The sequence below is a fragment of the Macrosteles quadrilineatus genome, unplaced genomic scaffold (genome assembly GCF_028750875.1).
Source record: "Macrosteles quadrilineatus isolate MER2022 unplaced genomic scaffold, UCM_ALF_1.0 Scaffold_2__2_contigs__length_208266976, whole genome shotgun sequence".
Lineage (NCBI taxonomy): Eukaryota > Metazoa > Arthropoda > Insecta > Hemiptera > Cicadellidae > Macrosteles > Macrosteles quadrilineatus.
The window spans coordinates 203,720,753-203,864,931 of NW_026542595.1; the positions used below are offsets into that span (position 1 = coordinate 203,720,753).

At 35.3% G+C, this 144,179-nt stretch overlaps 5 protein-coding genes across 5 annotated transcripts; 1 reads left to right on the forward strand and 4 right to left on the reverse strand.

The window, feature by feature from the left end:
- Window positions 1-5,307: 5,307 nt before the first annotated feature.
- Window positions 5,308-11,074, reverse strand: LOC128987498 (carbonyl reductase [NADPH] 3-like). Its single transcript, XM_054408376.1, has 6 exons — window positions 10,997-11,074; window positions 9,109-9,237; window positions 7,702-7,833; window positions 7,020-7,258; window positions 6,243-6,448; window positions 5,308-5,775 (listed from the first exon to the last, which is right to left on the reverse strand). The coding sequence occupies exons 1-6, from the start codon at window positions 11,018-11,020 to the stop codon at window positions 5,654-5,656; spliced, it is 852 nt and encodes a 283-aa protein (XP_054264351.1). The 5' UTR covers window positions 11,021-11,074; the 3' UTR covers window positions 5,308-5,653.
- A 10,192-nt stretch (window positions 11,075-21,266) lies between these two features.
- Window positions 21,267-32,669, forward strand: LOC128985298 (uncharacterized). The gene is made up of 3 exons (XM_054404689.1): window positions 21,267-21,919; window positions 23,118-23,334; window positions 32,562-32,669. Exons 1-3 carry the CDS (start codon window positions 21,267-21,269, stop codon window positions 32,667-32,669), a joined length of 978 nt encoding a protein of 325 aa, XP_054260664.1.
- An 8,345-nt stretch (window positions 32,670-41,014) lies between these two features.
- Window positions 41,015-57,996, reverse strand: LOC128986982 (vacuolar protein sorting-associated protein 37A-like). The gene is made up of 8 exons (XM_054407621.1): window positions 57,682-57,996; window positions 55,598-55,787; window positions 48,960-49,071; window positions 45,710-45,825; window positions 45,029-45,188; window positions 43,990-44,141; window positions 43,552-43,671; window positions 41,015-41,230 (listed from the first exon to the last, which is right to left on the reverse strand). The coding sequence occupies exons 1-8, from the start codon at window positions 57,756-57,758 to the stop codon at window positions 41,156-41,158; spliced, it is 1,002 nt and encodes a 333-aa protein (XP_054263596.1). The 5' UTR covers window positions 57,759-57,996; the 3' UTR covers window positions 41,015-41,155.
- A 10,010-nt stretch (window positions 57,997-68,006) lies between these two features.
- Window positions 68,007-104,820, reverse strand: LOC128986384 (lysosomal aspartic protease-like). The gene is made up of 9 exons (XM_054406736.1): window positions 104,734-104,820; window positions 104,579-104,630; window positions 102,748-102,865; window positions 80,044-80,189; window positions 78,795-79,003; window positions 78,015-78,218; window positions 70,778-70,946; window positions 70,006-70,119; window positions 68,007-68,337 (listed from the first exon to the last, which is right to left on the reverse strand). The coding sequence occupies exons 1-9, from the start codon at window positions 104,790-104,792 to the stop codon at window positions 68,077-68,079; spliced, it is 1,332 nt and encodes a 443-aa protein (XP_054262711.1). The 5' UTR covers window positions 104,793-104,820; the 3' UTR covers window positions 68,007-68,076.
- Window positions 104,821-109,993: 5,173 nt separating this feature from the next.
- Window positions 109,994-143,664, reverse strand: LOC128985300 (uncharacterized). Its single transcript, XM_054404690.1, has 9 exons — window positions 143,640-143,664; window positions 140,667-140,855; window positions 137,425-137,672; window positions 127,005-127,270; window positions 125,763-126,836; window positions 119,226-119,311; window positions 112,946-113,455; window positions 111,490-111,579; window positions 109,994-110,363 (listed from the first exon to the last, which is right to left on the reverse strand). Exons 1-9 carry the CDS (start codon window positions 143,646-143,648, stop codon window positions 110,019-110,021), a joined length of 2,817 nt encoding a protein of 938 aa, XP_054260665.1. The 5' UTR covers window positions 143,649-143,664; the 3' UTR covers window positions 109,994-110,018.
- Window positions 143,665-144,179: the final 515 nt, after the last annotated feature.

The window sequence follows — 144,179 nt, forward strand, 5'->3', positions numbered from 1 at the left end:
GTTTCAGGTGATATTCCATCTTCTGTTTGAGTAGACATGTCGTTGTGTGTTGTAACCTCTTTACTCAGCTCCTCTCTCTTTATTTCTATTTTTGGAGGAACGAAGGATTTCAAACTTTCAACTACTGCTTTTTGAAATGGTTCAACGAATGGTTTGGATCCGATCTCTAATGAATTCCTCTTCTCATCTTCGTTGCGGCGTCCTGGAGTGAACGGGGAAGCAGAGAGATGGTTACTCGTTGTGTCATGATTGCGACTTGCATTTTAGGCAGGCAGACGGAATATAAATACGTTTACCATTTCCTGCTTCAAGGTTACCTGCAATGTTCCGTACACGCCCTGTCCACCATGTATGCACATTGATGCAGTTATTCAAATGGTTACAACAAGATGTACAGTAAGATTAATATTTAATATGTTCAGCTCAGAACAATGACTTCTGAATTAGTTTAACACAAGTTTATCCTATTACAGATATAGAAATATCAAAGCTCCATTCTGCAGCATTGAACTTCCCCTCTAACAATTTTTTTTTTTACATTTATGATTAAGCTGGATTTTCTCTTTTACAGAATGGCCAACTTCCAAGCAAAACTGCAACAACTTAAGGCAGTCGAGGGGCTAGAGAGGGTTGGTGCTCTCGACTTGTCAAACCCGGCAGGATACCCGATCGTCGGGATGAAAACACACAATCATCCAACCTACGGCAAATCCATTATTGCGGAGCTGGATATGGGAGAGAAGAGAGTAATTACTTTCCTACCAAAGCGCTTTGCAATGAACTTGACCCCTGAAGAGATAGGGGAAATAGCTGGAGGAGGCTATAAAATAAAATGTACGGAGATCACGAATAGATCCCCGATTATTGAGATTTTTAAATAATTTTTTTAATAAATCATATGACAAAGAACTCTTGTCTCATTCACACAAACCCTGACCATCCTTAACATCAGTACTATAAGGAAGCACAAGCTCCCAATAAGGAAAAACTGCAGTGTGAGCGCCAGAGGCCTCGACCGCCAAAAACAGGTTGACGCTCCAACACTGACCTTACCCACGGCACACCTCAGAACCTGACCTTACTCAACTCCAAACCTCCTAACACACTGATAGAGTTTCAATACTCACGCCATGATCTCCACGGTAAATAGCGCATACACTCAAACACAAGTTGCAAGTACACATGTCTCAAACACAAGCTATACACTGCACCCTAACACCAAGTGCACACCGCGCTCACAAGTATTGATTCTCCTACGATGTACCTAGACGAAAACTCACAAAGTCGAGCTGTGGCCACGTTCTCAGTCGAATCTCCATACTTTTCAACGAAGCTGTGGTCAGTGTGACCATTAGACAAAAACTCAAACTCGAGCTGTGGCCACGTTCTCAGTCGAACCTGCGGCCATACTTTTCGACGAACCTGTACCTAGACGAAAACTCAAAGTCAAAGTCGACCTGTGGCCATACTTTTCAACGAACCTGTGGCTAGACTTGTCTACTGCACCAAACAATAAAAAAGGGAAATTCTCATTTTTCACAGCTTTTTGTTGCTAGTTGGTTCAAATTAGATGTTGTCATAAATGCAAAAAAAACTAATTGTGCTGCACCCTTGTTGGTTAACCTTATAACCTTTTAATGCTTTTTAATATCATATCATACAACCAACTTGAGTCACTCATAAGCTTAATATGGGGAACTCTAGAGCCACTGGGGCGGATCCATACATCCAAACTTTCTCACTTTATTAGTAGGATTAATACATAGAAATCTAAATGTGTTGTTTGTTATAGTTGGGAAAAAATTAACTTACATCTATATTTTTGAACCACAGGTGGTTAATAATTTATTTTTTGGACATAAAAGCTAGTAACATAATTGAACATAAATAACATAAACAGAAATTGAACATAATTGAACGACCGCAACTTTAATTTTGATTTTGAAAGGTTCTGAAACATTTGAAACAGATGCTGGAACAATAATCTTCCCTGCGGCTGGCGCGGTTCATTGAATTCATATTACACTGTTGTTCATTGTGTGGAAAACGTAATAACCTGTATTCAACCTATTGTTTAGTTTTGCATTGTCTACATGTTATTTTTTGTCAATATAAAATACAAATAATAAATTTACTTTAGCTAGTCTGTTATGTTTTATTTTTTAAGAGTTGTTAATTTATAGCTTCGAAAAATATCTCTTTGCTAAAAATAAAATAAATACATTTAATCACATCCATACAGCCTCGAATATTAAATTAGTAAAACGAAATAAGATTGTAATATTTTGAAATTATTTAAATTATCTTAGAGTGCCTCGAATTATTTATCTAATATTTAGTTTTAGTGCACAGAAATGAGTCCCACAAAACACGATCTACAATGATCGACAAAGTGTATATTACTGTCTGGCAGCAAGTTTGGAGGGGGGACATCACGTGACCGGAAATACAACTACTCTCGTTGGCGGGAAACGTCTTCGGCGTCTCATACTTGCTTATTGTATGAAAAATATTATTAATTTACTAATGCACACATAAACAAAATATTATCCAGCCATTCCATTGAAACGAGTTTGGCCAATCTTAAGATTTTGAAAAACCAAAATCAATCGCTTACTTTAAACATGTATTTCTTTATTAGTAGGGAGTAAAAGTGACGTTCAGATAAATTTAAGCTTTCACAGGACAGGTTAGTAAAACCATCGTACTTAAATGTAATGATAATGTGCTATTAAAGTAAGTACAATAGGGGGTTATTCAGTTTGAAAGCATTAAGGATAAAGTAATATATCTTTGAATACCTTAAATAGTATAATTGTGGTTTGAACGTAATTTTAAGTATTTGTAGGGGATCTTTAAAGGAAAGTTAATCTTAACAGACTTGTTAAAATGAAATCGTCATATTTATGTATTTGATTTTTAGACTTTGAGTTGAAAAAACATTCAAACACAGCAATAAAAGTATCGCTTTTTCATCGAATTCCTCACAACAAAACAATACTCTAACGTGTCTTCAAAATGGTGTAAGGAAAACTTCATAATGTAACCAATATATTCAAAGTAAGAATAAGTTTCCAACTCGACTGCTTGGGGAAGTCTACGTGACAGTTATAACAATGGAAACATGAGACAGTCGATACGTTTGGAGCTCTCCTAGTTTGTCAGTCAGAAATACTTTTAAAAATAATATTTAAGGTCAAATTAGGCTTAACTATGTACTTAAGCCTAAAAGATTTACATTTTTTTCAAGGATCAAAGATGTATAGTGCCCCCCCCCCCCGTGATAACGTTGAAAAGAATTAATTTCAAGATAAGACTGTAGTTATTTTTTTAGGATTGTTAAGTGTAAAACCAACAAACAGTAACAAATAGAAGCTTTTTTTAATTCTTAATGAGGGAAGTGCTATTAAAATGTGTTATTTTAATTACAGCCCTGTAGAACCCTGAGGTTACATTCAGGTATATGTTTTGGTGGATTGTAAACAAACACAATGAGTTTTTTTAGCTTTGCCAGTTTTATTCATTACAGTCTAACATAATTACCTGGTATTAACCTTATTATATATATTTAATATAGTATCTTTTGAATTCAATAAATATACATTAAATTATAATTTATTTGAATATAAAATTTAAATATTGATTGCACGGTGTTTTTTGTAAAAACTCTAAGGTACTTAATTTATGTCACCTAACATTTATCCATCTTCGATTATCCAATTAAATAAACATGTATGGGATTCGAAAAGTGTATACTTTTATTGGTTTAATTGGTTTGATATATTTCATATATTATAACATTTAAATAAAAATTAGCACAAACCTTCACAATAAAATATTTTTAAACATCCTTTTAACGATAAATACAAGCTCTAATACAGGGACTTAGAGAGTGGGTATATAATGATTAACAGGAGGTAAATTATTAAAGCATTATTTTACACAGCATAACAAATATTAATTAGTATAAAACATATATCCTGGCAATCCTTTTAGGATTAGAATATTTAGAATGTTTGAAGTAAAATCCAAACAAGTCTTCCTACAAATTCAATTCAACTTGAAATGAGTCCAGAGCAATCCCACACGCGATGCATACTTTTAAAAGTATTCTGTGTTCACAAGCGTTGGTTTTTTTTTTTACTATTCATCTAAAACACAATTTTTATATTTTAATTATTTCCTCATTCAAAACTAGGTAGGATAAAATAAAATTATTTTAATGTCCGAATTTTAGTTAACTTACTATACTAATACAGTAGGTTAAAACTTTAAAATCTGAGCGAAATTAATCTTATTTAGGGTTATTTCCGTTTTTTTTTTTGTTTCAGAAAATGAGAAAAGTATTGTGCTGTAATCATTATACCGACTTATTTGCTGTCGGCTTAAACACATGTTACAAAGACTTTTTTGCTGGTTGTAGTACAAAATGTAAATCGCTGCATGTATGTTTGACAGTATCCTTGTGATTTAAATTCTTGGGACGTTTTAAGCTCGTTTGACTTTAACAAAAACAATATGCAAAGTTAGCAGAAAGTTTGTATACACCCTGTGTACAGTAATTAGGTAAAGGAATAAATAAAATGATAACAGATAATCTCGATTATTTCATACGATTCTAATTTTTATAGAATTCTATATGGACACAACAAACACGTACTCAATTGATATTTTACCGTCATGCTTACAATAATTAAGACACTTTTACAGGATAAAAATAAAACCATTAATTCAATTGTTTTTTTACATTACCAAACTTTGGCATTATGCTAGTTGTCTAGCTTGCAGTGCATTCTATTGATGACAGAGGGAACTACGATCTACGTTACCGACAGATAATTTTCAAATTACGCTGTCAGTAGTCCAACAGACGTATCCTCAGCAAAACATTCTTTTCGCAGAACGTTGTCTTCCGTAAATCGAAAAACACTAACTGATTTATCTTTTTCGTATTTATTTTATTATCAACGAACTCCACGTCAAAATTAATACATTGACTTTGAATAGTATTAAAATATTTTTTTTCATAACATTAATGATTATGATCAGTATTTAGGACATATTTAGGAGATTATGATTATTAGTAGGCCTAATAGGTTAGGACCACAAAGAAGAGGTCTTATTGAATATGTAGGCCTATGTTTATATTATCTTATTGTAAAAAAAACCGTTACTCTGAATATGTTAAACTTAAATAAATATGAGTGTCTTCTGGACAAGGTTGGATCAAGAGAGTAAATTTGTGTAATGGTGGGGGAGGGGTTACCAGGAGTCTGAAAAATGTTTTGAATCTGTGTAATGTGTAATTATTGGTTTTTGGATGGGATATAGGGTTTGCATACTTATTTTTAGGGTTTTAGGAGCGATAGAAGATGGGAAATCTTTCCTTATCCACTAGCACCTCCCTGGGTCCTCCACTGATTTAAAAGCACTCTGTTAGTGTATTAGTTACAGTTAATTTCATAAATTTCAATAAATTATTGTTTAGGGGACCGCGACGTTTCGTTAAAAGTGGTACTTTTGTTTATCAACAATACAAAATAAACAGTTTTATAAGAAAAGAAAATAATTTATTAAAACAATAATTTTCTTATTATCTTAGTTTACAAATTATAATTCATTTTAGTTTATCAATATTAACCTCGAGAGCCCTTTAAAACCTCTCTTTAAGTGGTTCCACCCAACTGACAACAGTTTTGTCTTTCCACACGAACTGGCCTCTGGGTTCTTTAACATCAGGAGGCAGTAGAGCCAAGTAAGTAGGGGCCTCAGCACCTGAAAAATAAACGCAGCCAATAGTGTAAAACTGAATGAAACTCAACAGATAGCAAGATAGTCTATTAGTGACAGAAAACGAAAACTATGGATAAACTGTCTTTGGAAATCAATGAACCGAGACAATACTTAGGCTTTTATTATGGTCTCATGTTTAACAAATCATGATTGAAATATTGAATTTCATCATACTAATAAGTTTGAGTTAGATTTGAAAAATATAAATATCCTATGGCAACACAAACATTTTTGCAAAATTATTTGCTTCAGGGCTAGTTGTAGGGATAAAAACTAACAGGCATCCATTAAAGATATTTATCTATTCTAGTTCAACATTCTCAGATCTCACAAGGGACTAATGATTATGGTGAGGTACATTTTTATTAGCATACGTATACGTGTGGTGTTTTCAATCAATAAACTAAACACTAAATAGGCCTATATGTTAATCAAAAGTCATGACCTACCTTGCTCTGGGGTGAGAACGCCTCGGAACTGAGTGATGTTTGTAGAACAGAAACCCGGGTGGACAGAATTAACCACAATGTCAGGCCGATGGTCTCTATCGAACTCCCTCTGTTGGACGAATGTCAAAGCATTGACAGCATTCTTTGACACCCTGTAGGAGCTGCGACCCCACCCTGTCTCATGGTATGTCCCTGCCTTGGCTGATCTGAAAGTGGCAGTCGTGCGATGAAAGACTTTCACTACATGTTATAAAGTCTTGCTACTGGAAGAACTGCAACAACACAGTTCTTCAACTCATTCAGCCAACTCATTTAGCCAACTCATCAGCCAACTCATCAGCCAACTCATTCAGCCAACTCATCAGCCAACTCATCAGCCAACTCATCAGCCAACTCATTCAGCCAACTCATCAGCTAACTCATCAGCCAACTCATTTATCCAACTCACCAGCCAACTCATTTAACCAACTCATCTGTAACAGTTCCTCATCCAGAAAGCGATCATTATGACCCACCTAAGATTAGGCCTACGGGTTTTAGTTGTGTCTATGTTTATGGACTACATATTGTCCGAGTAGTAGTAAAAGTGCTTTTGGTCAAATCTGAAGGTCGCAGGTTTAAACACAGGTTGCTGGTGATTCTGAGCTTAGGTGCCTTTCTGTTTGTGTATTGTTAAATAATATTAAAATACGTGGACGTTACATAAGCAAGACCAGAGGTTTTAGCCTTTCCCAACATACAAACTGCGAGCTTACTTGATATGAAAGTATTTCTTACTCGATGAACTCCCTTACTAGGGCAGTCAGCCTGTCGACAGTTAGTGTAGGATCGGTCAGCTTGTCGCGGATGTTCTGTCCTGGTATCTTGGAGAGGTGTCCTTCACAGCTGGACATGTTGACCACCCTAGCATGCGGACGAAGCAGAGGAAATATCGCATCACACACACGCAGCAGGCCGAAGTAGTTGGTAGCCAGACATGTCTCGGCCTGCTCACCAAACGGCTCTGGAGAATCAACCTACGAAATAAATGTATGACTATGATTAAAAACAATTAGATGGCATATTTCACTATGGAGGTAAGTAGAAATACCATTGTGAGATGGTATGTTTAATCAATGCATTTTTTTTATTGGTCTCAGTAGTCTAAATATTTTTAAAATCTTATTGTGCACAATTTTATGGTTTAGAAAATCCTAGTCTAATAATAACATAGTTAATACTGAATTAATTTCTCAAAGCCTTTGAACATAATGTAAAATCATAAATTGCATTCACAGATTGGTAGATCCAGATTTGAAACAGTAAACCTGTATTAAGAAAGCTTTATAAATGACAGATTTAAACCGTAAGTAATGAATGATTGTTTTAGTACATTTCATACTCATTTTCTGCCCACATGTACTGTACATCCGTTGGTTATCTGTTTTATAGCTTTACTTGTTACAAAATCAAATATTACCTGATATGCCATGGCGGCATTATTAACCAAAATATCAATCCCTCCATGTTTTTCTTTGAGGTATTTTGCAAACCTTAAAACACTTTCTTCGTCCAAAACATCTAACTGGTGGTATTCTGGACTCAGTGACAACTGTAATAAATTATATTTTTTAATTGTGAGACAAATTACAGATGCATTTTACTGCGGTTAAAATATCTTTGACACTGCATTATTTGGTGACAGAAATGAAACCAAGTGTTACTCTAGTCCACAAACATATCTTAGTGTCACCTTTATCTGATTCATAAGTATAATAAATCCATAAAGGGGTATACTTGATCTAGGGTACCGGGTACTACAAAGGTGCTGTGTTACAAGTTTATTATGTACTTTGTAGTGAAACCAGGACTACAACCTGTTTCTCCTTAATTACAAACGACATAAAATAAGGATTCTTCTTTACTTCTTGTATGCAGCTGAAACTAATTGATTTGGCTAGACCTGTTTGCTTTTTTATAAAAAAAAATAAGTGTGTGGATCTCAAAATGTGTCAACGAAACAACTACTGTAGTCTAAAAAAGACACATTATAATCATACTTATCGTCACTAAACAATAAAATCGCGTAGACAACATCGAAGGTGGACCACGTTTCTTTCCTGTCCATACAATTTATTAAAGCATAGATAATTAATTAAATATTTCATGCTGAATAACGACATAGTGTGAGCTCACGAAGATTGGTGAATAAAATTAAAGTAGATTTAGAATACGGTACCGTATTGTATTAAAACAAACTTGTGCAAAGAGTATGACTAACACACCACTTGTATCTAGAGCGTTTTTGAAGTTTAATTGTAAAAAAGTGATTTAATAATAGTCCCTCTATTATCCGACCCTGGGCGGTTATAAGTTTTGGTTTCTGGCAAGACTTTCTTTAACATCCTTTCAATAATAAAATATAATCGTGTCCGTACATGTCTAGTCAAATATATAAACACCCTAGTGTTTAGTCAGTAAACTTTAATGTGAAATTGTTAGTAATTAAATTAATTTTAGGTAATTATATTGCAAAATATGTGTGTGTATTTATAAATGCGGTAATAGCAATTGCCATGGTTGAAAATAACCTTTTTATGGGTTTTCAAAGAACAACGTTTTTCTTTCTACGGTACAATAATTCGGTATATTTATGTCACCAAGACGAACAGGTTGGATGTTTTCATTGCGGCTTGAGTGCAGTATAGTTTAGAAGATTTTTATGCATCGTTTTATTCTTACGATATACAAATAAATATTTTATTCTTACAGTGCTAACATGTTTACATAGAAGCCCGTTCATACCGACATATTTATTCGATCTATGCAGGTCTTGCAGTGCCAGTTAAGATAGGGTGTATAGTTTAACTTTAAATAACTCAAATACCTTTCTAAGATTTTCCACAGCAGCTCTCCCTTTCTTCTCATCTCTTGAGGTCAGATACACAACTCCTGGGAATTGGTTGCACAGGTTCTGTACAATGCTGTAACCAATACCTTGGTTGCTTCCTGTAACCTGACGTTGTTACTGTTGTTTCTGTTACAAAGTTCTAAAATTACATTCAATGAATTGTGTGATATTCTACACCAAAATTAAAATGAACCATAAGTTCCTTCAAAAAGGAGAAAATTACTAGAATAGAAGAAAAGTAGAGCAAATAACCAAAATAAAAGAAAATAATCTGCAGTCTCGGGGAACTGTGTATCTAATTTGCTGACCAGACATATATGTTGCATGAAGAAACGAGAGAAAATGGTTATGATGGTAGATTGTTAATAATTAGTGGTATGAGTGCAATGTTATGATGTTGAAGATCAGGTTTTGGGGGGGGTGCAATTATTGCACTTGCCCTTGAGATGGTGCAAGGTGCAAATAATTGGGGAATCAGCCGAAGGTCATACTGGCCAAACTGTTTTGTTCTAAACTAACTGTTGCAGTGAGACACTTCAAGGCCGGGAGTATGTTCAGTTCTTTTAGATAATTTTTCCTACTAGCCTTCAAATTGAATTGGTTTTGTAAACCATATCTACAAGAAGAACAGAAAGGAATATTTATTTTTACAATATTAAAAAATTTCAGATTTACAATGATCAGCTGTTGATTTTAATATTAAATGTGAAGGCTAGTAGGAAAAATTATCTAAATGAACTGAACACAAAAGATAACAGCTATAAACATAAATAAGCTTCAAAATGTAAAATATATATCAAATCGAAAGTTCATAAGTTTTTGGAGTCATTTAAACGCGCATTCAATTTAATTTTCAACGTACATAATCTTTAAAAAAAATATATAGATGGACCAGGAAGGTAAGAGTCTTCGATCTCTCTTATTAATAAAATGTGTAAACAATTGAACAGTACTGCCATCGAGTGTATTGCCACCATTACCATCGAGTACTGTAATTAATAGGTAGTAGGCAAATTATAATGTCAAATATAAAAGGTTTCCTACTGCTCAGGTGTCGATACTGTTCCTACATCCAACATAAGTTTGTTTATGTTTTGGGATCAATATTTTTATCTACTTCATAGGCTGGTTGTTACTACCGGTACTTCATAGGGGCGACTAGCCATCCTTTCGTATTTTAAATAGATTTTTCGTATATAAACTAAATGTAAAATATATTCTACCTGCTGCTAGGCCAAACCTTTGTTTAACCATTGTTAAACATTTATTTAGGCCATAAACCTACGTTTTACATTTATTTACTAATGTAAATATGATTAGATAAGCAATTTTGTCTGTACTTTTTTGAACAAAAGTATATTTTGATTTGATTTTTATTTTAATTCACATTTTAACACATTACACATTTATCACTGCACTGGGCATCTATATATTAATAGGTAAGCATGATTCTTTAAAACCTTTTTTCGTGTGCATCGTAGGGAAAATCTACGCATACGGTTAGAAAGATATTTTCCTGTAAGTGTGCAGAATCCCTTTATAATTTATAATAGGCCCAAAAATAAGCACAAGAAATGAATTTAATTTTTTTTTTATTAATATGGGCCTTATGGTTTGCCTTGCTGGTGACGAAGTAACAACGAAATATAAACAGAAAATCAAAACAAGTGGAAGAAATTACAATCACATGTTTTGTTTACAGCTTGGGGTGAAAATAGAGAAGTCTATACATTAGATATTTTGGTAGAGTTTTCGACCACTGGAAGACCTCTAGTTAGTATAATTATTCAAACTCAAAACTTACTATCTATAAAATAACCTATAAAAATGTACATATTTGTAAATAATTTCAAAATGTACTTACCACTGCAACTTTAGTACTTGGCATTGCATAACAACTGTAAAACAAATCACAGAAACAAATCCAAGTCACATTGAGGTTTAAAAGAGTCAACAACCGCAGCTTTGAAACAGCTGATAAGAGAACAGTGTTGGCAGACGTGGTCGTCTCAGCTGATAAGAGGTACTAAGCAATGTTGGCACCAATTGTTTATTGTAAATTAACTTCTCTATGATTACAATGTAGTAAATTTGTATTCAAATCATTTTAAACTAGGCTAAATAATGACTATTAAAATACATATGATACATGTGTGGCCGTGTGGGTGATGTATTACTGTAGTTGTAAAAGTGACACTATAGGCTCAAGAAATATGTAAAAAAGATAATAAGCTAGTAGAATTGTAATTAGTTAAATCTTGAAGTACGTGTGCCGACGATGCCAAAAACAATTTTATAAATTGTGTTTTAACTTTAGTAATTTAAAAAGCTACACAGGCCTGTCTCACTCCATCCTACATCAATCTTCCTCTAATGTTTGGGTCAATCTTCGTCCATATTCATATTAATTTTTTGTCCAGTTGCGTCGACATCATAGTTGGCAAAATTCAAAATTTGGTGATTGGAAAACATAAAATAAGTATCAAACACTTTATCTAGAGATCAACACATGATATCGTTAAATTCTTCACTCCTGTTACAACTTTTTGCTGGGAGCCATTGCATTAATTCATGCTTTAACGAACCTGCTTTGGCCAGTTTCCTAGTTTTATAGCTAGATTTATGAAATGATATTATTAAACCTTGAACATAACGTTGACTTTTTTATATTTTCATGTGTAACAATCATAAGTATGTTTCCTGAATAAATCGGTTGGGTTTTTCGTCTACGTTTGGCTAAAGATTCCGTGATATAAGACATTTCATTCCCATCATGAAGATGTAGCCTAAAACTAATATAAATCAATTAAGCCACGATTTTTGGTCTAATAGACCAGTTGCAAGGCTAGTACCGGTAGTTAAGATTTTGAATTCCGAATCATCTTTAAAATATTTACCGTAATTGTTAAACACGTTGAGTTTATCATTGAGGCTTTTAAATAACCAACAACCCTAATGTGGTCTTAAATAAAATCGTTGAAACTTAATTGTTAAGAACAGTGATTAAATGTATAGGATTTGTCACTACTGCATAATATTGACGCAAAATAATATTGTAGAATGTCGATTAACCACAATACTATACAAAAGATGGACACATCGCAATACTACATAGGCCTAAAGTTACAACATTGTTTATTGTGAACTTCAATGCAATTTGTAGTCTGAGAACTGTATGAATAATGACCGAAAATTGACTATCATTGCTGGACACAAAGTATGTAATTACAACTTTGTAGTCACCACGTGGAGGAAAATGTTCCAACATAGATGCGTCACAAGTTTATGACCTAGACCGGAATCAAGTTGGGAAGAACCGAGAATATGCATTAAAAATGGCGCGACTTCCATCATAAACCGGACGTAAAGGCATTCACTAGGTAAAACTTTCCCCACACAGTTTAAAAATCATCCAAATTTTTGTACACTTTGTTCTTCAAAAATATTGTAGGAATTTATCAAAATGTCTGGTTGAATATTTTGAAGCGATTTAAAATATTCTATTAGTTAAAACATTACCGTACTATTAAACTAACTAGGTGTGCAATACACAGTTGTCTGCTTCCAATATTGAGCGGAACAAGCGTATACTGTAAATTCATTAATTTTGAGAAAACGACGAATTGATTGTTCCCAGTGGGCTCGGGTTCACAAAAGAGGCAAGTCTATATGGAGTATCCAAAGTCAATGCCAAATCTGGTTTAAGTAAATGTGAACTCTACTTCCAATATCTAATATCAATGGTACATCTGGTTCAGGTCAATGGGATGTCTACCTCTCACTCTTTCTGTATCCAAAGTCTTGATTGCATCTGGTGGGCTACACGTGTGATGTGCTGCCTCAACTTTCCAAACTAAACAAAAAAAATATCGTGATATTTCAATCCAGGAATTCGAAATCCTACCGGACTGGGGATGTTATAGTGTAAAATAAATTTTACTGTATGATTATAGGGTTAGGTCCTATTGTTTTGAAATACTTCATTATTAGCGAATTTCCCTATAGGGAAGTAGCTATTACCGTAGGTGGCACGGTAAAACCTAGGCCCGGAGCCGATTTACTTTTTCATTTTTATGTCCCCAGAGGTCAAAAACACCATTCGTTCAAATTTTGATATATATATATATAGATTTATATATATATATGTCCGTGAAGGCGATAACTTTGGTAATTTTTGTCCGATTTTGATGAAATTTGGTTTAAAGGTGTAAGGCGAGATAAACTCGAATGAGTTCGCGAACCAGCATGATCGGACCATGGGAACGGGGTTTCCCGGTGGGTTTTATGGGGTAAAAATTGGTTTTTCTAATTTTTGACCCCCAAAATACAAAATTTCCCAATTTATCTCTAGACCATGTTAAAGAGCTTAAAAAACAAACAATTTAGTATATCAAAGTGTTTTTGTACGGTTATTAGTAACGGAGAAAATTCAAAAAATTGTAAATTAAAAATCCCCATGTTATTCTTATGGAGAATATTGAAAATGTTGTAGTTTGTTTGTTTATGGATATATTTTGATCAAACTAGGCAAATTTATTCATTTTATACTAAGCTATTAATATTTTACTAAAACACACTTTATTAGTTTCAGTTTCCTTGTGGCAGCAAACCTAGGTACTCGTTAAACCTAAATAGATTCAATTGAAAATCATTCAGAGAAATGGAAATTCGCTTAGTCTGCAGGTTTGCTGCGGCGGGGGTATTAACATTATCATAGAATAGTAGACCACTAGAGGGGTGGGGTTATTAGGACTATTAACCTACCTAACCCCCCCCCCCCCTCTCCAGGATGAGTCTAATTAATCCGTCTTGGTCTAAAACGAAACCACAGAAACTTTGCAAAAGTATCGTGATAACATCAGTCACCACGTGGTACGAACATGGCAACATCCGTGATCATCGCCCGTTATTCGATTTTAGGACGCGAAGAAAACTTACGGAACGCCTGCAACTAGTTTCCGCCCTGCCAATTGCAGGTGATAATTTAAAATTAAAACATTCCACTCACTAAAACCTAATGGACAATTACCGGTTACCCAGTCTGATAAACATCCTGGATACTTTTATTTTCTTTACAATTGCATGATAAAAATAATACCTGCACCCATAGTTGCAAACTTATACACTTAAACTTTTGAAAGTGTATGATCCTAATTCTTGGATTGCAATTGCAAATACTGTACACCAATAAGTCAACAATTATGTTTGTTGTATGAAATAAAATTATTATCACACCTTTAAATTCTATATGAAATTTTTTAACGTATTAAACTTGTTTTCAAAGAATTTTTACTATGTATTTAGACATAAATGGTACAAATACCAAGGACCGGTGATCAATTTGGGTCAGAACCAGAAACTGGTATCGAAAATTAGCTGGTACTATGAAAAGGTTGTACTGAGACATATCCGGATTAAATAAATAATTTATTCTAAGATGTTGTTAGAGCGCCGTGACAAAATATGCACTATAAAGATGTTGCGCCGTAAATATTTTGAGTCTTAATAGTAAGGAACCAAAAATTAAAATATATGTATATATATTGTTACTACCACTGCATGGAAATTATCACATTGCCACATCTATAGCCCGCTCAAGAGTGGGAATGGATCATTCCCGCTCGCTAATCAGAGTTGTTGTTTCTTCACCAACCACAGCCGCGGATCCAATACCTGAGTTAACAACTGGCAAATAGCATGACTTTAATGTGAGCAAACATAACCTAAAATTTGCATTTTTACACATCCAAAAAGGTAATCTGTGTGTTATTATAAGTTAATAATGGTGGTAGGAAAAATCGTGTGTGTATTACGAGCACAAACAGTCATAGCACTCTTACACAAATAGCTATTTACCAAATATGTGGTCTATTTGAAACCGATAAAGTACCGTTTCAAATTAATACAAAGCGCAATATTACCTAGGTTTCTTTCAGAACAGCATTCATTTAGTATCATAATTTAAATTATCTTATTTTTAAATCCTAACTAACGAGGGCGTTTCGAGTGAGAGACAGAGCGTAAATAACAACCCAATTAAGGACCGCAAAACACAATGATTGAACGCGTTAGTTACGTTACATGTGAGAACCTAACCACAGACAATATAATTACCATTGTCTGTGACCTAACCTTAACAACTGTCAATGTCCGATGCGTCGTCTGTAGCCAAGGTCGATAAGAAAGGCGGCAATGAGGAAGAGTATCAACATCACTTTCACTTTCTTTTGGCGGGAAAGTGAAAGTGAGCTCGCTGTCAACATTACTGCCTGTTTGTGAAGCCGAGGACAATGACATTGGTAGCCGACTTTTGTTTATAGAGTTGAATCATTTTGACGAATTTTGGTAAGGGTTTAGCTTGTCTAATATTAGTAATAATATTAGGCTTTCGTGGTATGTCCTAGGTACGAGTCCTACTTCCTGGTTGTAGCGTCCTCATAAACATGGTTTGTGAGTTTGTTTATACCCGTGTCTTGCAACGGGGTCAGTGTGCAAAAGAGACAATGTTGGTACTTTGAAAATATCTTAAAATGGTTTCCCTCCTACCATTTAATTTAGAAACGAAATTGAACTGTATGACTTAACTTGATAATAGTAATAGTACGTTTACGTTAACACAGATTGTGATTTTCCATATACCTGATTATAATTTCACTAAAATATGTTAGAAAACTACACTGTTGACGGGTTTGGAACTATTTTGATAGCTTTTTGTTTACAGTAGGCCTACAGACCATTTAACATGTTAATTTTGTTATACCTTAAAATCTATCATTGGATTTGTATCCTAGTTAGCCTAAATAGGTTCACGATTTCGGCTTCATGTGTGTTATTTGAGCCCAGTCGGTTCAGTTGTTCAGTAGTTTTTGAGTTTATCTAATAGAAACACACAGACACACAGACAGACACCACCTCTTATTTATAATAGTATGAGTTTGTTTATACAAAATTATTGTTTATATACTCAACATTAATTGTTACTTCATAATAAGAAACTGTATTGATTTTGAAATCTTCGATCCTAAGCACTAAACATATGTATTCAGACATAGAAACAATAAAGAGAAAGACATAATCACAAGTTTTGTAAATAGTTAACCATGTGTGTATTGTGGGTATGTTTTCTATAGCATGAAAAAAATTACAAATTGTAAAACAAGTCAAAATCAGCGTAATTTGCTAGCAATTAAACTGTAAGCGTATTCCTAATTTTCTAATTCAAAGAAGTACGTTTAAATATTCAAACTTTATTCGGAAAAATACCACGCTCGCATCTCCACGTGTCCACAATTTCCGTTCCAAATTAGGAAGATTTTCTTATGAACTATCATTCCTGTAGTTGTTTACGGAAAGGCTGCAACATATTTACTCGGATGGAAAGGAACAGCAACGTGGAGATATAAAGGGTATGTTTTAACATAGACTAACCAACACAATACAAGTAGGCATTTATAATCCTACTAGCTGTACCCGCGGGCTTTGCCCCGTTTAACTTCACAAGTGAACTCGTTCGCATGGCTCAATCACGTCCTGGTTGAAGTTAGTTCGCTACGCTCACTCACCTTTAGGTTAGAGCTCGTTCGCTCTGCTCACTTGCCTTCAGGTTAGCTCGTTCACTACGCTAACTCGCTTCCAGGTTGAAGTTCGTTCGCTGGCTGACAACGAACTGCACTCACGGTCAAAGGAATTTACAAGGGTTGGAAGGGTAGCCCGCCTATAGGCCGGGGCCACACTTGTAATTTTTAATCAGCGAGACTGCATTTTCCGTTTTCACGTGTGACGCACGTGAAACAGTAAGACCGTGGCCACACTCGTCTTTACGAGATAGGTTTTTTGGGCAAACCAGTGAGACTGATAGAGCATGCCACACTGGCAATAAAAATCGTCCGTGTCCGTGATCCGGCTCCCCCCCCCCCTCCACGCTCACTGCACAGTAACAAACAGGTTAAAACTAGAAACGTCCGTGGAAAAAATTCAGCGAGATAAGATGAGTGTGTTCACTCCCATAAGCCGCAATGCCCCGCGACTAGTTTTACGTGCAACGCCCGTGGTTAGTAGAGAATACACGTGCAATTCCGTTTGTCAGTCTCGCTGGTTTTACCAGCGAGACTGACAAACGCGTTCACGGACGTTTTTACTCTAGTGTGGCCTGCCCCATATACCGTAATGTATCTCTCAAACCCACGGGTAACGCCCGTGGAAAAAATTCAGCGAGATAAGATGAGTGTGGCCCCGGCCTAAGATGAGTGTGTTCACTCCCATAAGCCGCAATGCCCCGCGACTAGTTTTACGTGCAACGCCCGTGGGATGTTAGTAGAGAATACACGTGCAATTCCGTTTGTCAGTCTCGCTGGTAAAACCAGTGAGACTGACAAACGCGTTCACGGACATTTTTACTCTAGTGTGGCCTGCCCCATATACCGTAATGTATCTCTCAAACCCGCGGGTAACGCCCGTGGAAAAAATTCAGCGAGATAAGATGAGTGTGGCCCCGGCCTAAGCCATATAGAACTGCACTCGGCGGCACACGTATTCGGCTCCAAATTTGACCACCGCTGTAAGGTTAATCAGGTGTTACTAATCTCACAACCCAACCTGGCTCCGAGGCAGTTTTGAGGTAGGCGAGCTGGGTTCCCCCTCCACAACACCAAACATACACCCCTCATTCTCTTCTTACCCTACCTCGAACCCTAGACATACCCCTCCACAACGCTCTTTTTCTCTTGCTCCCTGCAACCCTAGGCAAGGCATATCTTCGCCATGACTCTTTTGGTTAGGCTTTGGAATAATAATGAGCGGCGGATCCAGTGTTATCTTCCCGATGTCACCATATTTCCCGATGTTACAATTGTTTAATGGAAAGAAATTGTTGAAATGTACTTCCTATCTAGATAATAATAGTTATTTTAAGAATCGAGAATATGTGAACATAGGCTAATCTATAACACATTTTTGACAAAGTCTCAAATTTAAATGTAGTTTACTCCTAGGCCGCGTTTAAGAGGAATTTCACATTGAAACATGTTGTAATAATATTATTTTTGATATTTTTTATGAATTTTACATGCTGTAAAACCTATTCTGATCATGACTCCTCCTTAATGATTTGTTATTACTTCAATTTAGGTAATAACTGTTAAAATTAATAGAATGTTTTAATTCAACAACGTACTCCTGTACTGAATGTTTTTTAAATTAGTAAAACGAAGTACAGTAATAAGTGATTATCTAAGAAATTAGAACATTTCGCAATACAATATTTTAACATTGCATTACAATTTTAAATGCTTATAGAAGTGAGTACTGTGACTGTGTATTATGAAGTCTATCTACAGTATATACTGTACTGTCTGTCTTTCTGTGATTTCAAAACGACTCCTGTGATGTTCTTTAAATTGTAAGGAATATCTTATTTTTCGGGCCAAAAACAATATGATAATGTTTGTCAAGTGGGTGATGCATAACATCATTATTGACATGCAGATTGTTGGTTAATTTACATTGATTTGACAGTTATTAATGTAATAATTGTGTAAATATAAAGATTTATATGGTAGCTTCCTATTTACAAACAAAAGTTAAGCGGTCTCGGGTAACCAAGAACACTTAGGGCATTTAATTTTACAACAAATTTTAGCTCGTATTTTTTTACATTTCACCCTAATCGTAGTATTTGACGATTATAATCTGTCTGTTAATATTTTGAGGACCCAACTTATTATAAAATAGGAACGGTATCGATCATAAAGAAACAAATGACCCGAAAAGAAATATGTTTGTAATATTATTATTTCAATGCAACTTTCAAAAAACCTCGAAAACACATGTTTAAATTTGGTATTAGATTTCATCCAGTGACGTAATTCTTTTTTAGTTTTTGACCCATGTACCGTGTCTGTTCTACTATCCGTGGACGACCCCATCGTTGCGACGTTCAGCGATCCAATGACCACATTTCGCTACAAGAACAAGAGAGCGCATGATATTCGCAACAATGCTGGTTAACAGCTGAGAAGTTAAATATTGTCACGAGTTTGTTATTGAACTTTATTGTAGATATTTTCAATAATGACTAGAGGACCCATGCTGCTCCGCAGCGTTAAAATAATTATAACATCCGAGAAATAATCAAATTAAAAATTTCTGATTGACGATCAATAGCTCAAATTAAAGCCTATAATTTAGTGATTATTTTGAGTATAAAACATATGGAAAAACATGAGAAATACTGGAGCTAATGATAATTTAATGTTGAATAATTTTTATGTTGGTTGTTCACCTTGCGTTTGCTTGAAACTCGTTCGATTTGATTAACTAATACCTTAAATGAATGCCAGTATTTAACTGAAGGTTCTTGAACTAAAATATATAGGATTATAAAATTATAACTGGTAAAGGTACATCTTAAATAGAAATAAGAATTAGATAATAAATGAAACTATGTGTTTTGATCAAGTAATATTGTAGGTAAATATTTGTCAATGCTTTATGTGAAAACTTGGCGTGCATGCTTTCAATTTTGAGACCTCAATCATGAAAATCGGTCGGGTAGAAGAGCCAAACGTAGTCGGAAAAGAAAAACTAAGTTTTTTTTAATATATAAGATTGTTCGTCTGTATGGAAATGATTATTAGTTAAATTAAGCATGAAGGGGGACCAACGAAGAGAAATTGCCTTTACAACTTAATTAAACGCGGCAAAATTTGAAATGGAGTGATTTTCACGTCGAAATTAATTGTTTGTTGTTATTTATAAATTAATGATTGTTATTTAGATACATTTTAAATGTTATTCAGTATGAAAACCAACCTCTTTAAACTCGTATAAAAAAATATGCTCTACGCTCAAGAGCATACAGCAAAGGCTATCACATTTTTTCTCGTAAACCCTTGAACTCAGCCTTTGAAAATACATTATACAGCAGTAAACCACATCTTAGAGTTTTTGAAGTGTTTATTTGCAGTTTTTACTATATTTTTTGTTGTTTTTATGTATACACTTTAACTTATTTCTAAGGGTAAATTCATCAGTGGTATTCATTATTTATGAATAAAAATTACATTTTCTTAGGCCTAGAGCACAAAGCTGTACGATGAATGGCAATTAATTAAAGTAAATTAGTTCGTAGAAGAAACCGGATGTCACTCATAGGCCAATAAACTATAAAGTATGAGATTATTTATTATAACATCTTGTCTTATACAATGGCTCAGTTTTGAAAACTGTAAGGAAATTATTTATAAATGCCAAATTTTCCATTTGGTATTTTTTACTGTGTCAGTAATGCAGGTCAATGAATATAAATGCGAGGTTATTTAGGTTTTCAATGACTTGAGACGACAGCGCGGTACCCAAATGTTGTGCAAATAGCACAAATACGTGAGCATTATAAAATATTATTACAGTATATAATTTGCCTTATTACTTAACATATGTGGGCGTACGTTTATTTTTTAACGTCTCCTACAAATTAAACACCACGAGAAATGATCGTTCCGTGGTACTTGTAATAATGCATACATAACGATTTATTAATGACATTATGTACACATATTTACTATGTACATTTATTCTGGCCGTTCTTTTTGACAAAGCTTTAAAACAAGTCTAATCATTTTCAGTATATAACAGTCCACTTTAAAAATAATACTTTATAGTATTTTACTCCTAGATTTCAGTGCCAAATATGCAGGGTTGTTTATTCCCCTCTACCATAGGCTGGAAATTCCCAAGCGCCAATTCGCAAAATGCCATTACCAACCCTAAACACAAGAATGTGGTCAAAGATCAGTTGTTGACTGACCCAACACACGACGACACCTTTAGTTTGTCCTAAGTGCGGATTGAGTTGACACGTTGGCTGCTAAGCTTATGTTTGGTGTTTAGTTAGTTCTGTTAGACTATCATTGTTTATTTAGTGAAATTGTTTTATTCGGATGGAAAAGGTGTACAGTGAGAGAGGGAAACCTCTTATTATCCATGAAAATAATACTTATCGTTTTTATAAAGACATAAAATCAACAACGGAACAGTGTTGGCGGTGCTCGCGTGGTAAAAACTGTAACGCAAAACTGTATACGCTTGAAGATGGTAGTGTATTTTCTCGCGTCGTGTCTAACCACAATCACGATCCTATGGAGGAGAAAGTGCTTAATCGGAAAATAGTAAATAACACAGTAAAGAGGAAGATTGAAGACATCGAAGGGGATAAACCTGCGCAGAAGATCCGAAAAGTGGCGGAAGAACTAAAGAAACCATTGTCAACGCTCACACGTCAGGATGTTACATTTATAAGGAACAATTTGTATCGTGCGAAATCCAAGACAATGCCTAAGCTTCCCAAAACGACAGAAGAACTTCAAACTGCTCTCGAAAACATCACTACCACCACTAGCAAAGGTGAGGAGTTCCTACTTGTCAACGATCGTGAAAATAAAATTGTGATTTTTTCTTGTGATGAAAACCTCAAGTTTCTCTCCAAAAGTGAAACAATATTCATGGACGGAACTTTTGAGTATGCGCCTAAATACTTTTTACAAATGTTCACAATTCACGGGTTTTCAAATGGTGTCTACGTGCCTCTTGTATTTTGTCTTCTTAAAGACAAGAAGAAGCAAACGTACATAGATGCAATGAAGAATGTCCAAGAAGAATGCCTGAAAAGAAGACTACAACTTCAACCCCAATGGATAGTCGTGGATTTTGAACAGTCGATCCATGAATGCATCAAAATCATCCTCCCGGAGGCAAAGATCGTTGGTTGTAGGTTTCATCTAGGACAATCGTGGTAAGTAATCTATTGAAATAAAATTACATTTTTGTTTGATCATTTGCGTAGAATCATGTTTTGGGTTATTTTTACGTGTTATAGGTCTACTCAGAATGTGGGCAGATTCTGCCTACAATCTAACTTATAATACAGATTAGTGAAGATACCGTACTCAAGTTTGGAGCTTTACAGAAAGTTACTAAACTAATTAGAAAATCACGAAGTACATTTAAATGTTTTTCGTTTTATTCTTTGTATTAATCTAAAAATGATTTTTTAAAGCTCTTTTATACAAATTAATGCGACAGTTAGAATATAAAGGAGCGTTGTAAGAGTATCAAAAACCAACTTGTGACTTGGAAAATTAGTACAATGTACACCAAACATCAGAATTTTATAAAACTTCAATAGAATGTAGACATATATTATAAATTAATTTGTTTTCAGCATTCAGAATTTTAGATTTTAGTTTCAGAATATTAGTATTTTGGTTATCGGAATTTTAGTTACGATCAAAAAAGTTTTTGTTGTTAATTATGAGAAGTAGCTTTTTCTAAGAAACGTTAAACAATAGAAACAAAATTAAAAGCTAGTTTTGAAGGTAATTGTCCTAGCAATGGAAATATTTATAATGCAAAGGCATATTGTCACGGATATTATTGATATCAACTAGCATTTAATTAGTTGCGCTCGCTACTTGGGCTCATCACAGCCGGCAGCTGCCCTCTTATCGTAGAGTAGAAAAAAAGGCCACCGCATGCCTATCTAGTTAGTTTAAAGTTGTATCAAATAGAAGTTTATACAAAAATAATGTTGTTTAAAACACTTTTCTAAGCAGTTAAAATTTAATTTTAATCCGTGTTTTACATAGCCTTATATGATTAAGAAAAAATCATTATTTTATTTGTTCAGTAAAAATTATCCGAACATTTGCTACAAATGTTTAAAGCAGAATTTAGGAACATTGTCTAGACTCAGCTTCCACAGTGACTTAGTAGGCCTTCCTACCGCTCACACGAGTTAACAGTAAACAACGGCTGATAAGTTGTGAGTGCTCGTTGTCCGTCTCTGCGTGTTTCGTAAATAAATATATTGTGTGAGCTTTTGATTTTGACGACCCTCTTGAGAGGGTATTATGTTCTTGATGACCTCGTAGAAGTTCGAAACTAGTTTTTTTTAGTTATTCTTTGCAATCTAGATCGCTTAATGTTTTCAGGTGGAGAAAAATCCAAAACTTAGGATTATCATCTGTCTACAAAGACAAAGACTCAGAGGAAGGGAGATGGCTTCGCCATTTCTTTGGTTTATCCTATCTCAAGCCAGAAGATGTTGAAGAGGCCTTCTGCCAGCTTGTCGGCACCCAGCCAGTCAAAATTAAATTGACATCATTTGCGGACTATTTGTGCGACACGTACATCGATTGCGAGAACCAGGCAACGTTTCCGCCGCATATGTGGGCAAATGAATCGGCAGACCTCTGGAGAACAACCAATGCCTGCGAGAGTTTTCACTCTAGGTTTAATTCAATGTTTTCATCGGCACATCCAAATATTTTCGTCTTTTTAAAAAACTTGTTATCGTGTCAAACGGACACCTACATATTGTTGAACACTGTGGATGTATCCTATTGTAGAGTATCAAAAACCACGAAAAACAGGCAAGAATTTGTACAAAATAAGTTGCGGCAGTTGCAACGAAAGGAAATAGATGTGCTTACATTTGTCAAAGCAGTTTCTCACATTGCTGCCGTGTAAATTATTGTAGTGATGCAGTCGGGTACTAGTTGACTAGATTGATTAGCCTTCTCTCATTTGCCATGACTATCCTAATATTTTAAATGCATTTCTCTATTTTTATAACCTTGCTTTATTTTTAATATTCTTGCTTTACTTTTTATCCATTGTAAAATTGTCATTGTATTTTTTTATTGTGATTTAGATGTTTTAAATGCATTACTTAACTGTTGCATGCAAACTTTTGGATTTTAGGACCACTTGGAATTAGTTTAATGGTAAAAGCTGTAGATATTTTCTGTATTTTTATAAATTATTTATGGATTCTTACTGCCAAAAAACAAGTATTAATCAATATCTTAAAATACATAGGCAATTTATTTATTCACTATTGAATTAACGAGTATTTTATTTTACTTCAAAAGGCAATATATTCATTGTACATTTCACTGTTATTACTTTTTACTGTGATTACACTGTATTAATGCATTTCTTTATTTTTTTAATCCATTAAACAGATGTCATTGTATTTTTTTAAATAGTGATTTTGATTTTTTATAGTCTTTTTCAAGTTGTTATTGTATTTCTTTATTTTTAATTCTAATTTTGATAAAGCCTAACTGCATTGTTTTATTTTTTCAAACTGATTGTTAAGTTGTGTATGTGTTTTAACCATTTTAAAATGTATTGTACAGTTTGACAAATAAAAATTATAAAAGCCACAAGGCCGCTGTTTATATTGCCAGACTTGATTTGTGAAATTAGACCAAGTCATTCTAGCAATATACTAGTGACCTGTACTATTCAACGGAGGAGCTGCAAAACTGATAAAAAATCGCAATCTTGTGAACGAGTTGTAATAATAGTTATAGTTAGTATTGTCTATCCCTTCGTGTTGCAGCTCGCGTTGCCTTCATTCACATTTGGTTAGTAAAGCTCGGTGCCCAATTATTTTAAGGGAGGTATCGTGAGGACATGGAAAGTGTGAGCCTGGAGGGGTAAGGAGAGAGTAGTGGAGGTGGAATGGGTAAGAGGGGTGGCTGGAGCCAAGTTGAATACTGTCATGGCGGCGGGTGAAAGGTTCAGAGCTGAAAACGTGTGTTTTTTTATAACATATTAAAGTTGGAGCCAAATTGAAGAACTCCCCTGCACTCACGGTCAAAAATCGGTCTTTCACGGCTGAACGCTTCGCTAGCCCCTTAGTCATCTGTTTATTCCGTCCTCTGTCTTACTTTATCCAATACTTTATTTAATACACGTTTTAGTGTCTGTCCCAATAAATACAACAATAAATACAACAATAACTAACCTAACCTAACCTAACCTAACCTAACCTAACCTTTACAAAAGAAGCTTCGTTATAATAAGAATATAGCCTATCATGTTATCGTAAATACTATGCTAGAAATGTGTATTTTTTACAATGTCAGTAGTAAGTTTATTTTTTGACGTTTAGATTAATTTAATCAAAACTTTTCAATATATTTCAACTAATTTAAGTTTTAATCAATTCAATCATGGTGTTGCACAATGTGATATAGGCTAATTAAAAACTGACCGTGAGTGCAGTTCCGGTACCCCCAGAAAGGCTCAAAGTGACCGTGAGTGCAGTTCCGTAGTTGGATTAGGATAGGACCAGGGACTGACCTTGAGTGCAGTTCACGCTCACTCACCTTTTGGTTGCAAATTAGCTGTAGTCATAAATTAAAAATAATAATAGTGCTGCACCCTGTTGGTAGTCCTTGTAACTTTAATGCTATTGAACATCATAGAACAGAACCAACTTGTTTAATTGAAACAGCTGTTAAGCAATTCATTTTAAATATGAAAAATCATAATGTTAACATGGGAAACTCCAGAGCCAATGGGGCGGAGCCCGAAAGCCTGATCAGAATAAAAACTAGTTTTCCTGTTAATGCCCAAAGAATCGGTGTACCGAATTTCAGCCTCCTAGGTAAATGGGAAGTGGGAGAATTAGTGATGGGTGAGTGAGTGAGTGAGTGAGTGAGTGAGTGAGTCAGTCAGTGAGGGCTTTGCCTTTTATATAGATTCTAAATGTAGGAGCTCGTTTGTCATGTATTGTTCATGTCTGGTGACAATGATCGCTAGTGTCGACGAAACTTTGTTCTATTATTTTAGGGTTAATTTCACGATTTGTGCTTTGATGTTTTGTTATTTAACTAGGGCACGAGTATGTATTTATGATAAAATCGTTTTGGCTAAACGAGGTTTTGAATGACTGAATTCAATAGCTGTTTACTACCATACAGTGTTTTTTTATAATTTGACAAATGACACTATATCAATTTTATTTATGAAAATAAGTAGTTTTTCAGGAGAAGTCAAGATAAACAATTTAGCGCCTGGTTTACCAGTTGACCTACAATATTATTTTTACCTTTACTATTGTAGAAATCGGCCTTGACTCCAAACGTGCTCTCTTTTGTTTTATTCAAGGCTCCGAGACAATGAAGCGTTAATCAAATTAACCCCTCACATGTTGGTCATGATCGAGCACAATAAGTACTGGTTTGGGTATAAAGTGTATAATTATATAAATATAGTTGTATAGTTATATAAATAGATGATATAAATATAGATGCATATATTTATATCATTCAATCTATATATTCTTCAATCTATATACTTTGAGTAGATATTTCATTTGATTAGTCATCAATAGCGGTAAGTTTGATGTAATAAAGTTTATAAAGCGTTAAAACCCCGATATTCATTTTAAAACACCCAGTATATGACAAATACAGGGTGAGGCTATAAGAGCACCCAAACTTAAAGCCTAGTTTAAATGTAATATGTTCTCGTCTATACATAAATACGGGATGTTTTAAAAATAATCATCCGATTTCGATTGGTTTATAATTTGAAAACTAATTATACAGACATGAGGTAAATTTTATATTAAAGAGTAACTAATAACGTTTTTTTTTACATACCATTTACAAGTGCTCAATATGACCCTCTTTAGATGCACAGCATGTGCAACTTGCAATAAAAATTTACTTAGAAAGGCTTACAAAAAGATGGTGTGAAAAATATTGAAAAATGGAAAATAAATGTAATTTTTTGAAAGAAGAGCGTTTATTGGGATCGAAGGACTCCATTTCCATTCCATTTCCATTTCCATTTCGTTTTGTCATGAGAGCCGAAGCCCCCTGACTGCATACCCGGTACCTATCCTTTAGGACATACCCGGGCCCCATGATGTAGGCCGAAGCTTACGCATCAACCTTTAGCACATCATGGGCGGATGACTTAAGGTCATCAGGCTCGCCGGCTGCCGAAGCAGACCCTTCGGAAGGAGGGTTGCCCCTCAATCCTAACCAGGGATTCCGGCTGCTTGTTTAAGCGTCACTCCACCTGGGTTCCACTAGGTCGAGACCTAGAGGTCCATGGTAGAGCGCCCCGACGCATTTAGTGCAAGCAACACTCGGGACCTATCTAATCCCTGACAGGCAGAACCCGCCATCGATAGCCAGGAGGAAGGGGACCGTCAGCACGCTGACGGGGGGAACCCCAACCTCCCATTAACACCGCTGCCCGATCGAGGCCTTACCCATTGCTGGGAAACCAGAGATAACCAGAGCGATAGATCCCCAGATACCCCTGGCGGGCTCGGACCCAGCACCCGATCTACTTCGTTTGCCCGTCAGACCCAACATCACTGCCAGGCCATCAGGGTTTCCCAAAAGGAGGCAGGTATAGAAGTGGGACCCACCCGGATGAACCTATCCACCAGAGGTGGCGACACCCTTGACTCAATTGAGGTTCCGGGAAGAACCCCCCACACTCAAGATAACCATACCGTCCGTGCTCAGAGACAGGGATTGGTTTGCATAAGTACCTACAAACCGTTGCCCTCACACTGCGGAAAGTTACGTTGCCCTTGAGTGTCCCCGTGAGCTGCGGGTACTTGCCCGTTTTCACCTCCAGGAAAGGTTACTTCCAAAGTCGAGGATTTGCCCACTGAATGCTGGTCGCACACAACAAGCAGGCCGAAGCCCAAAGAACCACAGACACAGGTAGGTTAGAGATTATGATGTACTTCCATCTCTCCTAGAGCTAAACACCCTTCCATCCTGGATAAAGGAATGTCACTGGGACCCAATGCCCAGTCGTCCATGTCTGTGGCCTACTTGAAAATGCCGATACCAACACGGAGCATTTACCTCCCCTCTGGGGGCTAGGTATTTCACCTCCCAGGACGAGGCTACTTCCAAAGTCGAGGATATGCCTCACAAAATGTCAGTAGGTAGGACTCAGTCACAACCACAAGCTACAGGCAGGTGAAACTTAATCAACACTAGCAGAGCTGAACACCCCACCACCCTGAATGGAGGGAATGTCACTGGGTACTCTCACTTTGGGTAAAACCCAAAGAGGCTGGCTTGTCCAGTCGTCCATAGCTTGTGGTCTACCTGAAGTGCCGGTTCCAACACCGGGCAATTACCTCCCCTCTGGGAGAGCTAGGGTCCGCGTGGTCGCCCAGGCCACGAACCCACGCAAGCGTGGGCCCCCTGCGGTAGGGATCGAAGGACTGCGGTTTTCGGAAAACTTCTAAGAGTGTCTAGTAGAAAATGTAATTCCTGACCATGAAAATTCTTTCAAATCTTTGCTAGTTATAGCCGTTTAAAAAAAAAACGTGTTTTTTTCGTTTTCAGATGTCCACCATTTTGTATTTTTGGGGGGTTATGGTTTGAAAATAGGACTTTTGGATATTTTCTGGATAATTTAAGGTTTCGATCCACACCCTTTCAAATTCCAAGTCTCTAGCACGTGTCTAAACGGTTCAGATGAGCGTACCAAAGTCGGTCACATTCAATGCTATTCTCCATAAGAATATTAGGGGGGGGGGGGGAGAATTCGAAATTTTGGGGCGTTTATTGCATACGTAGTTTCGGCAACTATTATAATGAGCTGATCATTGATAGAAGCGGGCTACTGCAACCTGGCAGAAACCCTGTGAAACACGAGAACTTCCTCTTTCTAACAGTATATTGTTCGATCAAATCGGATTCATATGGTAGCTATGATTTTTCAAAATCGGATGATTCTTTTTTAAACACCCTGCATGAATATCACATCAAAGAAGCTTATCTCGTGCCATTTCATCTTAATTGACTCTTTTTATTTTCTGGAAGCAACTTACGTCCTTACCCTTCTTGACATTCCTTTTGCTTGAAAATTCCATCTTACTAATATTATAAATCTTAGTTTGTGAGTTTGTGTGTGTGTTTGTTGCTCAATCACGCATATACTACTGGACGGATTGGGCTGAAATTTGGCATGATGATAGCTCACATTCCCGATTAACATTAAAGCATATTCTTATTTCAAAAACCCTTTCGGGCTCCGCCCCAGTGGCTCTGTAGTTCCCCATGTTAATCTTATGATTTTTCATATTTAAAAAGAATTAATGAATCTTAACAGCTGTTTCAATTAAACAAGTTGGTTCTGTTCTATGATGTTCAATAGTATAAAAGTTACAAGGATTACCAACAGGGTGCAGTACTATTATTTTTTTTTTAATTTATGACAACAGCTAATTTCCAACCAAAAGGTAAGTGAGCGTAGCGAACGAACTTCAACCTGGAGGCGAGTTAGCGTAGTGAACGAGCTAACCTGAAGGCAAGTGAGCGCAGCGAACGAGCTCCAACCTAAAGGTGAGTGAGCGCAGCGAACGAGCTCCAACCTAAAGGTGAGTGAGCGTAGCGAACGAACTTCAACCAGGACGTGAATGAGCCATGCGAATACTTATGAAGTTAAACGGGGCAAAGCCCGCGGGTACAACTAGTAGAATATATTTTCAGGATTTCTTCAGGAATCGTTTTAATTTTGCGGTGAGTTCTTATCATCAGTTCAAGCAAATACTTTGAAACCCCTTGAGCTTTAATGAGTTTATAGTGAAAACCGCTAAGAAAGAAATGAGGCAAAGTAAATCTTTAAGGAACGAAGGCTTCCTAGCAGACCACTTTCGAGTTACTGCGAATCGCACCGTTACCACATTTTGCTGGTGTGGTATAATGTTTTTCAGCTACCACAGACTTTTTCGGGGTTGAAAACATCCATTAATAAACTTATTAACTTATATGTTTGTAAACATATAATTGCCAGGTTTTGTAACAACGCAATACTGTAAATAAAAATACACAATCCAGTAACATTTACAGCGTCCAGAAAAAAATATTAACTTTCACTTTTTAAAGTTGGGAATTTATAACGGATCCACCTAACGGTTCGAAGACACGCGAAGCGCATTCCCACCTTACGGATTGAGTGTGTTTTTTTTTTGTTTTTTTTTTTGGGGGGGGGGGAATGATTGCTCAAGGTCTGTCCAAAAAGAAGGAGCTACGCGAATTTCACCAAGCGGACCAGGTGAAAAGTTGAGTCAAGACAAACGTCCAGCTGGTTTACATATCCGGTTTGATGTCGGCCATCCGGTTTAAGGTCATAGTCACCCGGTTTATAGTATAAATCATCCAAATGTTCACCGGAGACAGTGATCTTTTCTCGCCGTGGCGATTTTAAACTCGGACAAGCTGGTTACAGCATTTTGTAGCTTTAGGCAAGATTCTTCCTTTACATAACTTATACATTTTGTGCGATTGCTTATAGATATAACTTCTAGTTTTATTTTCCAATACGTACAACTTATAACTACGAACATCTTAGTGTCAGCAAATTTGCTTTTGTGCATTACCGGTAATTTTAATTCACGGGAGCACAAAACAATGGGTATTGGTCACTTTTAGCGAATTTCCCTATAGGGAAGTAGCTATTACCGTAGGTCTCATGGTAAGACCTAAGCCCGGGACCGATTTACTTTTTCATTTTGATGTCCCCAGAGGCCAAAAACACCATTCGTTCAAATTTTTATATATCTATATATATGTGTGTCCATCCGCACGATAACTTGAGTAATTTTTGTCCGATTTTGATAAAATTTGGTTTGAAGGTGTAAGGTGGGATAAACTTGAATGAGTTCGCGAACCAGCATGATCGGATTATGGGAACGGGGGTTTATGGGGGGTTTTATGGGGTAAAAATAGGTTTTTCCCATTTTTGACCCTAAAAACACAAAAGTTTACAATTTCTTTTCAAACCATTTTGTAGAGCTTAAAAAAACAAATAATTTAGTATATTGAAGCGTTATTATGCGCCTAAGTGTTACGGAGAAAATTAAAAAAAATTGTAATTTAAAATTCCCATGTTATTCTTACGGAGAATAAGTCAACTGTTTTAGTTTGCTTGTTTATGAACATATTTTGATCAAATTTGGAAAATAGGTACATTAATTTCTTACTAAATTAATTTATTTACCACAGCACCTTTTAACATTTTATATAAAAAAAATTTTACCCCCCTGTTGCAGCAAACCTAAGTACTCATTAAACTAATTCTGTTTAGATAGGGAATAAATGTGATATTTTTAAGGAGACATTTTAGTTTAAATCCAATCAGGCAAATGGAAATTCGCTAGGTCTGCAGGTTTGCTGCGGCGGGGGTATTATTTTACAGGGTTGAATAATTACTGCTAACGTTTACAACTCAAAATTGTACATTGGTAAACATTTCCTTGACATTATCCATTCATTCATTCAAACTGCCACTAGAAACAAACTCGTTTTTACATCTTTATCGTCAAATATAAATACACAACGTATGATAAATTTGATGAACCGTTGGCGTTTTAGTTGAGAATGGGATTCGTTAACGTTCGATATTACGTTAAGTTTTAAGTAAAATTACAACAAATACATTGAAAAACTGCACATGTTGCATTATTTGTATTCAACCAACATAAAATATGTACACAAGTTGTGGCATGTTGTCTCAAAGTGAAGATGGGAATGATGGTGCTCTACGTTGTGGTTATATAGTCAATGGCTCTACTCTGTGGCTAGTCATGCTGATAAGTTTAGTGATGTAGTTTTATTGTTATAACCAGTGAGTGTTGAATTCAAGAGGTTCATGCAGAAATATTATTTTTGTGTGGTGAAGGGTCCTTCAACAACTCCCAAGTAATTGAACATATTTTTGATTACTTGAACCATTTCAGTATAAATTATTGAAAGAAAGTAAAGTTTGGAGTAGTCTGAGGCCAAATATAAACTAGGTCTTCAAAAACTATAAACAGTTTGCGCTGATTCCTCTATGAATTGTTTACTATCTGGAGTTGAGTCCAGTAATTGATCCAGTCAAACGTAGCCCTATTACAAATAATTACGAGTATTTTGTGTACTCGTTTTGTAAACAAGAAGTAATGGCAATAATTTAGTCATGTTTGCTTGTAGTCATTGAGGGGTATTTTCAAATTTATTTTGGGTTACTGGTACCTATTCATTTTTATGGACATACCTTGTTTTTTATACAAGACAGACAGTTTTTTCTGTTTTTTGTTTGTTTTTTTTTTGACAGACTAGCCTTTTATGCATGGTTATAGCAGGTTAAGAGGATCTGGTAGTTTTAGATATAATTCTAGTATTTTGTTGTAACTCACTACTAATTAATCTTAAACTATAGATGATTCAGATATATTCATAAGCAAACACAAGTCATCATCTAATTGTTTCCTTATGTGGTGAACATCCTCAACATTTCCACTTCGACACCTCGATAAAAATACATTAAATCTATATCTTTTGAACACATCACTAGGACGTATTAATAACACCCCTACTAATCTATACATAATTCTCTTTTCATAGTCAGATTTTCTGATTAAGGACAGAAAACAAGCAATTGCGCAATAACGAATTCCCGTGAGATTTTTCCTGCGACGGATACAAACTAATTTTCTACGATTACAACCAAGTTTGAAATCGAAATCGTTTACGTCAAATCGGGGTGATTGTGCCCAAGTCGATCCTAATGACTCGGAGTCAACAACGGTGTGCATTCTTCCACAGCTAATCTTTCTCTCGGCCCCTCCCCCTCTCGATTCTCTCTTTCTCTCACTCGGTTCTGCACCTCTCTTCTCTCTCCCCAACTCAGATACTCAGATCAGTGAGCTCTGACCCAGCGTTATGGAACTGTGTTCGTCAGTAGTGTGCGGTCTAGTGTTGGTCTCAGCGTTTCAAATATTTCTCGTGTCGGTTTCTCATATGTTAATCGATTTCGAGCAAATATTCCACTGAATAGTGACATATTTTCAGTGCAAAAAACTGTACGGTAGTTGATTTTTATCTAGTGATACACATATTTTCAGAGTTTAAAACCACTGTTTCGTAAATTTACAAGCAAGAATTGGTTAATCGTTTCAAACATTTTTTCTGGGAATATGTGAGAGGCCTATCGACAGACTGGATCACCAATAGTTTGACCTAAAGAAACTATTAGGACGGTCTAAAGATTTTAGTTAATTTGAAGAAACAATTTAAACACAATCGTGAGGACTTTAATAATTTAAACATAAACTTCGTGTGGTTACTTCTTCACCGTGTGACTTGCTCTCTACTGCATCATCAAGTGATAAGACAAGTGACAGAAGTGATAAGATGGAGGTGGGAAGTCTTGTCATCTCTCTTATCACAGGGTTGGCGGCCTTATCAACTCTTCAGATCTTCCTTGTGGTCGTTGCTCCCTTCGTCCTGGACATTGATATAAGGGCGGTCTACTGTGATTACTACACTTTTGACGACCAGTGGAGGTACAATTATGCAAACTACTAGAGGTTAAGAGAAAATATGTTATTTCGTGTCACCAACTTTATTTCTCTTATTTAAGTATTTCAGCGGTTGTTTTTCTTTTCGAACAAACCAATTTATTGAGCTTTATGGTATGTTTTAGTCTTAAATTATTTTAATTCTGTTTTGTTACAGCAGTACAGTAATTGACGAGTCATAAAAGATGTAGTTTGTAATTTATTTTTGGCTTAGTTAAACAGATGGAATGTTGGACATAAGAAGGTAAATCTGTAATTTATACACCAGCGCACTTTCATTTTATTGTGGATCAGTTTTAACTTGTTCATTTTTATTACTAGTATAAAACTGGCAACAACAAACATGGGAAAATGATGACTAGTTCTATCCATGGCATCACTTATATTTTAGGAAGATTTTTGGTGATAACTAATCTAATTTACATAGAAAGAAAATCATTTGAATGCGTGTCAATTTAAATAATTTGGGGTGAATCGAAATAGACTTTTAGTTACAAAATTTTAAATACAATTTAGCCTAATACTTTTTTTTATTAATTGACAATATTTTCATCATACTGTTTTTAATCTATTAATTTTTCCACAAATACTACATACAAGCTACAAATAATGTTTATGTATGATTTTATGTATTAAAGGTTTGAATACAAACTAACGTTTCAAACATTGTCATCTTTAAATATAAGGATTTTAACAAACTTTCTTTTTAAAAACTTTTACTTCATTCATAGCATCGAAACAGTAGTTTACAAAACGCGTGAAGACTTTTTACTTGAGTTGGGTAACTACTTTCTTTACCTGCTACCGTCTTTTTTTATTACTAAGAATCACTACTAGTAACTTCTAAGAGAGGTCATGTTTTCGTTTATAACAATTTCATTTCCACTTAACAGCTGATGAGTTGACGTTACAAGCATTACAATTTTTTTCTCGTATCTACGCCATTGGCATTTTTGTATTGAGGTCAAACACTTTTAAGGGAAAGCGGTCCAAACCTATAATTTGACTTCTTGTCTCTCAATCCTTGAACCTCAATGGTCCGTTGCAGTGCTAAAAAGTAAAATCAAAACAATGTCGTAAAGTAAGTAAACAATGCGGTAAAGTGAATCCCTTCATTTTCTAAGAACTGAATTGTAATAGTAGGTAGTTTACGCAACGATTGCGTTTAGTTAATCTTTACGACACGAGTAGAAAATTTAAGGCACGAGCCTTGGCGAGTGCCTTAAAAACTTCTACGATTGTCGTAAAGACTATTAACGCGAGTTGCGTACACTACTTTACCTACGACCGTTTTTTAATTACTAAAAATCTGTTTTTTTATTACTAACAATCACTACTCATAACTTCCTAGAGAGGTTATGTTTTCGTTTATTGTCATTGTCACTGAAAGTGATGCAACGACTTATTGTATAATCAGCTGATTTCATGTAATTACGTGTTTGTAAAACTTTGTTAAATAATACGTTACTTTTTCAGACAATAGGTTCTGCTAGCAGCATTCTTACCATAAATACTGTATCAGGTACAATTAGGGAAATATTGCATATATTTTTGGACAACTGAATAATATAGTGAAACAGTTAATTTACAGTTAGATCTCAGCATCGAAAATGTGGTCCACAACGAGTTGGGTGAAAAAGTGGTTAAGAGGTTTTCAAAATAAACCAGAAGAACATTTTCATTTATCAATTTAACCTTATTTTGTTTCGTCCATTTAATGAATTGCTGGTATGTAATTGCATATGGTACCTTTGTTTTGATTTTGGTGGTAAAAGATTAGCACAAACAGTTTGTGCTCTCAGATCAGCTGATCAGCTGATTAGTTGACGTTCGAAGCATTACAATTGTACTTCTTTTCTCTCAATCCTTGAACCTCATTGGTCCGTTACCCGTGTTGATATGAGAAAAACTATGCTGATATGAAATGAAACTATGCTGATATGAAAGTAAACAGCTGTTAAGTGAAACTTTACAATTCTAAGAACTGAACTGAAATGGCTACTTTAAAAAAAAACGGTCGTAGGTATAAAGGCTATTTAAAAAATATGTCATTAGTACATAGTACAATGTATGTAAAGTAATTGTATAGCTTGTAAAAAGGTGAATATGTATATTATAATACCTAACTTAACTTATTTAGACATACTGTCACGAAATTGGTAGGAAATTTCAATGCATGAAAATAAGTGTGTATGATAATTTTAACATTGAGAAAGGGAAGATAAAAAAATGCACGCTAATCGTTAATTTGAGTTAATTTTATCTGGACCCAGTTCTGGACTCGGTACTAAAATTTCACTTGCGTCAAATTATCCAATAATAACAGTGTCGTACGATTGACTATACACCGTATAATAAAAGGTCCTTCAATGAAGGATACAGAATCAATTATTTTTAACAGTTTGTAATACTGTACTTACAGCAGGTAATTAAATATTTTGTCTGAGTAATTTGGATTGAAAGTTCGAGTATATGGGTTGTAACAGATAAATGTAGACTACTAGATCTGTAAAAAAATTAGTTGTTGTATAGCCATTGAATATTTTCAGGAAGTAATATCATTAAAGTTTGGTTAAGTTTGATTAAACTGCTATACTTAAGGTTTTTTTGTACTTATGTTCATGTTTAATCTTGTCTACCTATTAATTTTGCTAAATACTAGGCCTATAGCTAATTGTGATACTAGTTCTAGCTGTGTAAATATGTAAACAACCTATTACAACTATGTAACAGTTCAACTTGGTTTTATTTTCCTTAATGGCCATTAAATGTAAGTGAAAGGCTGCAATACTTGTCAACAAAAACAGTTATCACCTAGGGTAGTAATTATAAGCGCTAAAATTGAAACTGAGACTTAAAACAACATGAAACAAACACAACAATTATTCCAGTTGAAAATTAATAATGGAAATTTCCTGAGCCATAAGCAAGCAAGAGCAGAGTTTTGTTTTTAAATCACAAGGAACTGGTGCCCAAAAAACTACTTTAGTTTAAATGTAGGTTTACATTTATTTTCCAGGAGCCAATAGGGACGGTAGGGGGCAAAAGCCCCTCGCCCCCTTGGAACCACCACTGCATAGATGTAAGTTTCAATTGTATTTTAAATGTAAAAAAATTCTTTAGGCTATATGGCTCTTAACACAATTGACAACTTTTTATATGATTTGTGAGGAACTTTCAAATTCTCATCTTTGTTACTTATGTAGGCTATTACTTTCTTATGGTCGAACTGCAATCTGTTGGCAGTAGGTATAATGGGCATACATATGAACAATTGGTTTGTCACATTTTTGACCCTCAAAAAAATTTTCCCAATTCCTCTCTAAATCATTATGAAGAAATTTAAAAAACCAATAATTTAGTATATTGAAGTTTTTTTGAACAATTTGTTGATTACGGATAAAATTCAAAAAATTACAAATTTAAAGTTGTAATATTACTCTTATGGTGAATGAATGAACTGCTGTAGTTTGCTTATTTATGGATACTAGAGGTCGTCCAGTGGTCGAAAACTCTACCAAAAAATGTAATGTAGGCCTTACAGACTTCTCATCTATTTTCACCCCACGCTGTAAATAGAACATGTGATTGGCATTTCTTTAATTTGTTTTGATTTTCTGTTTATATTTCGTCACAAGCATGATATGTTATATTATGACAACCCATAAGGCCCATGTAAATTTTGTATTATTTTAAATTCATTTTTTGTGCTTATTTTAGAGCATATTTTTATTTATAAAGGGATTCTGCACATCTACAGGCAAATATCTTTCTAGCAGCATGTGTAGATTTTCCTTGCGATTCACACCAGCTGAGAAAATTTTTTTTAAAGAAACATGCTTGCCTATTAATATATAGATATTTTTATCAAACTTGAAAAATTTATTAATTTTATTTTAAGCTAATGATATGTTGCTAAAAACACACTTTATTGCCCTCCCCGTAGCAGCAAACCTAGGTACTCTTAAAACTAATTTAATTGAAAATCAAATCAGGCAAATACAAATGCAGGTTTGCTGCACGTATTGATAGCCCAATGATTAAGCTGGTTCATAGTTAGTTTAAAAGGAATAAAGGATAACCCTTCTTATCCCAAGGTAAGTAAAATAACAATTGTAGTTTGCTGTTATTTCAATATAGTTGACGATTACATTGTTAATTACAAGTTTCATGTTCAATTTTATGACTTACTTGTTTTATGATTTAATAACTTTAATATTTTGTTATTCAAATTGATGAAATGTTTGATAAATAATTTTATTACTTGATTTCATTTATTACTAAACCTATCCTAGACCAAAACATAAGATTGTAATTTTGTTTCAGGAAAAGAGTTTTTAAGTTAAAACTATTTTTATATGAAATTAAGGTACTTAATGATTAATTTGGCAACAGGGCAAAGTCAAATTTGATTTTTTAAATACAGCTTCAACAATCCAAACAAAGTTGTGTTCTTAAAAAAAATCCTGAAATTTAAATAATATGAATTTCAACTATTATAATTCACCTACTCAAGTCCAAAAAAAAGTTATCACTAACAATAACAACTAAAATCGACCTAAGTAAAATTTGTTTATATTACTACTCGTTTATTATGTGTCCAAACTCAGCCAAGAAGCTAAGTAAAGCTTGGTTATGTACTTTAATACAATTGAAATGGCGAACATACAAAGGTAGATTTTTAAGCCAATGATTAGAGATTTGTGTAGGATGAGTAGTGTGATCTTGTAGTCTTGTAACTGACATGTTCTGTAGTCTATTGAATGATAAAATATTTGAAAACAAAGAAAAGCCATTAACAACTAATTATAATGACGCAAGTCTAAGGTATTATGGTAGAAAACTTAGGATATAGCAATGATATAAGCCGCTAATGAGAACAGATAGGTGAGATTTACTTTTGTTTTTCACCCTTTCCACAGGTTATCAACGCTCTAAAGACTTCTTATCAGAAGCATAACAGCATTAATGTATAGTATTAGCTGTGTTATGTGACGTTAACTATGGATTTTATTGTTGTAAATTACAATTTTTTCTATTAGACCCCTAAAGTAAAGACTTTTAGGGCAAAAACCAAAATAGGGCAAAATTTTACCTTACTTGATCCTGATTGAATCAGCATTTTAACACATAACTCTAATAATATACTCCATTCCCAAAACTTAGGCGCTTTTAGGGGGAAAAATCTATCCCTTCTAATTGAACCTACCTTTAAAAATAATAGCTAAAGTAATAAGCAGGGGTTTGCCAAAATTTAAATTAGCTGCGCCATATAAACCAAGTAAAAAAGTAGTGGGGGAACTTCCCCTAAAACTGCCTCAATTTTGGGAACAGAGTATAAACACACATATGTAAATTTGAACCAATCTTTGTCATCACAGCTGCTAATTTTTGAGCTTCTGATAGTCGAACAATTCAGTATTCACTAGTTTTTCTATATGTTTACTACGTCAGAAGTCTGGAAGTATCCTAGAAGTGAAATTCCTAGGTGCAAATACTAGTAGTTAGCAAACTGCTGTTTTTATTTTTTCTGTCAACAAGATGCTTCAGATAAAAGTATTCCTAGCTTAATTTAATCATGTGAAAAGCCAATAGTTTTTTTTTTATTGTTCTAGCCTGTGTCAAATCATTAGACTCTTAAGCTGGGTTTTCCTAGGCGCGGAATTGGAGCGCGGAGAGAGGAATGTGGAGAGCGGACTCCTCTTGTCTTAGTTAATTTAATGTTACTGTTTTCCTAGAAGCGGAGCGGAACGCCATGTTAATCGCTTTTCCGCACTCCGCGTCTATGAAAACACGGCTTTATACTCAGATCACAAAATTTAGGCCGTTTAAGAGAAGAAAACCCATCCCCTACATTTAAACCTAACATTAAAACAATAGCTCAAAATATAAACAAGCATTTATTAAGCATGTAAATCAGCAGCAAAATACATTAAACAAAATTGGGGGGAGAACTTTGCCTCAAATCGCCTAAATCTTGTAAACAAACTATAATAGATTGTCTTAAATAAATAAACAGCGGGACGTGATAAACCCTCTAATGCACCACAGTTGACTCCATTCTCCGGACACCTTTTAACCAGACATCAGTTTAACCACACTACACCCGGGAGAAGTGCCATCTCTTTAACCGGACAATTTTTATCAGGATATTGGTTTAAAAGTAGACTGGAAGTGGGCGGTGCTGTAAGACTGTTCTCGTGAGAAAGATTTAATACCAGTGATCACGTGCCTAGTTTACTATTTTCACATAATAATCAAAAAATGGCTGATATAGTGTGCACTAGACGTTCCTAATTTAACAAGTTTTAGGGAACGTCGGTTAAAAAGCAAAAACCATTATTCAGACTGGTTGGTCTTGGTCCCGAGGAGTCCGGATAAGGGGAAGTCTACTGTTCCCCATCTCACACTACAGGTATTTTGTTTCATTTGTCTCGTTCTCTCTTTTATGATATTGTAATGACATTTCATAAAAACTTTACCCGCTTCCCCATCTAAATAGGTAGTAGTAATCCCTGTACAGTAGTACCGTGGGCCATCTGAAAATAGTCTAATATAAATTTTATCAGTCAATAGAGGTTGTTACTAAAATTGAATTTAATAAGAATTTAGCAAAATTGCATAAATTTTGACTTTATTCATCAGATTATTTGTGTACAGTCTACCTAGTATCTAAGCCTCCATGTACCTACTCGGAAATGTATGCTACAACTGGAGAATATGTTTTTAATTTTGATTTTAATTTTGACTAAAATAATGAGCAGTTATGCATTGTTAAAATTTGTGGTTACAAATTGTTAACGGAAAACCAGATTGTATGTATATTTTTTGTCCACCTGTAAAAAAATAGCTATTTATTATATCAGCAGATATCAAAAAGACTGTCATTTTCACCCAAGCTTTAGTTCAGAGCAAAGAAAAACCGATCAGCTGATTTTACTTGCTCTAAATTTACTTTCCCTGCTCTCAATTAGTTCCATATTTGTCCACTAACCATGCTACTTTTTATTAAAATTTATTGCTATAATTTAAATCAATTGTTTTTACTGTTCAAGAATAAAAATGTAAACAGAAATAGACATAATATAGTTTTGCTATGTTTTTAGTTTGTAGTGTGCGTATATTGTACCTTTATAAAGAGCTTAAAAAACAAATAATTTAGTATATCAAAGTGTTTTTGTACGTTAATTGGTTACGGAGAAAATTTCAAAATTGTTTATTTAAAATTCCCATGTTATTCTTATAGAGAATATTGTCAATTGTTGTAGTTGGCTTGTTTATGGATATATTTAGATTTTGATCAAACATGGCAGACTTATTTATTTTATACTAAACTTAAACTATTGATATTTTAATAAAAACACACATTATTAGTTTCCCTGTAGCAGCAAACCTAGGTACTTGTTAAAGCTTAAATGTTAATGTAATAGATTAATGGAAAATCTATTCAGGCAAATGGAAATTCGCTTAGTCGGCAGATTTGCTGTGGCGGGGGTATTTATATTAAAATGACTGAGGCCTAAAATTTTAAGTCAACGTTTTTGCATTTTGATAAAAAGAATCTTTCATAACTTGTACCAAAAGTAATTTTCTGGTATTAAGTAATGAAGTATATTACTACACCATTTTCTCTCAAACTACTCCCTCTAATCAGAGTCAAGTTCAAATCTACCGAAGGTAATGAAAAAAACACATAAATGAAACTCATATAAATATATGTATAAAATAAACATTGAACATACAACTATATTTTATAATAAAAAAGAGAATTGGAATGAATATATACAAATATATATATATATAAGGAACATTGTGATGTGTATATAAAAGCGCAGAATATCAAAAGCCGGCTCTCTCCAGTTTTTGCAATTGATGACTAAGCTTTTCTTCTTTGGTTTTGCGGCAATAGCTTAGCTGAAACAATAAGAGTAAATCAGGATTATCAATATAAAAACCAAATTATTCATACTTATGGACTATTTATTTTTACATATAAAATCTAATAAATATCCTTTAGGCACTACAAAACCATAAATTCTATTGTTGAAAAACTTAAACTATTTTAAATATGCCTCAAAAGTGTTTATCTTATTCCAGATCTTAAAATTCCTTAGCTTCCTCCCATACTTTCAACAGTTACGTTCAAAATATCAATTTTGGTTTTAATGTTAACATTGACAAAATTACAATGTTTAGACATTTTGTTTTGACAATCCATTTGTCATCCATTTGAAAGACATACATTTTGACTTTGGCCAGCCTTTTCTAATATGCAAAAAAAATAACAATAATAATAATAATAAAAAGGGCGTAATGGCCAAGATGAGACAAAAGTCACAACACTGCGGTCCTGGCCTACAGAAACAGCTGTAGCAATAACTCATATGGAGTGGCTACCCCATGTTTATGTTTTTTTACACATCGTTTTGTTATTGTACTGATATTACCATTGCAATAAGCCAGCAGCGAATGATGTTGCCAGTGGCCACATAGTTCGCCCCACCATGTTTTAGAGGAGGCCTATCAGGTAAGTCAGCACCCGCTCAACAAATACAGGTAAGTTAATTGGTCCGTTAAAGCGTGTGTTAAGCGTTAGGTCACCTAACCATCTTAATCTTATATTTTTTTATTTTGTAACTTTAATTTTATAAATCCATAATTTAGTCATACTATGACAACACTCCTGTCTTTGTACTTGGTACTATTTAAGATGATATGAGTGATTAAATAATTTGCCTACCAATAAATAGACAGTAATAATATTGGCTAACAGATGATCTAGAAAAAGTTTATTCTCAGAATCAGTCATAAGTTAGCTATTGGCCCTAAAAGAGCGGCATCATTGGCTATTGGATACTGAAGTAAACATCTCATCAAAATTAGACCGGCTGTAGCAAATATGTTTTCAAAATACAACATAGTTGAATGACTAAACTGAAACTCCCAGCGTGAGCTACAATCATAATTATGTATATAAACATATTAATTCCTCGCCAATCAATTTTCAACCCAAACGATTTGGACAAGTCAGACAGGCAATCTTCCTCTTAATAGGAGTTGTTGTTAACCCTTCATGGAGGTATTTGATTCTAAAACAAGATCAGTGACACAAGGAGTTTTTTTTTCCTTTTATTGAAACATTAGACAAACAATGTGATTTTATAGATGTATACATTTTATATACATTTTGGATACAAGAAAGTATCCAAAATGTATATTCAATCAAATTGTACATGAAATCAATAAAACCTAACTCTAGGCTACATATTTATAAAAACTAGTGGTCGTCCAGTGGCCGAAAACTCAACCAAAAATATGTACCCTAATGTTACAGGCTTCTCTATTTTCACCCCACGCACGCAGTAAAAAAAAACATTGATTGTTATTTCTCCCATTTGTTTTGATTTTCTGTTTAAATTTTGTTGTTATTTCGTCAACAGAATGGTAACCCATAAGGCCCATGTTAATTTTTAAATTTCTAATTCATATTTTGTGCTTATTTTAATTTATAAAGGGATTCTGCCCATCTACAGTAAATATATTTATAACAGTATGCGCAGATTTTTCCTGCGATGCACTTTAGCTGAGAAAAAAGGTTTTAAAGAAACATGTTTGCCTATTAATATATGGATATATAGCAAACAAAAACAACACCTTAGGTGACACACAAAACTACACTCTGGGAACCCAACATGCGAGCGGTGAAACACGGAGCCGGGCTCCTAGCGACATAATTCTTTGGGCTTTAACTGATTAAATAGGGGTTGTGTGAGAGCAAAGTAATGTTCAATGAGTTCATAGAAAGAGACGCGTTAGGTACTGTTACTCTATAATACAAATGTGCCAGGAGGAAAACTTCGTGGTGTCACCTATGAAGGGTTAACATTGTTACCAGATTTTCACTCAAGTGGGAAGAAGCAACTCACAGGAATTAAAAAGTGAACAGGTCCCAGATCAGTCATGTGACTCTCTGGGGTTTGAATCAATCTCTTGCAATAAGGTTTTAAAGAATCAATGCCTATTAATATATAAAAGATAGTATATAGAAGACCTAGGCTACTCGTGCAATATGCCAAATATGTCAAATTTCAAGTCATCCGGATGGTGGAGGATATAGAGGAGTGGAGGAAGCAAATCTACGAGGAAAAAAATCGACTGATATTGGTGACGCCCCATCAGTAACGGTAAGTAAAGTCATAGAAACCACCTTTACACCAAAAACGTATTCAACTCACCATTCTTTTTTCAATGTAAGCAGGTAGAAAGCTGTCCAGGTCAACATCCCCGTTGAGAAACTTCTCTGCGATCAGTTCGCTCTCTTCATCACTTCTTACAGCAGCTCGCTTGACTTCTTGCTGAAAATGCAAATACTATAACATTTTGGTGTAAGAGTCATAGGAATAAATAAACATAAACAGCTGACCTTGTCAGTTACTAAACTATTATGTCATCCGTTCAACGCACAAATTCAGTCATCTTTTGAAATATACAACTTGGTGGGTTGCAGGGTCGCCACCTTTAATTGGGACAGCCTACCCTCCCCCCAAAATTAATACCGGCATAAACACAGACTAAAGGGACCGAAGTAGGCACTGTCCTGAACAATCAGGATTGGTAATAACCCTGGAGGTTGTATAATTTGAATCTTATCTATTATACGACGTACCACTCACCCTAATGCTCTGAGGACTGTACTTGTCAGCCAGTCGCTGGTACTCCTGGTTCAGTGCTTCATGTCGTCCCTTCAACTGAGAGGCAGAATCCCACAGTTCGCTGACCCCCGACCTTAACTGCTGCAGTCGCCCTTCCTTGGACAATGTCTCCGCTACAAACACAGATACAGCTTCAGTAGAGGTCTCAATATCGTATCCCAACCACACAAAAAATTACGTGTAAAAAATCAATACATTAATGAGATTTCCCGTTATCAAACCTATTCAAGCCTTTAATTTTGTTTCTATTAAAATCACTATGATCGCTCTTCTCTGTTTTTACCAAAACTATTAAGTATAAATTAAGTCGATATTCGTCCATTCGGCCCCAGTTTTCTGTTGGCACTCTGCAGACAAGAGGCAGATAGGTAGTGGTGGTCTTCAAATGTCTAGAGTGGGAAGACTTACCAAGGTTGCAGAGAGATACGGGTCACTTACCAATGTATAGGTTGTTTGGATAAAGTAGAGTGGGAACTGGGAACACAGTTACCACCCCCTACACTACAGCAGATAAAAGTTGAATCGAAACTATGTGATGTGCAGTGCCCAGAAAGTACAGTCAAGTTATGGTGTAAGAGCTTGTGATAGGCTTGAATTTTATGAAGTAGCATCTTCAAAACCAAACCCTCATTGGGGATAGTTTAATAACTAATACTTGTTGTCAAGGTTGACTTCTTATACAAGGTTTGAATTAACATTTGATTAGGGGGTGGAATAAATTCATGGGTATTTGAAAATGACACTTTTGTTATCAGGGGTGGCTTTATCGAGGGGGTGTTATTGAGCTTTCACTGTAGTATTTTAAAGGCACTAATAATTAGTAGACATTATGGGAAGGTTTTCTTTCTGATTTGCCTTATGGAGTCCAGGTTTGTCATTTTCTACACCTGAAAAGTCTATGACAGTTTTCCTATATACTTTAGCTCTGGAAAAAACACTAACTTCTTGATAAGCACTTTAACAGTTATCACACATAAGAGATCAATAGTATGAGACATACTTGCAACTTCTTCATTCCTAGTGATCCATTCCTCCATGGTCCTGTCTATCTCCTTCATGACAGGCAGACTGTCGACAAACTCATCCAGACAATCTGCACTGGAGTTTAACTGCTCCAACTCGGCAACAGACAGCGAGTTCAGCTCAGGGAACGCCACTGACTGAAACCAACTTGGTTTACTGGACATCAGATAAATCAAGTTCCTTAACCTTTGTTGGCCAAATAAACCTGATTTCTCTGAGTGAAAGGCAGAATAGAGCTAAGATTAACTAAAAATATATAACACCAAATTCAGTAATAGACTAAAAGTCGCACTTAAACATTATTCTTATAACATTACTCTTAAAGCGCATAAACCTAGTAAACTAAATTTCATAAAAATTTGTTTTGAATGCAAATAGAACCGTGCAGCCGTCTATATTCGTTTTTGGGCATACATTGTTTCTAGCGCCTACCTAACACGCCTTTCTTTGTGGTTTAGACAACTAACTTAACTTCATGTAGTTTTCATTCTCTAAAACACCACTTTAATTTTATAATTTTTCTTCTTCAAATTTTTAGAAGGAAATTAGCAATACTTGGAACTAAAAATTAAGCCTGGCAAAGAATTGGCTATTATAGATGGTCCATATTGATGGGATTTCTACTTCAGTATCTAGTTAAAGGCAGGACGTAAGATACCATATGTTTTGCAGGATTCTGCAACATAGATGGTCTGTAGTTGGAGAAGCCAGGAACGCCCGGAGGTGTCCCAGAGTAGCCATAGTTGTTAGGGGACATGGGGCCACTGATGTCCACTGAAATAAAGAAACAGTAGTTTTTCAGAAGGCAAGTCATACATTTATGAGAGTGGGGGTGAATACCTCTAGGGAATACACAGATCACAACGTTCATAGCTACTGCTTCGAGTAGTGGAGATTTTCACCCTACTATTAAAAGCTGAATTGTATAGTGGATAAACTTTTTATAAGTTTAAGGTATCCTTTTAAGATGAAGGTATGAGTGCTCAAGTATATTTGTGTTTTGACAGTCATCAATTCTTTTCATTATGGTGTGGGTAGCCTCCGGATTGCGAATAATAACTATGATAGTGGTTTAAATACCTTATTCATGCAATCCAATTGTTGTCTCCACAACTAGTTTCAACCTGCTAGGAGGTCATCATCAGGTGAGTACAAGGATGAATTACTTCATATGAAGGTCGTCAGTAACAGTTTTTTTTACATTTACACAAACACACGACGAATAATAAACACATAGTGCGCACACATATACGGCCGATAAAAACATTGAACTTGACAAGCGGACCCGTGTTGAGAATGCGGAAGTTGCGTCTAGACTGTAGGGTAAACAGCTGGTCAAGCATCACGCGCATTTTCTTATCGCTCGTCGGTTCCATTCCCATTGTCTCTGCCCTCCCCTTCCCTCTCCAGTATTTCTATTGCAGTGTTGTATATGATGTTTGAATTAAAATAAAGTTGGTCGTTTAAAACGTTATCCATGTCTGATTTGACGGCTCTATAAATCTCGAATTCTTCCAGGGTGTTAATTTTAAACTTGTCCTGTGACGTATGTAAAATTTCCATGTTTTCATTAATGCTGTTGTAATTATGCTGATGAGAAACTAAATGTTCGGCAAAGGTTGAAGTTTGTTTTGAGGTAGTCTTCTTTGGTATGTGCTCCTTAAAGCGTTTGGAGCTATCCCTTCTAAATGCTTATTTATGCCATATTCACAATAATATTAAGTTTACACTAGAAGAGGAGAAAAATAATTCCATTAATTTTCTGGACCTTACCATATCAAAACATAGTGACAGCTTAAAGTTTAAAATCTACCGAAAACCCACCTGCTCCGATCAAACAATACATTCAGATTCACACCATCCATTTTCACAGAAATTAGCCGCATACCACTGTTTTGTAAATAGATTGTTATCAATTCCAATGAGCACGGACGATTACAACGAAGAGATAAACATCATTAAACACATCGCCGTCTCCAATGGATACACGACCACGTTAATAGATAAATTAATTTTGAAACACCAAAACAAAACAGAAAGAGTGAACCAAAGGAACATTGGTCGTGTATCCATTGGAGACGGCGATGTGTTTAATGATGTTTATCTCTTCGTTGTAATCGTCCGTGCTCATTGGAATTGATAACAATCTATTTACAAAACAGTGGTATGCGGCTAATTTCTGTGAAAATGGATGGTGTGAATCTGAATGTATTGTTTGATCGGAGCAGGTGGGTTTTCGGTAGATTTTAAACTTTAAGCTGTCACTATGTTTTGATATGGTAAGGTCCAGAAAATTAATGGAATTATTTTTCTCCTCTTCTAGTGTAAACTTAATATTATTGTGAATATGGCATAAATAAGCATTTAGAAGGGATAGCTCCAAACGCTTTAAGGAGCACATACCAAAGAAGACTACCTCAAAACAAACTTCAACCTTTGCCGAACATTTAGTTTCTCATCAGCATAATTACAACAGCATTAATGAAAACATGGAAATTTTACATACGTCACAGGACAAGTTTAAAATTAACACCCTGGAAGAATTCGAGATTTATAGAGCCGTCAAATCAGACATGGATAACGTTTTAAACGACCAACTTTATTTTAATTCAAACATCATATACAACACTGCAATAGAAATACTGGAGAGGGAAGGGGAGGGCAGAGACAATGGGAATGGAACCGACGAGCGATAAGAAAATGCGCGTGATGCTTGACCAGCTGTTTACCCTACAGTCTAGACGCAACTTCCGCATTCTCAACACGGGTCCGCTTGTCAAGTTCGATGTTTTTATCGGCCTTAACACGTTGACTAAACGCCGACTTTCATCGGCGTGACTAGCGCTTCCAGGTGGCGCGTGTCGACCATCTGAAATATAAGCCATTGCCGGGGAACATTATAATTGTTGCCAGCCTGTAGCTTAGAATGTGAGCTTAGTTTTGGTGTAGGTTGGTGCTAAGATTTCCCGTAAAATCCTGTCTGGCAATGCTTTTGACCCGGTTTTGGAGATTTTCTCTCTCCGACCCACATTACAAAGACACTGGCTACAGATCCAGGCAGTGCTGCTACCTTTGGGTGTTTCAGTGAACGTCCCCTCCCAGGGTAAGGCAGCACAATCACCGCTGCTCTTTTGCGATCCGCCATTTTGAAATATTTGAATGCCAATTTCGTTCGCTGATTCGATTTGCGCGCCAGGGCTTATCCTGCCATTGACGAGCGCCCGTTTATAGGTTGTCAGCACTCAACATGATAAGGAAATAGACTAAACGCCAGTCTTCTGGTAAAGTTCTACTATTGAACATCAACATTTTGTTACATAAGATAGCACCATTAATTGATATATCAAAGATAATTTGTTATCTGGCTGGATCCAGAATGGTCTGACTCAGATAGAAACAGCATTCTTCAGCTTAGGAGGCTAGCGCTAAAACCAATCATTATGGTGATCATAAGTTCATAAGGACTACCAAGAAATTTTGTAATCTTACTTAAAGAATTTTTCATGAGTATTTTATCTACAAAATTGTTTTTTTTCTGTAACTTCCTAATAGTTTAAGTATATCGACTATTGAACGGGAGAGATACTATAGTTTACATTTTTTTACTTTAAAGCCTCTTGAACCTTGTATAATGCCTTTATGTGGTACTGCAAGGCTTATGCATGTAACATATGAAACTAAACAAGGAGTGAGCCAGTACAACAATAAACAATTGTACTATTCTAAGTTGCGGAACCTAAATACGTACCCATTACATGGCTTCTTCTCATTCTGCCTGGGTTTCAGAGTCCTTTGAGCTACTGACTAGGCCACTTACTAACTAGATAGCACACTTATATCGGCATAACTAAGGCTTCCCAGGTTCTACCTATGAAGCTTACATTCTCCAAGACTGTAACTGAACTTACCCCTCTGAGTGCAGGGGGGAGAGACAGTCCCCCCCAGTAGAGGAGGGGGTCGCAGTTCTAACTCTCTCACAATCGCTTGAACGACTCGGCCCAGGTCTGAGTGGACGGTGAACTAGGAGAAATCATGTTTGTTATTAATTAGCTTAGGTTTTAAGTTTTAATCACTGAAAATCAATAGCAACTAAAACTGAACGGGCAAGAAGGGGAACACGTCTAGTTGTATCTCTTCAACCAAGAGACAACTAGACCCGGACAAAAAAGGATACAGCTTGATGGTGACACACCCGTTAAGTTTTATCATCCAACCTGTATGACAGGGTCTACAAAATTTGGTGAATAAAATCAAAGTTTTTTGAGAATACGGTTTACAAATTTCCTTAGACACATATTACACAGGTACATGGGGAGCGAGCTGGTCTAGTGGTCATAGCGCAGGACTTTGGTCCCTGAGGTCCTAGGTTTAAATCCTTCCAAATCACTAATGGATTTTTTTCAAGGTGATGTTGCGGCAACCCCTAGGTCTAGCCTGAAGTAATATGAAAAACAATTCCGGGCTCGTCTAGGAGAATCAAGCGTCCTAGGACAAAAAAAATATGACAGCTTCAAATTAGTTTTACAAAATATGACTAATAATTACGGTACAGTTTACCTCGTCAACTAATCCAAATCAGGGTGTGATTATCCATGACCATTAACCATTGATTTCCAAGACTCCGTCCATACCTTTGATTTCCGTCAAAGTAAAGTTTTAGAGTTTGATTTCCATAATTTTACTCAAAAATTATAATATAACATACACACGCGAATTATACTGCCTAAACAAGCTATTTCACAGAAAATACTGATATGTTCTAACATAAAACAATGACAACTAGAGAAGTCCCCTCAAATCCATCCATCATTGGGGATTTCCATAACTATCCCTGACTTTCCAGAATGTGGATACCCTGCAAAATTTTTGTTGATGTCAGGTTAATAACCTACCTAGACCTATATGTTTTGCCGTTAATGCGGCATCATCAGGGTAAAAACAACATCGCTGTCACCCATGTAAATAAATAAATAAATAAACATAAAATGAACATTTACTATTGATAGGACTATCATACAATACAGACGGTCCCAGCGCAGGTAGTAGACTGCCAAAGGCCGACTTGACATGTTGGTTTTGTATTGATTTATTTTTGTATGCTTATGACAGCATGTTGTATGTTTTTTACCCTGACAATGCCCAATTAACAGCTGAATATGTGGATTCCAAACCTAACATCAACAAAAATGTCGATTACTTGATGGGGTAAATTGTATCATAATCATTAGTCTATATAGTAATTCAGGGGCAAACATCATGGAATTTACAAATGATGTTAGTTTTTATAATAAGTTAAAGGGTTAAAAGTTTCTTCAGCTGACACATGTATATTTATTTATTTTACTTATTTATTTATTTTTTATTTATTTTTTTATTTATTTTTTTATTTTATTTATTTATTTATTTTATTTATTTATTTAACAACAGCAATACACAAATTAACAAAGATAATAGTTTGACAGCTACAACAGTGAATGTTTGTGTTTTACACTAAGTTAACAATAATGAATAGGTAATGAAAAGAATAACAATAATAGAAATGAAATGAGTAACAATAAAAAATAATGGAATGAATAACAATAATAAAAAATTAAATGAACAACAATAACGAGTGTTTAATCTGGTGCTACCATGCCACCTAAGGTACTTTTCCCTATAAGGCAAATTCGCTAAAATGATTGAACTCAGCAGAATTTTTCTTTTTTTTATTAGCGAATTTCCCATATAGGGAATAAGCTATTACTGTAGTACTCATGGTAAGACCTGGACTCGGGACCGATTTTTTTTCGTTTTGAGGTACAGGATGAAGGTGTTTCTTAAAACTTGCTACGGATTTTGCTAACATATCTCTAGGAATGGTGTTTATTTCCTGGCGAATAGCTTCTTAAAGTTCCTGTATTGTTTGTGTTTTGTTTATGAAAACTCTAGATTTCAAACTTTCCCCATTAAAAGAAAATCTGGAATTGTAAGATCTGGTGAGCAAGGGCCAAGTGAAACGTGAGATAACTCTTGTAGGGAATGTTCGCCGAAGGAATTCCATACTAATGCGAGTTGTATGGGCTGTTGCCCCATCTTGTTGGAACCATACATTACGTATCTCTACACGTTGCATTGCAGTTCTGGCAAGAAATATTCTTTCAACACATCCAGGTACCGTTGTGCATTCACAGTCACTGCTCTGCTGTCATTTTCTTAAAAAAAATATGGACCGATGATCCACTTTTCACTAAGCGCACACCACACAGTCACACGTAAGCTATGAAGAGGTCTCTCAGCTACGTTTTGAGGATTTTCTGCACACAAAAATCGTAAATTCTGTTTGTTGACTGCTCCGTCCAAGTGGAAATGTGCTTCATCACTCATAAGGATAACTGCTTCGTCATTTTCGTCTAAAATTTCACTCATTGTGTTACAAAGATTTACACGTTGCCTCTTATCTGCTTACTCAATTGATGACATACTAGAGCAGTAAAAATAAGAGAAAAATTCCATAAACCTAAAAAAAATTAGCACAACCGGGGAATTCGGTACAGATGTTGGGTGTACCTTCCTTTTGAACATACTAAAAGTCCCCTAAAATTGAAGCTGTGCTACTGCCACCATATTGGAAAATGGCGGCATATTTCTGTATTTTTCGCTATAGTGACTTTATTATTAGAGATACAGGAAAAAGCTAAGTATACAAAATGTAGGTCATCTAAAAATACACATTTTTTGTATTTACCATCTTTCTCTAAACCCAACGGGTTTTGAGTTATTTGTTGTTAAGTATATTTAGTTTTTTCTATGTATAAAAAAATGGTGAAACACATGGAAATTGACCGTTACTTTCAAGGATTATGATAATTTATCCCATTTAGTTAAATAGTGTGATACTATAAAATCTAAAAATTTAAGCCTATTTTATGAGTAAAACAACTCCGCCACAGCAAACCTGCAGACTCAGCAAATTTCCATTTGATTGGATGTTTTATTAATTGTACTTAAATAAAATTAGATTCAACAGGTACCCAGGTTTGCTGCTACAGGTATGTTATTATAGTGTGTTTTTTTTTTTGTTTTTTTTTTTGTAAAATATCAATAACTCAGTATAAAATAACTAATTTTCCAAGTTTGATCATAATAAATCTATAATCAAACAAACTACAACAGTTAACTAATTCATAAGAATAGCATGGTAGTTTAAGATTTACAATTTACAAATTTAAATATACAAATTTTGGTTGGGTTTACTAAAAATATCACGATTGTTCGTCACGATTCGAATACTAACCGAAGAGGTTTTCAAAAGGAGGTGAAGCAAGTTATTTAAGTACTGTAATATTAACTCGTACCAAGTATCGGAAATATTGTATGCGGTGAGGTAATCAACCATATTTTGTAAACTACGCAATAGTCATACAGTATTAATATTGTATACTCATTTTTACCCATTTAATAAATTAACATTTTAATATTTTGATGGCACTACCACTATCATTCTGATATCAACTAAGTGGGATGAATAATTTTCGTAAACCTCGAAAGTAACCGTCAATTGCGATGGGTTTCACCGATTTTTGATAAATAAAACTAACTATACTTAGTTTTCAAACTATACTTAATTAGCCACCAACATGAACTTGACACGAAAAACAGCGAAAAATTATCATAATCCTTGAAAGTAACGGTCAATTTCCATGTGTTTCAACTTTTTTTGATAAATAGAAAAAACTAAATATACTTAATAACAAATAACTCAAAACCCGTTGGGTTTAGAGAAAGATGGTAAATACAAAAAAATGTGTATTTTTAGATGACCTACATTTTGTATAGTTAGCTTTTTCCTGTATCTCTAATAATAAAGTCACTATAGCGAAAAATACAGAAATATGCGCCGCCATTTTCCAATATGGCGGCCGTAGCACAGCTTCAATTTTAGGGGACTTTTAGTATGTTCAAAAGGAAGGTACACCCAACATCTGTACCAAATTCCCCGGTTGTGCTATTTTTTTTTTTTGTCAAAACATATTTTTATTGTACTATACTTCCGGCTTGAAAGGATGAAAATTAGGATGTTTGAACAAAATCTTTCTCACAGTGGATGGGCGAAGTCCGAGAGCAAATGCCCGCTTCCGGATTGAGCAGCTAGGACTTTGAACTGTTGCAAGGCGCACTCTTTCAACTGCCTCAGGGGTACTAACTGTCCATGAGGTTTCTTCTTAAGCAAAGATCCAGTTGTGTTAACATTATGTATCCAACGCAATATTGTGTTACGATCAGGGATAGCAGTTATGCCGTGCTATGTTAAAATGTGCACTAAAGTCTCGCTGAGTCTGAGTGACTGATTCACCATTTGCGTAATATAGTTGCATGACAAACGTACGATGCTCAAGGTTCCACCACATCTCGGCAACAATTAAAACTGCACACTTCCCCTTACACAGCGCAACAAATTCCGACCGATGCCGGACAATAGTCCTTGTATACTACGTAAATCAAAAACATGCGTTTCCCAGTAATCACCCTGTATTACATTTAGGCCTATAATGTGTTTTTTTTAATTTTTATTGTAAATCCAGTATCAAGTAGCAATGGATATAGAATAATACCCCTGCTGCAGCAAACCTGCCAACTAAGCGAATTTCCATTTGCCTGGATTGATTTTCAATTAACATTTATGTTAAACGAGTACCTAGATTAGCTGATACAGGGAAACTAATAAAGTGTGCTTTTTATTAAAATAGGTATCAATAGTGTGCTTTTTATTAAAATAGGTATCAATATCTTAGTATGAAATAAATAAATCCGCCAAGTTTGATCAAAATATATCCATAAAGTAAACAAGCCAACTAGAACATTTTATAATATTCTCCATAAGAATAACATGATACAGTAATTTTAAATTAACAATTTTTTGAATTTTTTCTGTAACCAATGACCGTACAAAAACACTTTGATATACTAAATTGTTTGTTTTTTATGCTCTTTAAAAAGGTCTGGAGAAAAATTGATAAATTTTGTGTTTTAAGGGTAAAAAATGAGAAAACTCCCCGTTAACCCCCTTTCCCATGGTCCGATCATGCTGGTTCGCGAACTCATTTAGGTTTATCCTGCCTTACCCCTTCAAACCAAATTTTATCAAAATCGGGAAAAAATTACTCAAGTTATTGTCTGGATGGACAAATATATATATCTATATATATATATATATATATATATATACATATATATAAATTTGAACGAATGGTGTCTGGGGACATCAAAATGAAAAAGTAAATCGGTCCCGGTTTACCATGAGACCTACGGTAATAACTTCCCTATAGGGAAATTCGCTAAAATAAAACAAACTTGAACTTGAAATGTATTTACTGTATGTAATTTTGCTTATTCCTTTGAAAACCCTACATGTTTTGTTTTGGAACGAGTGTAACCATCACAATCAGCCTAATCCTATAGGCCTACTTAAAACAAAAACTTTGTAGGCTTTTAAACTAAACTAAAACTATTTTTGTTAAAGGAATTCAGTTAAATACAGCCAAACACGTATATAAAGCAGCGTACCCGTCGAGTTGAATCCTCAGATTATTGACGGATAACTTAAAAATTGAAAATGACAAGAAAGGATAAAACTTGACGGGCACGTTGTCGTCAAATTGTATCCCTCAGACTTTTAAGAGTATCTGTCACCACAAAGCAGAAGAAACAACTTGACGTCAATAGATGGCAACCCACAATTATATCATAAAAAAGATGTCATTAACTGTAACAAAACATTATTTCATGTATTTAAATTTAAGTGTAAATTGTAGAGCCAGAAGTTTAATTATCAAAAATAAATAACACATAATTTTAAAGCATGGAGACAATTTGTTAGTGATCAATTGCTGAAACAGTGTAACGTCAACCTCAGTATATAAAATAGAACAATAGGCTATACTATCCTGGCAGCAGTCTTAAATACACTTATAGGCCTAGTTTCATCCTTAGCCTTTATATAGGGCCTATAACTAAGTTTATGTCCAAGATGCTCACAATTAAGATTATAGGCTACAAGACAATTCTACAGCCAGTGTTATTGTATCGAAGTGAAACATGGGCCCTCTACAAAAAAAATCAAGGACGTTTGATGGTGTTTGAAAACAAAGTAGGCTACTTCAAAAAATATTCCGCCCAGTTTATGAAGAAGGAGTTGGGGCATAAGAAAAAATAGAGAGCTACATGCCCTATACAAAGAGCCTGATATAATTGCGCTTATAAAATACAAAATAATTAGTTGGTTAAAGGTCATGTACTTCGGAGACAGGAAGGCACAAGACTGAACGAGGTTTGTGTACAGGATAAAGTCTGTTGGTTAGGCCTAGATTAAGATGGTATGAACAATTTAAGAAGGATATGATCCAGTGGGGAGGAACAATCCAAATGGCGGAGGATAGAGAAGAGTGGAGGAGGCTAATCTACGAGGCGAAAAATGAACTGAGATTTGTGACGCCCCATCAGTAAGGAGGCTAAGTAAGTAAGTTTATGTTCTTGTGGAGTTTCTGTAATCTCAGCAAAATGGACTTACATTCAACAGCCCCGGAGCTCCAGTCACTTCTCCGTTCTCTGTCACCCAAGGATGCTGCACTGCTGGGACTATCTTTAGCACAGGCTTCTCTAGAGGAAAGTCAGGACCAAGAATGACCAACAGCGATAGGTTATTGCTGCCGGATATGAAGTCTACTCTGTACTCACTGTCTTCTTTCACCTCGGACACACTATTCATAGAAATTATTAGAAAAACTGAAAACTTGTGTAATTCTTTGATTAGGCTTACTTTTAGTTCTCAAACTAGGTTACCTATAACCTAGATTCTATACCTATCTTTAGCAAAAAATGTATTTAAGGTAATTACGGTACTCAGGATTTACTTTTAGCCTATCGTTAGGAATAAACTTTAGACACAGTGTAGTGAAATGTACAGTTGATATGATGAGGTCTTCCCTTGGCAATCCTAATATTGTCGATCCAACGAAATAGATTTCAAATCCTAAGGTTCATCATCAGTCTGGATCTAGCTTACTTGGTATTTACTTGATACTTGATGTCTTCATCTTTGATCCAGCTTGTGGGATTGACTGCGTCAGATGCCTTTCGACTATTTCTTTCCCGTGAATAGTGGGATTTCTTCTGCATCATTCAGGGTGCATACTGGCCATTCTAATATTTCATTTTTGATGTGGTTCTTGAAATTTGAAGTTGTAAGGCTTTTCACGTTAGCTGAGAGGCTGTTAAACAGTTTTATGGCTGCAATTGGAAAGGATTTTTGTGTTTTACTCAACCTGCACTTTTGGACTTCCAGATTTTGAGCTTTAAACGAGTTTGATGTTAGTGTATGGTAGTTTGGTCATTAAAAAGATTGATATTCTGTTTTATGTAGTTTAGAGAGTTGCCTACTGGTTATAAACTGTGAAGATTCTAAATTTTTTTAAAGAGGCGACAATGTTCATGGTCATGAGTCGAAGCCATAACTTTTAGCGCATTCTTCTGCAGAATAAGAGCATCACTGCAGGCAGCCGAGTGTCCCCACAACAGAAGACCATAGGCTAGTTCAAATTTGACTGTGGAACAACGCATAATAAATTCCCAGAAGGTGATCCACAGTCAGGACGCCTTTGTCAATTTACTAAGACAAATTAGGTACTCTTGATAATTTTGCACAGACCTTGGCCACATGAAAGTTAAAATCATGCCTGTTATCTAGCCAGAAGCCTAGAATTTTGACTGGTTCATTGTTCCCTGCTGGAATTTCTCTTTTAAGAGACAATAATATTCTTTGAGTTTTATCTTCATTCAGTTTTAACTTGTTGCTCTGGAACCAGTTTTTAGCAGAGGTGAAGGTTTCATTGGCATCTGACATAACGTCTTCAACACTTCTAATTTATCTAATCTTGTCTGCACAATTTTTAGTGCAGACAAACCATTTGTGGTTTTTGCACTTTTGTATCCTATGTATTGGCAATTATTGTGTAAATAAATTTCTTGATTGATTGATTGATTGATTGACTTCAATCCTCTGTTTACCAAGGTTGAGTCATCAATCTCAACCAAATATCAAAAGTTAGATCCACCAGAAGGGGTTTGTAGAAGATAAAATAACACTGAATAGCTTACTGTACAATAAACATGAATTTTATATATAAATTAGGACAAAAACCATAGATCGACATTATTAGGGTTGCTAGGTAAGTTAAGACCACAACATACCTATCAATGACTACCGTACTTGCTCAATATTCATAAATAATACCTATTCTAGTTATATATTCGACTAACTTAGTCAAATGAAATAGTCGATAGCCTATATCGAATGGTCTATAAGTTATATTGATATTTTTCATTCGAATGAGTGTAGAAAATGAACTAAAATGCAGCTGACGAATTGGTATAATTATCAGGATTACTGGTAGTACTCACTAGTGTGGACGTCAAACTTAATCCACACCAGGGAGTATCGCATTCAATTAGCCTACTTGATATGATATGATCTAAGCCTTAAGCCTTGGAGTACTAGATAGGCTAGGCCTAAGCCTGAGTTATTATTGTATGTATCATATGAGCAATAAGCGCCTAGGCTAGCTTAGTGATATTCAAAAAAATAGGTTCACTTACTTTGCATTGAATATCTTAAGAGTGTCTATTTGTCTTCTTCTTTTTGATAATATATTATCAAACATAGTGGGTAACATAATTAAGTAACAGTAGCCTATGGGAAACAACTAACTTATAGAGCACAAAAAAGCTAGGTTATGTGTAGGCCTACTACATGAAATCCTATTTCCTATTATACTATACCGGTAATGAATGAATTAACCATAATAAAACACAAATAAAAGAAGCTCCAAAAACCACTCCCCCATATTAATAAAACATGTTAATGTTTATAAATTGATAAATTTACGAAGGTCTAAAAAAATACAAAACAACACGAAGAGACGAAGAGAATAATAAAATGAGATCGACGTCAGCCTCAGATGGAGATTGGATTGGAGTGGACTGAGAGGAGATGGAAATGGAATCGGCATCGGATCGGATCGGAATGAATCGATGATGACGGAGGGGTGTTTGGCCGTAAATTTTTATGTCTGATTTTTTGTTATTGTTTAATTGTACTAAAAATTAGAGATACAAATATATAAGAAAAAATGTTTTATTTTGAATATTAAGCGAGATATGGAGCTTGAAAGTAGTAAATTTTTAATCTTTGGTACCAGTTCACAGGGAGAATGGGTAATGCGATTCTCACCAAAATTTGCATTCAGGTGTGGAAAAATAAGATAATAATCACTAGCTATTTAAAATTAAAAAATTAAAAAAAATTATTTTTTATTTTTTATAATTTTTTTAAAAAATTAAAAAAAATTTAAAAAAATTTAAAAATAGCTCTTTGTTTTTGGGAAAAATGTATCTGTATGTTGGAATAAAAAAAAATGTCATATGTTAACTCATTTGGGCTGTGAATTCGTACCTTTGATGCCTTGCGCTGTCGGAGCACTACTCGTTGAGAGTTTGTACACTAACACCGGGGCTTTAGAATACTTTAACATCACGTAATTATTAACATCCTTTAACATTGAAAGAATACGTTTATCGTTGTATTCTAAAGCCCCGGTGTTAGTGTACACACTCTCAACGAGTAGTGCTCTGACAGCGCAAGGCATCAAAGGTACGAATTCACAGCCCAAACGAGTTAACATATCACATTTTTTTTTATTCCAACATACAGATACATTTTTAAGAGCTATTTTTAAATTTTTTTTTAAAAAATTTTTAATTTTTTAAAAAATTTATAAAAAATAAAAAATAAATTTTTTAAAAATTTTTTTAATTTTAAATAGCTAGTGATTATTATCTTATTTTTCCACACCTGAATGCAAATTTTGGTGAGAATCGCATTACCCATTCTCCCTGTGAACTGGTACCAAAGATTAAAAATTTACTACTTTCAAGCTCCATATCTCGCTTAATATTCAAAATAAATAATTTTTTCTTATATATTTGTATCTCTAATTTTTAGTACAATTGAACAATAACAAAAAATAAGACATCAAATTTTTGACCAAACACCCTTAATTTTGTATGGAAAGCGAATACAATACAACAAATACATGGGGAGCAAATTTCGTTTACGTATAAGAGGAGTGGGATTATAGATAAATATATGCCGATGCTTGATGGCAAATTAGTGCGTGCATACCTTCAATTTGAGACCTCAATCATGAGAATCGGTCGGGTAGAAGAGCCAAACGAACTCGGAAAAGAGAAACCAAATTTAACTCCCATAAGAAATACATGGGGAGAAAATTTCGTTTACGTATAAGAGGAGTGAGATTATAGATAAATATATGCCGATGCTTGATGGCAAATCTGTGCGTGCATACCTTCAATTTGAGACCTCAATCATGAGAATCGGTCGGGTAGAAGAGCCAACCCATGTAGCACAGATGGTTGGGCCAACGTTGGCCAACTGTGGGACAGTTGGTCGATGGTTGGTTGGAGCTTCCACAACCAACCAACCGTTGTCCAACTGTATATCTCGTAGTTGGGCCAACCAATATTTACAACTGTGGACCAACATTGGTTCATTGTTAATGAAATACATTAATATGCATTGCTGGGTATCATACATCATAGTTGAGGTTCATAGTTGAGTTTACACGACTTTCATTCTCTGGGTCTAGCTTTCACAACATAATTATAATAAAATATCTGGTTTTACAATACCTTTATCAGTTCCAAAAGTTTCCAAAAGTTTTTGGAACTGATAAAGGTATTGTAAAACCAGATATTTTATATATTACAGTTCCGGCGCTACAACAATGAATTTTAATAATTTTAATAATGCAAATATTTTTTAAATTAATATTCTTTAACTTATTTGCAACAATTTAAGGGGAAAGAGTAATTAATCATATAACAGGCAATTATAATAGCATTAACAATCTAACGGTAATTAATTAATCATTCAAATACCAGTATCCTCTCTAACTCCAAAAAAAAAAAACTACTTATGATGCCTTAACAGATTAACAGAATCATATTATACTGTGTAGTATCAAAAATGTTTGAAGTATTGCGACCATTGCAACTGTCGGCTACTCTTTCACCACTTGAAAACTCTCTATATCAGCAATCACAGATAGCTCAGTGGTAAAGTAAGAGGCTCATAAGTCGAAGGACCCGGGTTCGAGACCCGTCTGGGCCAAAAAGATTTTGTTCAAGTTTTTTTTCAAAATTTGTTTTTATGAACTATTTAATCAATTTACTCAACTAATAATTATGCTTTTCGTACTAAATCTTTATTATTTTGTGTGAAATAAAACAGTTGGACAATGGTTGGCTGGAAAACAGTTTAAAGAGGTGACATTTCTACCGTTGGCCAACTGTGTGGCTCCACAATTTACCAACGTTGGCCCAACCATCTGTGCTACATGGGAAACGAACTCGGAAAAGAGAAACCAAATTTAACTCCCATAAGAAATACATGGGGAGCAAATTTCGTTTACGTATAAGCGGAGTGGGATTATAGTTAAATATATGCCGATGCTTGATGGCAAATTAGTGCGTGCATACCTTCAATTTGAGACCTCAATCATAAAAGTCGGTCGGGTAGAAGAGACAAACGAACTCGGAAAAGAGAAACCAAATTTAACTCCCATAAGAATCACACGGAGGGCAAATTTTGTTTACGTATAAGCGGAGTGGGATCATAGTTAAATATATGCCGATGCTTGATGGCAAATATGTGCGTGCATACCTTCAATTTGAGACCTCAATCATGAAAATCGGTCGTGTAGAAGAGCCAAACGAACTCGGAAAAGAAAAACCAATGTTTTTATATATAAGAAGATATGTTTTTTTTTGTTTGTTGATTCTGAAAAATATTTATTTATTGTTGTTGTCAGCTGATAAGTTTCAATTTGTTAATACCAAAATATCGAATAAAAAAATAAAATATCGGTACATCGAAAATAAATCATCGATAATAATGAATGTTCATTTTAACAGGAAAGTACCCCAAATTTCATCAATATCAGACCACAGGTGTAGTCTAGTAGATCTGTACACATCCACACACACGCAAACACACACACACGCACGCACACACACACACGGACATAGACACCACCTCTTCTTTATAATAGCTTTCCTCGTGTTAAATTTGTAGCCAACTTTTTAATCAAAATCGTTGTAGTTGATGTGAGCCACCTACAGATTGCGCTGATCTAAATTACTAAATTCTGCCTAATACACAATCTTTTAAACCAAGTCAAACTTAGGGAATCACTTTTGATGAGTTTTAGCAACTGTTATGACCCATCAACCTGGTCAGTAACAAAAAATAAGATACAAAATAGCATTTTAGACACTAGAACATTCTGTGACTGGCTCACACAACTCCATTCTTTTTTTTAAATTGGGTACAACTGGTCCATATAGACGGGAAGTCTACTTCAGTATCCAATAGTCAATGATAATAGTCCTATAGATAGATAGATTACTAATATAATGGTAATTAAATAATCTATATTCAAATGCCAGTATCCTCTCCAACTCCCAGAAAAACAAAACAATTCAACTACTTGATGCCTAAACAGATAACAGAATCACATTATATACTTTAGTTGTATCAAAAATATTTTAAGTATTGCGACCATTGCAACTGTCGGCAACTCTTTGACCACTTGAAAACTCTTAATAGCAACAAGCACTAATAGCTCAAAGGTAAGATAAGAGGCTCATAAAGACAAGGCATCAGGTTCGATACCCGTCTGGGCAAAAATATTTGTTCTAGTTTTTCCAATTTGTTTTTTTACCTATTTAATTAATTACTCAACTAATAATAAATTATGCTTTTCATACTAAATCTTTATTATTTTGTATTTTTATTTTTAGGTCCCATGGGATGGTTGGCCCTTCGTTAATATTTGGTTGGTTGGCTAACCGTAAAACTTAGTACCAAAATATACCGATGGCCAACCATCGACAGAGACGTTGGGCCAACAATTTGCCAACAATTTTAGCTTCTTGCGAGTGCTTAATCAACCACACACAGCAGTTAGCATTTACGAGGCAAGGAAGAATCACTATCTTCTCTGTGTTCTCTCCCCGTCCGTGGTGAGGCACGGGCAGAACAACTGGTATTTATAAATATACAAACTGGAAGAGTGAAAATGTTTGATTCTTGCATTTCTTACACATCATTTCTCCAAAACTAAGTTTGCCATTGCCCTTTACTTTTCACTTTGAATTTTGAAAAAACATTTAATCAGACAAGTTTTTATTATTTTAAACAATATGAAAAAGTAAACACGTAGCTAAATCGTTTTTGATAATAAAATAATAATAATAAATAAAATGTTTTAAAACACAAAAAAGTGAAATTATGTTAATAAAATTGAAGTGATTTTCAAGTTTATTTATTTCTCACGATATTTTATCGTGAACAAGTGTGACATTTGAATCTTTTTTCACGTGAATTCTACATGAACAATGTAAAAAGGTACATAACAATAATTTCACGTGAATTTATTGTGTCCGTGCTACAGTATCTGGAAATTCACCCTCACACTCATGGTAGCGGAGCCTCCAACACCTCATATTACAGTACTGTATAAACATTATACATCATTCCTGTATTTTCCAGTAGTCTTTAATCGGTGGTGTGACAACAGGACTGAATTTGACCTGGTCCGTTCTGGGTCCGTAGGCGCAGCCATGCGGATAATTTCAGGGGTGCGACATTAGGACTGAGGGAGATCTCCCTCGCCGCGTCGCTTTCTTCCCGTTCTCCCTACCCTCACAGACACAGGCAAGAGAACTAATCACCTAATGGAGTCGTTCACTAGGTCGCTGAGAACGCATCACCTCATGGAATCGTTCACCTAATTGCTGCGTCGTGTTTTTGAGAGAACTTGACTGTGCGGCATATTTTTCCCCAGATCAAGACTAAAATGTTTAATGTTAGATCCGTTAAATAATGACTGAAATATAGGCTCTATTATTTAGTAAGTTACATAATGTATCGTGAATGGAAATACAAGGAGTAAATTAAAAAAGCTGTTTAGTTGTACACTATTTACTATTATTTATAAAAACGTTACTTGCATTAAAACCAGCTCAGTTTGAACAAAAAAATACATTTAAATATAAAGTTTACACAGACACTTTTTAACGTACACAAATTTCTTAGAAAAACACATAAAAAACTATGAAACATTAAAAAACTAATACAAACAAAATATAAATTTAAGAATAATATGTACAATTAATTATAATACAATTACACGTTGACAAGAAAAATAAATAACTATAAAACATTAAGAACTACTATAAAAACACAAAATTTAAGTCTGATATATACAATGAATTACAATGCAATAAAATGTTTAGTTGTACCTGTACACTATATTTACAATTATTTACAAAAGCGATACTTGCATTAAAAGCAGCTCAGTCTGAACAAAAAAAAAAGACATTTAAATAGTATTTACAGTACACAAAGACAACTTAACAAAGACACTTTAACATATTATGAACAAAGCAAAAAGGGCACTTAAAGTTTTCAAAATATTACTTATAAAAACGCATAAATATCTATAAAACATTAAAAACTACTATAAACAAAATACAAATTTAAGCCTGATACAGTACATACAATTAATTACAGTAAAATTACATTTTGACAATAACATATATTAACATAACTATTTTTTTAAAAATAACTTTATTTTGAAAAATTTAACATGTTTTCATATTTATTGATGTTAACAGAGGTGAAATTAAAAACAAACTGGGAAAGAAAGTCCTTTAAATAAGATTACAAAAACAAACAAATATAAATTTTGAATAAGATTAATTTGGGATACATGGTGCAACAAAGATAACAGTTATTTTCTGCGAACATATTTCAGAAAGTTCATTGGCATTGGTGTTGTAGTGGATAAATTATTTCCCTGTAACTCATTAAATACAACCTAGTAGCTGGAAGTCCACATTACAGAATATTGGGAACTATGAACGGAGGAAAGGGAATGTGTGACCCTTCCTGGAATTCCTAGCACGACCAGATGTTTCTATTCGTTAACAATGCGTCAGTGGAACGGGAAGTTGATAAATATAGAAAATCTCAATAATTAACGGAACCAAATGTTGTCGTGGTGAAGTGTTGTTTTAGAAATGAAATATTTCTTTATTGTCACAAATATATTTCAATCTTTCACAAGTGCTAATTTGAACTAAGCAGCAACAAAAAACTGTGATATGCAATGAGAACTGTCAAAGTAGGATTGTTTACAGTTATGTTATGTTTTTCATTTCATGAATAATTTGTGATATTTTGCGAATTGTTGATAATTTATTTTTCTCTATTGTTTAGATGAAGTGGTAGAACATTATGGCTATGGCAGATGTGTAATACTATAGAATACTGTAAATTTAAAAAAGCAAATTTTATCAAACTGTGTCCTCCCTTATTGCAAACGCAAAGCTTGAGTATAACTGCAATAAGCATTTTATACTTATATTCCAACCCCGTACGAAGGACGGGTACTCTGCTAGTAATAATATACATTCCGAACAAATATTTAAAATAATTGTAATTAAAAATTTCTTTTAGTTTCCTGCTTCAACGCGAAGTCCGATATAAATACATGAATTCAAAGTTAGAAAATAATCTACCGACACCACTGAATAGAATTTTACTAATTGTCTTTATATAGAATAAAAAATAAATAAAATGTCGCTATTTCACAGTTGAATACACAACAAGTTATTTGGAGTTTAGGAATTTCGCTCAGGGATGCCGGTTGATTTTTTTATATTTTGAAACGGTTAATGGTATTTTAGTATAATTAAGCGCAAAAAAGTAAATAATAACTATTTAAAGATTTGTACAGCATCGTAACGCTGTACGTCAAATCGTTTAGTTGGTCATGATTTATTTGGTAAAAAAAAAAAAAAAAAAAACACAAAGAGACTAACACATTTCTTATTGCCTAAAGTATTTCACAAATCTGCGCACAAAGTTACTGGCTATTATAATCTATATATAGTGATCCGCTACTTCCTCCGAACCTTATCCACTAGGAGTCTGAAGAAAATCTTAAATGTAACCATAGGTTGATATGCATATCAAATAAACGGTATTTATTTGTGTAGTATAGAACCACAAACCCGACCTCAAACGGATTACTAGTCAAAAATGTATAAAAGATTTCTAGAATCTGCCTTTTTGAATATTTAAAGGGCTGCCATTTTTTACTCAACTGTTATGTTGAGATCAAAATGTGTACACTTCAAAATAAGTTAGAACCATTTAAAGATATTACGACTAAGATCAACTGGTGCAGTGTTTCCCGTTCCGTTCAATGTTTGGATTTATATGATATATAGTAACTATAGGAAAAATATAATGTGTAACACGAGTGCAAACTGCTTTTACTTCACTTCCTTCCATTCCCTGGAATGAAATGTATTTGAGCCTTATGTTTATGTTAACAATGATTATACAACATCGATGATCTATAATTATATGTAATTATCCAAGCTAACTTGCAAAACTTTCATTGCTAGCTTGCTCGTCTGTATTATTAGTTCAAATTTGATTTAACTTATTTTTTATACTGTTATTTCTAGTGGATGTATTAATAGTAAGTCTGTCCGAATTATTTATTAAGCAATGTATTTTTTTATTCTTAAAAACTTTTATTGCTGTAGCTTTATTACATGTACCCTTTCGATTTTCTTAACATGTTACATATTATTGAAATTGTCTATTGCATGATCGTATAATGTTTAAGATCTAATAAATCTATTTATATGTTGATAATATTTATGCATTAAGCGTTTATCAGTTTTGTTGAAGTTTATGATACAAATTAGGATCAACTCATATAGATATACAGTACTGTATATGTATTCAATTATTTTATTGGTAAGTTAATTTTATTTATTCAGTTAATTTAGTTAATTTTTTTTTTACCCATCCTTATTTGTTTTACGTGTAATTTGAATTATATTTCTATAGCATTCAACTGTTCAATGTGTTCAATGCACTGCCCGCTCCTCTGAAGATGGAAAATAGTGTGGACAAATTTGGCAAAGGGGTTAAGAGTCTTCTTTTGTCACGCTGTTGTTACAGTGTAGAAGACTTTTTAAGAAATCGATGATTTTTAGTTTTTAGATTTTATCCATAAGAATATTGTTTTTATTTGTAACCTATGTTGTAACCTATTGTTCCCTATGTTAACCTTATGAGTACTCATATTTAAATGGAATCAAAGAATCTTAACAGCTGTTTCAACCAAACAATTTGATTCTGTGATGATCAATAGCATCAAAAGGTTACAAAATGTAACAACAGGGTGCAGCACTATTAATTGTCTAAATGTATGACAACAGTTGCTAATTTCAACCAAGCAGCTGTGATACAAAATTAAATAATCGTCAAAGTAGGATTGTTTACACCTATGTTTATGTTTTTAATTTAATAAATAATTTTTCATAGTGTGTGAATGAGGAGTTTTATTTTTTAAGTGCGTAAATCAATAACTTATTGACTTTTTTTCAAAATGTTTATAAAAACCTATTGAATTTGTATGGTTCATTCCCAAAAAAATAATGTATGGGAAACAATAGTAACCAGTTAGTATTTTAAGTTAATACTTTTACTATATTACTAAAAGTTTATCTACATACAGCAAATCTATGAAATAATAATATTCTCTCAAGCGTTCTCTTCTTGTTGCAAAGCACGGTTATGGTGGCTAGTCTATATATAAATCCCAAAGTACCCATGAACTTTTGAGAAAACGTAAGGTCACACCTCCATAAACCACATACTTAAAATATTCGTCATGACGAGAAACCTTGCACAAAAACTATGCATAATTTCATAAATTGCCCTTAAATTCCTTTCTAAAGGGAACTTTCCATGTTAAAATACCTCAGCTGTACTTATCTGTATGTTATTCTTTCAATTTATTGCCTTATTAAAATCTGGCATGATTATTTATTTGTATAACAACAACAAATTGCATTGTATTGTGCGTATTCTGTTTGTATATTTTAGTTTAACTTTACCAATCAATAGTTTTATTAAAACTTATGAATTAAACTAGTCTAATCACTAGCCTAAATAAGTGTTCACAGTCTGAGTTATCAAAACGGACTGTTATCAAGCTAAGGGGTACAGTTGAATTTCGTATCTAATTAAATGGATGATCAAACAACCATTTTACGGCATTTTAAAGGAACCAAAATTCTCTCTTCTGAATCTTGATCTCGTTGCGAGGCACTGAAATAGCGGCTATTATATACAAAGACAATTATACCTGTTTAAATTATATTAATAATGACAATTGCTGACAAATTACAAGGAGTAAATATTTCCGTGAACGATTCCGTGAGCCGACCCGTTCACTATCCCACTAGTTCACTATTTGTCCAGGGGTTTGTTAGGCAGGGAGAACGGGGAGATTCCAGTCAGTCCTAATGTCGCACCCTCGCATTATTCCACATGACTGCCCCAGAGGGCTCGGGCTGGCCCAGGTCGAATTCAGTCCTGTTGTCGCTTTACCCTTTAATCAATTATTCTATCAACCTAACTAATTTAGTTGAGATGGTTGCACTGGAAAATATTGTATACACTATCATGTAAACATTTATTATGAATAAGTATATTGTCAACAAAATGAATGGACAATATCTTTCAAAAAAGATACTTCCAATATGAAAATAAATCATCCATCACTGTGTATGAAAATATTGACTTACTTTAGCCAAACACATTATCGATATAATATGTAACGATAGTGAATTTTATTATTGTTTCCAAAAAGGAGAAAATTTTGACTTTATCGTCTATATGGGAGGTATGATAGTGTTTTGTTTTCATATTAGATTTTAAAATAGGTCAAAAATAATTTATTGAAAAGTGAAAAGATCAAATTTATTTATTTACTCCATCGGAAAACCCATTACACAGTATTGTAGCGCATTGAAACACTACAGCCTACTATTATACCCACGGGCTTCCATCATCTTCGTAAAGTCATCCAGTTTCTTTCTGGCCACTTCTTTTCCAGCTTTGCCAGGTTGAATACTCTTTGTGACATCTTGTTTTGCCAACGTAAATGACACCGCTTTATTTTCAAAATCAAATAAAGTGTAGTACTTTTGAAAGAAAGGTACACCTAACATGTAAAAATTCAGATTAGGGTCATCTCCCATTTCCATGAAACGCCATTGACACTTGGTTTCGTCTTTCTGAAAAAAAAAGAATTTACATTCATATATTCATCAAAGGAAATATACATTCATAGTTCGTAGTTTTGCTTATGAATTGCCAAGACGTCATAAAACAATGCAGGGTCAATTAAAGTTAGAAAATGTTCAATAAAATTTTAAAAATTACATAAACACTGCAAACAATTTCTGCTATTTGCACCTATGTTATATATTATTTTATCTGTTAGAAGTTTAAGTTGGTAAAACCTGAAGACAGTTTGAGCTTTAAGGCCTTATGAATGTATTAAATCGTAACATTAGATGTCATGCCAAACTAAAAATGTTGAGGAATGTTTGTAACCAAACACCACTTTTACTATATTTCACATTAAAAGATACTCAAATTCTCTTAAAATTCGTCGTGAGTGCTTTTTATATAAAAACAGTGAGACCACTACAGAATCGTAATCAAAATAAGTAAGTAAACATTTAACAAAAATAGTCAAATTCAAATTGTACATACAATTTTCATAATACATTACCGTACTGAAAAGAAATTGTCTTTATATCCAAACATATCATACTAAAATATGATTAATTAAAAATAATCGATCTTGTTTAGCTTAAGATATATTAGTGTTTCTGACAACAGCATAATTTTAGGTAGCCTATATCTTATCTTAGATAGTTATTAAATAAATTGGAAATTCAGAAAGAAAATGTAATATATTTATCACTAGTCACAAGTACGGGCCAAGATCGCTTGCAGCCAAGACCGGGCAGTGGTGACACTAATTAAAATATAGTAAACCATATTTTCAAATCAGCTGATATAAATTTCCATGGTGATCGTGGAAATTTAGAACACATAGCAGCAAACCATAACGCAAAAAGACAGCCGAGTCAAAATTGGCAGCCATTTAAAAAAATACTTCTTGAATCTGCCATTTTTATTTTGAATCTTTGAACGGCCGCAATTATGCAATGTGTATATTCCTGATAGAGGAGAAGATGGGAAGATAGTTAATAAGGTAGCTCCACTGTTAAGACAAACGAAGGTATGTTACGTCCAGAGGTGCTCTCTGGTCCAGAGAGCACAGAATAGAAATTTATATTTATCTGATGACCCTGGAACTGAGCCTAATTGTTTTTCCTCATTTGGTACACAAATAAATCCACCAATTCTTACTCAGTTGTTCTTTCGGGATCAAATTAGCGGTATTGTATTCTTCTAATAAACCCCTTTAATTTGATGTGCATATCGAGGTTTTAGTTAATGATTTTCTTCCGAATCCTAGCGACCCCCCTGAGGAAATGGCGTATAATAGCATTGCAAATTCAATAAATCTTTGAAAAGCTGTCATTTTTGACTTGGTTGTCCGTGCGTCAATCTGTTCTACTAACCCAGAACTTTTTTAATACCCAACTCGACCTATGCTGCTATTTTAAGAATTTTGTCTGACTCCTCGTGGGCTGCCCCATTCAAGTGGATAAAAATGATGATAGCTTAAAAGAGTAGACATTAATGGTTATTATTCCAAGTCTCATTACTTTATCTATAATAAAAAAATATATTACACCGTTCCGGGACTTTTCCATCACACTGTTTAAGAATCTATAAATGTACGTGAATATTTATTAAGACCATCATAGTAAATACAACACATCAATTAGGCGTGGAATAATATTACAGTATGTACTACTTACGGTAGATTGGATGTAGTCGTTAGGCTGTAAAACAAGATCCCTTATTCTGTTTTGCGTATCAAGGATTTTAAATGTAACACTTGGCAGTTCATCCGGTAGTATCTTACAGTCAATCTACAAGAATAAATATATTATTCATTATTAAATTCCCTATATGAAAAAAACAAGTGTAAAATTTATGTTGTAAATCATTCTGTTGACATTTTTTGTATATACTTATGTAAATATATTAGGATAGTTTAGATTTTGTGACTTGAGTTAGTTTGAAAATCATGTATCATGAAACTCGCTCGTAAATAAAGGCATTTTTATTTATTTATTTATACACATTTTTATTTTATCTGGGATTTTCAATTTACGACAGTTTTTTTAAATACCCCCCAGACCGCAATCTTGCAGACTAAGCAAATTTTATTTTTGTCTGATTGGATTTTAACCAAAAGTGTTCCTTAAACATATCAGATTTATTCCCTTCATCAGGTTGAACGAGTACTTAGTTTTGCTGATACAGGGAATGAAAGAGGTTAAAAAACGATTTTCTCCATAAGAACACAAGGGAAATTCAAATGTGGAGTTGTTTTTTAATTTAATCTGTAACCGTAAAACAAGCTTCAGTGTACCAATTTTTTTAGATCCATACGATGGTTGTAATGAAAATCAGTTAGGCACCCCCAAATTAGATATCGGTGCAGTTGGGCATCTCCTTAGGAGATTACGAGGCTCCTCAGTGAAAGAGTAGGTACCTATTTCAAAGAGTAGTCGTTTTACTTACATATCCTCTGAGTGCGTCTCTTGAAAGATTTGGATCACCTTTAAATAGATTAGAAATCAGTTGTGTCATCTCTTGAGATGAAATTCCAATGTCCGAAAACCCTGTATCCAGAATAATTTTGCTGAATCCCCTAGATCCCCTGTTCAGTGGAGCATTTCCAACAAATAACCTTTGCAAACAAATATTTTTGGTTAAAAAGTGTAGGTCAAGGTTGATGTTTGAAAGTAGTTCAATACAATAGTCAGGTTTAACAATTTTTTGCTGGTTTACCAACTGCTCAAAGTTTGTCTTTATAACAAAAACGAGCCTTTGTCTTGGATATACAGAGGAGAGAGCGGTACTGTTTATAAGTACACTCAATACCTTACCTTACCGTCTGACGTTACAGCCTTTTAGTTGTTGGCTTTGGTCTCCACATTAATCTTAAAGCTGTCTATCAGTGGCTCTTTGTTTTCAGTTGAAGTAACCTATTAACTAACTATTAAGTAACTTAGTAACTATTAGTAACCATATATCACTTAAAAATTAAATTATATACTACAAATGAAACATTTATGAATCACCTCACCAATCTGTTTATGGTTTGGAAAAGTTGAAGGTGATAGACAAGTTAAAGTCATCCTCAGTAGAGACCAGGGAGTCAACTCCTGGTTTTTAATAAAAGAAGTTGGTTAAAATAACAGATTCTAAGTACAGTAACGGAGAGGGAGTGCTAAGTATAGTGTCCGGCGCATGCGTCCACTTGTTTTCCGAGATTTTTACATTGCGATTTGACATGGAACCAAGAAACTAAGGACTAAGGGGGTACAAAATATTTTTCCTACAGTCACCCGACAAAGTTGGCTTCCTTGCACTGATTATAGTACAGAAAGCAGCTAATTGTTGCATTTACTTACTTTGTCACACCGTTTATTCGGTTGTCTGTTGTTTATACTTTCTCGCACGGTTTATACTTTGGCCCACACCAGTATTCCAACCAAACAACACAAAACAGCGTGGTTTTATTATCCACGTAATCCGTGTACACTTGGAAATAGGTTGGCAACACTTAAGGATACTGCTACTACGATCAGCTGATTGACAATTGATACTACGATTTAACTTGTTATTTCGTATTTCTATTCTATTTTCGTTCATCGCTTGGTTTGAACATAACCTCTAAAGTGTAGTATTTGAACACTGAGCTATAATTCTAACTGGAGGTAGCACTGAATGTCAAAGATGCGTGTCGCCAGCCGCCATGTTTGCGTGAGGTGTGAGTTATAAGAAGCCATGTTATTGGATAAGAAAACTCATTGCTATACCAACCTAGTTATAGAAGCCATGTTATTGGATAAAAAAAAAACTCACTGCTATACCAACCTAACAAAATCAGCGACACGCTTTTGACAGACTTCTGCCATGGCAGTGCTACCTCCAGTTATAATTTTAGCTCAGTGTATTTGAAAGAATAATTATAAGTGTGCCTAACAATATGTTTGAGAATGATGAACTCAGTGGTTGTGAATACATGTGTACACCAGAAGAAATATGTAGCAGAAACTGCAAAACATGTTTCATTAAATTTATTTCCTGAAAAATCAAGAAAGAAGTATGAACGAGCATACGAACTGTTTTCTTCTTGGTTTGAAGTAAGAAAGTTACAAAATTACTTGTTTATTCTGTTTATACTGGTTATTACTGTTTATACGTGTGCTCTTAAAAATAAGTAACACCCTAGACATTCCAGTTCCTATAGATCGTTAAAGTTGTCGCCAGGGTTTTAATCAAATTTACATAGTTGATGTGAGCCACCTACAGTTTGCACTGATATAAATTACTGATTTCCGCTTATTACACGATGGTTTTCACCAACTCAAACTGATGGAATGACTTATTATGAGCTATAGCAACTGTTATGACCCAGTAACTATGTCAGAAAGAAAAAATAAGGTACAAAATAGAGTTTTAGACACTAGAGAAATCTGTGACTGGCTTAAACAACTACATTAGTTATTAGCACGATTACTAGAAAAATACCTCTAGTATTCGTGGTTATTAGTAAATATTGGCAACAGCTGATCCATATGGATGGGATGTCTTCACCTAAAGATTCTACGACTACAATCAGCTGGTGCAATGTTTCCCATTCCATTCAACGCTTGGGTTTAACCTTCGTGAGATACCTAACCACATATTATTTTCTAATTTGATTCAATTGTATTTTTGTTTTGCTATCCTACACTCCAATACTATAATAGCATAGCCTGTTTGTAATCCAGACGTTCAAAGGCTGGAGGAGAGAAAAGTTCTGTGCAAGTGGCACTTAAACTAAAGTCCATAAAAGTGTATCTTATTTTTGTTTTATTGCATAATTTTTCATTACAGAGTTGTTATTATTTCAGCGATCAAAAATGTCTATGGCTTGTAATAAAAATGTTTTTCATAAACTATAAACTGTTTGTTGACGATGTTGTTTTAACGGTTAAACCCAATTAACCACAACCGAGCAAGGCTCGGTCCCCCGGTACTAGTAAGTGATTTAAATTAATTTTAAGTTTTTAAAATTGTATATATGTTTATTTCAAAATACTTTGTAATACTATTTAATTCTAAAATTGTTCTGTAAAAAACTGCCTGGACGCGTGGTGTGAAAAGGCCTTAACCTAAAACATGTTTACGGTTTGAAAGACTAAATATTTCTATGCTTTATGGTAACTGTAGGAAAAATACAATATGTAACACGAGTGCAAAGTTCTACTTCACACACTAATAACTGTTGTTTACCGTACAAAAAGGTACAAATATATTAGTGGTTAGATTTTTAAAAAATATATATGTCTTGTCCAATTGTCCCCAATTTTGCCATCATTTTTTGTGTTTTTTGGTTAACAAAAGTGGTACAACAGTTTTGTTTGCGGTACAAACAAGCACAAAAATAGCACAACAATATAACGTGGTTTGGATTTTTTTTAAATTAAGATGTAAATTTTATTTTTATTACAGTACCTCGGGGAACAACGTGACATAGCTTAAGTATTTATTTTTACAGAAGTACCTTACGTAGAATGAAACTTTGAACATTTGAATGTATGTACTTTTTTTCTAAACTGTGTTTAACTTTCTGTTAAGCTCCTAACTCAAGTGTCAAGGGGAGCGTTTCATAAACTCCAAATTTCACAAACTCCAACGCTTAAAATATTAAATGAACAGCGCGTTTCATAATGTCCAAATTTCATAAGCTCCAAAACTATAACATTCAAATAATCACTAGTTCACAATGTCCAAGTTTCACAAACTCCAACGTTTAAATATTAAGTAAACAGAGCGGTTCATAACCTCCAAGTTTCATAAGCTCCAAATCTATAACATTCAAGTAATCACTGTTTTACAATGTCCAAGTTTCACAAACTCCAACGTTAAGATACCAAATAAACAGTGCGGTTCATAATGTCCAAATTTCATAACCTCCAACGGCACAGTCTGGGCCAGAAGTCTCTTCAGTGGTTGCCACAGTCAGATAGCAGGCACCGTTCGCCAGCGCTCAACTACTGATTATACGTGCATTTTAATGATTGAAGAACACTCAGCTGTGTGACTCAAATATGTGTTAGCACACAATGTGCAAATCAAATTTACATTTTTATATTTTTAATAGCTTTAATTCACTGAGTTTCTTAACTGTTCCGTCTCTCAATTAAAAAGCCACTACAAATATCGTAAGAGATTTTTTTTTACCGATGAAAAATTTTAAAACATATAAATATATTTTATAAGTATATTTTCTAATAGCTGTTAAAATTTCATGATGATTACATCAGTAGTTTTTTTTGTTATGGCACGGCAACCTCTGCAGCGACTTCTGGCAGAGACTGTACCGCTGGAGCTTATGAAACTTGGAGGTCATGAACCGCTCTGTTTATTTGATATTTAAACGTTGGAGTTTGTGAAATTTGGACATTGTGAATCGGTGATTATTTGAAAGTTATAGTTTTGGAGTTAATGAAATTTGGAGGTTATGAAACGCACTGTTTATTTAATGTTTTAGACGTTGGAGTTTGTGAAATTTGGACATTATGAACCTCACCCGTGTCAAGCATCTAAACTGTATCAATAGTGAAATTATAGGCAGAATCTCTCCGTAAAAGGTCCAATTCCTATCCTGCGACTGTTACGACTCTAGTCGCTCGGCTGAAAAAATAGACTGTTTCAATGCAAAGTTAAATACAACCCATTTATATCGAGCGTCTAAAGCCGCGCGACTGAAGCGGCTGTAACGAATTTATAGTTTATACAAAACGGAGTTTGGGATGTGTACCTTCATGGATGATTCAAAGTTGATTGAACTGGTTCGTCACGACCCATCCGTTTTCAACCCCAAGCACCCCCTATATTCGAACAAGATGTCTCTGAATTATAATACTCTGAAATCCCTCTTTTCACCGTACCATGAACAATGGATTAGGTTGTTCATTGTTTTTTACCATTCACATTAATATTTCCTTTTCCTCCCTTTCTCCAAGTAATATATTCGATGCCAACTGTGCTTATTCCATGACGGTCGAGAGTGCAACTGCACTCGCGGGAGTCGTGGCATAGGTCTCGAGCCGCGTGTGCTCGAATTGATCCGCGGTCAGAGGGTGGTTTTGGATCATTCAAACTGACCCGGGGGTCTGACAGGTAGATAATAGGGTCGCTTGAAACATGTGATCTGACCCGCGAGTCGTAGAAGGAGGACGGGAAATTCTCCCCGTCCTCTACGGGAAAAATAAGTTGAGTAATATAAAATAAGTCGTATGCATATTAGTTTGTCTGGCAGCATCTCGTATACACATTACTAAACCATCCTTGCAATCGTAACACACCTTTAGAGAGTAGTTGATCTCTGGCTACAAATGTTTACTTTTAAAATATTCAATTTTACTGCAAATATTTACTGAAGAGTTGCTATGAAATTCTTCAAGTCTTAGTGCTATGACTATGAGCGTTCAATACGGTTTAAAGTACAAGTAAGTACATAAATGATTAAAATATAAAACTAATACTATTATATCCTAATAATCTCACTCAAGTCAACATCTTACAGCAATACCAAGATTTTTTTTAAACTGCACACTCAGTCTCGACCGGGTCGAGTTTTCGGAATTCTTCATCCAAATAGACATCGTTACGCAAGAAATTTTTACAGAGAAGACGTTGGTCAAATTCTTTATAGGGTGAGTGTACCTGTGGAAACCACCTCCCTGTGAATGACCTCTTCCTATATAAAACAACGCATGGTTTGGATACTGAAAATAAAAGGTTTTGGACAAGGCTGCGACAGCGTATGCCTACAATATGCGTGTATATGAAAATAAAAAAATGTATCTAATATTTCATTGTGTTCTAAAACTATCCGGAATATTCTAGGAGTTCTTATAGCTTTATGAATTAGCACGTTCGCTACTGCAATAGTACGACATTTTTTATTCACATGGACCAGTGACGCACATATTATGCAACGGCCGGTTTCTACCCATAGACTGCCGTCGCATATTTGCGTCGGGGTTCTAATGTTATTAAAATGTTTATACCTTTGTAACGGTCTATTTGAATCAGCGACCACAGAATTGAATGCACTGAATACCGTGCAGTGGTATACAGAATCACAACTGCGTCGCTTGGTCTGTGGATATGATGATTGGTGACGTCATATGATAGTTGGAAAAACTGGTCTACTTTTCTTCATCACTGTATGTATGTATGCAGTATTTATGCTGCATTATCCAATTCAGCTTTTATATTTGTTCAGTTACAAACTGTTCTTGAATCATCTGTTTATTTATTTTTTTACTTACTTCCACCTCAAAACACAAACAAAAATGAACTGTCGCATATATGCGACGTTTTGGCTATTTCAAGAAAACTATGATAATTTTCACTTTTGTCTTCGCTGTAGACCGGGCGTCGCAAATATGCGACATTACAAAATAAATGTTATTAAAAATACAAAGAAACTAGAATAAATTATTTGCAAACACGATTGCAGCGTATTACAATGTAAATGATAACCGTTTTACATGTTTTCGCCCGTGGTCTGTGTGTACAGTAAACCAAGTGACAGCCGGTCTATGTGTAAGATTGAAATGTATCTCGGTCTGTGGCAATGACCGCGGCGTCGTAACTATGGAAGTGCGTAATAGTAGTTAATCTGGAATTCTATAGAAAGAATATTCCAGATTTTTCTAGATTGTACTAAAATTATAGATGATCTTACAGCATGTTACATCATTCAGGAGTGTGTTTTTTTTTTATTAATATACACGCCAAACAAGGTAGGTATGTAGGTCTTGAATAGTATAAAATATTCCTCCGTCTAATAATTTTATAATCGCCATTGTATTTTGAAATGGGTATCGCGTAGTTCGTCGCTAGTCTTCTAAACACATTGTTAATAAAATATAGACAACTAGGGGTCCATAGCAGCAATTACTGTTTTATAGTTATGTGTACAAATTTAAAATAAAACATTCAAAATTCGTTTAAAACATAGGGTGAGTTGTAGTAATCACTCAATAGAACCCTATAGCAATGTAAATGATCATTGATGTATTTCTGTTAGTTTGTACTAAATAACAATTAGTTTTTACTAAGTGAACGATTAAAATACGATAGCAATATTTAAGCCAAATAAACTAAATTGCTAAAATAAGCTATTAGGTTAAATCATATTAGGGGCTGTATAAGGGAATACTTAGTCTGTTGCTCAACTTATTTATCCCGTAGAAGCCTGGAGAATTTCCCGTCCTCCCTCAACGACTTGCGGGTCAGATCACAGGTTTCAAGCGACCCTATTATCTACCTGCCAGACCCCCTGGTCAGTTTGAATGATCCAAAACCAAGCTCTGACCGCGGATCAGTCTGTATGCAGCCCTCGAGCCGTACGGCTCTAAACGCGCGGCTCTTATCAGTCGCCACAAAACGCGCACAGACGCTCCGCCCGAGCATTTTCACCGTCGCGTGGTACGCCGCGCAACGCGTCGTGGGACATAGACTTAAAAGTATTTTCGTTGCATAGCTTAGTTTGTTGTTATGCAATATGACAAAAATTATAGTTCATCACACGGGCAAAAAGTGGCTTTTAAACCCTCGCTCATTTTCCGACCTCGGATTCGCCTCGGTCATAACACTTGAGATCGGGTCGAAAGAGTCACTTTAGGCCCTAGTGATGAAAATATATACTATTAGTTAAATATTTTTAAAAACAACGTAGAATTACCCTTTTGTTTCAATTTCCCAGTACGTATAAACGTACGTATTTGCCCAACCGCGGGCATCTCTTCTTGGAGTAACCTTGGCTGTAATTATGTCAGGTCTATTTGGATTCTGCAGATACTTTTTGTTGAAACCTCCAAAATACAGCTCCCCGCTCAAAGGATCGGAAAGGATCGAGGGATTCCCATAAGTCAGCTCAGAGTTAAGTCTGCCATGTAAACAAAAAAAAACTAAAATAAGACAAAACCAGAATATAAGTCAGGTTGGGCCACTATGCTATATCTGTCTTACTTAAACAAATTGAAAAGATTGTATTTTGATAGAGATAATACTAATGTTTCGTTCATGAAATTCACTGGTTTCACAGCTGAATGGATTTAAAAATTAATGAATTGATTAAAAACCTCTTTGTTTTAATGTTGTTAGTTATTTTACAACATTGTTATGATAATAATAATAATTGGTAATTATTATCATAAACATGTTATTAAGGTACTAAGGTATGTTGTTAAGGTATTATTTTTACTATGCAGTGTGGCTCCGTCTCCAGAATTAGAATAGACATTAGTGACTTTTGGCAATAGCATAGACGAAATATAATAAATATTTAATCCTTTTTGTTTATGCTAATGGTTATTTATTGCATTTAAAAAAATTTAGCATAGGCCAACAGTCCATTAAAACCGTTTTGTTTGAACTAGCTAGACTAATTAAAATTTTAAGTCAGCAATTTTATATAGATTTCTTACCTACGTCGCATTCTGGAAAACATAAAATATCTCACCTCCCTGCATAAAAGCTCACCGCACCGCACACTTCAGTTTGTGAGAAAATGGTTTCTAAAGGTGATATCACTTTATCTTTTTCGAGTTTGCTTCCCATGGTAAAGCCGAGTCCAAATACACCATCGGCTTCTCCTTGTCCACTTTCTGATACTTGGTCAGCAATACTGATCAGGGTTTTGATTTGGAATTTATTTTCTCCGCTCCCTATCTGCAATTTGTAATACGGCAGCACTTTACTTTACGTAGAACCTTGTAAATAACCATATAATATTAGAGTTGAAAGGATTGTTTTTGTTAGTCCACTCCCCATTGGAATAAAAGAGTTACACAACAGTAAATTTAATATAAATATATAAACCATAGACTTAGATAATGAAGCAAAATGTTTAATGAATCCCACATTCAAGGAGACCCCAAATCTCCATTTATCAGCAGGATTAACTTAATCTAGTTTTACGATTCATGTTAACATTTTGACTCGATAAACAAAAGTTTGAACAAAATCATTAATGTTCCAGCTTGAATTATTGTCAAGTTATAAAAGTACAATGCCACCGGCTAGTTAGAATTTTTTGAACTTTTAATCTTATATACTGAATATGTTTTTTCTATGATACTAACTATCTTACGTTTCATACATAAATACGATAAATACTACTTTTATAATGTATTATTTATGATTATTTATCATCATGATTTATATTTAACAATGTTAAATGTATATAAACATAAGTTGCCTCGCACCCAAGTCTCATATAGCCTACCTTTGCTGGACGGTTTTCTTATTATAAAAATAGTATGACAACTGTACATTTCTTAAATAAAGCACATTGTAAAAGGCATGTGCCTTGGCTAAGAGCTATGTACATTGTTATCTTTAACTGTTACTGTTAATAGAACTAAAAATTCCATCTCCATGTTTAACCTCGTGCCAGTTTTTTTTTATCAAAATGGACGTGAGTTGAGCCACCAATATATGAATTATTAATTTATGGCGAAGACAGAAATTGTCTAACCAAGCCAGACCGATGCTGGATTACAGCAGGACGCCACCGTACCAGTCTAATAAAACTAACGGAGGAAATATAATTTTAGACAATGGTGAACTTTGTAAGTGGCTTATTCATACTGTGTGCATTTTTAGTAAAAATAAGTCCCTGCTGGTCCGTGTAGGTGGGTTGTCTTCGTCAATAACAGAAAATCAACACTATATAAACATTGCATTACAAAGTTTTTTGTTGTATTTACCGTAATGAAATCTATTCCTGCGTATCCCTTTAGTTTTGATCCGGATGCAAATGTACCATCGAACAGTAGTTCCTCCGGAGGGCGTTCAAAGGTTCTGCTGTTTTTAGGGTTAAATGTGTTAGGTCTGAATTTCGGGTTGAGTTGTCCTGGAAATATAATAATAGTTAATATTGTCTTAAGTTACTGTGAACAAATACAACACCTATACGTCAATCCCCGAGCGGAAATGGAAAGGAAAGAGTAAAAAACCCCTGTCACACACACATGCACACAATTATTAATTAAATTTGTGTTAATTTGCATTGAATTTTCTTTACTAGGTGGCGTTCGCAGAGGCATCCACAAAATTGAGCGGAGTCATCAAGGGTTCATATTATATTGTTTTTGTCATACTGCAGTAAAAACAGTAGTTTTTAATGCATGCGTTGCGGGTCTAAAGTAGCATTTTTACTCTTTAGGGAGTAAAAATCGTTTTTAGCCTCTATGTCTATATCTTTTAGTCTCTCTGCACTGCAAGTCTTACTACTTCCTTCACCATTTCCTACGTCATAGACCTGTTTCCTTCCCTTCTCATAGCATTTAAGTATTAGATACATTTATATAACTGCCCAAACGGTTCCCCCATTCTGCACTGCAAGCCTTTACTACTTCCTTCACCACTTCCTACGTCGTGGGGCCTGTTTCCTTCCCTTCTCATAGCATTTTAGGATTGAAGATACATTAATCTAACTGTTTCAGACGGTTCTCACACTATGCTCATACTTTACTACTTCCTAAGCCACTTCCTACATCGTGTACCTGTTTTCATCACTTCACATAGCATTTTAGTATTTTAGATACGTTAATCTAATTGCCACAAACATTGCCCACACTCCGCACTGCTAGCCTTTACTTCTTCATTCACCATTTTCTATGTCGTGGACATGTTTCCATCCCTTCTCATAGCATTTCAGCATTGCAGGAATATTAATCTAACTTCTACAAACGGTTTCCAGTTCCCACACTCTGCACTGCTAGCCTTACTGATTCCTTTACCATTTCCTACGTCAGATACCTGTTTCTTTCCCTTCTCATAGCATTTTAGGGTCGAAGATACATTAATCTAACTGCCAGAGACGGTTCTCACACCATGCTCATACTTTACTACTTCCTAAGCAACTTCCTGCGTCGGGGACCTGTTTTCATCACTTTCCATAGCATTTTAGTATTTTAGATACGTTAATCTAATTGCCCCAAACATTCCACACACACCGCACTGCTAGCCTTTACTACTTCTTTCAACATTTCCTATGTCGTGGGCATGCTTCCATCCCTTCTCATAGCATTTCAGCATTGCAGAAACATTAACTGCTACAAACGGTTTCCAGTTCCCACACTCTACACTGCTCACCTTACTACTTCCTTCACCTCTTCCTACGTCACGGACCTGTTTCCCTCCCTTTCCATAGCATTTTAGGATTGTAGATACCTTAATTTAATCGTCATTAACAGTTCCCATAGTCCGGACTGCTTGCCTTTACTACTTCCGTCACCACTTCCTACGTCATATACCTGTTTCCCTCCCTTCCCATAGCATTTTAGGATTGCAAATACCTTAATCTATTGGTCTTAAACAGATACCACACTCCGAACAGCTCGCATTCACTACTTCCTTCAGCACTTCCTACGTCACGGACCTGTTTCTCTCCCTTCCCATAGCATTTTAGGATTGTAGATATCTTAATCTAATCGTTATTAACAGTTTTCACACTCCGGACAGCTCGCATTGACTACTTCCTTCACCAATTCCTACTTCGCGGACCTGTTTTGATACCTTCCCATAGTATTTTAGGATTGCAGATACCTTTATCTAATCGTCATAAACAATTTCCACACTCCAGACTGCTCACCATTACCACAGATAAAACATACTCCCACTTCCTTCACCACTTCCTACGTCACGGAACTCAAGTTAGTGTCGTCGTTTGGTTATATTTATGATCCATACCGTTTCTGTTCTAATATCTGTGGAATAATGCTATCAGCTATTTCTTTAACTACTGCATTCAAAAGTGAACAGCTGATCATATGCCTTTGTTTATGTGTCAAATACTGCTTCCATAAGGATTACATTGAAACTTTGAGACCCAGTGGGGCGGATTCCTGAGAGACTTTTTAACGCCATATAGATGTTGGCACTCGCCGATATGGTCTTTATCTCCATGCAAAATTTGAAAACGATTGATTCAGCCGTCTAGGAGGAGTTTGCGTATTACGAAATGCACAAGAGTCGGTGTAGGCCTATATAAGAGCTTCGCTCGCTTCGCTCGCTCCACTCAAAAAGTAAACCTTTTTGAAGATTGAAAATTTAATTGAAGAAATTTCGTACTAATGGGGTCAAATCATCTTTATTTCATTATTAACCAATTTAATTGGATTAATCAATATTTAATTTTAATAACCTTACATCTTATTTTCATGTTTTATGTCAGGTTGTGGTCAAGTACAATTTTTCACCACACTATAATGCTTTTAGTAGCTGTTATACATACGTTAACTGGTAGCTGGAAGCTACGTTTTGCTGGCCATGCCCTAGGGCCGGAAAATCAGCTGCCCGCTTACTTTCTTAAGACATGAATGCTTCGCAGAGGCATCCACAAAATTGAGCGGAGTCATCAAGGGTTCATCTATATAAATAAAATTAGAGTTTTGTCTGTACATTGCTTAGAATAATGAACTTTTTGGTTATTTTTACATTTCATAGGTCAGAGAAACCGAATCAAACCTTATCTCAATTTCTGTCTGTCTGTCTGTCTGTCTGTCTGTCTGTCTATCTGTCATTCTCTTGGTAACGCTAAAATACGCACTTTATTACAACTACTCCTCAATAACTATAGCACTGTCCCGCCTGAAACTTATTTTCCAAATACTATACATATATGAGATGGTTTTAGACGTATTTCATCGAATATGAGACAGTTAGATATTTAACAGTAAACCCTTGAAAATCAAGTTTTTGTCGATTTTTGACGTGGAATTTCTGGAAGCCCATGTTAACCTTATGAGAAATGAAATTATTGAATCTTAACAGCTGTTTCAATTAAACAAGTTGGTTCTGTTCTGTGATGTTCAATAGCATTAAAGTTACAAGGATTACCAACAGGGTGCAGCACTAGCACTATTATTTCTTTTACATTTATGACAACAGCTAATTTGCAACCTGGAGGCGAGTGAGCGTAGCGAACGAGCTAACCTGAAGGCAAGTGAGCGTAGCGAACGAGCTAACCTGAAGGAAAGTGAGCGCAGCGAACGAGCTCCAACATACAGGTGAGTGAGCGTAGCGAACGAACTTCAACCAGGACGTGATTGAGCCATGCAAACGAGATCAGATAGTAAAAATAAAAGTAAGCCTACCGTTATAGGATCGACCGGCAGACACAGAGGTAATTTAACCTTTTATTGATTGTCATACCGATCCGGAACAACAAAAAACAACATAAAATGAAGCTATGTATAATAGTTTGGCCAGCATATCTTAAAATATGCAAACCAACTGCTGTTCGTTATATAAGAAGGTTTCAACTGAATATTATAAGATCCCCGTGCGTAGAACGGGTACACAGCTAGTATTATATTGTTTTTGTAATACTGCAGTAAAAACAGTCGTTTTTAATGCATGCGTTGCGGGTCTAAAGTAGTATTTTTACTCTTCGTGAGTAAAAATCGTTTTAATCACCTATGGAGTAAAAACCAGCTGTTGTCAACTCAGTTGTAAATTTCTAATGTAAACGATTGCATGTATCGAAATATGTATCGATTCGTGATTCGTAATTATTTTAACCTTCAGTCTACAGTCTCTTCCCATAGCATTTTAGGATTGCAAATACAGTACATTAATCCATTCCCACACTCAACACTGCTCACCTTTACTACTTCCTTCACCACCCCCTACGTCGTGGACATGTTTCCCTCTCTTCCCATAGCATTTTAGGATTGCAGATACATTAATGTAATTGCCAAAGACAGTTCCAACACTCTGCACTGCAAGTCTTACTACTTCCTTCACCATTTCCTACGTCATAGACCTGTTTCCTTCCCTTCTCATAGCATTTAAGTATTAGATACATTTATATAACTGCCCAAACGGTTCCCCCACTCTGCACTGCAAGCCTTTACTACTTCCTTCACCACTTCCTACGTCGTGGGGCCTGTTTCCTTCCCTTCTCATAGCATTTTAGGATTGAAGATACATTAATCTAACTGTTTCAGACGGTTCTCACACTATGCTCATACTTTACTACTTCCTAAGCCACTTCCTACATCGTGTACCTGTTTTCATCACTTCACATAGCATTTTAGTATTTTAGATACGTTAATCTAATTGCCACAAACATTGCCCACACTCCGCACTGCTAGCCTTTACTTCTTCATTCACCATTTTCTATGTCGTGGACATGTTTCCATCCCTTCTCATAGCATTTCAGCATTGCAGGAATATTAATCTAACTTCTACAAACGGTTTCCAGTTCCCACACTCTGCACTGCTAGCCTTACTGATTCCTTTACCATTTCCTACGTCAGATACCTGTTTCTTTCCCTTCTCATAGCATTTTAGGGTCGAAGATACATTAATCTAACTGCCAGAGACGGTTCTCACACCATGCTCATACTTTACTACTTCCTAAGCAACTTCCTGCGTCGGGGACCTGTTTTCATCACTTTCCATAGCATTTTAGTATTTTAGATACGTTAATCTAATTGCCCCAAACATTCCACACACACCGCACTGCTAGCCTTTACTACTTCTTTCAACATTTCCTATGTCGTGGGCATGCTTCCATCCCTTCTCATAGCATTTCAGCATTGCAGAAACATTAACTGCTACAAACGGTTTCCAGTTCCCACACTCTACACTGCTCACCTTACTACTTCCTTCACCTCTTCCTACGTCACGGACCTGTTTCCCTCCCTTTCCATAGCATTTTAGGATTGTAGATACCTTAATTTAATCGTCATTAACAGTTCCCATAGTCCGGACTGCTTGCCTTTACTACTTCCGTCACCACTTCCTACGTCATATACCTGTTTCCCTCCCTTCCCATAGCATTTTAGGATTGCAAATACCTTAATCTATTGGTCTTAAACAGATACCACACTCCGAACAGCTCGCATTCACTACTTCCTTCAGCACTTCCTACGTCACGGACCTGTTTCTCTCCCTTCCCATAGCATTTTAGGATTGTAGATATCTTAATCTAATCGTTATTAACAGTTTTCACACTCCGGACAGCTCGCATTGACTACTTCCTTCACCAATTCCTACTTCGCGGACCTGTTTTGATACCTTCCCATAGTATTTTAGGATTGCAGATACCTTTATCTAATCGTCATAAACAATTTCCACACTCCAGACTGCTCACCATTACCACAGATAAAACATACTCCCACTTCCTTCACCACTTCCTACGTCACGGAACTCAAGTTAGTGTCGTCGTTTGGTTATATTTATGATCCATACCGTTTCTGTTCTAATATCTGTGGAATAATGCTATCAGCTATTTCTTTAACTACTGCATTCAAAAGTGAACAGCTGATCATATGCCTTTGTTTATGTGTCAAATACTGCTTCCATAAGGATTACATTGAAACTTTGAGACCCAGTGGGGCGGATTCCTGAGAGACTTTTTAACGCCATATAGATGTTGGCACTCGCCGATATGGTCTTTATCTCCATGCAAAATTTGAAAACGATTGATTCAGCCGTCTAGGAGGAGTTTGCGTATTACGAAATGCACAAGAGTCGGTGTAGGCCTATATAAGAGCTTCGCTCGCTTCGCTCGCTCCACTCAAAAAGTAAACCTTTTTGAAGATTGAAAATTTAATTGAAGAAATTTCGTACTAATGGGGTCAAATCATCTTTATTTCATTATTAACCAATTTAATTGGATTAATCAATATTTAATTTTAATAACCTTACATCTTATTTTCATGTTTTATGTCAGGTTGTGGTCAAGTACAATTTTTCACCACACTATAATGCTTTTAGTAGCTGTTATACATACGTTAACTGGTAGCTGGAAGCTACGTTTTGCTGGCCATGCCCTAGGGCCGGAAAATCAGCTGCCCGCTTACTTTCTTAAGACATGAATGCTTCGCAGAGGCATCCACAAAATTGAGCGGAGTCATCAAGGGTTCATATTATATTGTTTTTGTAATACTGCAGTAAAAACAGTCGTTTTTAATGCATGCGTTGCGGGTCTAAAGTAGTATTTTTACTCTTCGTGAGTAAAAATCGTTTTAATCACCTATGGAGTAAAAACCAGCTGTTGTCAACTCAGTTGTAAATTTCTAATGTAAACGATTGCATGTATCGAAATATGTATCGATTCGTGATTCGTAATTATTTTAACCTTCAGTCTACAGTCTCTTCCCATAGCATTTTAGGATTGCAAATACAGTACATTAATCCATTCCCACACTCAACACTGCTCACCTTTACTACTTCCTTCACCACCCCCTACGTCGTGGACATGTTTCCCTCTCTTCCCATAGCATTTTAGGATTGCAGATACATTAATGTAATTGCCAAAGACAGTTCCAACACTCTGCACTGCAAGTCTTACTACTTCCTTCACCATTTCCTACGTCATAGACCTGTTTCCTTCCCTTCTCATAGCATTTAAGTATTAGATACATTTATATAACTGCCCAAACGGTTCCCCCACTCTGCACTGCAAGCCTTTACTACTTCCTTCACCACTTCCTACGTCGTGGGGCCTGTTTCCTTCCCTTCTCATAGCATTTTAGGATTGAAGATACATTAATCTAACTGTTTCAGACGGTTCTCACACTATGCTCATACTTTACTACTTCCTAAGCCACTTCCTACATCGTGTACCTGTTTTCATCACTTCACATAGCATTTTAGTATTTTAGATACGTTAATCTAATTGCCACAAACATTGCCCACACTCCGCACTGCTAGCCTTTACTTCTTCATTCACCATTTTCTATGTCGTGGACATGTTTCCATCCCTTCTCATAGCATTTCAGCATTGCAGGAATATTAATCTAACTTCTACAAACGGTTTCCAGTTCCCACACTCTGCACTGCTAGCCTTACTGATTCCTTTACCATTTCCTACGTCAGATACCTGTTTCTTTCCCTTCTCATAGCATTTTAGGGTCGAAGATACATTAATCTAACTGCCAGAGACGGTTCTCACACCATGCTCATACTTTACTACTTCCTAAGCAACTTCCTGCGTCGGGGACCTGTTTTCATCACTTTCCATAGCATTTTAGTATTTTAGATACGTTAATCTAATTGCCCCAAACATTCCACACACACCGCACTGCTAGCCTTTACTACTTCTTTCAACATTTCCTATGTCGTGGGCATGCTTCCATCCCTTCTCATAGCATTTCAGCATTGCAGAAACATTAACTGCTACAAACGGTTTCCAGTTCCCACACTCTACACTGCTCACCTTACTACTTCCTTCACCTCTTCCTACGTCACGGACCTGTTTCCCTCCCTTTCCATAGCATTTTAGGATTGTAGATACCTTAATTTAATCGTCATTAACAGTTCCCATAGTCCGGACTGCTTGCCTTTACTACTTCCGTCACCACTTCCTACGTCATATACCTGTTTCCCTCCCTTCCCATAGCATTTTAGGATTGCAAATACCTTAATCTATTGGTCTTAAACAGATACCACACTCCGAACAGCTCGCATTCACTACTTCCTTCAGCACTTCCTACGTCACGGACCTGTTTCTCTCCCTTCCCATAGCATTTTAGGATTGTAGATATCTTAATCTAATCGTTATTAACAGTTTTCACACTCCGGACAGCTCGCATTGACTACTTCCTTCACCAATTCCTACTTCGCGGACCTGTTTTGATACCTTCCCATAGTATTTTAGGATTGCAGATACCTTTATCTAATCGTCATAAACAATTTCCACACTCCAGACTGCTCACCATTACCACAGATAAAACATACTCCCACTTCCTTCACCACTTCCTACGTCACGGAACTCAAGTTAGTGTCGTCGTTTGGTTATATTTATGATCCATACCGTTTCTGTTCTAATATCTGTGGAATAATGCTATCAGCTATTTCTTTAACTACTGCATTCAAAAGTGAACAGCTGATCATATGCCTTTGTTTATGTGTCAAATACTGCTTCCATAAGGATTACATTGAAACTTTGAGACCCAGTGGGGCGGATTCCTGAGAGACTTTTTAACGCCATATAGATGTTGGCACTCGCCGATATGGTCTTTATCTCCATGCAAAATTTGAAAACGATTGATTCAGCCGTCTAGGAGGAGTTTGCGTATTACGAAATGCACAAGAGTCGGTGTAGGCCTATATAAGAGCTTCGCTCGCTTCGCTCGCTCCACTCAAAAAGTAAACCTTTTTGAAGATTGAAAATTTAATTGAAGAAATTTCGTACTAATGGGGTCAAATCATCTTTATTTCATTATTAACCAATTTAATTGGATTAATCAATATTTAATTTTAATAACCTTACATCTTATTTTCATGTTTTATGTCAGGTTGTGGTCAAGTACAATTTTTCACCACACTATAATGCTTTTAGTAGCTGTTATACATACGTTAACTGGTAGCTGGAAGCTACGTTTTGCTGGCCATGCCCTAGGGCCGGAAAATCAGCTGCCCGCTTACTTTCTTAAGACATGAATGCTTCGCAGAGGCATCCACAAAATTGAGCGGAGTCATCAAGGGTTCATCTATATAAATAAAATTAGAGTTTTGTCTGTACATTGCTTAGAATAATGAACTTTTTGGTTATTTTTACATTTCATAGGTCAGAGAAACCGAATCAAACCTTATCTCAATTTCTGTCTGTCTGTCTGTCTGTCTGTCTGTCTGTCTATCTGTCATTCTCTTGGTAACGCTAAAATACGCACTTTATTACAACTACTCCTCAATAACTATAGCACTGTCCCGCCTGAAACTTATTTTCCAAATACTATACATATATGAGATGGTTTTAGACGTATTTCATCGAATATGAGACAGTTAGATATTTAACAGTAAACCCTTGAAAATCAAGTTTTTGTCGATTTTTGACGTGGAATTTCTGGAAGCCCATGTTAACCTTATGAGAAATGAAATTATTGAATCTTAACAGCTGTTTCAATTAAACAAGTTGGTTCTGTTCTGTGATGTTCAATAGCATTAAAGTTACAAGGATTACCAACAGGGTGCAGCACTAGCACTATTATTTCTTTTACATTTATGACAACAGCTAATTTGCAACCTGGAGGCGAGTGAGCGTAGCGAACGAGCTAACCTGAAGGCAAGTGAGCGTAGCGAACGAGCTAACCTGAAGGAAAGTGAGCGCAGCGAACGAGCTCCAACATACAGGTGAGTGAGCGTAGCGAACGAACTTCAACCAGGACGTGATTGAGCCATGCAAACGAGATCAGATAGTAAAAATAAAAGTAAGCCTACCGTTATAGGATCGACCGGCAGACACAGAGGTAATTTAACCTTTTATTGATTGTCATACCGATCCGGAACAACAAAAAACAACATAAAATGAAGCTATGTATAATAGTTTGGCCAGCATATCTTAAAATATGCAAACCAACTGCTGTTCGTTATATAAGAAGGTTTCAACTGAATATTATAAGATCCCCGTGCGTAGAACGGGTACACAGCTAGTATTATATTGTTTTTGTAATACTGCAGTAAAAACAGTCGTTTTTAATGCATGCGTTGCGGGTCTAAAGTAGTATTTTTACTCTTCGTGAGTAAAAATCGTTTTAATCACCTATGGAGTAAAAACCAGCTGTTGTCAACTCAGTTGTAAATTTCTAATGTAAACGATTGCATGTATCGAAATATGTATCGATTCGTGATTCGTAATTATTTTAACCTTCAGTCTACAGTCTCTTCCCATAGCATTTTAGGATTGCAAATACAGTACATTAATCCATTCCCACACTCAACACTGCTCACCTTTACTACTTCCTTCACCACCCCCTACGTCGTGGACATGTTTCCCTCTCTTCCCATAGCATTTTAGGATTGCAGATACATTAATGTAATTGCCAAAGACAGTTCCAACACTCTGCACTGCAAGTCTTACTACTTCCTTCACCATTTCCTACGTCATAGACCTGTTTCCTTCCCTTCTCATAGCATTTAAGTATTAGATACATTTATATAACTGCCCAAACGGTTCCCCCACTCTGCACTGCAAGCCTTTACTACTTCCTTCACCACTTCCTACGTCGTGGGGCCTGTTTCCTTCCCTTCTCATAGCATTTTAGGATTGAAGATACATTAATCTAACTGTTTCAGACGGTTCTCACACTATGCTCATACTTTACTACTTCCTAAGCCACTTCCTACATCGTGTACCTGTTTTCATCACTTCACATAGCATTTTAGTATTTTAGATACGTTAATCTAATTGCCACAAACATTGCCCACACTCCGCACTGCTAGCCTTTACTTCTTCATTCACCATTTTCTATGTCGTGGACATGTTTCCATCCCTTCTCATAGCATTTCAGCATTGCAGGAATATTAATCTAACTTCTACAAACGGTTTCCAGTTCCCACACTCTGCACTGCTAGCCTTACTGATTCCTTTACCATTTCCTACGTCAGATACCTGTTTCTTTCCCTTCTCATAGCATTTTAGGGTCGAAGATACATTAATCTAACTGCCAGAGACGGTTCTCACACCATGCTCATACTTTACTACTTCCTAAGCAACTTCCTGCGTCGGGGACCTGTTTTCATCACTTTCCATAGCATTTTAGTATTTTAGATACGTTAATCTAATTGCCCCAAACATTCCACACACACCGCACTGCTAGCCTTTACTACTTCTTTCAACATTTCCTATGTCGTGGGCATGCTTCCATCCCTTCTCATAGCATTTCAGCATTGCAGAAACATTAACTGCTACAAACGGTTTCCAGTTCCCACACTCTACACTGCTCACCTTACTACTTCCTTCACCTCTTCCTACGTCACGGACCTGTTTCCCTCCCTTTCCATAGCATTTTAGGATTGTAGATACCTTAATTTAATCGTCATTAACAGTTCCCATAGTCCGGACTGCTTGCCTTTACTACTTCCGTCACCACTTCCTACGTCATATACCTGTTTCCCTCCCTTCCCATAGCATTTTAGGATTGCAAATACCTTAATCTATTGGTCTTAAACAGATACCACACTCCGAACAGCTCGCATTCACTACTTCCTTCAGCACTTCCTACGTCACGGACCTGTTTCTCTCCCTTCCCATAGCATTTTAGGATTGTAGATATCTTAATCTAATCGTTATTAACAGTTTTCACACTCCGGACAGCTCGCATTGACTACTTCCTTCACCAATTCCTACTTCGCGGACCTGTTTTGATACCTTCCCATAGTATTTTAGGATTGCAGATACCTTTATCTAATCGTCATAAACAATTTCCACACTCCAGACTGCTCACCATTACCACAGATAAAACATACTCCCACTTCCTTCACCACTTCCTACGTCACGGAACTCAAGTTAGTGTCGTCGTTTGGTTATATTTATGATCCATACCGTTTCTGTTCTAATATCTGTGGAATAATGCTATCAGCTATTTCTTTAACTACTGCATTCAAAAGTGAACAGCTGATCATATGCCTTTGTTTATGTGTCAAATACTGCTTCCATAAGGATTACATTGAAACTTTGAGACCCAGTGGGGCGGATTCCTGAGAGACTTTTTAACGCCATATAGATGTTGGCACTCGCCGATATGGTCTTTATCTCCATGCAAAATTTGAAAACGATTGATTCAGCCGTCTAGGAGGAGTTTGCGTATTACGAAATGCACAAGAGTCGGTGTAGGCCTATATAAGAGCTTCGCTCGCTTCGCTCGCTCCACTCAAAAAGTAAACCTTTTTGAAGATTGAAAATTTAATTGAAGAAATTTCGTACTAATGGGGTCAAATCATCTTTATTTCATTATTAACCAATTTAATTGGATTAATCAATATTTAATTTTAATAACCTTACATCTTATTTTCATGTTTTATGTCAGGTTGTGGTCAAGTACAATTTTTCACCACACTATAATGCTTTTAGTAGCTGTTATACATACGTTAACTGGTAGCTGGAAGCTACGTTTTGCTGGCCATGCCCTAGGGCCGGAAAATCAGCTGCCCGCTTACTTTCTTAAGACATGAATGCTTCGCAGAGGCATCCACAAAATTGAGCGGAGTCATCAAGGGTTCATATTATATTGTTTTTGTAATACTGCAGTAAAAACAGTCGTTTTTAATGCATGCGTTGCGGGTCTAAAGTAGTATTTTTACTCTTCGTGAGTAAAAATCGTTTTAATCACCTATGGAGTAAAAACCAGCTGTTGTCAACTCAGTTGTAAATTTCTAATGTAAACGATTGCATGTATCGAAATATGTATCGATTCGTGATTCGTAATTATTTTAACCTTCAGTCTACAGTCTCTTCCCATAGCATTTTAGGATTGCAAATACAGTACATTAATCCATTCCCACACTCAACACTGCTCACCTTTACTACTTCCTTCACCACCCCCTACGTCGTGGACATGTTTCCCTCTCTTCCCATAGCATTTTAGGATTGCAGATACATTAATGTAATTGCCAAAGACAGTTCCAACACTCTGCACTGCAAGTCTTACTACTTCCTTCACCATTTCCTACGTCATAGACCTGTTTCCTTCCCTTCTCATAGCATTTAAGTATTAGATACATTTATATAACTGCCCAAACGGTTCCCCCACTCTGCACTGCAAGCCTTTACTACTTCCTTCACCACTTCCTACGTCGTGGGGCCTGTTTCCTTCCCTTCTCATAGCATTTTAGGATTGAAGATACATTAATCTAACTGTTTCAGACGGTTCTCACACTATACTCATACTTTACTACTTCCTAAGCCACTTCCTACATCGTGTACCTGTTTTCATCACTTCACATAGCATTTTAGTATTTTAGATACGTTAATCTAATTGCCACAAACATTGCCCACACTCCGCACTGCTAGCCTTTACTTCTTCTTTCACCATTTTCTATGTCGTGGACATGTTTCCATCCCTTCTCATAGCATTTCAGCATTGCAGGAATATTAATCTAACTTCTACAAACGGTTTCCAGTTCCCACACTCCACACTGCTCACCTTACTACTTCCTTCACCTCTTCTTACGTCGCGGACCTGTTTCCCTCTCTTCCCATAGAATTTTAAGATTGTAGATACCTTAATCTAATCGTCATAAACAATTCCCACACTCCGGACAGCTCGCCTTGACTACTTCCTTCTTCTTCACCACTTCCTACGTCTCGGACCTGTTTCCCTCCCTTTCCTTAGCATTATTGGATTTCAAATACCTTAATCTATTGGCCACAAACAGATCCCACACTCCGAACAACTAGCCTTTACTACTTCCTTCACCACTTTCTACGTCACGGACCTGTTTCCCACCCTTTCCATAGCATTTTAGGATTGCAGATACCTTAATCTAATCGTCATAAACAGTTCCCACACTCCGGACAGCTCGCCTTTACTACATCCTTCACTACTTCCTACGTCACGGACCTGTTTTCCTCCCTTCCCATAGCATTTTAGGATTGCAGATACCTCAATAAAACCATCACAAACAGTTCCCACAGTCCGGACTGCTTGTCTTTACTACTTCCTTCACTACTTTCTACGTCACGGACCTGATTCCCTCCGTTTCCATAGCATTTTAGGATTGCAGATACCTTAATCTAATCGTCATAAACAGTTTCCACACTCCAGACTGCTCACCTTTACTACTCCGAACAACCTGCCTTTACTACTTCCTTCACCACTTCATACGTCATAGCACGGACCTGTTTCCCTCCCTTTCCATGGCATTTTTGGATTGCAGATACCCTAATCTAATCGTCATAAACAGTTCCCACAGTCCGGACAGCTCGCCTTGGCTACTTCCTTCACCACGTCCTACTTTGCGGACCCGTTTTCCTCCCTTCCCATAGAATTTTAGGAATGCAGATACCTAAATCTAATTGTCATAAACAGTTTCCACACTCCAGACTGCTCACCTTTACTACTTCCTTCACCACTTCCTACGTCACGAACCTCAAGCTAGTGTCGTCATTTGATTATATTTATGATCCATACCGTTTCTGTTCTAATATCTGTGGAATAATGCTATTTCTTTATCTACTTCATTCAAAAGTCAACAGCTGATCATATGACTTTGTTTATGTGTCAAATACTGCTTCCATAAGGATTACATTGAAACTTTGAGACCCAGTGGGGCGGATTCCTGAGAGACTTTTTTAACGCCATATAGATGTTGGCACTCACCGATATGGTCTTTATCACCATGCAAAATTTGAAAACGATTGATTCAGCCGTCTAGGAGGAGTTTGCGTATTACGAAATGCATAAGAGTCGACGTATAATAGCATATTAAGTCATTATAACATTTTAATTGAGCAATTTTTAGTTTTATTTAATGAACTATTATTTTATTCTATTATTTTTTTTCTATTAGTAAACTTTTTTTATATTATTTTCATTCTCAGCAAGTTTGGTTAGTTCGGTTAGGTTATGATAGTTTTTATAATTAAAAAAATTATAAAATTGAATTTGAGGCATTTATAATTTTATTTTATGAACAGAACTATTTATGCTATTAGTAAACCTTCATTGCCAATGTGCTCTCTACTACAGCGCTTTTCACGGAGGAATTTTGAACTAAGAATAATGCCTCATTCGTACCTCCCCTAAGTCAGCTATAGGTCGGCCGCTTAGAAAACGACCTGCGCGCTAATGCTAAACAAATGCTGGAGGAGGTCGTTTTCTAAGCGGCCGACCTATAGCTGACTTAGGGGAGGTACGAATGAGGCATTATTCTTAGTTCAAAATTCCTCCGTGAAAAGCGCTGTAGTAGAGAGCACATTGGCAATGAAGGTTTACTAATAGCATAAATAGTTCTGTTCATAAAATAAAATTATAAATGCCTCAAATTCAATTTTATAATTTTTTTAATTATAAAAACTATCATAACCTAACCGAACTAACCAAACTTGCTGAGAATGAAAATAATATAAAAAAGTTTACTAATAGAAAAAAAATAATAGAATAAAATAATAGTTCATTAAATAAAACTAAAAATTGCTCAATTAAAATGTTATAATAATAGAGATCGATGGCTAGACCCAACGCATTGAGTACATTTATTTACTATTTGAGATTGTGTAAACATAACCCCCAAGACGGATCGTGTAAGTATGGTTGTATCTTAAATTTGTGTAGTTATCGTTGTTTTGTGTCACTATGACGGATCGTGTTAGCATGATTGGACAGGAGGGGGATAAAATTCCGGCGACCCGTTCCCGATTATGGGTCGCCGGAATTTTATCCCTCTGGAATTTTACCCCCTGGGCAAAGCTGACGTCACTATGACGTAGTAACCTGAGTGGCCAAAGGTTTGTTCGCGGTCGGAATTTTACCCCCGCGGATTTGGAAGTCTAATGAAAATAGTCAGAGCGTGATTAGTTAGTGTAGTGTCATTCATATGCCTTTGCATTTAACATATGTTATATAATTTAGTTTGTTGTTGTGGTGATGTTGACTCTTGTTGAATAATAAACACATTCTTTACTTGCAGCATTTATTAGAATTTTATATTATCTTACATGGTGTCAGGTTGTGAAATAAACATTTAAAACATGCCAAGACCTAACAAGAAATCTTCTAGAAAGTCAAAAAAGGAAGAGGGCGAGTTTACAACTGAAGATTCTGGAGATGAGGCAGTTGGTCCACGACATAGAAGTAAGTTTCAAATAGGCTCTGATAAATCTATGAAAATGATTAGTACCCAATCAAAGCCAGCACCAATAGTGATAGGTGTACAGGCACCACTAAGTGCTCCTGAAATATTTGATTTTACCAACCCAGCTATGTGGCCTGTATGGATTAAGCGGTTTGAACGTTACAGGCAGGCATCAGAGTTGTACCTAAAACCGGACCACCAGCAAATAAGCACCCTTTTATATACTTTAGGGTAGGAAGGTGAAGGTCTTTTTGAAACATTTGGACTAGGCGAAGAAAAAGAGTTAAGTTATGAGGATGTAGTAAATGCCTTTGCGAGGTACTTAGGCCTTAAAAGAAATTTGGTCTACGAAAGAGCTAAATTTCTAAAACGTAGGCAAAGTGCAGGTGAACCGGTGGATGCTTTTGTCAATGACTTGCACAAACTCGCGGAAAGTTGCGAGTTTGGACAGCTCAAGGACAGTTTGGTACGAGACTTAATTGTTATTGGTGTTCATAACCAAAACTTATCAGAGTCTCTACAATTAGACGAGTCATTGACCCTTCATAAGGCAATCACGAGAGTACGTCAAGCAGAAGCAATGTCTAAACAGCAAGCTGTAATTAGAGATAAACCATCCAGGGAAGATGTATTTGGGGTAAGTTCAAAACCTTTTGATAATAATAAACGTGTGGCTCAAACTACTAAAACATTTTCCTGTCGTCGCTGTGGAACAACTCATGGCCCTCGGGAATGTCCTGCTTTTGGAGAAAAGTGTTCCAAGTGCAAATTTCGTGGTCACTTTGCAAAATGTTGTCCAAACCAAAGGAGGTTAAAGAGATTAAGGAAGTTGACTCAGACGATTCGATTCATTCAAAAAAAAGGATATTTAGGTGAAGTAAACTTTAAGCAGGGTGAATGTCCGAGTGTAGTGGTAAAGGTAAATAGTCAACCAGTAGAGTTTAAGATGGACTCTGGGGCAGACGTTTCTGTTATGGGAAGTACACTTGCACTTGACCTCAAACTTGTAATCCGTCCAACCCATAAAGTTCTTTTTGGGCCGGGCCAGACTAAATTGACTGTTGTGGGTGTCTGTTCAGCTGAAATTATGTATGGCATGGCAATAAGCAAATATTAGAAGACATATATGTCTTGCCGTCCCAAAGTACACCTCTAATGAGTAGAAATGCATTGTTGAAACTGGAGTTACTTACGTTTAACGTTAATCTTGTAGATGGTGAATCACTCCAGAGTCAATATCCAAAAGTGTTTGAGGGCATGGGTAGAATGAATCATCCATACAAAATTAGGCTGCACGAAGATGCAAAACCTTATGCTGTTATGTCACCGAGGAGGGTGGCTTTCTCACTCCACAAACAGGTTAAATATCAATTGGACAGGATGCTTGCTGATGGTGTAATAGAACCAGTAACTGAACCTACTGACTGTTGTTCTCCCGTAGTAGTGGTTCCAAGGAGTGATGGTAGAATTAGACTCTGTGTTGATTACACAAAATTGAACCAACATGTGAAAAGAGAATTGTTGCAGCTTCCGTCAGTGGATGAGTCTCTAGCTAAGTTGGAAGGAGGCCAGCTTTTCACTAAGTTGGATGCTGCCAATGGATTCTGGCAGGTTCCACTTCACAGTGATTCATTTAAACTCACCACGTTCATTACACCATTCGGGCGATATTTCTTCAAGAGACTTCCGTTTGGAATCTGTTCTGGACCGGAGGTTTTCCAATTCCGACTGAGTCAAATGCTTTCAGATATCCCAGGCGTAGTGAATCAAGCGGATGATATCTTGATAATGGGGAAGACAGAAGCAGAACATGACAGCAGAGTCAAACTGGTACTAAAGAGACTCTCAGAAAATGGTATCACGTTAAACAAAAACAAATGTAAGTTTGGAGTAGAAAGTGTGATTTTCCTCGGACACGTTGTCTCATCGCAGGGAGTCAGTATTGACCCAGAGAAGACTAAAGCTATTCTGGCCATGAAAAGCCCCCAGAGTATAACGGAGGTTAGACAGTTTTTGGGAATGATAAACCAATTAATGAAGTTTGTTCCTCATCTAGCTGAAAAAACAGCACCAATCAGAAGTCTCCTTAAAAAAGGAGTTGAATGGACATGGGATGAGCCTCAAGAACAAGCTTTTAAGGAATTGAAGAAGGTTGTAGCTAATGATACTGTATTGGCCAACTACAACAGAGAAGCAAAAACCCGTGTAATGGCAGATTCGTCATCTTATGGTTTAGGGGCAGTGATCGAGCAGTTTGATGGAAAGGATTGGCGTCCATTAGCATTTGCATCGAGGACATTAACAGAAACGGAGTCAAGATATGCTACCATTGAAAAAGAAGCTCTCGGCCTTAACTTGGGCTTGCGAAAGATTTTCTAGCTTTATTCTTGGTAAAAGGTTCCAGCTTTACACAGATCATAAGCCTCTGACTAAGATAATGGGTTCAAAGCCGATCTCGGATCTTTCTTCTCGGCTGCAACGTTTTCGTATGAGATTGCAAAATTTCGACTACGAAGTTGTTCACATCCCGGGGAAAGAAAATGTAACTGCAGATTTACTATCAAGAAGCCCTGAAATTTCACCAATGGATCGGGAGAATGAGGTTATCGAGAATCTGGAGGAAGAAATGTTTGTAAGAAGCATAATTGATGCATTGCCTTGTTCTGATAAACGGCTGTTGGAAATTAAGAATGCCCAACATGAAGACCCGGAAGGACAGGAGCTCTTAAAATGCATCCAAGAGAATACATGGCGGAAAAATTCAGTATTCTGGAAGTATCGCAATGAACTCGCTTTGGAAGATGGATTAATTGTTAAGGGAAGGAGGATGTTCATTCCAAAGGCCTTGAGAAAAGAAATCTTATCAAGATTACATGAGGGATATTTGGGTATAGTGAAATGTCGGCGGCGTGCTCAAGAATCTGTTTGGTGGCCAGGCTGTTCAACAGAAATTAGTACTACAGTGGAAAATTGTCCAACATGTATAGAACACAGACTACAGCGAAAGGAGCCTCTGATGTCTACACAGCTTCCTCAAGAGCCTTGGACCCATTTATGTGCAGATATTTTGAAATGTAACCCAACCTGGTATTTAGTAATACAAGATTATTTCTCACGATTTTTAGAGCTCATCGAACTCAATACTTTGACTTCAGCGGCAGTTATTGGAAGGATGAAAAACATTTTTGCACGACACGGGATCCCTCTAGAAATTCGTACAGATGGAGGTACTCAGTTTACTTCTGACGAGTTCAAAGGTTTCGCAAAAGAGTACGGATTTAGAGCTGTAACTAGTAGTCCACACTTTCCTAAATCGAATGGAGAAGCTGAAAACGCTGTATCTATAGCCAAGAAGATTCTACTAAAGTGTCCGGATCCCAATCTTGGTCTATTAGCTTACAGGACTACCAAATTGGAATCGGGGTTATCACCTGCAGAGCTGCTGTATGGTAGAAAACTAAGAACAACTTTACCTTCTCTCAACGACTTTCAAGTGGTTGGAAAAGATCAAATAGAATCCTTTCGAAACTGTGACAAGAAAATAAGAGACAGAGTCAAGAAAAACTTTGACAACAGAAGAGGCGTCAAAGAACTTCCACCTTTAGCAGTAGGAGAGAGGGTCTGGGTTAAAGATATAAGTGCAAAAGGAACCATAAGAACAACAACCAATCTACCTCGATCCTACATAGTATCATTGAGTAATGGGAATGATGTAAGACGAAACAGATGGCATCTCATTCCCCTACCAAGAAAAGAGAATGATGATTCTGACGATGTCTACCGTGGAAGGAGGGTGCAGCCAAACCACGATGATGGAATCAGAAGATCGAGCAGAACTATCAGACCACCAATAAGATATGAGTAAATATAATGAGGAAGGGGAGATGTAGTGTCATTCATATTCCTTTGCATTTAACATATGTTATATAATTTAGTTTGTTGTTGTGGTGATGATGACTCTTGTTGAATAATAAACACATTCTTTACTTGCAGCATTTATTAGAATTTTATATTACTAGTATACATGTTGCTCGAAATCGAGCAACTGCAAAGAAGTAAAGTAGTTATTAAAAAACAAATAAAAGTCATAATTTCTGATGAGTTTAAAAGACTCAACTCGTAGATTACGTAGCCTACCTAACAGTTCCATATAATCAACATTTCTTGTAAATATTTTTTCATTTATTAAAAGCTGATCTGGTTTTTTGTGTGTTCTACAAATCTTTCACGCTCATAGCCGCATTAGGTTGTCCATGTTGATCTTCGTCAATGATAATGTAGTCTGCATATAACTACCCATTGTCGCCAGTATGTTTACAAATTTCAGTAATTTTTTATAGCGATGACATTTTGTTTACATTACTTAAAAACTGCCTGATTTTCTGCATAACCTCACCGTCACAATTTTATTTTCTTCAATTGGCATTAATTTGGCAAGTTATTGCTATAACGTAAGTTATATTTACCTGAAAAATGTGGAATTGAAAGGCCTAATGTTGTTCAGATGGTTTTTTGTTTCCCTTAAATGAGAATAATAATGTGAATAATGCGAATCCTTCAATGAAAGTTTTATTATCGTTTCTTGGATGTAGTCATATTCTTTTAAAATCACTTGACTTTTATGAAAACTATTTAATGTCCTTGCCGTGCAAGTTTAATTCAGCCTTAGAGGGATTTCCTTTGCCAATCATAATTAAGTGAAGTCCATGTTTCCTACAAAATAGTAGCACTTCGGCTAACATCCTTGTTCATTGTTTGTGGAAATCTTCATATTGTTCGTGTTAATTCTTCATTATATAGGATATAAAGGATGATAACGATAGTGACTGTTTAAAAAATCTCAATTTTTCTACTTGGTGGCGTTCTATGCATTTCCTATGTTTCCGTGGTTAACAAATCGGTTCTTTCAATGATTGCTCAAGGAATACAGTACCCTGTCAATTAATTTATTTTATTTGGTAAAATATATCAAACTGCCCAGGCTTTGATGTACGAATGTTAATTAAAATAGTAAATCAGTAAATGTACCAAATGCGAAACGCGTTAAATTGAAAAATAAATAACAGCAATTAAATTACACAGCTGATCAAAATGTAAACAATTATGTTCTCCATAAGGATAACATGGGAACTTTTACAGCCACTGGGGCAAAGCCCAAGGGACTTTTTCAAAAAATGTAAGGCCAGTTTGCAAATCTACGCGACACGCTCTTTCCAAAGAGACGTCAATGGATAAAATTGGTTAAGAATTGGCGGAGGAGTTCAACCGACAAAGTTTCATGTAGCGTATTAATTATATAGATCTTACGATTAGATTAGCGATAAAAACCGGAATTTTACCCCCTGTCCATATAACTAGCGTTTAGACAACTGAAGATGTACTGGCCGGATTTTTACCCCCGGAATTTTGCCCCCGGAATTTTAACCCCCGGAATTTTACCCCCTGGCTGATTTTAGAAATTGAATGATTGATTTTCTTATTTCTGTTTTTAATTAAATGGAAACAATTCATTATTTAGTAGCCTATCTTTATTTATTTATTTTGTAATCTCAACTAAGTAAACAGAATTCGCTGTTTTATTTTGATCATATTAACCAACAGTTGGCTTCAAAGATCGAATCCTGACACTCGAATCTCAAAATTAATATTAAAACCCTGTTCGATTAGTTAATGTTATATATAAATTAAGAAGGTTACTTAATAATAAAATGTTTACCATTAAATTAAAACTGAAACACGATAATTAATCATTCTCGCTAATTTATAAATCTGGCCAGGGGGTAAATTTTCCGGGGGTATAAATCCGGGGGGTAAAATTCCGGGGGTAATAATCCGGACCGTATATTCTAGGTTTTTATAATTTGATGTGTTCTGATTAAACTCACACCCGTGAAAATATATGTTTAATTCCGCGTTTAATCCATCGAGCTGATGTCGCGAAACTCAAAAGTTCGCGGCCGGAATTTTACCCCCTGGTTTGTGACGTCACGTTTGCCCAGGGGGTAAAATTCCAGGGGGATAAAAATCCGCTACCCGTCGTGAACGACTGCAGCTACAGAGCAGTGGCGCTTAATAGGCTTACTCATCAGAGTCAGCACCTGACCCTGGACAATCTCAACTATTAGGTTACAAATGCGCCCTAACACTACCTCAAAACGACTTTTCGTTCTCAATTAGCCCTCTATCAATGACCTGTGTTGCATGTACAGCGAGGCATTTTGAGAAGGAGAAAACCGGCTGGAATGCTCTAGGTTTATCAATAACGAAGATAAACATGGTCTGAGTTACACACCGGTAATCTTTGAGTTGACTTTTTAAACTCATTGTAAATATGGCTGTTATTCGTTTTGAAATAACTCCTGTAATACTTTGCAATTGCTCGAATTCGAGCAACATGTACACTAGTTAGAACAACAATACAACAATTGAATGGTGTGAACATTTTGAGTAAAATTGCATTTAGGGATGAAGCATTGTGATAATTTTTGTGTTAATAATAATTTTGTTTCATTGTAAAATAAATGAGCATTTATTTCAATGTAAAAAGTAAGAAAACTCTTTAAAAAATAAGCCCTGGGTTTAAGTCTTACCATGAGACTTACGGTTAAAGCTTATTATCTAAATGGGAAATCCACCAAAATGTTTGTAAAAAACAAATTTAAACATCATATAGCCTTTTAAACGCCGGCACCTATCTGCAGATTTATAAGTTATTTAATTTCAAAATTAATTATTTTGATCCTCATTTAAAATAACATGCTCCTCAAGAAGTGAAGCCAGAGAAATACATACATGTCTCAGAAAAAAAATCACACCCGTACTTATCATATAAATATCTTAATAAACAAACAAATGAAAAATCGATCAGTTAAGCTTACCGCCAGGTATCATTGTGTAGCCCTCCTTATAGACAAATAAATCCATTGACCCTGTATCGAAGTGAACACTCAATTCTTGAGGTGGCGTTCCTATTCCAATGACCGCGTGGTAAAACACCTATAAATCAAAATTAATTCTCTGTATTTTTAACAGTTTAATCCTAAATATTGTTTTTATAACAAGGGAAAAATATTGAACATTTACTAGATCAAATATACTCACGAAATCCGGTTTTGTTCAGTTGGTTCAGTTTGTTCAGTTGACCAGACAGTTATCTCAACTCTATTTTCAATTTTAAAAATACACCATATAACGTTTCCTATTGTTTTGAAATTGAGTTTCCAATTTCAAGCTGTCATTTTCGACGATGAAATTTAGGTCGGGATTTAGGAACACGCCAATGCATTGTTTCGGAATCTCTATTAAATATTAATATTTTTGCGATAGACTGATTAATTGTATGTAAAAAATAAATGAAAGATTTTGTTCAGTTCTTTTACCTAATATTTTTCTTTAGCCTGTTTAGAATTAATTACAACAGCTGATGATTGTTAAATAATTCATCATATTGTACAAATAAACATTGTTCCATTCTGATTCTGTTCTTCTTGTTAACATGTTTTACCCATCGATCTCTATTATTACTACAGCGAGATCGATTGTTTTACCATTGACTATTAGATACTGAAGTAGACATCCCATCTATGGACCAGCTGAAGCCAATTTTTTCATTAAAAAAGAATGTAGTTGTGTGAGCCAGTCACAGAATGCACTAGTGTCTAAAGTTCTTTTTGTGCCTCTTTTTTTGTTGCTGGTCATAACAGTTGCTGTAACTCATCATAAGTCATTCCCTATGTTTGACTTGGTTAAAAAGAGCGTGTTTTCGGCAGAATTTAGTTATTTAAAATCAGCTCAATCTGTAGGTGGCTCACATCAACTACGACGATTTTGATAAAAAAAAACCTGGCTACAAATTTAACATGGGGATGGAATGTCTAGTTGTATTGATAATTTTCTCTCTCTTCATTTTTCAATAATACACACGAACACTCCACGGATTTATTTCTCAACTGTCCATTTTTCGTTTCACTAAGACACGTTTTCAGCGGTTACCAAATATGAGCGTAACCGAGTCGAAAAATTAGATATAAAAGACTTTTATATCTTAAGCAATCAAAAAATTAAACACGTTTCTATCCAACAATATACGCATGCTAAAAACTGTTTACAAACAGTTTAATTTAGAGGACTTTTTAACTTAAAAATACATAGTGAGTCTTTACCAAAACGTCAAAAGATGTAACTTCAAATAAATAATTGATCTACAGTATTAACAAATCGCAAGTGCATATTGTTCAAATCAAATGAAAATGCCATTAATTTCTCATAACAATTACAAATTACATCATATTAATTATGTGCAAAAGTGTTTACAATATTGTTTAGGTTTTTTTTATAACAAATATTTTCTGAAGAAGTTTTTTAAATTAGTCTTAGCGAAATGTCTTCCTCGAAGAAGAAATACTTCTGTGTGTGGACTAGAGTAGTTGTTTTTTATGATTTTTTAAATATAGAGATGAAAAAAAAGATTTTGCAACGATTTTAAAGTTACGTTGGAGGACTTATTTGTAGGTAACTGACATTATATTTTACAACTGGTTGAAATTGAGTTTCCATTTACTAACTGTCAATTTTGACGATTAAATTACGTCGGACTTTAGGATTACGTATGAATGCGTTGTTTAGGAAGTCATTTTATAATAAATACATTGCAAACTGTTAAGTTTCATGTAGTCAGATAAGAAAGTTCTGTGATGTAATTATACTTACGTTCCAGCGATTTTTCATGGGGACTTCACGGCCAGTCAGTGATAAAGCCACCCTGTAAAATACAATAATTCAAACAATATTTCTACTGTTCATTTTAAAATGAATATCACTTTAAGATACACTTTAAATGAAACTGTTATACAGTGTTAACTTACCCACATCCATAAACATTCACAAATTTGAGAAACCCGATGAATAAAACCGTCCATATCATGTTTGTGGCAGAACGTTCTAGCTGGAAATGGTTAGCTGACTGATAACCGCAGCAGTTGTCAACGTATGGCGGCACCATAATTATTTACCACTTGTGATTGATATTTTTGACGTTTTTCGTAATAAGCAACAACTACTTTTGCTCCAAGTTATCATAGCAGTTTTATAAAGCAAATGAAAAGTAATATAACTAGTAAAAAATGTGTATAAATTACAAAGTGTTCGTACATTAATATTTCTTAATTTTTTTATTTTATTAAAAATAGGTTGGCTGCCTCTTTTAACCTTGTATTTATTCGAGAGTGTAACCAGTAATAAATACAATCGAATCATATAACAAACATAAATGAAGGTAGTTTGAGGAGTTTGCGTACTGCATCTTTCACGATGCGCATACCTCGTCGTAGGAGTACAACATGACAGGGCATTTGTTGTAACTGCCTGCCGTCTTTGGAACAACCTACTTTTATCCATTAAAATGCTTGATAGTCGTCCTCGGTTCGTGGCGGCAAAATGTATTTTGAGCGTTTGGCTTCGGCTGGTGCGTCCTAGGAAACGATCACATGAAAGACCAATAGATGGAGCACTCCTATCTAACTAACATTATCATATTTATTTTTATTTTTAGCTGCTATAGTTTGGTTGTAGTTTTGGTTATACCATAGTCGACACCTGCCGCGTCGCGTCGGGCAGGCCTACTAGAATCACAATTTTATTGCGGGGAACTTTTTATAAACGGACGAGTCCCTAAACATGGAGAAATGTTCAACTTTTTATTCTTTGTATTCGTCTAAAAACGATTATTTTTAGCTCACTTATCAAAACTAATGTGACAGTCAGAATATAAAAGAGCGTTGTTTTAAGAGTTTCAAAAAATATCGTGTGACTTTGAAAATTCGTACATTGTAAACCAAACGTCAGAACTTTATCGAACTTTTATTCAACATAGATACATATATTAAAATTAATTTTTAGGTTTTCAGAGTTTTGTTACGCCCAAAAAGTTTTTGTTGTTAATTATGTAAACTAACTTTTTCTAAGAAACTGTAAACGCTAGAAAAAAATTAAAACGTATTTTGAAGGTCATTGTGTTAGTAATAGAAATATTTATAATACAAAGGCGTATTATCACGGATATTATTGATATCAACTAACATTTAATTAGTTGCGCTCGCTACTGGCTACTAGGGCTCATCGCCAGCTGTAAACTAACTTCTGCTCATCACAGCCGGCAGCCGCCATCTTGTTGTAGGTGAAAAATCCCACGTCGCGGCCAACGTGCTCCATCAATTAATTGGTCTTATGTGATCGTTGGTCCTAGGACTGTTTTGGCGCTTGCGTAATTGCTGACTGAGAAGCTTGGGCGTGTGAGTGTTTTTTTTAGAACATTTTTGTTGTTTTTAAAAGTATTAATTTTTTGTAAATAATGTTTTCTATTAAATTGCGTGTTCTATTTTATATTTATATGTATGCAGGTTGTGATAAAGGGTCATGTGGCACTAACTTTGCCTGTTGAAATAAAGGATTTTCATTACATGGGTTTTTAAGTAAATGTATTAGTACAATAATTGGTTTCACTACCGCCGTCAAATAGTCCAACGATAAATATTGCTCATCAGCTTACATGTCGTTGCGAAGACAACATCAAAGCCTGCAACTCGTCAAAAACACAATTATAACAAGGATGAAACGAACATAGAAACATGAAAATGGTACAAATAAACAAACATTTAAATAAACACTATCATAATAATACTGGTTTAGTCCGGTATTATTACAATATCTGTGGAATTTCCTAAATTTTACATTTTATTCTGAAACTACAATTTGTAGTTTGCAAGGGCTTTTTCGTAACACCAACGAACATATGGCATTTTAATACCCACATGGTTAGGTAAATCTATTTAAAATTAAATAAAATATTACCAAACAAAGATAAAAAATCTTACAACCCTAAAACAGCGTATAATTTACCTGCAGTGCCAACGGGCATACTATATAATGAATAGGCAAAGTATATAATGAGCTCTATTTCATGCATTGCTTGGTTTATATTAGGAAATATCTATATACTAATCATTCTACAGAATTCCTTATTATATACTTTGCCTGTAACATTATATAAAGCAACTTTCCAAAGTTTCATGGCGATCGGGTGGACTATATCGTAACGCACAAAAGGCAAATGGATACGACCAGGGTACGACAGACGACATAGACCTATATAGGGATTTAATTAATTTGATTTTCAATTGAGTTCGTATCCAGTTTAAATTAAACTTCCCTTTCAATTTCAGTGCATTAAGAGGTCTGAGTCAAATGGGGTGGGGGTAACAATTCCAGGGGGATACAGTTCCGGTCCTAGAAGGAAGACTACCTTGACAGGGGGTACAATTCCAGGGGGGTACGATTCCCGCCCGTATAGTTATTTAGATGCTGATTTAATCAAATCACTCGGGCATAACGTTTCGCCTGAAGACCGCCCCCCGGACAACTACCCCCCTAAGCAGGTTCCTACGTCATGTTGACGTCAGAGATCGGGGGGGGGGTAGTTTTCCAGTCACGGACACTTAAGTTTCGTTGTCATACTGTTCTAAACTAACCTAACCTAACCAACCAAACTTGCTGTTACATTTCAAAATTATGTATGATATTCCCCACATGACTTTTATGTTATAAAACTTAATTACTCTACAAATTACATACTGAATTAAAATTACAATTACATAGCATTACATTTTGCTAGGGGGTAGTATTCCAGTCGCGGACATGGCTCCCATATTGGTTAGTTGGCAGATTTCGTGACGTCACGTTTCACCTGGGGGGGTGGTTTTCCGGGGGATAGTATTCCACATCCCCGGCATATCAATGTCAAATTTGTATGAGGGAATACAATTCCGACTCGTACACGCCGTTTTGGCCGAGAAAATGATACTTCATTATGACGTCACTAACCTTTCAGTTCCAGGGGGTTACAATTTCGCTCCCCCAACCGGTCACCCACATCCCACCATCACTGGGGGCGTGGATAAAGAGGAAGGGAGGTGGGGCTTAACGAATACTTAACCAATACAGGTTAGCGGCAATATTTTACGAACGTTGACATAATCGTTCAATTTCTCTTAGTTTGACGTGTAGCAAATGCGTCAATAATCGTTGGACGATATGTTACACCGCTTAACCTGTCACCCGGCGACCTTGGTTAATGGCTCGAAAACATAAATTATCAACTATGTGAGTTACGAACAGTATATTAAACATCGATGGTTGCGACATCACATAATAGTATTTTATCAGTTCTTCATACTTTTTTGTCCCGTGACGCTAGTCACAAACCCGGGATGGGTTTTTACATTATTTTTGTATACACCACTATTTTTTAGCCTTCGTCACTAATGTCAAGTTTTCAAAAAAATTTGGACACAATCGGAATAAGTTTTTCAATCGAATCTACTCCAAATGACCAAATGTTGCCGATACGCAACGCAATTCACTGTGGAACGTAGATGCGTGTTTAATTACATCACTCGCAATATAACAAAGACCGTCAATAATATCAAGTTATTCTGAATATCTAGTTACAGGCATCTTAGTCAAAAATTGAAACAAGAATAATTAGTAAATATCTTACTCGGCATAAACTATGATTAATACATCAACAGAAAAACAGCCAATAAGAGATTTTTGTGCGCAATCCCCATGGGCGCACATGAAAAGAGCCCAAAAACTCAGGCAGACGCTTGAAAAGCACCCGGACCTCCAAGGTCCCTCTCAGGACGATGCGAAAAGTGCGCGGGCTCTTCCTAGAACTTTCACAACGAGTCTTTAAAGGAGAAAGAACCAATAACACAGTTGAAATACATGAATTTATTTCCAATATTAAGAGATACACTGTTAAAAGATACGTTATTAAAATATAGATTATTAAAAGATATTTACATTACTAAAATATATAGTCTGTTTACCTAACCGAACTTAAACTAACCTAACCCAACCAGACACAACGCTATTTCAGAACACGAGTCAGCGTCCTCCTCCTCAGGTACCTGTGGAGACCCGGGCTCTTTCCATGCTTAAGATTAGTGAACCTTTTTGAGGATTTAAATTTCGGGCTCTTTTCGTGTGCTCCGATCCCCATATGCACCCTTAGAATAGGGTAAATCGGAGAAGATTGTGTTTTAAGTGTTTTACATTTCAACGGACAGCTCCGTATTGATCAGTCCGTAAGTTCTTGGACAAGACATTCTCAAGACTAGTGCTAATTCAATGGTTGGTAATGGTGAATATAATTGTTGAACTTAACAAACAACAATGCAGTGTATAGTCAATGGTAGGGCCTACTGTAGTTTAACATGGATCCTTTGTTAGTCAAAACTTACCTCCGAAGTCATTGAATATAGATTTTTGTTTCCATCTACGCCAGTTGCATTTATAAACGTGTTTTCAAGGGATGGCCCAGGTACTGTTAGGTAATATATAACACCGACCTGATGTAAGAGAGCATCATTGATTGACAGCCCAAATGGCAACTGGGTCTGGAAATGATCTCGTCCAGCTTCCTTCAGATTTGAAGACGAGCAATATAAACACTGCCCATATTCAATGATATATAATTACATAATACCGTATTCGTCAGGATACATCTAGTCTCATGAAGGCTGATTGGGTAGGTAATAGATGTAGTTATTTATTTTTTGTGTAGAGAAAACTTTGGAGGCTTAGTAGAGTCCATGTAGCCTACTAATTAGAAACACCAAATTAAGCATCGACGCGGTTGCTTACTCTGTAGGTTAAGGTAAATGCTTCCTGTCACAAACAAATGATAAATGTTTTCAGCCAATAAAAAAAATATATTTACACGATGATAAATTATAACAAACTACTATTCCTGAATTTCGATATCTTGTCACCAAGACGCGAGTCTTTCACTACTCTCTTCCACTCTTCGATTCATCATAAGAAAATGTGGTTTTTCATAGTTAAATATAGATAATACTCCAAACTTTAATTGTAGTTGTACCATAGTCTTGTACCATAGTACCACAGTCTGGTTTCAGCTATTCCAAGGATGAGACATCTACTAAGGGAGTGTGTTTTATCTACGGTTTTACTTACCAAGGTGAATTGCACAATAATATTTTACTCAAAAGATTTTATTTGGTTTTCACAGTACAAAAGTACAAAAGTATATTAAAGCTTTGGTTCACTAAAACAAGACGGACTACAACTATTTGTAATCAACTGATTTAGAGGGCGAGTAATAGTCTAAAGATTTGGATGGAGTGTATTCGGCAGACTTTGCTGGATAGTCGTAACTACTATAGCTGTAGGGTGCCTCTATGCTTTTTACAGGATAGTCTATGCTCTTGGTGGGATAATCTATGCTCTTAGAAGGATAGTCTATGCTCTTGATCGGGTAGTCGATGCTTTTCCCGTAGTGATGTTTGGGGGGAGGGTGGTGAGCGTGTCCTATTTTCTTCACGACGGCGTTGAAGCCGTTGTGGTCATCAGCGGTATATTCAACAATCCTGATGGTGCCGTCGGGTTCTACAAGAGAGTACATACCCTTGACCTGAAAACAAGAGAATTGGCTGATAAACAAATAGCTGATTATATCAAAGTTAAATAATGCTGTATCCCTATCCGCAGCAGGCAACCTACTCATTGTAAAACAAAAACAGAGTCTGTGAGTATGAAGTTCTGATGCAGTGAGAGTACACAAATCGTTTGCGGTTTGGTTACTTACCAACAACCTCCCATTACATGGAATGCCAGATTATGTCAATGTTTATTTATAAGTTTGCAAATAAGAATAACATTTGAACTGTCAGTTTGTGTTCAGTGATTTTAGTAACCAATAGTCTTCAACCACTGAATGAAAAGAGCGTCGGCTGAGGGGTTACCTGAAAATGGAGCAAGCCCTACAGCTGGTTGTAAGTTGAATAAGAGTCAGATTGACTTGCTCAATTTTAAGAGTGACGAGGATTGTGTGACTATCAAGAAATAATGGAGTATCTGAGTGAATTTTAAGATGGAACAGGCATCAAAGTCTAAATTGAAAAAAAAAAATTAAAAACAAAATCATAATCATCACAAGGATCTCAAATTTTTACTTTACTGCCATTTTTAATTTCTCCTCCTATACCATAGTATATGGAAAAAGTATTGCTTTCGTCAAAATTTTCGGGTTTAGTATTTGAGCAGACATATCCGTTTTGGGCCACAAAAAGTGGTTTTCGAAGTGATGCCTGTGTATTTGTGTGTCTGTATGTTTGTGTGGATGTGTACAGAGCTACAGAGCGCCTGTAGTTCGATTTTGTTGAAATTTGGTATGTGTGTACCATGGTATCTCCAGGTGATTTTATTGTTTATGAAATATTGATTTTTAATTGTGAATTTTCCATAAAACCCATAAATAGTGCAAAAATCTAATTTTCTCGAACGATTTTGATAAAAATTTAGTATTTTGTAGTCCTTATAATTCAAAACAAAATAATGCAATCCCCGCATTGATGTAAAAATACTGCTCAAAAGTTATTTCGACGTTTGTGATATTCCCCATAAAATATCATAGTTACTCCCACCACCTACCCATGATAAAGGTGGTTGACAAGCTAATGTGAAAAATATATAAGTGAGAAAGCTAATGTTTCACATTGCTTATTTAGAGCTATAGCGCTAAATAAGTTATAACTCACCTTGTCTCCATCCCGATGTTCCCATTGTTGTTTGATGTCCCCGGTGTGAGGGTCATGAACCCCGTACTTGAACTCGTACTTCGGGTAGTGCTGCAACAAACACACATTGATAGAAAAACACAATAAATGTTCTACGTACGTACATTTATGATCCCAAAGTAAAATGTGAAGCATGGTGTGTTTCGTGTTGGCCACGTTTGATTGCGCTAGTGGTGAACTGCATTTTTTCTCTTGATCTAGGGAAGATGTCACGTTAATTGTTGTTAAATTCAAGTAAAGCTGGTTAGATATTGTATGTGTGTCTTAAACGTTTGTTCAGATGAATTAAATACCCCCGCCGCAGCAAACCTGCCGACTAAGCGAATTTCCATTTGTCTGAATTGATTTTCAGTTAAATATATTTTAATAACATAAGGTTTAACGAGTACCTAGGTTTGCTGCTACAAGGAAACTAATAAAGTGTGTTTTTGAGTAAAATATTGATAGCTTAGTACAAAATAAATAAATTTGCCAAGTTTGATCAAAATATATTCATAAACAAGCAAACTAAAACATTTGACAATATTCTCCATAAGAATAACATGGGAATTTTAAATTTACAATTTTTTTAATTTTCTCAGTTACTAATATTCGAACAAAAATACTTTTATATACAACATTATTTGTTTTTTTAAGCTCTTTAAAAAGGTCTAAAGAGAAATTGGGAAATTTTGTGTTTTGAGGGTCAAAAGTGAGAAAAACCAATTTTTACCCCATAAAACCCCCCGTAAAGCCCCGTTCCCATGGTCCGATCGTGCTGGTTCGCGAACTCATTCAAGTTTATCCCGCTTTACACCTTTAAACCAAATTTCATCAAAATCGGACAAAAATTACTCAAGTTATCGCGTTCACGGACGTATATATATATATACATATATATACATATATAAAAATTTGAACGAATAGTGTTTTTGGCCTCTGGGGACATCAAAATGAAAAAGTAAATCGGTCCCGGGTCTAGGTCTTACCGTGCCACCTACGGTAATAGCTACTTCCCTATAGGGAAATTCGCTAAAACTAAAGCCGACTGGACTGAAATTGTAAAAAATGTGTAATAATAGGAAATGAATAACGAATAAATACATCGATGTTGTCTAGACCCAACTTCCATTGGGTTTGTGTCTTTGAAACGTTCATGAATAGTGTTTACGCGTAAAGATTGTAATTGTTGAATTCCTATAATTTTGCGTGTGACCAAAGATGTACTTGAACACTATACAAATATACGGTCTTAGTAGAAGATGATGAGGATGAAGTCTGAGGAGTAGACACCACTTTTATGCTTAAACTAGTTTGTTGGTGTATTCTGTTATGTATTGTTACCATAAACAAGTATTTTCTTTGTTAAACTCAACTTACAATTATTATGATATTTATTAACAAATGAAATATTTTCGAAATGTCCTCAAATACTTACGTAATGCTCGTGGTCATGATGAGGTGCGTAACTCGCGTATTCAGCTCCGTCAAACTCCGTCTTGAACAGCCCGGGAGAGATCACCGGAACTCCATACGACAAACCCCCAGATTTCGAGGGGTACCCGTACTCATACCCGGATTTGGAAGGGTACCCGTACTCATACCCGGACTTGGATGGGTACCCTATTGACTTCGATGGAGAATCCAGGTAGGGGGATTTGCTGGGGTACGGGTACTCCGGTACTATTATTGGCAAACCTTTAGGAGAATACTGGGGGACCAGGGGTGCCCCCTTGTACTGGTCTGGTACGATGATGGGAGCCAGTAGAGGGACGTACTGGGGGGCTGGTAGATCGTGGTGCTCATGGGTATCGTAGACTTCCTCCGAGTGGTACTCTCCACTGTCGTCGTCATGTGAGTAGTCCTCATCTGAGGGTGCGGGTGATGGTGAGGGGGAGGGTGATGGTGCAGACGACACGAGCGCCAGCACGGCTGCTGTTAGTAACGTCTGCAACGGAATAAAGACAAAATGTGAGCTACAACAAATGTAATTAGTTTATTAGTGTTTATATTACTTTACCAAAAAGTATATACAGTGTGTAAATTAAGTCTTTACAAAATATATTTTTTTAAACCGAAACAGATAGAAATATTCTGTTTGTGGCGTTGACTGTTAACAAAGGTTCCGTAATTGTTTACATCAAAAATATTTTTCAACCCCTTTAACAAGGTAGGGGTATTTATAACCCCCCTATCAGGGTAGGTGGTAGGGGGTGACTTATTTTTTTCTAATAGCAACCCCTATTGAGTGACTCTTCATTTTGAAGTATTTGTCAAAAGATGACGCAAACCCGAGGTGGATATCTTACTGCTAGCCAAAATGGCAGGTATTCTAAAGTTCGATTTACTGTAGTACACCTATGTGAAAAAGCACTAATTTCACTAATATGGAAACAAATCTGTATTTTTAACCGACTTCCCCACTACCAACAAAAGGAGGAGGTTCTCAATTTGTTTGTGGCAACGATTTTTTTATCATAATAATGAAAAAAATTCTGTTTGTGGAATTGATTGTTAACAAAGGTTCCGTTATTTTTTTTTCAGAAAAAAATGTATAACCCCCCCATCAGGGTAGGGGGTAGGGGGTGACTTATTTTTTTCAAATAGCGAACCCTATTGAGTGACATGTTTCATTTTGAAGGGTTTGTCAAAAGAAATACAATGACGCAAACCCGAGGTAGATATTTCATCCCTAGCCTAAATGGCGGGTATTCCAAAATTTGATTTATGTAAAAAGCACCCATTTTGGAATACCCACCATTTTGGCTAGGGTCGAGATATTCACTTTGGATTTGCGTTATTGTGTTTCTTTTGACAAGAAACATGTCACTCAATAGGGGCTTCTATTTGAAAAACATAATTCACTCCCAACCCCCTACCATGATAGGGGAGCTATACATTTTTTGTGTGTAAAAAAATAGCGGAAAATTTGTTAAGAATCATTGCTAGAAAAATAATATTTCTATCTGTTTCGTTTATAAAAATACAGATTTGTTTCAAGGCTTAATTTACACACTGTATATTTGGTACAGTAATAAATTGGTTTATTTTAGTAGATAGTTATCAGTTACGGAAAACTTAAGCCTCGTCATAGGATATGTCTTTTTTTATTATATGTGGACATACAGCTATACAGTTAGGGTGCTGAAAACTACCGAGTCGTAGCATTACGCGATAAGCCATACCGATAGTTGATTAACGATATTTGATCCAGTGCCTCTAGATACAATGTTTGGACTGTATCCACTAAAACATAAATACCCGTAATAGGGAAATAAATCAGTCCCATGGACACATTTAAAACTATTTGGATTCTGCAAGTATGTTTCAATCCTAGTGGAGTGTACCTGAAAAACATTTAACTAATTTAAAGCACTTCGTTGTCAAAGTGTTGGACTGGTATGAAGCTGTAGGCGATTTCGGCTCTGTACGTGGTTATTATATATACCCAAAACGAGCAACTACTTACGGCATATACCAAAAAAGTAGGGTAGTTTTTAGTGTTAAAATCAGCTGATTCTAACTTTGTTTATGTCAGGAAATAGTTATTTGTGCAACTAGTGAGCAAAGGGAGCAATTGACTCACTCGAGAGAAATACTTACTCACGAGCCATAGGCGAGTGAGGAATGGTTTCTCGAGTGAGGCAATTGTACTTTGAACTCGAGTTGCACATTATACTTTTCCTACAGTTACCATAAAACAAAAACATTTGTGAAGAAACATGAAGAAACATAACCTATTTTTACACAGAAGTGAACTTTTAATATAACATTTAATGTGAAGTGACAAATACAACAGTACAACAGCTGACCAGCTGATTTACAGCCAGTGCTGCCAACGTATTTCGCGCGCATACGACGTTGCCTGCATGTTACGCGCTCACTATTTCGTGCCTTCACGTTGCAAATCTGGAGTGAGACAAAGTAATTAGAGTGAGACAATGTTAACATTGTCTCACTGGTGAGCGAATTGGCCACTTTGCTTTCTCAAATCAGTGAGAGAACATGTACATTGTTAGGTAACTGTAGGAAAAGTATTGTTTGTGTAGCGAAAGTAATGTTTATATCAGGAAAAGTCAGCTGATCACTATTTGTTTTTGGTGTATGGAAATTGAAGATTTTCGAATACAGACTTATGTTTTCTCCATAAGGATAACATGGAAACTTCATATACCACTGGGGCAGAGCCCTGATGGAATTTCTTGAAACGCTGCCTATTGCACCTAGAGCTTAATAATTAGAACCTCCATTTCGATTACTGTACTGATTTGTTATGGCTTTGTAATGTTTTTAGATATTGTGATTAGTGAGTTGTATTTGCCTTTTATAAGTATATATTTTTATCAAACTTGCAAAATTTGTTTATTTATTTTCTAGCAAACCATAATCATTTTCCTATAAACACACTTTATTACTCTCCCTTTAGCAGCAAATGTAGGTTCTCGTTAAAGTAAATATTATTTATAAATTTAAGTGAAAAACAAATCAGGCAAATGGAAATTGGCTTAGTCTGCAGGTTTGCGGTGGCGGGGATACAAACAAGGTTTTTTCTTATTTTTAAACCCTACATTGATAAAGGCTGATGAAATCGTAGGATGTAATCGTATATTAAAAATTGAGCATTTATAAATGAATACACGATATTTGATCAGTTTGGAATTTTAAACGAATGCATGGAGATGTTGATGAATATAAGAAGACCTCAAATTGGAAACCTCATATTCTTGAAAATGTTCAAAGTCGTTGCCAATTATCACAATATTTTGTCCAAATTAGGAAAAAAATGGGAGAACAAATGGGGCCGCTGAGGTGTAATGTACCAATCGCAAGGGTAGTACACCGAGTGTAGTCCCGAGCATTGGTTAAAAACAGCAGAGTTTGGCAGTGTAGGACAATGTTACTCACTACCAACACCTAGCGGCTTCGGTCCTCCCTTGAGTGTTAGAGACTCGCCCGCTGTATATATGCCGCCGCGAAGACACCACTTTCCGACGAGAACCAACTATTACAAACAACCCTCAAACTGACACTATGTTAGTTAGAGGATTACAGTTTTGCTAAAAACAAGTATTAAATCAATTACTAACAATTCATTATGGTTTATATAATTTAATTAGTTAATACCCCCAAAGCAGCAAACCTGCATACTAAGCGAATTTCCATTCGCCTGATTTGATTTTCAATTAAATCTATTCAAATAGCATTTAGCATTAGGTTTAATGTGTACTTAGGTTATCTGTCCACTGGGAGGGTAATAAAGTGTGTTTTTTGTGAAATATTAATAGCTTAGAACAAAATAAATAGATTTGGCCATTTTGATTCAAATATATCCATAAACAAGCAAACTAAAACAATTAAGTTATTCTCCATAAGAATAACATGGGAATTTTAAAATTACAATTTATTCTATTTTCTCCGTAACCAATAACCGCACACAAACACTCCTACATACTAAATTATTTGTTTTTTTCGTTATTTAAAATGGTGTAAAGAGAAATTGTGAAACTTTATGTTTTGAGAGTCAAAAATGATAAAAACCTATTTTTACCCCAGAGCCCTGTTCCCATGCCAAAAACAAGTATTAAATCAATTATTAAAAACAATTAATTATGGTTTGCATAATTTATTTAATTAAAATGAACAACAGCTGGTCGATGCAAACAACAACCTGTTTTTTACCCACTGTACTCATTTCATTTACTCATTGACTAACTTGGTAAAAACCATCATGTAATCGGCAGAAATCAGTAATTTAGATCAGCACAATCAGTAGGTGGCTCACATCAACTAAGACAAATTTTATTAAAAACCTGGCTACAACTTTAACATTGGGATGGAATGTCTAGTTGTTGTATTAATAGTGAAAGATTTACTTGAAGAAGGTCTGTTACATGGTGTTGTTTACATTATGCAAATTTATGTGTTACCTTTGACTATTAATACAACGTGTTACTTAGTAAGAGGTTTATGTTTAGTAAGGTAATACTGTACATGTTTTGTAGAATTTTCATCATATTTTTTCTTTGAAGTTTCAGGTAAACAACCTAACTGCGCAACCATAACCTCAGAAACATTAAATTCAGAGAAAACATTAAATGAAACCTTCAATGTTGATAAAAAACCGGGCTTTAAAGACTGTAAATATATCTGTTTCATGTAATAAATCCAACTACTGCATTATTCCTAATTGTATTCCAAGCTGCTAATTTTACTTATAAATCCCTGAAATTTAAGTGGCAAATATTGTATATCTTTTTTGGGTGTTTCTAAATCTTCATTTACAAAATAAAGGTACGTATTGCTACTGTAGTAGTCCTATCAAGCAATTAAGTCAATGAATTTAAGGTATTACTAAACTGTCCTTATATATTGTACTGATATTTTTATACATGATAAGAATTATAATTTCCACAATCTTATCCATATGTATCAACCCCTTTCATACCCATTTTGTTCTATTCTACCTTAATTTATTCTTAAAGAACTCTGGTCGCTATGGTCTCTGGTTCTTTTTCTTGGATTTCCCTAGTATTATAGTCACTTTAAAGAAGCCTACAATAAAATATTTATATACTAATGTATTCCTTCTGTTTCTAACTGTTTATATTTGAACAAAAATGTATAGTTGGTGTGGACAATAACATTTTATATGCCAACACAGGTTAATAAAGATTAAGTTGGTGTTAACATTACTTGCAGTTATGTTTCAAACATGCACTTACAAGATGTTTCATTTTTGTAAAACAAAAGTGGTTTCGATACTTTCATTTGCTAACGAAAAGTAATGAAGATTTTGTATTTACATAAAACTACGGTACTGTACACTAAATATGGAAAAAATTTAACTTTTCGAGTTAATGGTAATAACAAATATAGCAGTGAAGCCAAAATATAGCATTATTGTTAGTTAAACCACGCTCTTCAACAGAGTTAATTTGTTCGATCTTATATTGATTTAAATTTACTTGGGATAATATATCAGGAACTAGCTAAGATGGACTTAGATGTTGGTTTTAAGAGTTTTAGATGTTGGATCGTAAAGATATATTTTGTTTTTATTTTAGAGATACCAATAAAAGAATTTATGATAATCATCATGGGTATTTTTATAGTTTTGTTTCTGAACTAAAGGAGTATTTATAAAAATATGTCGTTACAAGTATTGTGTTTGGACTATCCAATTTTGTAAATGTAAGAAAATCCAATGTCGCTAAATGAAATCTAAATATTAATAGCATAATAATAATTTTGTGGCCTAATATACATATAATAATTATTATTATTTATGTTCTTGTGACTTGGGTCTATCTTTGATGATGGATACTGAAGTTGGTGTACTTTCTATATAAACCAATAATAGAAAATTTTCATTAAAGAACATATCTGCATGAACAACTCTAGTGGGATACAGTCTATTTTTTTCCTGTAGTTTTTGATCCTATGATAGTTAGCACGACATAAGAGATGTTCTAATTATAATAAGTAGTGTCTTTTATTTGATTTTGTTGAAAAGTTTACGTAATTTACAGGAAATAATTAAAGTCACTACATTTTGTTAGCTAAAGTCAACAAAGCTCATATTTCTTAACATTGGAATGTAGTGCCTAGTTCAATAGTAAAATATATTATTTAACTATCTATAATCTAATATCCACTATTTCTAGATCCACAGTATCCATATAAGGCACGTAACACTATGTAACACTTCACTAACACACCTGGAGTGACAGGAGCATGGCTGGAGAACTGGACACTCCAGCGGCGAGGCGACTGTTATATACCAGTCTCCAGTGGCGCTCCAGACCTCAAGGTCAACTGATAACAAGGCCTACAACACTGATAAAGAGTGAACATGACCTCTGTCCAGGTACACTTTGAGATAATATGCTAATATGTGTAATTATTCAATAGTTGTTGATAGATTTCTGTGAAACTCTGAATTAAGATGAGTGGATATTTGATATCCTTTGGCTGGGCTGTAAATTTACCAAAGATATATGAAGACGGCCAACTCATAGGCATATTCATCTCTTTTAAATTCTCTCAGGGATTTTAATTGAAATGGCAATCATACAAAGGTAGGTATTTTAAGGTGGAGACGAGTGTTGCGATCTTTTAGTCTTGTTCCTAACTAAGGCCGACATACACTCAATGGCAAATAAAGGAGACAGTTTATAATGGATTCCGATCCACATTTTGGTCTTGTAATTTGCGAATTGGTCTAATTATCAGGAGAGTCGTAGTAGCTGCGGATATTCGTAGTACTCACTAGTGTAGAAGTCAATCCTCACTTGGGAGTTTTTTTTTTGTTTTTTTTGTCCTAGGACGCTAGGCACGAGCCTGGGATTGTTTTTCACATTACTTCAGGCTAGACCTAGGGGTTGCGGCACTATCACTTGGATAAAATCCATTGGTGACTTGGCGGGGATCGAACCCGGGACCTCAGGGACTAAAGTCCAGCGCTCTAACCACTACGCCAGCTCGCTCCCCCAACCACACTTGGGAGTTTATCGCATACAGATCATATATATAACTATCCACAATTCGTGACCTCCAAGAAGCTGGATTACAGGACGACCCCACGGTCCCAGTCTTATGACTAGCCTGAAAAAAGTTCCGGGCAAAGCCTGGTGGCCCCAAATGTTGTGGTAATATTATCAGGTAAGATAAAAAAAAGCTAAAATGTGTGTCAAGCTAAAATTTACAGTGTATGTAGCCATTGACTAAAGCAGCGCAGGATACACCTGGTCACGCCAGCCAGTCTGAGATAGGCTCGTAGTGTCTACAAGCCGTAACGTCTTACTCAACCAGGAGATGTGGTCATCAACGCGACAGGCTTAGATGCTTAACACCCGTGATATACTTTTTTCATAAAACGTCCACGGGGTTTTATGTATTTCCTTCACATTCTAGGACGCTAGACTCATGTCTGGAACTGTTTTACAAGTTAGTTCAGGCGTTACGATCACGCGTTGTCACTCATCTAAAGACATTAGTGATTGGAAGGATTTTAACCCAGGACCTCACACCTTGAACCTCGCGCTCTATCAGTAGACCAGCTCGATCTCGATTAGATGTTGATGATTTACGTAGTACTGAAAAAAGGCTGAATCAATTGGCAAATCAGGGTTGGAGATTAGGTCTCGATTATTCCACTCTACTTCTCACATATTTCTAGAAAATAAAACGAAATTTCAACATCATTTAGTATACAGCACCAAGTGTAAAGCAAACCATTTTTTCGACTAAGTCAAAAATTTGGAATTAAACAAAAATAACAATACACATATGATTGTTTTACATTATTGTGTTTGTAGCATTTGCCATTTATTTGGAATTGTTGATATGACATATTGTTACAACAATATTTAGTTTCTGAAATGTGTTGAGACGCCATCGTGTTACTTGTATCAGCATTTAAAAAATACACCATAGTTGCAAATCATTAGTAATTTAATTTCAGTTTCATTATACTTTTTGAACTGAAGCAACTCTAAAAGCCCAATTAAAAATAACAATACTCTCCATTAATTTGAGGATGAAGTACAATGATCAGTTATGTTCTATGACCACTCGTGAAAAACACAACTAACATAATACTTAAAGTTAAGGAACAGTATTTTTAAATTCTCTTTCTAATAATTACTACTTAACTAACACGTGAGAAAATATAAAGGGACTAGCTGCTGTACCCGTGCTTTGCAACGGGAAGAGGACAAAAAATAGAAACATTTTAATCATTACATCTGTTGCATATAATATTTAAATTCATTGTTAAGCCCCTGAGCTGTATATATTATTGTAAGACTAGATTACTTACGTCAATAGCTCATTGAATTTCATTTAATGTTTCAGTACATGTTTCGACACATTGTCATCCTCAGCTGAGTACTAGTGAAGTTTTTATTCACCATATGGTTTCGTCAATGTTCAATTAAATAACACATAACACAAATACGACACGACACGGAACATATACATTTAAAACACGTAAAGCTTTAGACATGCAGGCCTGCTCGAACAAAACACACGGTCACGCCGCGGGTCGGGGACAGACTGACTAGTGACTGTTTGTTTATCCAGGCTTATCATTGTTATCACGGAGGCAGTGGACAGCTGTTTCATTGGTAGGAATGATAGAATTGAATATCGAGTTGGAGCTAAAATTTAGTTTTTCATTCAGAACAAATTTATTTTCATCGTTATTTTTGTGAGCTCTGTATATTTCGTACTCCTCCAACGTGTCCAATTTTCTGCCCTTTTCACAAATGTGGAGTATTTCTAGACTGTCTTCTATTGTTCCAAATGAGTGGTTATTGTCGATTATATGTTGGCTGAATGCTGATTTCTGTTTGTTCGTCCTAGGGTTTGGTCTGTGTTCTTTAAATCGTGTGTTAAACCCGCGACCAGTTTGGCCTATATACTGCCCGATCATATATATAGGCCAAACTGGTCGCGGGTTTAACACACGATTTAAAGAACACAGACCAAACCCTAGGACGAACAAACAGAAATCAGCATTCAGCCAACATATAATCGACAATAACCACTCATTTGGAACAATAGAAGACAGTCTAGAAATACTCCACATTTGTGAAAAGGGCAGAAAATTGGACACGTTGGAGGAGTACGAAATATACAGAGCTCACAAAAATAACGATGAAAATAAATTTGTTCTGAATGAAAAACTAAATTTTAGCTCCAACTCGATATTCAATTCTATCATTCCTACCAATGAAACAGCTGTCCACTGCCTCCGTGATAACAATGATAAGCCTGGATAAACAAACAGTCACTAGTCAGTCTGTCCCCGACCCGCGGCGTGACCGTGTGTTTTGTTCGAGCAGGCCTGCATGTCTAAAGCTTTACGTGTTTTAAATGTATATGTTCCGTGTCGTGTCGTATTTGTGTTATGTGTTATTTAATTGAACATTGACGAAACCATATGGTGAATAAAAACTTCACTAGTACTCAGCTGAGGATGACAATGTGTCGAAACATGTACTGAAACATTAAATGAAATTCAATGAGCTATTGACGTAAGTAATCTAGTCTTGCATATAATAGTTACACATCCGCCAACGCTTTAAGAAACAAAATTCAACTTTTATATCCTTTTTGTTATGACTTTTAAATCTGGTAAATAGTGGATACCACCATTTTGGTTTTGATTAATTTTAAATCTTGTGTAGGCTGATATGAGAAAAACTGACCAAATCTTTGAATAAAACTTTGACATACATATATAATTTACCTTCATCTCCCTTAATTACATATCTTTTAATTTATTATTGACATTTTAAATTTCAATTTTGAAGTTGCAAAAATACTAATTATAAAATTTAAATGAACATTTTATTTTAATTCCACTCTTCTTTACATTAAATCACAAATAATCCTTCAATCTTCAGTTTCTTTACTCACAATAGATCATTTGCAAAACTAAGGCAGCTGTTATAAACTTTAGAAATATTGCTGTGCCTTATCAATACAGTCTTTTTAAATATTAAAGAAACTATATCTATAGGTACTATAAAAATCTTTAAACAAATAATTTAGCATTGAAGACAGCAGACAAAACTAGTATGAATATCAAAGCATCAAGGACTAAAAAATGTAATAGCAAATACAGTATATGTTTCATTGCATCTCCGATTCTACTCTACAAAAATATCAACAAACCACTTAATATACAAACCAGTTCTTTTAATCAGTTCCATCGTCCATTGGCCTTACATTTCACACTTACCATTAAGTAAACATAGTAACAGATATTTCATTGATTTTAGAAACAAAAGAGCACTGTGAAATGCTTAGTTTTATGATATTTTCCTTGGTTTAATTTAATCAGTGGTGTGGCAAAACATAAACAATACATTTATCAAATAAAGTAAATGTGAACTGAAAGCTATGTTAAGATAAAATAAGAGTATTTTGTAGTACTATTTGATAATTAAATATAGTTACACATATACAAAAGATTTTAGAAAACAAAAATCAATGACGTACAATTAAGTTATTGATGATATTCTTTAGTTTAATTTAAGCATAGGTATAGCAAAACACAATAACTTAATTTACCTAAATATAAACATAAAAAACAATGTGATGTGCAAGTTATGTTAAGTTAATCTAACACATGTTAAGCAGTTAGAATTTATTTAAAGTAGCCTCCGAATTCATAAAAAACATCCATACATTATAATTTGCATACTGTTTCCATGAAAACATATCAATAACATTATTTTCATAACTTAGACGCTTTAAAAAATCCAAAGCAGAGCCGGAGTTGATACAGACGGTGTTATAGAATTTTTTTTATTCTATAATATTGACATAGTTTTAGAATAAATAATCCATGATAAAAGGATAGATTAAAATAAACCTACCTCATAATTATGGAAAATATTATACTTAATTTCTTTGTATCAGCTGTCTGAAATTGTGAAATATGCAGTTTAGCAGTTCTTCTTGTTTACATGTAAATTCAAAGCAAATGTAAACAAACATCACAGCCATGGAGACCAATCAATATTTACTTTTAAAATGTTCACCTCAGAACTTTTAAAGCCAAAGGGGCAAAGTCTACGGTCAGTATCAAAATGTGAATAGTCCTATAATGGTCCTTGGTATGGTAGCTATATTTTTGTAAAATTTAAGCCCAGTTGATTCAGTAGTTTTTGCACCTATTAGTAACACACATACAGACAGACACCATTAGATTTTTAAATAATAGTATAGATAAACACTCAGGTTGTTTAAATATACCCTCTATCATATAAATAGCAAGGATTATAAATTTGTAACAAGAGTCCACAGTTTGTTTGATCAACATCAGGAAAATTGCCTTTTATAGATTAGACTGGGACAGCCTACTCTAGATCAAGGGACATTTATAAAAATATTTGTTTTTGTATCACTTGACACCTATAAAAAAATGGTGAGTAAAAAATAGCATAGCAAATATATATTGCATATAGTATTTTGAATTACGATTATATGAACAAATATATATTTATATTGGTTTGCAAACGTGACAGCAATAGGTTTATGTATTAATGAAATTATTCGTTAATCTTTATCCCACTAGTTTCATAAATTTGGAAGCACTGCTTTAGAATATATCGATATCTTACGGCAAGATGTTTTGAGCAATTTGGATACGATGCATTGTGATTATTGTTAAGTGGAAAAATGTAACTTCACGATAGTGTGTTTGGATCATCAACAGGAAGGTTCATGGAACTTCAGCTGGGCAAGGTGGTGGACAATCAATTCCTGATTATTAGTCGATGTAAGAAACAGTCTACGATCTTTCTTCTGCTATCCAATGGATGGATAGCCATCAACATAAACGTTCCTTTAAATGAAGACTAGTTGACTAATCAAGCTAATGCAAGAGTGGATGGATTGAAGTCTTTCCTAACTGGCGAAGGTGAATATGCCATTCTGCTGAGGCTTTTTGAAAGGTAGATAATTGGAGAGTTACAAGATTATACCTCGTGTAAACTGTTTGGTGAACGAACCGCAGTCCATGCAAATAGCCTGCTGGTGAAGAGGTCATTTTGCTGAGGCTACACATTCTGGTAAAGAGGTAGATGTTTTGAGAACTATAAGATTGTGATGTTTAGTTCTTGTAAACCCCTCGGTTAACGAACCGCAGTGAGATTATGCTGAGCTGCTGAGGCGTTGACCGTAGTCTGAGTGGCCTGAGGCAGGGTGCGTGGACTCTGCTGATGGACACGTCGCTGCTGACTCATTCATCTTCCTCGGGCTCAGTAGCAACAATGATGACATCATAGACAATCACACGCAGAACATTGATCTCTGGGAGTTACAGGTTGATGACCGCAAACATTTAGTTTGTAGTTTTGTGAGTTTTTGTTGGAAATATCGTCTAAAATAACAAGTCATCTTGTGGATCAAAAATTAAGTTAATTTAATAGTAAAACTGATAGAATGAAAAACTTAGATTTGTGTATACATCTTACTTCATCAAAATATAACAAACAACTAAACTCTGTTGCCAAGGAAACATCATATGTTCTTTTCTAACATAACTATTATGGACATTATAATATGAATAAATTACATCTTTAACACACCCCCGTAATGTCCATAATACTTTTTAGAAAAATAAGATTTAGTTAAGAGGTCACCATCCCAATGAAAGTTTTCATTTTAACATGTTTCAATGATGATAAGCCCTTTGTTAAAATATCAGCGGTTTGTTCTTCTGTTGGAATGTATCTGACAGTGATCTGTTTCCAAAGTTTTCATTTTAACATGTTTCAATGATGATAAGCCCTTTGTTAAAATATCAGCGGATTGTTCTTCTGTTGGAATGTATCTGACAGTGATCTGTTTCCCAGATACCAACTGTCGAACATAATGGTATCTCGTCTCAATATGTTTAGAGCGATCGTGGAACATTGGATTGTTCATAAGTTTAATCACACTTTGATTGTCCACATGTAGTATAGGAATAGACTTTTCTTCAATTGCGCCAATCTCTTTCACAAGACGAAGGGATTTACAGGTCTCGCTAGCAGCAACATATTCTGCTTCCATTGAAGATTGGGAAACACACCGTTGAAGCTTACTCTTCCAAATAGTCTCATCAAGATTGCCATTCAAAAATGCTGTTTTAACATCAAACTGTTTGATAGCAAGATTGTACTGAACTGAATAGCCTAACATAGTTCGCATCGTCTTAAACCGAGCTACAGGGCTGAAAGTGTCACCATAATCAATACCAGGATGCTGAGTAAATCCTTTTGCGACCAAACGCGCCTTGTAACGAATGATCTCGTTCTCAGAATTTGTTTTCAGTGCAAATACCCAGCGATTATCGATGACTTTTCTTCCTTTTGGTTGATCAACCAAATCATAAGTTTCATTTTTTATTAATGAATTTATTTCTTCATCCATAGCGGATTTCCAATCGACGACATGCTCAGATCTAATTGCTTCATCATAATTTTCCGGTACTTCGTTTGTAAGTATTGCAGAAGCTAAAAGCTCATTTTTATCTCTGTCACTGACACACATGACAGAATCATCTCTATATCTCATAGGTATTTTTATTCCATCACGTTTTCTCAGGTTATAAGTCTCCTCTTGTAATATATCACCTGGAATAGCGTTATCATCACTAGGACACAACATGTCTTGCTCATCAGTATCATTGGTTCCTGGATACACAATATCTTGCTCTTCTTCATGGAATATATTGTCCTGATTGCTGTCAACAAGCTGATTTCTAGTCTCATCATTTAGAATTGATTGCCTACTGTCAAGGGGATCATGCTCGATATCATTGCTACTCTCTTCAATGTTAAAGTAGTGTTTATCATCGTTATTGTTTATTTTCTTCAAAATAAAACATGATTCTTTTGGTGGAATGACCTTAACAACCATATTATACAATTGATTAGCTGTATTAAATATAGCCAAAGCAATGATTGTTCCATTTTGAGAAAACACCCATGACTTACCATTGTTTTTCACAGTCTGGTGAATGCCTTTTTCACCTGCTTTCCTCACAGAGAATAAGTTACAAGCAACATCAGGACAGTACCAAACATCATCGAAATACCTGTAAGTCCACTGTTTACCATCAAAAACCATAACGTCTATTTTTCCTGACCCCAAGGCATGAATATGAACACCTTGGCGAGCACTGTCCATCTTTTTAGGAGTATCAAATGGTTTGTAAGTGGCAAACCAGTCCCTGCGGTTTGTCACATGGTGAGAAGCACCACTGTCAACAAGCCAGTTGTCACATTCACTGAAAAATGACTTATCAATTAGGCCTACCTCTAGATTTGATCGAGTCATCATTGCAGCATTTTGTATCTCACGGGTACATTCATTTGATTTATGTCCTTTTGTGTGACACTTAAAACAAATTACACCTGTTCGACAGTTTTTAGATAGATGACCATTTTTGCCACATGAAAAACATTTTATCGCTCCTAATTTTTGCAAGTCTCCCTTTTTGGCATTTTTAGCTCCCATATATTTTGGCTGTTTGGAACTTACTTTTATTTTGGAAACCATGGCTACTGCTGCATCCATCTCGTCTCTGTCCTTTAGACGTAATTCAAAGTTGAGACATTTCTTCTGTAAAATGTCCCATGTCTTCACCTCCCTTGGTGAGTCGTGCCAAGTCACATATATGTGATCATATTCCTTTGGTAGAGTTTGAAGGAGTCGAGCACACAAATCGTCTTCATTAATAGGCTTACCGTATATTGTTAATTGGTTTTGGATTTCGTCAAACTTTTCCAGATGACCATTCATTCCAAGGGTAGGTTCCCAAGAAATGTTATGGAACTTATTTCTCAATATGTCAATATTTTCAGTTGACTTGACATCATAAATGTGAACAAGTTTCTCCCACATCTCTTTTCCTGTAGAGCAATTGCTTACTCTAAGTAGAGGATTCGTCTCAAGGGATAAAACAATATATTTTCTGGCTTTTGCATCATTTTTTGACCAATTTACCAATTTTTCGTCATAATTTGGTGTACCTGCTGTTGGTTTTCCGAATTCTCCACTAACAATTCCATAAACTCCTTCACATTCTAAGATTACCTTCATGACTATTTTCCATGTTGTGAAATTCTCAGTCCCTCTTAATTTTTCAATCTGTTTTTCATTACTCATCATTCACTATTCTATTAACTTCTAGATGATTATTAGGCTGAAACCTTTGTTTGGTGTTGACTTTAGAATTTGTCGTAAAAACGTTGAGAACGTGACGTATTAGAATTTGTTGTTAGAACTTGTAGCCGTGTCTTAGAGTGCTCATCTTCAAATCCGAAGGTCGCTGGTTTGATTTGGCGAGATCGTAACTGAATCCAGATGCAATTTGTTACTGTGCTATCAATTAATGATGCTTTCTAACAAAATGTAGATGTTGGATATCAACAATACCAGATTTTGGACCGTTCCCTTACAAAACATTATTTCTTGCATTTCTATTGCATTTTGGTGTTCTTAATCCGTTTTGCTCTGTTTTTGTTCTATCAACATCATGACAGCACATTACTGAAGTAGTGAGATACACATCTTTTCGTCAAGGCATCAACAATTGGATTCAGCGCCCCGAAATGTACATCAAACCTCAATGTGTCTCAAACCGACCCCAAATGTGCTGTACTAAAAGTACCATTGGATTCTTTGTATAATTCGGCTGCTTAGAAAACGACCTGCGCGGTAATGCTAAACCGATGCTGGATGAGGTCGCTTTCTAAGCGGCCGAACTATAGTAATATTTCGAAAATAGGGCTCTTTATCGGTTCCCTACTCTATTTATTATTTACTAAAAATATATTCAAGTATATCAACTCATCAACATTGTCCACTACACCTACAAAGATGAGTCACATTGTGTAAGCCATGGCACTCTCGAACCCCGACCACGAGGTCGCTCAGATTCACGTGAGTCAAACAATAGACGACATTGATAGTTTGTCCCTCGTCAAGGTCTGGAACCAATCGCTTTTGTCAATATATTCATATCAGCTGACACCCAGGGGGAACAGTTGACAGAATCAATCGTTCTGGTGGCGCAAGACAGCAATGGAGTGGACGAGATTCGCTTCGCTCGTTTCCCCGAGTCGAGTGATCTTGGCCTCTTTAGACATTTCACAAATTTATTCCGGATGTTGCGTTTACTCGCCTTAGCTCGAGGTTTGTTTACCTCCAATTCGAATTTTCTGTTTATTTTGTTTGAAATATACCTCATTTGTAGGGTATCAATGTAGTTAAAGTAGCGCTATAATTACTCTCTTATAGATTAACTAGCTGTGTGCCCGTTCTACGCACGGGGATCTTATCATAGTCAGTTAAAACCTTCTTATATAAAGCACAGCAGTTGGTTTGCATACTTTCAGATATGCTGACAAAACTATTCCTTCGCAAATACAGTATCTGACAGTTTCAAGCCAAAACTAATGCTTCGCAATTAAATGTCACCCGGATCTTGTTGGTCCATATGTTATATCCAATGATCAGTATTCCAAGTATCAGCATTCTGACACATACTTTCTCCCATAAGTTTGTCAACAACCTTTATCATGTGTAAGCGGTGAGAGTAAATATACGGAAATGGGATTTGTACAATTTTGTTCAGAATTTAAAGGACTATAACATAATGGTTAAAAGTATTTAAGGTACTACCTCAACCTCTTAATTTAACACTTTATTCGGGTTGACATTTTCATTATCAAGGCGCTCTTGTCCTTTCCGTGAAACATTGAGAAACAAGGACATCAATGCGTTACCATCATACATACACACAAAAATACCGAACTTAATTAGGGAATCTGCTACGCTTTAAGCATAAAAAGGTACATATAAAATTAGTACTTGAAATCTTTGTTAATGCCATAAAATTTGATCATAACAATTTATATTTGCTTGGACCGGAGATGACTCGAAATTCTGTCGAAATGCTATCTGAATCGGTTTGCTATATGAAATGAAGTACAGTAGGCCTACTATAGACGATTTAGATTGGTAATTTGTAATAAAAATTACCAAAATAGGCCACGAAATTTGTAATAAAAATTACCAAAATAGGCCACGAATTATTGATACATAAACAACGTTCAAAGTGTTTGAACAATTCATGATGGTTTGCTGAATAAATGTTTTACTAAAATGCGTTATAGTTTTCTTAGCATAACATTTTGGAATCCAGACAGAAAAAGCAAAAATTATACAGTTAAGACATCAATTAAATTGAATAGGCCTACGCCTGTAATAAATAAGGTGCAACACCAACGATAACTAATTTGTAAATTACTGTGATGTGTTGGTACGTAAAAATGATTCTTGCTGCTACTAAAGGTTAAAATGAAAAGAACAAGTACCGTACCAAAAACCAACGTTTACAGTTAAGAACTGTAGTACAGCCGACCAATTATATGCGTTAATCAAGGTTATTGATCTCTTGGTTTTGGATTTTCTCGTAAAAAGTTATCGGAAATCAAAGTTATTTCCCATTAATTGCTTTATTTTTACACAACTCTTAATGTAAACTTATCGGTGTCAGTTAAAAAAAAAACCTTATACAACATAACTTTCTGTTATTTAATAGATTACGTATTCTCTAAACAATGGTTGCTGGTATATATATTAACATTATAAGGAAATGTGACAAAAATCACACAACGTTGGGTTTTTGGACGTTTATAATTTTATTTCTTAAGTACCTAGGTAGGCCGTGTATTCTATGGAAAAGTACCGGTATCAAGGATCGTTGTCGAAAGGGTTGTTATAAATAATTGGGTAAGCATACGTACCACACGTACCCAAGAGAAGGGCTATGGGCCTATTGGCTGTATGGTCCAGCGATTGCATCACACGGTGAGTAGGAACTATTGACTTTATATAGTCAATGGTAGGAACAGAAAGTGACACATTGGAAAATCGAGTTCAGCATCATCCGTAAACCTCTGTTACAATCACCCACTGCAGTTGTAATTTTTTGCTTTACACTTTACACAACCGCCATGGAAGAGCCGTCAATGAGTGGAACATTGTTTCTAAGCTATTGGCGACGGTCATTAGTAAATTTAAGTTTCCCAGCCGTATACAACACTGATTCAATCTTGATTCAATGTCTTCTTTCTGGTTATCAAAACTCCAAAACAATTTTATACACATATTTCTGGTTCCTGACCTGGATGATGCCTAGTTATTTAATTTACGGTTACACTATATTATTCCACTGGCGATTAATTAAATCCTTTATGTAATAAAAACGTTTTTAATCTCACTTGGATGGGATTTGCCTTCAAAACGTGATCGGAAATGGTTGTGGTGTTTGTAAACAACATTTGTAAACATTTCAGTGACAGCTAGAAAAAATAATCTTGATCCGAACAGCTGTTCGTTGTTTCATAGATGATTATGTGATACAAATTGGAAGAAAACTTGACAAAAATCGCACAAAACTGCATTTTTGAACGGCCGTAATTTTAATTACAAAATAGTGAGACCATATTTTAATGGCTTAAGACACTCTCGCCAATCCAGTGAATACATTAAAATGACTTTGGTCTTGATAGGTACTCTCGTTTTCCTGGAGAAGATTGCGTAAAATGCCATCTTGAGTGTGTCAGACAGACAGACAGACAGACAGACAGACAGACAGAAATTTAGATGAGACTTGTTTCGGCTTCTTTAATGTATAAAACGTAAAAATAACCTAAAAATGTATGATTCTGAGCAATGTACAGACAAAACTCTAATTTTATTTATATAGATTATTGTTATGAATAAGTTGGACAGTTTAAGCTTTCTTTCTGTTCCGATCCAGTATGTGGAAGGAGTTTTATTTTTAATAACATTGAATATCATTCGATTTTTTGAAACGTTCAGACTGCATCACCTTTTCACCAAACCGACTTGTTCCAGCTCAAAAAGAAAATAATACAAACAATTAGAGGTGCATTGTCCAAGATGCGTCTGAAGAGATCATCGCAGAGCGGGGAACGCAGGGCGATGATCACTGGGCGTTGATCGGTAGCAATGTTCTTTTATTCTATAGGTACTACTATATCTAAATACCTTGCAAGAACTACCGGCCGTCAAATAATAAATACTAGGTTTTGGATAATTCATCACCGATTTGGAAAATTGTTAAAGTTGACGGTTCAACATTGTCTAAAACTAAACATCGAATGTGGAAAGGAAAACTGAACCATCCCCATCCAACTAGAACATTCCTCTCACCCAATTTCACAGATAAAGTAGAATAATTAGAGTTTGATCTAAAATAAAACGTTTACAAGCCCTACATCTCATTGTCTCATTGTTTACCTGACAGTACGGACGAAAATGTTATCACTGAGTTGGACCTTTCACCTCGCGACCTTGAACATAACAGTGACATTGAACGGTGCTTACCTGATACAGCGTTGCAACTGTTAAGTGGCACTGTTGCATGCCGTTGCAACATGGTTGCTGAAACTACGATGCTGTTACACATTCCGGAGGCCACTAAATCTAGTGGTTATAGTATGATACAGCTTTGGAAGTACATAGCGGTAATTAATATACAAGATTACCCTATAATTTAGAACATTTAGTGTCATCAAATTTAAAACTTTGAGAGGTTTGACTGGGACGGTGGGATAGTACTGTAATCCAGCTACTTGGAGGTCACGAATTGTGGATATTTAACATATATAGGCATGCCCTGTGGATGCAATACTCCCTGTTGTGGATTAAAGCCAGATTTTTATTTTCTAAATATTAAAACGATACCATTTAGGTTTTTATTTGTTTGCGAGACTATTTAATTTAGGTTTGAATTTGTTAAACTTCATAATAAAGGTTAACCTGTATATACTTACAATTACCTATTAATAATTTAATACTCTTAATTGAAATTGTGACCACACAAAGTAGGTATTTTAAGCCAAGTATGAATGGAGATGAGTGTAGGATGAGTGGCGTGACCTTGTAGTCTTGTTAGTGACCAAGGCCGACATATTCCTTAGACACAGTTGTTAATTAATAGCCCATATTTTTAAAACATACGCTTTATAGTAACTGAAGAAAAGTCTAATGTATAAAACGAGTGCAAGATGCCCCTTTGGGCACTTGTAACACAAATTATTCGCATAGCAAATAGGTACTCAAATTGTATTAAAACCACAACCGTTCCAACCCCGTTAGACAATGACCCTCTCCCATAACTTCTAGCTAACACATTTCCTATGAAATTATGCAGAAAACTATTGTACAACTCATTTTATCACTCGACCATTCTCTGCTGCTTTATGTCAACTTGAAGGTCTGCCTGAGGCCTGAGGTTTATGGGATATTTGTCCAAGGTGTTTTGAGCAATACTCAACGGTAACTGCGATAGCTTACAACACCAGAATATCCTGTGACAGGTATGACAATGCGATATTTTATGGCTCATTTAATGGGACACAAATAATTCGGTACAGAAAGTTTTCAATCAAATTATCTGGGCTTTTCAACGACAGTTAATGTTTACATAGACATGAGATGGGCAAGTGAGTAGTTAAGATGCTTGGTAATTATAGAAAGGAGCCGGTTCTATTTTGAGGCAAAGAGATCTGCATCTAGACCCAGCTTACTTTTTTATCATCAAGCTTTTGATAAATAATAAACACCACATAGAAGTTAAATATTTGATTTTTATGTTTTGTTTATAGGCTATTATGTTAGTGTGTGCGTATTAATGTTTCGACAACCTCATAATGAATGAAGATTGATGTTCTTGACTAGGATCTGAAGAAGGGTGCCGAAATGATCGTCATCCACCCTTAGAGGTATATGAGAGTCACAAGACCATACTGAGGTAAATTTAACTCTTATCAACTACACAAACATGGTATTGGATTATTCGTTTAGCACCTGAACAAGTTTTGAACTCTAAAAAGCGCATTTTGCTTAAGGGTCCCCTCTTTTTAAATTAATCAAGCAGCAATCAATCTATAGATTACCAATAATGTCGTTGTCTTGGTAAAACGGTAATAATGGAGAAATCGTTTTTGAAATGTCTGTAAAATCGCCTCAGTGGTTATATAGAGACTGATCACTGGTAATAACGTACTGAGAAAGAACTTAGAATTATTAAGGGATGTGACTATCCTTGGTCGAAATGGGCGACCCGTAACCGAATGAGTATTTCCCAACATCGCGGTACTGAGCTAGGCATGGGCACATGGACCATGTGACTGCAATCCATGCTACAGTACGGTCTGGCAGGTTGCATACAAGTGGGTAGTAGGCGAGGGATGCGAATCTTCCTTTAGCTTTAGAGGATCCTCCTCTCCTATCTTAGTCTTAGTCGTTAGATGATGATTGCTTCTGTTTCTTCAGAGGCACGAAGTCAAAGCCAAAGTAATTCATCAAGCTGAATTAACATATTTGCATTGGCCAAGTTTACTTCGTTTAGACGATTCTCCTTTAAGAGGTGAAAGTTTTATTTCATAGAATTCTCCTTTTAGTCACATTTTGAAGTTGAAATTTTAGCCCCTAAATGATGATTTCTTAGTTGTTTCTTTGAAGATGCAAGTTTTTCTCCTTTTAGTTACTCCGTTTATGCTGAAAACTTCGATTAACCTTCAAATGGTCAAGTCTTCTTAGTTTCTTGAAGCTATCGAAGTATATTCTATGAACACTCAATGATAAAAGGCCATATTCAAAGTATACTGTATACAATCTTTAAGACGTATTTCTCAGGAAAGCGCAACGCCTAAAGACGTAGCTCCAAACATTGTTTTCGGAACAGTGCCTTCGCAGTTATGCCTTTCCGAGGAATGCCTGGATGTCCTCTTATTTGCTATGACAGTGGTTTATCCACGTTTCCGTCCTAACTAATGATTTCGAAATTTCAAAGCATACGTCCAGTAATTTATAAAATACTGAAGATAGTGTGCACCGGAATCAGCATTTAGATCTTGAAGTTGATTTTGGCACTGGACATGTTCGTTTCATAACATAATGAACTTCTAATACAGTTGTTCTAATTTATTATCCTGATAGATAAAAACTAATAAAATGTTAGTATTTAACACGTTTTTAAAAAGGAATACAAATTAGTATTCCAAATTAGTAAAATATAGTTTAGATTTGTGTTTTTGTATTGCTATGTATGGGCGTGTATTTATATTTGTTTGATGAAATACAATTGGCATTCTCACATTTTAGGAATGTAACTATTCAAACCCTGGTATTGTCTGTATCAAACAACGACCTTTTTTTAGACAGCATAACATTATTGATAGTCTGATCACAAATTGCATCTGGGTAGAGAATTGACCCTGCTCGGAATCGAACCCGCGACCTGTATGTTGTCACTATAATCGCTCGGTATGCCCTAACTTTGCCTGTCTGTATAAACTACTTTATATTCACCCAGTTTTATCACTAATACAAGAAAACAAGTAATATACCAAGAGAGTTGGATAATCAAATCCAGATCGTACAAACGCCTTCCAGCCACAGACACCACATCACCTACTAACTGTAGCTATACAGTTTCAACAGGCTGAAAGGAGAAATAATATCTTCTGAAAATGTTCTTTACACATTTGTCTAGACTCTAGAGTATTATCTGAATTGTATTTCTAAATTTATTTAGAAGGTATCTATGTTAGCCGTATTGTTTATTTTCTACACTTTGAACATTCTGATCCTTAGACGCTCCTAAACTAATATGTACACAATTACGATTTTAAAAAAAATTAATATTTTGTTCAATTAACTAGTAGGTTTATTCTTCTAGAATTGTGGTAATCTATTTTAGCAAAATGTAAAGATTCGATATACTTAATGTATGAACCAATCAATCTAGGCTATTTCCCAGAGTTTTCAAAATGATTAAGTTATTGGATAATGTTTTCTTGGTCTACTTTTGTGGAAACAGTAGGAAAATGTCAATGTTTACTTATTTAGAATTGTTTTAATAGCTTTTTTTTTACTTTAAACTGATTTACTTGTCTTTTAATTAGGCCTTAAAATGTACACGATTTCCAAAACAACGGGATCAGTAATGTATATTTATTTAATTTTAGGAAAATGAATGTTATACCGATTGCTTTGTTATACATTTTGGTAACCATAATTTTCCATTAAGATACAATTCCTGATAGTTTTCCCCAGGCTTTTGCTACTTGCCTTATACCATAGACTAACTTAGTCTATGCTTATATCAATCACCTTTGATATAGCAACTTCTAGGAGTCTAGATAACTATTTAGAAATCATTCTTTGGAATTCATTCATGAGGTGAAAAGGTAGCTAAATAAAGAAAACAGAACGGGGTTCATCACAAAGATGATGTAATGTACAAAACTAACTTATCATAAGAATGAAATAGAATACTTTGGTAGACAAATAGTACATACAAAAATTACAAAGGATATCACTGACTGAATAAGTTCATATCTAATAGCAACAGATTTTCATGGATACATTAATTAATGTTAACACAATTTACAGAACAGAGGGGTGCAAAGTGAGTACAGTACCGTAGTACGAACATTTACACGAAAAATGTGCTACACAAAACCGTTAGGCGTATATTACAATAACAATTAAAAACAATTAATTCTTGTATTAAATATGTGTTGAGAAATATATTTTAAATACTTAACATACCGGTAAATAAAATGTTATAAAAACTGAGCCAAAATGTTATTTAAATACAGTACTGCACTTACTTTGCACCCTGTGCTCTGCATCAGTATAAATATTACAGTATTTGCAATTGTTTTACTTTAAAAACCGTGTACTCTCCTATGCAGAAGCTTATTTTTTTACTTTTGAAAGACACGTTGTTGTGAAGATAATGTATATTTGATTATTTAGTTGACCCCTCAGTCAAAGAGTTAATTAACTAAGTTGTGCACTGTTATGTTCATGTTTGTATATCAACTGCGACAAGAATGAACTGATTTGGTCCAACAATACGTTTTGGTACCTACATTAAAAATAATCACTTTTTAATCTTAATTGACTTAAATCCAGGCGACTTACCTTTGGTTATGGGCTTATTTACTAGGCTATGCTCTTTGAAGTGTCAATAAACTGATTTTACTAACTCAATAAATTTGGCCCTTCGAGCCGGATGGTTGAGATCAAAGCTCCTTCAACCAAAATCATTGAATTTATTGGTTTGAAAATTAACTTATATTTTTAAATATTACCAATCCGTTACTCCCAGAATTAATTTGTTACACTTTGGTAGAGCGTTCCATATCGCAAGATGAAGTTTAATTATGATTCTAGTGATAAAAAAATTCTTTAGATTTGGTCCTTCGAGCCGGATGGTTGAAAAAAAATGTTATTGACCTCGTGCCGATGAGGTGAAACAGTCATATAAATTTGGTCCTCGGGCAGAATGGTTGAGATCACTAAAAGCTGTGGTCGTACTCGTGTTCAGGAGCGTGGTAGGCATGGGTGTTGTGCCCTGTCCGTGTCACCACGGCGTTGAACCCATTATGCTTGTCTGCCGTGTACTCCACGGTACGTACACTGCCATCAGGCTCCACCAGGCTGTATTTGCCCTTCACCACGTCACCATCACGAGTCTCGTGAGCGCTCTTCACATCCCCCGTGTGTTCGTCGTGCACCCCGTACTTGTAGCTGTACTTGGGATGCGCCTGGAAAGTAAACATTCATAAATATGTAGTCTAAATGAGAATATAATTCACAGCAATTTCGAAACAATTTGTCCGTAAATACTGGGGAATATTTACACATATTTGTATAAAGTTGGTGAGCCTAAACAGGTGCCATTGCGATCAAACGTTTTTGTTATCAAATTAGGTCATCGAGAACCCTGGTTCCAGCTAATCTTACTCAGTAACAAAGCTATCATCTCATGTAGACAACACTCATAATTCACACATTTACCATAAAATACGCACTCTTGTGTATCGGAAGTACAAATCTAACCTAAAACTCTCATACATGGCGTAAAAAGAGCCATATACAGAAGTAAGGAAGGAAAAGTACCCTACTTCTCTGTGAGAGAGCGTACCAACTCTTAACAGGTCTGTCAAATCTTGCGGTCGAGTCTACTGCAGATATTCGATTATCCATAACTTGCTCTATGTAGAAGTGAGATGACGATTGACCAATTAAAACACAACAAGCGTCACCAAGCCCCTGGCCAGCTGTGCCAGTCTATAGATACTGTATAGATAGACCGTGTAATCTAGAATGGCTTCCTGCCTCAGTTATGTTATATCGGCGGAAGCGTTCGCCTCCATTAGGACCCGTCGATTGGCTTCCGGATCCCTCCTGCAGCGATCACCTGACCACTGGCGAAGAGAAGAAGAATCGATAGAATGCCTCCGTCCACAGAATGTTTATGATAAGATGGAATACCACTCAAGGGAATCGAATATCCTTAATTTGTGTGAGTTTGACGTGAAGACGATATTTAAGGGTTAGGTATGAAGCTGTAAAATTGAAAATTAGTCATTGATCAAATAATTAAATATGCGAGCAGGTCTAGTGGTAGAGCACGAAGTTTCGGCCCCAGAGTTCCTAGGTTCAAATCCCCCAAATCACCGATGATTGATATCTAGTGTCGAAGGAGCATTAAGTAAAATGTAAAACGGGACTAGAATCCCAGGATGTAAAGGTAGAACATTCAAATGTTTTAATAATGGATGTAATTTCACAATAATAGTGTGTGGTGTTCTCAGAAGTTACTTGACAAGTAAAATCTCAGTAGATGAATGAGATTTTGTCCCTTAATACTTGATATTCAGTTACTATCGAGTGTGTTCATGTCTACTTAACGTACCCTCCCATATGGGGTCTTACTATGTGCGCATTAATTTTGCCCAGTTTCATAATCATCCTAGAGAAAACAAGTAATTTACAAACAAATCGCTAAAAATGTTAAACTAACAAAAGAAATATAATTTATTATTTTATACTTACAGGCAGGGACACTATTAAGTGTACTTTTAACTGAATATGAGTGCCAAACAGCTGGGTTGAAATTTATCGGTAATCCTTATTTAAAGTGAACATTTTAGAACAACACGCTCCTTACGGTTAACTTCAAAACTAATAAATATAAACTATTAATCGATTTTATAACAAGTAAGTTAATAGTTAAGTCATCAAAACATCTGACTCTGTTTAAAAAAAAGCCGACCCCCTACTAAATGCCATGCATGCACCATTGTTAACATCAAAACCCACATATACCCGATAGACGTAACTTTATGTTGCTTCGACTAGCATAGGTATGACAAATAAGGGAGTATATCAAATTTTTTATGATATTAAGTTACAGCAGGTAAAAAACCGCGAAGATAAAAACTAAAATTTTTAAAAGATATTCAGCAGGTCTTTAAAGTTGATTGGACTTCCAAATGTTTTAGTTAAAAGCTTTCAAACGTAACTAGACCTTAACTCTGTTATCATACCGCGGCAAGTCAAATGCCAATGAAGCTGTATCAAAAACCAGTTTTTCACCAGTAAAATTCGCAACATCGGTAAATTATTCACCGGCTTTAGGATACAACTGTCACATAAACAAACAAGACGTTGGCCAGAGTCCTTGGGTAAGGTCAAATACCTCCGGTGGTTGTGAAATATAGGTATCATTAATCCGGGCAAGGTGATAAGTGTGAGGTCATTAATCTGATTTCACATAGTGTAATGATAATGTGTAATTACGTTGGGAATCATAGCGTTGCGTTATTGTAATTATTAACGTAATGTTAGCACCGTGGACCTAGACTTGATGGTTTGCATCCAGAAATTATGGAATGTAACGTTAAATATTTGTTTAGTGATTAGAACATTACCAGTGTGAAATATTTTAGCATTTTACTTTATGCTGTTATTCAAACTAGTCTAATAACGTCTAACCTTTGTAAATGGATACACAAGGTTCAAAGTCAATGTTTAAAAAGTAATTAAAACCAAAAAACATGGGTGACCAACATTTTCATTGATCAAAGATCCATAGAATCTAATCCAACAAAAAATTCGAAACGAGTCTCAAACTGAGTTTAAAAAATGAAAATTGGACTATATTGTTGAAGGAATTGCCATAGATTAAACATACTCCGTTATGGATGGATCATCTTCGTAGATCATATGGAGGTAATTTTAGAGCTAGTTCCTTCCGGTAAACGTAGAGGGGACTTTATCATTTATCATTTAGAATGCGATTTTGAGTAAAAAATAACACAACCCAACCATAAACAATAGCCTCTTGTAAATTGTCATCTGTTTTTACAACCAAACAGGTAAACATAAATCGTAAGCCTTTCATAAATGAAGGAGAAACATTTTAGTCGTCATCAGTCACTCTTAGTTCAATGTTATTGGCATGAACTAATGACACATGAACCAAATTCAAATTTTACAAGAGTCCACTTTCACGTCAAAACCAATGGGTTCCACCAAACCCTCAAATACCACCTCCCCCCCACTCCACTTTGGTGGACTTTGGGTTTGGGGGGTGGTAGGTACCCTTCAAGTTGACACTTAAGTTTGAAGAAACTCTACCGTTAAGTAATACTTATCAAACAAGAAATTAAATCCTTGAGTGCAATCAAAAGCACTTCTGAATAACTTTACATGTAATCCTTCCAGCCTACAACCAACCCAAGATAACTTACATAGTAGTCTACATGGTCTTCTTCGTGGCCTCCCCCGTAGTGCTCTTGGCCTCCATAATGGTCCTGAAGGCCATCGGCCTCGTAGCCTTCGTGGCTGTACAACTCCTGCTCCTGGGATTGGGGCTCGTACTGGGGCGAAGGCCTAGCTAGGCCACAGGCCGCGCAACACATCAACACCACCCACTGTAACTATGCCGTTAGAACTGATTAGGAACATTCCATTAAGTATTCATGCCATAGAATTATAATCGAACATATCAAACCAAAACGATGTGTTTAAGAGCGCGTTTGTAAATAGTTGTGTGACGTCTTAGTAGATAGAAACTGACCAGAGTCAGTTTATGAATTTTATGATAACCGTATAAGCTTCACTATATAACAGGTAAGCATTTCAAACGCATTAAAGCAACGACTTTTTTCCATTGCAAAAGATTTTGATGGTCTCTTTTAACCTAAAATTTGCCTATTCAAATGGGTCACTGCAGAGTAAAGAATGCAAGGGACAAGCTGGGTTTTCTAAAAGAAGTAGTTGTACTGATAAGTACTGATAACACCGGGGCTCGAACCTAAAACATCGCTGCTTATTTCAGTCCGTCTTACCGACTAAGCCACCGACTCACAAAAAAACAACATATATATCCACAGCAACTTGCTTCATCTGGTTGCTGAAGAAAAAACATACGTTTGATATGAGCCAGATGTATGATAAGGAAGAATAAGTTATGATAAATCTAATTTGTAAGGAAGCCCTACGATGGACCCTTCTGGACACCTAAAGAAGAAAGGTGAAGCAGCTAAAAATATGAGAATCATGAGAGCTTATAAAGAATACAAGAAGGATGGGAGGTAGTTAGCTGAGTGAATACAAATTTGTTTTGTGTTTAAATGACAGAAGTTTTTTATGTTCATGATAGAAGTAACTACATATAATCAAAGACTTTGTAGAAATAAAGTACAGGTTGCAAGCCAGCAACATAGTTTACCTTACATATTGTTTCTAAACATATTGACATCGAATAAGAGTGTTTTTTTTATTCTACTTCATGCAGACCCACCATTAAGGTCTCTAATATTTTTATAACATTATACGTTGTTGTTACAATTAATATTTCCCTGAAAGCACAAAAATACGTCAAATAACACTTATTATAATATATTTACACTTATACTGTTTACTCAAAATACATAAAATACATAAATACATAAAAAAGATGGTAAGTGGTGATCGATTTCGATGAAGTCTACCTCGATGATTTCGATTGGACACTCCAATCATCATCAGACCAATAGGTGAATCGATCACCACCTACCATCTTTTATATGTATTTACCGACTTGTGAGTAAACCGTAGAAGTGTATATATATATATATATATATATTATAAGTGTTATTTGACGTATTTTGTGATTTCAGGTAATTTAATAACACGTACGATGCTGATCAAGAAGATATTTAATTAATATTTAATGGAACATTGGAAGAAGTTTGTTAGAAAATCTAATTAGTATTTGCTAGATTACATCATAGAATAAATAAACACCATTTATATTATATTTTATATTATATTTATATTACTTCATCTATGATTACATGTTCTTGGTACAGGCATTTCTTTTATTCCACACCGTCTGTCTCCTTTCAACCAATACCAAACATGAAAACAACGATTAGGTGGAATTTGACATATTCATTGTATGTATAACGTATATGATAATAGCATGCCAAGTACTTGGTTAGTTGGCTTCAACTCTGGGAACATGCTGTACGGTAAATAAGAATACAATAATTATCAAAATATCCATGAATAAGTTAAACTCGGAAGTGTTTTCACAAACAACCAAATCACACACTAATAATCTTCTAATTTATTTCTCTGTTATAAGTGTAACTCATTTCCGCTTTTTCCAATTTACAATCCCAATAGTTAAACTTATAGCAATGCTCATTTGGGTTTCTTAATAAAAGATAAAGGAATTTTCTGGTAGGCCTGTATATTAGAAAACACATTGTTTTAGAAAGAACAGTATACATTTTTTTAGTAAAAATTTGTAAATAAATGTTAATTGAGATAGAATTAATTTCAATCAGCAATGATTATTACTAATTTCCAAGCAGATTACATTAGTTAACATATTTTCATCTAAGTATATAAAAAATAACACTGAACATTTAAGAAAAAATAAATAAAATAGGCTATCGTTTAGCAAATGTAACTAAGTATTCAAAATTACACCTTTTTAGGCTTAATATTCAATTAAAAAGGTAACGTATTCCAAATAATAACTATCACAATTTTTTTATTCAAATTTTATTAATATTAAAAACAACTAAAAGCAACAGTAATCAACTTAACACTTATGCATTTTTAGTATTTTTTTGAAAACGCAATCCTACTGACTAATTGCTCATTTTCTAAAAATATGTACAGTAAATATAGTTAGAATCAACCTAGGTACAAAATATATATTTTTAACCTGGATATTGAATTTTCCATAAGAGTATTTTTGAAATACTAAAAAAGTCAACCACTTAATTAGTAGTATGTTATTTTTAAATACCCTCTAACCAAATTTAATTAAAATTTACCAACATAAAAGATTATATTATAATTGTTTAAGTTGGACATTCAGTTAAACAAACTTGTAGTTGTTTCCATCCTTTTAATTTGCAGGCGTACATTATGTCTAGAAAAAACAACAATTATAAAAATAATATTCAATAGACAATCAATTACACAAAAGTAAATTGTAGCCAAATTTTAACGGTTTTTAATACTATCTAACAAATACTCATAATATTTATTTTCGCTGGATATCCAGTTAAAAAATATAATTACTTTAGAAATAAAATAATATACTTAATTAATTAACAAACCTAACTATTTTTTCAAAATACCATTTCACAAATACATCCAACAATTAACCAATCTACCAATTATACCTAATTACAAGCGAGATGGTGAGATGGTCCTACCTTGGCCATGTCTGCACTATCTGTATCTCCCCTCCAGTCTTCCTCGGTATATATACCTAGAGAAAGCAGCCTATTAACTATATCCGATATAACATTCCATTATTTTACAGTGGCGTGCGTTATACAATGTTATATTACGACAACTGGGTGACACACTAAGACGGATTTGTGACACTACAGATAGAATCACCGATAGTCGTATTGATACTATTTGGTCCTTTTGGTGCTTGGATTCGGATTGGAGGAATTGATTTTTTGTGCTTCAACGCCAAATTGTTTTAGGTTTTTAAAAGGAACGTTCGGCATTGTTCAGTTAGGTTCATCGTTTTTGTGTGTGAAAAATTGAGCTATACAATGATTTTCTTAGCTAGTATAAGAACTGTATTACACAATTTGGTTTATTGTGTGTATTGAAATACAAACTGTTTATTTTTAGGGGCGGTTAAAAAATAAGTTTATTTCTAAAAATGTTGTAGGCCTATGTGGGTTTTGTATAAAAATTAATTTATCAAACTTTTTTTAATACAATACGATAATGAC

What these genes read in the sequence shown, in the direction of transcription:
- LOC128985300 (XM_054404690.1), bottom strand. An exon ending in AAGACCATGTAGACTACTAT is followed by an intron (nt 137,673 to 140,666) that starts GTAAGTTATCTT and finishes TTTACTTTCCAG; the next exon opens with GCGCATCCCAAGTACAGCTA. An exon ending in AACATCGGGATGGAGACAAG is followed by an intron (nt 110,364 to 111,489) that starts GTGAGTTATAAC and finishes TCTTGTTTTCAG; the next exon opens with GTCAAGGGTATGTACTCTCT.
- LOC128985298 (XM_054404689.1), top strand. Translation starts at nt 21,267, where the DNA reads ATGGAGGAGAAAGTGCTTAATCGGAAAATAGTAAATAACACAGTAAAG. An exon ending in TTTCATCTAGGACAATCGTG is followed by an intron (nt 21,920 to 23,117) that starts GTAAGTAATCTA and finishes TAATGTTTTCAG; the next exon opens with GTGGAGAAAAATCCAAAACT. An exon ending in ACATCGATTGCGAGAACCAG is followed by an intron (nt 23,335 to 32,561) that starts GCAACGTTTCCG and finishes ATTCTTCCACAG; the next exon opens with CTAATCTTTCTCTCGGCCCC.
- LOC128986384 (XM_054406736.1), bottom strand. Translation starts at nt 104,792, where the DNA reads ATGATATGGACGGTTTTATTCATCGGGTTTCTCAAATTTGTGAATGTT. An exon ending in CTACACAATGATACCTGGCG is followed by an intron (nt 80,190 to 102,747) that starts GTAAGCTTAACT and finishes TTATATTTCCAG; the next exon opens with GACAACTCAACCCGAAATTC. An exon ending in CAGGAATAGATTTCATTACG is followed by an intron (nt 79,004 to 80,043) that starts GTAAATACAACA and finishes TACAAATTGCAG; the next exon opens with ATAGGGAGCGGAGAAAATAA.
- LOC128987498 (XM_054408376.1), bottom strand. Translation starts at nt 11,020, where the DNA reads ATGCCAAGTACTAAAGTTGCAGTG. An exon ending in CTAGTAAGGGAGTTCATCGA is followed by an intron (nt 6,449 to 7,019) that starts GTAAGAAATACT and finishes TGCCACTTTCAG; the next exon opens with ATCAGCCAAGGCAGGGACAT. An exon ending in CGTTCTCACCCCAGAGCAAG is followed by an intron (nt 5,776 to 6,242) that starts GTAGGTCATGAC and finishes TTTATTTTTCAG; the next exon opens with GTGCTGAGGCCCCTACTTAC.
- LOC128986982 (XM_054407621.1), bottom strand. Translation starts at nt 57,758, where the DNA reads ATGTTACCCACTATGTTTGATAATATATTATCAAAAAGAAGAAGACAA. An exon ending in CTTAAGATATTCAATGCAAA is followed by an intron (nt 55,788 to 57,681) that starts GTAAGTGAACCT and finishes TTCTATGAATAG; the next exon opens with TGTGTCCGAGGTGAAAGAAG. An exon ending in TCCCCCCTGCACTCAGAGGG is followed by an intron (nt 45,826 to 48,959) that starts GTAAGTTCAGTT and finishes TCTTTATTTCAG; the next exon opens with TGGACATCAGTGGCCCCATG.